Raw genomic sequence first — 143419 nt, 5'->3', positions numbered from 1 at the left:
TTTAAAATCATTAGGTCTTTACAATGGGGATAAGACGAGCAGAAGCATGTGATCTGTATTCTTTTACGTCAAAATGTACCTTTTTATATTTTGAAATTTTTTTTTCAGAAAGACTTGAAAGACTTGATACAGCATACAAGTGTTTGACTTACTTTTTGGTTATAGCCATATTTTTCATTGACCTTGGAGTCAGTAAAACAAGTTTGGTCAACTGACAATAACAGTTATTGGACAGTGGCACCTCTATCAACAAATCGGGCAGTTGGAATCTGATATTATACCTACCCTTCTTCTTGCAAATCATAACTTATGAGAATCTTCGGTTGCAATTGCGGACAAGGTTGCACTCTGCAGACAAGGTTTGTGGCATCTGCAATGATAAATTGGCAAAAAATTGCATGATTACATCACATGTGTTATTCATTAGTCAAGAAACTGATGCTCAAGAAAGATGGTCAGATAGAGATAAATTTCTCATTTTCAGGAAAGAGTTTATTACTGGTAGACTTCATTCCTTTGTATTATTGAAATAGATTTGAGGTAGGTCATGACCAAACCCAGATGAGATTCTCATCAGGTTACATCACAACTTCTCTTCAGTGACCAGACAGTCCGAGACTGGATTCTCTCAAGATGCCGCGAGAAAGTTCTGTTCTGGCCCTATACATACCCATCGTCTTATAAACCATGCAGGAATATTCCGTTGCAATTGCAGACAAAGTTTGTGGCATCTGTAATTAGAAATTGGCACAAATGCATAATTACAGCAATTCTGCAATAGGTCATGAACATAATGCCGGAAAGTGATGGCTGAAATAAATTTCTCCATTTCGATCTTGATTTTCGTTCCTGAACATAATGCCGAAAAGTGATGGCTGAAATAAATTTCTCCATTTCGATCTTGATTTTCGTTCCTGTTATGTGAGATGGGGCCCTAACTCATGACCAAAACCATATTCATCAGAAACCAGTCAGCTTCCAACATGGCCTCCTCGCTTAGTGACCTAACAAGATTCTTGATTCCGACCTAAAAAAGATGCTCTGGCAAAGTTTGGCACCTACTGGCAGATTCCTTTAAGATCAAATATCACAATGTTTATTTCTTTCAATATAGAGAGGAAGTTGAGCAATGTGGTGGTAAAATATGAGGGGTATGCCGTTCCTAATTTCTTGTGGTCCAGTTAAATAGAAATCCACTAATACACAATGCCTTAGTGCAGTTATTGTGAATGCAAATTTGTTTAAACTTGGTATTCATAGTATTTGTATATCAGTCTACACAACGGCAATATTGAAATTTATATATAGTATGTATTTTCGCAATTGGACATTTCTAAAATCAATTACAAATTCAAAATTTTTAACGAACGACGTAGGCCTTTAAATAATAAAGGGACAATATAGGGAGCAGCTAGGCAGGCAAGATAAAGTTACACCAAATTGCCAATAGGGGTCTCTCACATCTCACAGTACCGTCGAAATGATTCACGCTTGTACGAGGAATACATTTAGTGCTGAATCTGACATGACCCAGGGCCCTTACTGTGTATATAATATTAGTCACCTGAAGATGGCCAAATTACTAATTAGCCCCTCTGCTCCTGCCTACAGCCCCCTCTAACTCCTTTACTTTCAACATACAAGGTATCTTAGTTAGTGCTCAATTGCCAACATTGTAGCCCTGCAAACGACCTCGGTTTCTGTACGCTGACACAGATGATGTGTTGTTTGTATAATTTTTACTTGACTTTGCACATTTTTTTTGTCATTCTGTGCCATGCATTTGAGGGGGGGGGGGGGTGTCATTCTACTATTGGGATGACGTTATAGATATTGAAATACATGGCTTTCTGCATAAAATGGGAAATACCCCTTCGTGGCAACTTCAGAGAAGAAAATAATACAAGTTTTTTGTGTATACCAGTAGCTTAAATTTATTCAATTTTTTACAGATTTTTGAAAAACGACTAATATTAGTAATAAAAGCTGGGCGATTTCATCTTGTCCCTCAAGCCTTGGATCCACTCCGCCGACCCCGACTCCGTTACACCAATAAGGGGAGGTATTGGACCGAGTAACACAGTGATGGTTCGGAATGGGCGATTTAGGGTTAAATTATGAAAGAACCTTGACATTGGGAGTTGGATACGTTCTCTGCATTGAAGCCTGCATGGTGGGTCATAAGATTTGGAGCTCAAGGAAATGGTTAATATTTATAAAGACTAGTAAATGCTTTTACTACAGTTTTCTACTAAGATGGCCAGTGTAAATGTACATGAAGTTTAAAGTAAAAGCATTTACTAGTCTTTTATAAATATCAGCCAATGTTTTTTTCCCGCCAAAAACAATAGAGAAAGACAAATGTCCTTTCTTCCAAAATCCCTTGTTCCTATGAATGAAATCAGCATAAAATGAATAACATCTAGATTCAGTTTGGTGATACCCACCTCGTAATTGTAGAAGATTGACGATAAACTAAACTAATTTTTTCTATTTCAGAATGTTGAAATAAGTCAGAATTTGAGTCCTGAGAAGAACATGTGCACCCTGCTAAAATGAATGTTCAGCCTGCACTGCATTCAAAGCAAGCATTGGAAGGTATAAAATGTGACAGGTAGTGGCTATTATGTAACCAGACTAAAACCCTCTTTCAAGGTTGGCTGTCTTTTATTGCCCCGAACAATGGTGTCAGATGACACAGCCCAAGCCTTTGCAATGTGATTAAGAGAATAAACAAGTAACCTTTTTTATTCAATTGGTTAATTGATGGTACTATTGAGACTGGCATAATCCGGTCTGAATGGTTGGAAATGAAGAGGGTTTTAATCAATAGTGCTGGTTGGGACCGACATACAAAGTTGCCTGCACTTTTAAAAAGGCCTACAACGTTCATTAAAAATTTTGAATTTATGATTGAATTTTAAAATGTCCAATTGCAGAGATACGTACTAAATATAAATTTCAACATTGCCGTTGTGTAGACTGACATACAAATACTATGAATACCAAGTTTAAACACATTCGTATTCACAATAACTGCACTACGGCATTGTGTATTTAAGTGGATTTCTATTTAACTGTCCAGGCCACAAGTAATTACGAACGAGGTACTCCTTAAACATTTGAGTTGTTTACTTTCGGCCTGATGAATGAAATGCCACCTTCCGAGTTCAATTCCGATCCCACTTGGGATATGGACCAGGCTGGTCTAATGCTGTTCTTTGCGTCAGTTCAGAACTTCGGTCCCGATATGACATTGACAATGGTATGGATTGTGCATCGGACCAATCACTGATTTGATTAAATGACTGAATCAGCCAACAGTAACAGAATTAGGAAAATGGCAATAATCATGCATCAGTTGTGCAATGCAGTGGTTATTTTTTCGAAGGAGGAGATATATGCTTTTTTAGTTTTAAGTTTTAATGTAACTTTTAAGTTTTATGTGCCAAGTTTGCCAAACCCAACCTTACTCCTTAGTCCTTAGGCTACTAGTCGAATGAACCATTGACGTATATTGCGTATTGGCTGAGACAATCGGGAAAAGAAAGCTTCTTTGAAGTATTTTTTTCTTTTATCGTCTTAAGTTTTAAGACTAAGTCCTTAACCATCATCATCCGGGACCCAAGTTGGGGAGCAACTGCAGAATACCCCGGACACTCTGTGCTAAATGATAGGAATGTGTACATAATGTACAGAGGGACAGAGTGTACAGAGCTACTACTGTCCCGGCTATTCTGTAGTTAGGCCCAAAGCAGTGAAGTACACTCTTGCCTGGACAGAATGTACTGGAACAGGACTCCCCAAAAAGGGTCATGCTAATTCCCGACCTACCCCGACTTTTCCCGACATTTCCAGACTTGCGGAAAATGCTGCCAAAATATAGTGTATTAATCATCAGAATATTTATATTTGTACTGTTTACATACATATACAGCACGTCTGTTAATTTCAGGACTTTTGAACGATGCTAAGTTGAGCAAATCAACTCCAATAATTAATTTATGCTGGGTTCAGACAAGGCCATATGCATGTCCAGTTTACAAGAAGCGACAACCACAACTAACCAAGATTACCGACCTGCAGAAAAATTGCGGTCGGTTGGGTAGATGTAACTTGCTTTGCTCAACTTAGCATCGTTCAAAAGTCTTGAAATTAACAGACGTGCTGTATATGTATGTAAACAGTACAAATATAAATATTCTGATGATTAATACACTATATTTTGGCAGCATTTTCCGCAAGTCGGGAAATGTCGGGAAAAGTCGGGGTAGGTCGGGAATTAGCATGACCGCCCAAAAATGCACATAGCAAATGTACTATGTAATGTAATGTACACATGATAACTTCAGCAACAAATATTTGAGAAATAAAACAGAATGGTGCGTTATAATGCTGGTTTGACATTTACTGGATGGATATACAGTATGCCTTTAAGGAAATATGGGAAATTTGCATTGAAAATGATGAGGAATACCTGTAATTTGACATAAATGTCAGTCTTGACTTTTCCATCTCGGATCATAAAACCGAAAATACGGAAGTGTCGCACGTTCACCGGAAGTTCACAAGACGTCCCGCAGATTTAGTTTAAAGCCCAACAAAATGTTTTGTCTATCTTCCCCATGGTGGCAGCATCGTATGACCTGAAAATTCCAGCCTTATAGGTTTGTGTGAGAGTAAGGTACTGCCAAGTCTACAGCCGTTGGAACAGGGGTTTGCATAAAATGACGTCACGTCATTTTTGGAGGCAGGTAGGCCTGGCCTCCTCACCGGCTAGTGAGACCATTGCTTATGCATCAGCTGCTGTCACCTGCCGTAAATTGAAAACACTATAATACCAAGGATAGACTAAATCTCGGGGACGTCATGAAGTTTAAAGGGTATTTCCGGACGAGTGGAAGCTTTCTGCTCTTACATACTCGCTTTTTCTCTCTTGTTCTGGTCTAAATTCGCAAATATTTTGACAATGAAGCTAACAGAAGACTCATCTTGATATCCTGCACGCATGAGATAACTCATGAATGCATGTAAGTATGCTTTTTTTTTATTTTGGGGATATTGTTGCTGCGCTACAATGCAAAGTAGTAAAAAACACATGACAATTGACATGCAATGCATGCAGATGCATGCATGATGAATACATACATGCATGGTGGCCACTGGATGTACGCCATCAATGCTGAGCCAGATACATCATTCATCTCTGGCAATGCAGAGGCATGCCGCAGAGCCAACTCGTCATGAACTACATGCAGCAAGCATGCACAATGACGGTTCTCGGTAATACTTGGCCTGGGGTCTTTGCGAGATACGCCGGTCCTGTACCATACCACTACCAGTACCGCCTAGACCTAGGGACTAGGGTCGGCCGAACAAACCATCTTTACAATATATCTTCACGGTAAAAGACGCCAGGCATTGTCTGGCGTCGGTGACCGTAAAAACCTATTGTATAGGTAGTTTGTTGGGCCGACCCTAGGTGGTAGGCCACCGGCGTATCTGGCAAAGGGCCTATACCACTCGACTGGGAACCGGTCACCTTAGGCCTTTTCGAAGAAAACGTTTCGGAGCCATAATGGCTCACTTGGTCTTGGTCTTGGAACGATTGTGGGGGCTTTTACTTGTCCTTTCAATTCGAAGAAGTCTATATTGAATATGTTCCAGCGGCTGTAGACATGGCAGTACCTTACGATATTTGCTATTTTGAATAATATGCAAACTGCCTTCATGAATATTGCAATTTCAAAAAAGTTCAGCTACAGCTGTTGTCTATAAATCACAATCTGAATCGACTGCAAAAAGTTGCTATTGGTCTTTAAAAAACGGTTGATTTCACAACGCATGAACATGCACATCTGTTCTGCAAATTCGATAGTAACTTGGTTGACATTGTTCTGGCATTGTAAATATAACTCTGTTTCTGGAAACAGGGCTGAGCCATACCATTGTAAATAAATAAGTCTACTTCTCGAAAAAACGCTTCCTCACACAATGGGTGATATGAATAAAGACTAGCAAATGCTTTTATCTAAAACTTCATGTACATATACACTAGGCCTTTCTGTACAAAATTGAAGTAAAAGCATTTGCTAGTCTTTATTCATATCACCCCATGTATCTGATCATTCGTCACTACCACAATTCACATCAATGCATATATCCGATGCAATGTGGATTGGAGAGATTTTGACTCGAGCAGGACGCTTTAATGGATCACCTGGTCATGCAAGCATGCACGATGTCGATCCATCAATCAGACGGTTATTGGCTGGTGGAAAGAAATGTTCCTTTGCAGGATCTGAGGTCTTTTGGACAGAGACAATGACGGGTCATGCACCGTCCACAATACAATCATCATGAACAGTCTTTATGTGTTTTTTGTGTGCTTGATTAAGGAACATCACGGCATACTTAATGAGTCGGTTTTGCTTTGAAACTTGTATTTACATTGACAATTTTGGCTGTTCTGGTCATTACAAATTACAAGAGGAACACAAGCATGTCCTACTGTGGGAATATCATGGCTGGTGCTGTTAAATTATATTTTTCAAAATCTAACTCTGTGCAATGGCTGATTTGAGTACAGTCAAACACATTGCAAACTTGGCATGTACTGTTGTACTGAAAACTGCCCAAAAACAAACATTTCACAATTCCTAGGTGATTTAAAACTGTTCCGGTGACCTATTTTTCATATCAATTATAAAATCAATGATATTTCAAATTAATCAGGAACGAATATTCAGTTCCCAAAGGTACATTGTCAAACTAAGTTCAACTCTATCTGACAAGTGCCTTCTACATGTTCTATCTCAAGGAAGCAGAAGGTGAGGTTTCAGTAGGGCATGTCTTGACCCATCCTTGGTTGCCGCAATGACTTCAAACCCCCTTTCTCTGATACGTTTATGTTCCCTGCATATCAAACGACGTGATATCTTTAGCGGCGGATCACTCCGGCTCATTTGTATTCTGATCCTAACTTCCCAGTTCAACTGTTCTGTGTCTTGAAAGACTCCTGCATGGCAATGTTTAGTGATGGATTGAAACGATGTGCTCGGCATCAGCGCCCGTTTATTTTCCATCATGATAATAGTCAATGTTGACGGAGATTAGACCCCATTTATAATGTCACTGCCCGCGGCCGGAATACTAATCGCACGATTGCTTGACGGTGATAGCAAGGATCACAGTTGTTGCGCGGTTGATGGGATCCAGAGCAGTGATCAACGCCCCTGGTGGAGGATAATGGCGATGATGAGATATATCTGCTCACATGCGTGGAAACAATGAGCTGTTTACTTCTAATCTGGGATTTGCAGCATAGCATTGCATTCAAAATAGTCACTATCTTGACTTATTCGCTCTTCCAAGTGGTCTCGGTTTTCTTGTGAGGTTAGGTACACTGTAGTGAAGTAATGGCTCTAAAGATTTTTTCAGGGATCGATAGTAAATTTACCCATTTAGCCTCAGTGTCGTGGTTAGAGCACTGGGCTCATAATAAAGAGGTTATGGGTCGATTCTCAAAAGGATCGGCGCGTTTCATCTTTGTGTTCTTGAGCAAGACACTCCACCTTCTATCCTTCAAATGAGACTTTTAAAAAGCATTGGCTCCTTGTACGTGATACATTGTATCTTTGCTTCGGAAAGCCAAATACCCACACTTTGTAACATGAGCAGCTTGCAATGGACTGTTCCCCTAGCTGAAGATGAAGTCACATTGTCAGTGAAGCCAATTGGCAATAACTGTAGTGGCACAAAAAATGCTTATCCTGCCTTGGAGAAGGAGTACTCCCTGGAAAATATGATATTTTCCAATATGAACCTACATGTAAGTTCGTACGGTACTTAAAAAACACTGCCATCATGTCAGTGACGCACTTTCCCGTCTCGTTGCAGTATTTTCTGTTGCTCTGTGGCAATGTACTCTATCCGCAGGCTAGTATAAAAGACAGTGCTGCAGACTTGTAACTATAGACTTGTGATTAAATGCATTTTTAACTTGCAGGGTTATATATTCAAAATTCCAGCTGACTGAGTGGATTGTATTGATTTCATTATTTCTAAATCAATTACTGTTACACTTCCTAGTCTATTCCACTCCTATTCCAAGAACATTTTGGAGTGTGATGAGCGCTTTTGAACATTGTATGCAGTGGGAAAGGCGCTATATAAAAGTTAATTTCATTCATTCATTCATAGTCTACTCAATGCTGTTCAGCTGATGTTGATATGTTGTCATATGGGATAAAAACATTTAGAATTCAATGCGACCGTGTTGCTGGACGTGGACATAGTGCTTAATTCTAATAACGCTGGTAGACACAGACACACCAGTAACAGCTGTCCATGCCCCCCTTGCCTGCTGTTTTCAGTATTGTTGACCAAGCTGTGCCCAAGACAGACATATAGCTAGGTTTCTATGTGGCAAACAACAAGACTTGCACAGCTGTGCAAGATACAATTCAGTTCTTGAAAATTAAAATGGAACAGCCTGTGCGGCTGGCTAGACGGGGCACCTTTTTATTTCGAGTCTTCCATCATTATGAACTTTACATTGATGGAAGGTGCTGTGTGTCTGACCTGTAACGCGCCCCAGCCCTTCGTGGACGCCAGTGGCGTACATGTATCGTTGCAAGATTAAGCTCGTAGAAAGTGATTCTGTGGCCAATGTGGTTTTCACCGCTTGCAAGAAGTCTGAATACTTCTGAATACTTCTGCTTCATTTATGTGACAAGTTTTCTCATTGGTCAATCAAGCCCCATTCTAAATTAGAGAGACTACCGGTCCCCAAGGCTTTGAATACTGTCAATATACATTGCTTCAACATCGATACCCTCCCGCTAAAACCCTCAGAGTGCTGTTAACAGGTCAGGTTTCAGTGATGACGATTTGAATGAAGTTGCCACTGCTGGTGTTAAAATGTTACATTTTGTGGGGGTCACTCGTAAATAATGGGTGCAGACAAACCATTTGCCTTTACGTTATGCTGTGTGAAGAGTCCCTTTCTCCTGATTACTGTTGTCGGAAAGGACCTGAGCACCAGTTTACTCATCTCCAGCCCAACCACCTGTCTTCTTGAAACAAACCCAGCAGTCATGCCTGCCATCTGAGCTAAACAGATTACGACATCCTGTTCAGTTATATAGAGAGTAGCCTCCCTTGACGCTGTCATGGTAATTACCTTGTTAAGGCTTGTGTGCCGCCCCACCTCAGGGAATGCTCATCTAAGGTTGCCTATTGATCTGCCATAACTTCACGTTCTTTATAATCAAATTTTTCCAGCACGGAAGACCTGCACTGTTTTCTGAAAGTGTATTTTGCCGCTTTTAACTTGCTTACTTCAACAATTACCTGGTTTGGTTCCGATAATTTACTTAGACAAAACTGTTTTAAAAGACTTAAACATGTACTCCATCAGTTGTCTTTTTGAACATTCATGATGGTATCTCAAGTTGAGCTAGTGACGTCTCAGCCCGAGATACGATTTCAGAATTCATTTTCACTTTCAGCTAGTTTGCCCCTCAAGCACAGCATCGTCTTCAAGGGAAAAGACTTATTCCATCAGCTTTCTATTGGGAAATTCATAATGTTATCTCAGATTTTTTAGTGACGTTTCAACGTGAGATACAATAGGGCCGTTTAGACGACGCGAAAAAATCCGGATGCGTCCCGAATCCGGATTAATTTTTCGTCGTGTAAACGCAAAAAGATCCGGATCAATGTGGTTGCATCCGGACTAAAAAGGTACCATCGCCTTGGGTGGTTTTAATCCGGATTCATCCAGATTCGATCCGAATGCGGTCTTTTCGCCTGTCGTCTAAACGGCCCTATATTCATAGTAACATATCTTCTATTTCAGAATCCTCTCATCATATTGTGGGTGCTAGCCAAGCTGCATGTTACAGTGCATGGGTCAGACGAGTACATGTACCACCAGCATCACCCTCGCAGATAACTAATTCTGTCTGGTCCCTATTTGCACATTCATAATGGCATCTCTCGCTCTTTCATTCTAGGTATTCATTCGGTGAGACCAAGTCGCATATTTCGCAGTGCAGACGCCTTCTAGATGACGAGAATAAAGTATGAATTTCCGTCAACGCATGGCTTGGCTGATGGTCGTATTCTTCTTGTTGGCGACGAGTGCTATCGTTTATTACATCTTTGATGTAAGTGACTCGTACAATGTCCTCGCTTTAGAACACGTTGAAAAATATCACAAGGACAAAGGCCGGGGGTCAGAGGAGTCATTCTTTTCATCGGCAATCGGACATATCACGGACGTACCTTTAGGCGTGTGGTTGATGTTCTTCACATTACCATATCTTCAAGTGTTCTGTCTTCTCATAGCGTGCACAAAACCCGAACCGAAATTCTCGCTAGCGATATTATGGCCGGTGTATTTATATTTCAAATGTCGCCAGTTCGTCACGCGATATCAAAGCCATCCAAAAAAAGCCGTGAATTCACCAATAAGTAACGGTCATATTCTCATAGACACCTGATGTTCGTAGGAACTTAGCAACAAATATTCACATGATCTCCATCTCAGGCAATTTGTGATAAGTACGCGACCGGTTATTTATATTTTGCAAAAATGTCGGGAAATTCGAGTCTGTTCAGTGCAATGACAATCGACTCTGCATCTAGGAGGGATAGAGGTGACTCAGTTCGAATGGTGTTTTAAAAGACTTGCTCCAATATTTATTTTGGATATCTACTGGCATTACTGATGTATCAAGTGACTTGGTAAAGTTCATTAGCAGATGTAAACATAAGCGAGAACACTGGTTTTGGTTGGTAAGGCATTCAAATTTGGAATCATTGACAGTCAACTTACTTTAGTATGAATGATAATCTGTCAAATAAATATTGTAAAACATGTGAAAACGCTTTACAATTGGGAGAGGATTCTTTTGGATTTAATGACTATTAGTAGAAATCTGCTCAAGGAATTTGTTTGAACCTGATTCCGAACCAGAGGGAAACGCAAAAGAAGCCATTTCATTTTGAGTAAGTGAACAAATTGACAATGCAGTCCTTGCCAAATTTGGAGAAGTTCAGTCTGTTGATCGTTGCATTTTAAACTTGTGCACTTTCAATCAGTGTTTGTACATTGAGAAATTTTTAATCCACTTCTTCTGTCCAAATTACAGTTGTCATCGCTAAATTCGCGTCATTGGCGCTACACAGTGCGTAGGTCACGCATGATATTCACGAAACACAGAGAGATGCGTGTCACTGGTGCATCACTGATGCGCAACTTGGCACACGTGCGTTGCACGTCAATGACGCGAAGCAGGATGGATGTTATTTGTGATTTGGACTGTACTATTTGCACATATTCTGTGACACGAATTGCAGTTTGTGAATTTCCTGCATGTTTGTTTGAGATTTTTCTCTGCAGCAGTGGTTTTTTCCCGGAGCTTGGGTCACAAAAAAGCTTGTAGACATGTAAAGGCTAACACAAGTCTTCATATGTATAAAATAAAGGCCTATCTCCACATTAAGGTTTGAGATGGTCACATGACAAGGTAACCAGTTGGGGTTAGGGGAAACACAAGAAGGTAGGCCAAGGGAAGAAAGTTAAAGGGAACTGGAACCGCCGAGCGATTTATTCAACTTTTCGACTTTCACCGCCCGAGAAAGTCAAACTTCCAACTTCCTATTCGAGTTCAGATTTGTAGCTCCGCCCCCAGTTCCCGAGCATGCGCACTTCAATTTGTTATTATTGAGAATCATGTGAGAATCACGTGAGTCATGCGATCTTTCATTCATGAGTTTTCGTAGTAAATTCCATAGTAGGGACGTCACTCAATGATTGACAGCTGGGCGCCATGTTTCATTCATGCCTCGTTCTGATCACCCGATACGCGGGAAATAAAAACGAGGTCATACGAACTGGCTTGGCGGTTTCAGTTCCCTTTAAACTCGATGTATATTATAAACACTGTCTATCTAAAAATCAGGCATTTCTGTAAATATGATGAATCGGCATATTGTATAAAGTGACTAATCAGGCATATTTTTTCATAATGATCATGAGCAGTATGTATATTTCAATCACAAATTGTAATTTAATGAAACAGTAAGTTCAAAAGTCAAAGTACTTGTCATGTCTTGCTATTTCTAAGATTGGGTGCTGAAATGTTACACACACAGCACCCAAATGTATACCTAGCTTCTGCAACTATAGAACCTTCATTTCTAAAAATTGATCAATGTCAGATGCATAATATGAAAAAAAATCATCAGGCCTAAAATAATATGTAGATATATGGTTCTGGTAAGCCTACTTTCTTTCATTATTTTGGCGCTCTAAAAGCAAAAACGAATTCGTTTATAATCAATTATCTTATTGGCAAAGTTCCTTATTTCTGTGACGTGGATTTGAGAGAAAGACATCATACCGAAATAAGACTACAAATATGTAGCCAGAGGCACAGCTTTTTCAACATATGGTGAAATATTTATGTATCACTTTGTGTTTTTCTAAGTCGTCTTGTCAGAGTGATATTTATGTCTTTTTCATTTCACCATGGCAGCATCGAGTCTGCCATTGAGGGCGTACGCCATTCATTAAAAATTTGAAAAATTGTATTTGAATTTGAAATTTTCCGATTGCGTACCACAAACTGAATATATAAATTTCATCATTCCGTTGTGTATGTACAGGTATAAAATGCCAAGTTTCAGCAAATTTGCATGCATGATATCTCCACTACGTCATTGTGCATTTACCAACTGCATTTCTTTTTTCCTGAGCGACCAGCCAGTTTATAATATAAGAATGCCATACGTCTTTTAATCAACGGAACGACTGGAGGAACATTATCATAAATCTTACCCTGTTACTTTGATGCTTGATTACTACAGAGAACCATTCCTCGTGGTCGCCTTTCTTCGTGAACACAGTTGGTTCTACCAGTGAGATTGATTTCATTCTGCCTGAGGCGATTTACCATTACTTTGATCACGTAACATCTCTTTACCCATCGCGTTACAGCGACTGTTTAAAGAGAGTGTTTTGGCTGGTGCTTTTGACGTTAAGATATTCTTTTTTGTGTAATTCTTCTGTCGTCTCTCGGCAAAAAGTTTCACTGTTGTATTGCAAGATTTTCAACGTATGTAATCATTTCAATTTCATCAGAGATAAGATGATCAGATTTTTTCGCAGACGTTTATAAAGGATGTATTTCCACTTTGTAAAAGATGGCTCGGTTGTTTTATCTTTAAAAAGCACAGATAATGACTTGAAAAAATGAAACAAAATAGCAGCATCAAACTAAAGAGGGTGAATCTACCATATTTTTGCTTCATGTTTCATCTTATCTCTGATGGAATTCTGATTCAGATCTGTGGTTTCCAAAATTGAATATCTAGTCCCAGCAGGTCATACAATTTTTAGTTGTGTCTGCTAAATTGAAGAGCTGTCATTAATGCCAGATATGTAGGGTTTTTGCCAAACCTTGTGTATATATCACAGTGGTCAGACACAAATATTTCACCGTACGGGCCACAATAGATCCTCCAAGATCGTTTGTGGCGGGTGAAAGTTAGGGGTTACCGAAAGGATGCATTTCACCCCTCGAAAATGCATAATAGGGATGATTTAATGAAAAATTTTAAAACATTTTCAACGTTATTACAAGAGAGCAAACAGTTCTCTTGGGGGAGGGGTTGCAGTAATGTCACTGTACAGTCCAAATCAGAATTGACATCCCTGAATTCGCGTCATTGGCATGCCAGTGACGCGCTACCCAGTGCGCAAGTCGCCGCAAGATATACACGAAACATAGAGAGATCAGCACGTCACTGGTGCAAAACTCGCACGTTACTGACGCGAAGCAGGAAGGATGTCAATTGTGACTTGGACTGTATGCTCTGGCACATGATGTTGATGTATAAATCTACATTTTATGCAGTGCTCTTCCTGGGACGAGAGGGAAAGTGCAAGGTTCTCCATGATGAATTCATCTAGGTTCACAACCAGGGCAACTGTTGGCAGGGATTACACTTTATGAGTCGTTTAAAAAAACAGTGTTTGAAAATGGCTGGCATGTCAATCGTCCTTTTGTCCGAGGTCAACTATCATACTGATTCAAACATTATCTTATGTTATGGGGATAATGCTCATTGGTAATTGCGGTTTTGAAAAACAGGTACCGAACAAATGATGTGCATAATCAGTGAATAATGGTCATCTCATAATTCACTGAATACCAAAGCGAATCATGCAGAGGATGTTACAGTTGAACCTCTCTATTGAGGACACCCTCGGGACTGACATGTCCTGTCCTTAATAGAGAGGTGTCCTGATTAGAGAGGTCAAATTGAATGAAAACTACCAATTTGGGACCAAAACTAGTGTCTGTAATAGAGTGGTTGTCCTTCTTAGAGAGGTGTCCGCTAAGCGAGGTTCCACTGTATTTGGAATCTGTGTTAAAATGCTGTAGTACTTTTTCTGAATTTGAATCTGGACAATTTTAAAGAGGGATAACCACAACGAGCGATTTGGCAACAGTTTTATATTGAGATGGTTCCAAAGTTCTCTCTCATGAAGTATAGAATTGTGCTTCCAATGTGCTCAAAAATGGTTTTGGGGAAGTGAATTCTACGGACAATTTGCAGTTGCATAAGGACAGCAATTTTAAGTACAGTAGAACCTCTCTATAAAGGACACCCTCGGGACTGACAAGTGCTGTCCTTAATAGACAGGTGCCCTGATTAGAGAGGTAAAATTGAATGGAAATAACCAATTTGGGACCAAAACTAGTGTCCTTAATAGAGGCGTTGTCCTTATTAGAGAGGTGTCCGCTAAGAGAGGTTCTACTGGAACATATTTCTGAAAAATTGTTTCTGTGTGTACTTGATGATTGCCTTACTCACATTGCTGGCTTTTGTGTTGTGTGGGCCTCCTAAGGTACTTGTATTACTGTAACACTAACAAATTTGTCTTAACTACAAGTCATATTTTGAAGTAAATGAGTGAAATTAATTTTCTATATCTTGAATTGTTAAGTTATTTTTAAGTTTGTTGAGAGGAAAAGAGCAACTACCACGTCGGAGCTTTTGAACTGAAGCGCAATGTTTTGAGATCGCTAAACCACCCATCTCGATAGTGGTGACGCAAAACACATGAGATTCAGGATGCATTTTAATAAAGTTATCGCAAGTCACAGTTATGACAGATTTTTGTTGCATTATACCTGACTGAAAGTTGCAGGAGACATCAAGACCCTGTCGATATTCCGATTGAGATAAAGCTTTTCTATCGTCACAATTTTTTAGGGCAAGGCCATTATTTTCCTCCATTAAATTAGTGTCCATCAGGGTTTTGGTCTGTGGGCAGTTGAAGGAACCTCAAAAAAGACAAAAGAGATTGCATTGAGAGAGCAATACCATTCAGCATTGAAGCCAAATTCATATAGGAGTTGTGACATATGGACATATCCTTGGTAAATTGTATATATTCAATTGCATTGTCTTCCAGGCTTCTATGATTAAGAGTAAGGTAGGCAGTTGTCTTCACATCAACAAAGGGCAGTAGATAACTGCATGTCATTCTGTCCTTCCTTCTACTAACTTCATTTCTTCCTTGGCACGACTGGAGCATGTCTGGATTCCTATGTTGGCAGAGCACATTTGGATGTTGAAATCATGTAAAACAGTCGAGAATTTAACACGATAAAGCAATGCATGATGCTGGATAATTTGAAAGCCGATATTCCTCTGTAAGAGTTCAGCATTCGACGGGGCCGGCAACTTCACACACGTGAATTGACGTCATGCAAATTCAGTCATGACGCCTGATGCCACTTTCCACAAATACGAGTACATCATGTCTTTCCACCCTTTTACATGCAGCACTCTTAAAGATGATAACAGTCCAATGTTTCAGAACCATTTTGTGATATTCTAATTTTTCAATAAATCATTTGCTAATGTTCTATTTGGTATAATGCTAATGCTTGTTCGTAAAAAGTCGTCTGCTCATAAACAAGCGAAATTGTCAATGTTTAAACGGTCTGTCTAGTGTCTGTGTTTACTTTGGGTGCATGTACATGTTGCAGAGGCAGGTATACACTGTGTACTAACACTATTCATAGCTTGAAAAACGAGAAAGAAAATGAGTCAATTCATCAATGCAAGCTACAGCGATTCCTGCTCGACTCATGATGACAAGGATAATAAGGTTTGCTACCTTTGTAAAAAAATCACTAACCACGTGAAACGAATAGTATGTTTTGCAGCGTAATGACCACTCCAATGTTTTATGGACAACTGGTCATAGTTGTTGCCTAAAATTTCAATAACGCCATTGTGGTTCATCTTGCGTACATTGCTCCGCTAACTTTGTCGCTTACTGCAATAATGGACGATGATAAATAGGTGATTAGCTTGAATTCCCTGCGGGCTAAACTAGCAGATCGTGGCCCGAAATGGGCGCGCACCATCACAGAACGCGGTAATGAGGTTTGATTGAGTATATCAAGCAGTGCGCTTTCATGTTTTTACCTTAATGGTTACACTGCGGACATGTTCTGGTGAGTCACATTACCTGTGTGATTAGGGTCCCTGGGCTGCAACGCGGAATTTCATGTCAAATGTTGGTATAGTCTAGGTATTGGGGCAAGTGGTATGTGACGATGTGTTTAACTGGGAGGAGATATACCGTTTGGTGACTTTGGCATTTGCAAGAGATTTTCATGAAATCGTTACAAATCACGACCATGGCATGATGATTGGTGAACTAAAGTGCTCGCGGACAGGCTACTTTTATTCCTATGACCTGCGATAAATATTGCTGTATTGTGCAATCAAAAAATCACCTGTCTGTAGGTAAAAACCTATTGTTGTAAGATTGGATATTTTTTGCAGGTTGCGCTGCTGACTGATTCTTGTTGCAGGTCGTTGCGCTAAAGATTACCTGTCTTCAAAGCACTTGCTCTCCAACTGATTTGATCATCATGCAGCTTAAGCAATTAAAATAATTGAAATCAAGTAATAATCTCCTGTTTTTAGACTCGTGTCGCGACACGTTTCAGTAGAGCATGGTACACATCAGTGCAACATCCTCCCGGCCGTGACCCCTCCTAACTTTGAAGGCAAGTAACATTGTCTTATTGGCACGATAGCCTCGCTAACCTTGACCGTACAAATATCAATAGAGGGGGATTACTATCGGCCGGATTTGGCCATTATTGAATTGACGGCAGCCAATAGTGCCGAGCTTTCTTTCCTAAGTACAAAATATGATTACGTTAGCAAATGGAGCTATGATCCGACTGGATTGGCCAGTAGTTCATTGATAGATTTGCTGGTAGTAATATTGTCTGTTCGGCAAATCATATTTGATGGCCACCGGCATTTATTTTATGATATTTGTACGATGGTCATGTTTGGTTATTATGTATCCATCTGGCACTCGATCATTTTGATCACAAGGAGCGCAGTTAAAGGGCCTCCATAGGCAGGAGCCAGGCAGGTCATATTATGTTAAACGAAGTTGCCAATAGGGGTCTCTCTTCTTTCACAGACCATTGAAACTATCCACTCTTGCCTTGGGAATATCATTACCGCTGAATCAAACACCACCTAGGCCCCTAACTGTGATGACTTCTGGCACTCGATCATTTTGATCACAAGGAGTGCAGTTAAAGGGCGTCCATAGGCAGGAGCCAGGCAGGTCAGATTATGTTAAACAAAGTTGCCAATAGGGGTCTCTCTTCTTTCACAGACCATTGAAACTGTCCACTCTTGCCTTGGGAATATCATTAACGCTGAATCAAACACCACCTAGGCCCCTAACTGTGATGACTTCTGGCACTCGATCATTTTGATCACAAGGAGTGCAGTTAAAGGGCATCCATAGGCAGGAGCCAGGCAGGTCAGATTATGTTAAACGAAGTTGCCAATAGGGGTCTCTCAATTTTCACAGACCATTGAAACTATCCACTCTTGCCTTGGGAATATCATAACTGCTGAATCAAACACCACCTAGGCCCCTAACTGTGATGACTTCTGGCACTCGATCATTTTGATCACAAGGAGTGCAGTTAAAGGGCCTCCATAGGCAGGAGCCAGGCAGGTCATATTATGTTAAACGAAGTTGCCAATAGGGGTCTCTCAATTTTCACAGACCATTGAAACTATCCACTCTTGCCTTGGGAATATCATAACTGCTGAATCAAACAACACCTAGGCCCCTACCTGTACTTACTAGTCACCTGAAGACTACCAAATTCACTCCTCCCTATAGAACCCCTTTAAGCCGTTTTCATGAGCAAAGTGTTGACTCCCTTGCCGCTAAGGTAGGTTTTTCATCATAATCGACATGGCAGGGTTTTCCTTGTCATACTTGGCTGAATTGATGCGTCTCGTGAGACCGTAATGCGGTGCAAATAATGTATACTGCTGCAAACATTAGGGACATATTTGAGGCAAATCCTTTGGGTGTGATCTCATCTTTATAGCCCATCTGTCATCAACATACTCCGTTTCAATTATGGAGCAAGCTCGATAGATGCTATATAAAAGGATTTATTAGAAGGTAAAAAGCTGAACGTGCGGTGTAAATCAGAGGAAAGATTTAACCCACTGACTCCTAAGCTGAGGTGCGACTAAACAAATTGACATGGCAATCTAAATCTAATGGTAAGATATATATCCGTCATTGATGTCAGCATCAACTTTTTAACAGACTGTTTGAGCTGAAATCAATATATATTCACATCAACCTTTTAGCTCTGGCTGAGGAAGTGTTAAAACTCTTTGACCGCCAGAGTAAAACATGGCAGTGAGTTAAGGATTGGTGTTCGCTTGGGAAACTGTCGCACTTGAAAGATCAATGGACACACCGTAACTCTAGTTCTAGATGCAGTGACAACTCGCAGTGTGGTTTTTTCATATTAATACGGTCCTGTGATCTGCTCTTTGTCTCGGCATGCAGTGTGCATCACGGAATAACGAAGCTGCCTAATGGGTCGATGGAGACTTCTCGATCAAAGATCTAATCAAGGAAAGGAATTTTCAGAAATCGTGACGCGTTCTGTTTCGTCGTGTTGGTCCTCCGGTTGATTACTCCGGTTCCTCCAAGGATGAGTGATTCCTGACAGTGTAAGGCAATCGATCATCTTCCCATCTCTAACTCTGGCATTGCATCTTGCAGTCAAATCGATTCAGTCGCATGATCTGTTGTGCTCGAAATTCAAATGGAAAATGCGATGACAATGGGCTGACATCAGTCAAGCTAAGGCTTCAAGGATTGGATCTCCTGCATGACCTGCTTGTGTGGCATGGAAGGGGTGCTATCATAAACTGCTATCATAGCTGTTTATCATAAACTGCTATCATAGCTGTTTATCATAAACTGCTATCATAGCTGTTTATCATAAACTGCTATCATAGCTGTTGTTACTCGAATTGAACAAGTAGTTGATGTTGTAGGTGCAGGGTGTATATAACTTCTCATCATTTCTTCTGTAGGCAGTCAGTTGATATTGTTTTTGAGTTCCTTTGAGTGTAAAGCTGGCCTTGATTCTGTACTTTAGTAAATGTTCCAATCAACTTGCATGGAGCACCAACCGCGATATCTTGATTTGAATGGTGTTCCGCCACTGATTTGAATAATGTTCTAGCACCTATCTTTATCCAGATGGTCTGTATGACTCCTCTTGCCAATCTCGATTCAACATGTTGAGCATATCTGGTGAATGGCTACTCCTAGCATCCTATAATTGATTCATTTGAACTGCTAATGTAATAAACCTGCTATCATGATCAGCTTCCAGCTAGTTTGAAAAATCACAACTTCATTGACTGTCGGTTGCAAAGGAGAGGGGTTGGTGCCTTCAGGTTGTGCATGTGGAATTTATTTTCTGATCATAATTACATTGGTCTGCTTCCAAAGCAACTTGAATCAGAAGTTTTTTGGCCAGGGTACCGGTCAGTACCACTCATCTTCATGCTTTCTCCTCGAGTGCCATGCACTCTTTCATTGACTGGTACTTGCAAAGGACTTGAGCCTAGCATTCGTTCCTGCTGATGTAAGGTTTTAAGCAATCTGCCTAGTTTAGAGTCAGACATCTTTGGTCCACGCATACTTATCAGTGTTCATCAGTCCTAAAATCTCCTCCTTCATCACCAATCAGATCCACATGATCGGACATCTGAACGGCTGTTATTTTATTTTTGGTTCCTCCATTGAGGAAAACATTTATACCAATGATATCAGTTTAAAAACTGTATTTGTTTGGATGATGTGGTGTTCAGCAGTAATGTTCATAGCTGGCAAGTGCAGGTATGCCAACCTGACAAATGCAGCACTGCATTGAACATCAAAGAACAGATCATGATAGCAAGGTTGGCAAATGTCATTTAATTGTTTAACCAGGGCACTTTCATAGGCTAACCATTTATGAATGTGCGCCTGACAGATTTACCCCGGCTCTGATCAGCGGTGACGGAGAAGACTTCAGGACTGACCAACAACGCCGATATTAAGTCGGCATGTCTTTGGTCAAGTATCTGTCATTCCAGCCTCTGTAATATACATCTTGCATCACGTCCACGACATACATTCCACTTATTGATCACTCTCGAAATACCCTCTGCCTAACGAGTCTCAAGGCACTCACGACAACTCTACACGTACATCAGTCAGTTTTTCTTCAGTTTTCTATAACTCGATTAGGAATGCCATGTCCGTGAAGATGTCTCTATTCGCAATATCCGTGTAACAGTATTGCACTAGAGAAAGCATTAAAGGCCTACGCCGTTCGTTAAAAATTTGAAAATTGTAAATAAATTTGAAAATTGTAAATAAATTTGAAAATTGTAAATAAATTTGAAAATTGTAAATAAATTTAAAAATTGTAAATGAATTTGTGAATTATAAATAAATTTGAAAATTTCCAATTGCATAAATATGTACTAGATATAAATTTGAGTATTGCCATTTTGTAGGCAGATATTCAAATACTATAAATACCAAGTTTCAGCAAATTTGTATGCATAACAACTGCACTAGGACGTATGATAGCATTTAGATTTTTCTAGACCAGAAATAACAAAGAGCTTACCCCTTTAAATATTTGTCAACGTGTAAATCTGGCAATGAAATGCCTACAAAGTCTCACTTTGATGATCATGGAGCCATTATCATTGGAGTGGATGAAAAAAAAGCCATCATCTTCTATGTCGGCACTGTGCAGTCATTAGATTGGATTGAAGGAGTCGTGATATTAATTTTCTGGCCTTGAAAAAAGACACCTGCTTTCATCGTTAATTTGACACTAATTAAAGTGTTCGCTTTTAATTCAGCAGTTGGAAATCAAAAGCTTCTTTTGCAATAGAGTTGCAAGTGCCGAAGAGTTTGCAGGAATTCAATGCTTCTTTGACTAAACGGTTGGTTGCATGTGCCGAAGAGTTTGCAGGAATTGAATTCAATGCTTCTTTGACTAAATGGTTGGTTGTACTAGAGTAATGATGATGTCTTTGTTTTATATAGCAAGCTTTTCAACTCTAAAAGTGAGTCATTCAGATCCACTTTGATGATTATTTCCCAGTCTCACATGAAACATACCACGAGATCTCTAAGAGCTGCTCATATAGCACTTCTCTTTATCCTACTGACCAGTACCCATCCCACAATTGGATTGAAGGAGGCATGCGGGGTTAAGTGTCTTGCTATAGGATTAGGACATTGAATCGGATAGAGTGCCAGAGGCTGCTCAATGCTCAAACTTTCACGAGTTAAAGAGCTGCTCATACCAACTGCTTGCACCCTACAATAATAGGTTCAAGGTTCCCTATGGAAGCTCCTCAAGTAAGAGCGTTGATTAGACCCTCGAGTTTCAAATTATGGCTGGTCGGGATTGCTGTCTTACAAGATAAAACCCATGAAAAATTAGATAGCGTTCAACCCTGGCCCAGTGGCAAACACTTGTCATTATTTGATATAATGATGGAACACTGGCACCAAGGGAGATATTCACCATCATGAGATGTCATGACTGCAGATGCAAGTATGGCTGATGGTCCCACTGGAAGGCTCATATGTCAGAAGGATATTCTATCTCGCAAACAATCCGGTTGTCCCGAGCACTTGTTAGGGCAGTTGGTTGGTGGTTTAGGCTGGTGATTTTATGAGATAGCGACAACAAGATCAGGAGGGGTTCTCCTTTTTGTTGTCCAGTTGACAGAGAAATGACTTCTGACAGAGGTATTGATCCACAAGGACACAATGAGCCCATCAAGCGGGGCACGGGATGAATAGTCTCCTTGCCAAAAGCCATATCTTAAAAATACAATGCATTCCTGTTTTGAAATACTTTTCAAGATCTAACTTCACTCTGTGTTCAAACCATACAAACTTCACTCTGTGTTCAAACCATACAAACTTCACTCTGTGTTCAAACCACACAAACTTCACTCTGTGTTCAAACCATACAAACTTCACTCTGTGTTCAAACCATACAAACTACACTCTGTGTTCAAACCATACAAGTCTCTTATTAAAACTTATTACCAATATCTAATCTAGAGACATCTTGCCCCGAGAACAAAACGCCACGTCTGCGTCGTTAAAGATGAAAACCTTAGACCTTCGAAGAACGGAAAACATTCCAATTTCATTAAAATTAAATGGGAATATTTCTAGCGGAATTGGCCCCTGAAGGTCCTGGAGATGAAGCAGCAATTAGTTGCCTCAAGCCAGTAATGAGGAGAGTGGTGGGTGGTGGGCTGCACGCTGCGTTCAATTGGAGCCAGCCGCAGCTTCTGAAATCTGTTGCTCCTCAATGTACTGATGTACTAATCCGCATGTTCTCGTGTGCAGAAATGTACTGGTGGGTCAAAGAATCTTAGCCTCCCTTTTGACCCATCTGACCAGATGGAATCTCGCCTGATCTTTCCCTAGCTATCTATCGTCAAGATATTCTTGCTCGCTAACAAGTTGTTCACAGACCAGTTATCCTGACCTTTATTTCGCTAGAGCGTACACTCAATAATTCATCGAGGAGACAATGCTCTGTTGATTGCTGACGGATAAGATTGATGCTGAAGCAACTTTATATCTCTGAAGACATTTTGCGTTACCCATTACAACTCAATACGGTAGAACCTCTTTATTAAGGCCACCTTCGGAGATGACAAGTGCTGTTTTGATAGAGAGGTTCCTAATTAGAGAGATCAAATTGAATGGAAACACCCAATTAGGGACCAAAACTAGTGTCCTCATCAGAGAGGTGTCCTGTATAAAGAGATGTCCGCTAAGGAAGGTTCTACTGTACTTTTTTGTGATGGTGAGATTGTAAATATCTGGCATTATCATTCGTTGCCTTTATCACAACTCAATACTCCCTTTGTCATGGTGTGGTCGTGCACTCGGAAATCATTCCTAATTCAGCCTTATCAAGCGAAGAACGTATAATTGTACCGGGGGCTAATTGTACCATTTTACCTTATGTCTAACTCAAAACTATACACAACATTGCCCCTCTCCGGTACTCTTCTTAAAATAATCCTTCTGGCATTGTATTTACCATAGACCAGGAAGATTTGCCTAGATTCGCAAATGTCCAGTTTCTCCACATTCACACCAAAATCGAATTACAATTATTTAGTACTGGCCACCTATAACTAGTGTGGCCGTACAAAAGTCGATGCCCATGAGCAGTCACGACTGATATCTGATCGCTACCGTGTCTTATTGGCATGATTCGATTGAAGTTTTTCTTTCCTATATCTAATGTCAATCATCGAGGAAGTGATCGAATTGCGGTCGAGATCGATCACAGGCACTTGAAAATAAGGCATCAATAGCCCGCAATCAATTGACAAACGCACACTCACTGACAACACACATGAACAACATTGAGTCAGTCGACTGACATGTGGAAATTGCCTGACTTTCCATCTCTGATACTATTTCAATCAATAATGACGAGATGTTTACTGATGCCAATTTGGACTAATGTACCGTACTCACAGCTTTTTGTGGCTTAACTGAGGCTGTCTTGGGATTTTGTCATCACCTGATGATACCTAAGATCAAGAATATAGACGACTTAGGATTAACGGTTATATTTTGTAAGCATACCATGCAAGCGTACTTCTCGAAGATGAAGAAGCTCATTTTTTCAGGGATAACAGCCACAGCTAAGGTAAAGGGGTACAACTATAGCCACAGTACAATTATAGCCCCTACAGTGTATAGAAAAGAGCTGGAAGTACACACTAATGTACACAGAGGCTGTACTAGTAATTGTACTGGGGTTTCCTTATATGTGTGCCTCCAACCAAATCTACCGACATATTGCCAGACAAACTAAAAATTCATTTCTATTCTTGTGCTGCAACACCACAAGAAATTTATTCTGATCAGTTTAGCGATAGTCCAGTTAGTTTAGCTAATGGCGCTAGACACATTAGATTCAGCTCCTGTTCAATCCCTTGCTTGCTAACAGTGTGATTTTGGACGTGTTGTCTGCTGGAGGATTTGGAGATAGAAACACTTTTTATGTTGGTTTGCTCAGATTAGCCAATGAGCTTATAGTCAAAGGCAAACAATGTAGCTCATCATCAGTGCAGCACTCGGTGTGCCATTGAAAATACAAGAGGCCTGCTTCTCCCCCCCCGATCACACCAAATCATGCAGATTCCGGACGAAAAATGATGAAATTGGAATTTGAATTCTTCCCCCTCCTCTGAGAACCTATTGCCCCTCCATCTTCCATGACCAAAATCCTCAATACTATACCCTGTAATTTCAAGCCTCAACCAGGACATACCTATAAGTAGCCTCATCAGAGTCCTGCTCATTCCTCCCATGATTGCTCAGAGGCAATCAGTTAGTAACATCTTTGGAATATTAACCAAGTGACTTTTACCTGTATCTATAGTTGCAGGAATTATCTAGTTGATGGACAGAATATTGCTATTCCATACCAACTTAATGATGTTGGAGACACGCGGAGAGGGTTTTAACTTCCTTTGACTGAACAAATTCTTAGCCCGATCCCGCCAGTGAAATCACCCATGCCACGCCGAAGTCAAAATCGGAGTTGGAGCAAAAAAGAGCCTAGGAATGGTAATTGCGTTTACCACACTTGGTCACACCACACATGGTGAATCTAATGCCCCCAGTCCGATATCATTATACCGACATACCAACAGGTAATGAACCAGTAATTTCTAATTTTGGGCATCGCTTGGCGACTATATTTATCACAGCCCTTGTCTGCTATGACTTCAGCCCAAGGAGCGAGATATGCAAGGAGTTGTAGAAAAAAAGACGAAGCTTTGTCAACATAACATGAAATTGGTTCGATAGTTTAGAGAATTAATCGTTCTGTTCAGCGCTGTGCTGCGCTGGGAAAGATTGGTAATTACCAAGGCTGTGTGTTCATGCACCAGTAACGTTGATTTAGCGATGAAGAAAGGTCCTTAAAAACTGCACGCATTCGTGAAGTTGGGAGAAGACCGATGAGCATGTCAGTAGGATTTGCGTGACATACCGATCTAACTCGAAACTTTTCAGTGATTCCAAATGCGCAATGAAATAAAAGCTACAAAAAAGTTGTTGTGTTAAAAATAGCTGCTGCTGCTGTTATAACTGCAGTTGTCGAGGAGACTGCAGCTGTTATAACTGTAGTTGTCGAGGAGACTGCAGTTGTTATAACTGCAGTTGTTATAACTGCAGTTGTCGAGGAGACTGCAACTGTTATAACTGCAGTTGTCAAGGAGACTGCAGCTGTTATAACTGCAGTTGTCGAAGAGACTGCAGTTGTTATAACTGCAGTTGTCGAGGATACTGCAGCTGTTATAACTGCAGTTGTCGAGGAGACTACAGCTGTTATAACTGCAGTTGTCGAGGAGTCTAGCTTGATTTAACTTCCGAAGGGCTAAATAGCTCCTACAGCAGTTACAACTGCAGTTGTCGAGGAGACTAGCTTGATTTAACTTCCGAAGGGCTAAATAGCTCCTACAGCAGTTACAACTGCAGTTGTCGAGGAGACTAGCTTGATTTAACTTCCGAAGGGCTAAATAGCTCCTACAGCAGTTACAATTGCAGTTGTCGAGGAGACTAGCTTGATATAACTTCCGAAGGGCTAAATAGCTCCTACAGCAGTTGCAATCGCAGTTGTTGAGGAGACTAGCTTGATTTAACTTCCGAAGGGCTAAATAGCTCCTACAGCAGTTACAACTGCAGTTGTCGAGGAGACCAGCTTGATTTAACTTCCGAAGGGCTAAATAGCTGAACTCCGGTTTTTGAGGAGACTACTTCAATAAAACAAGAAAGTGTCCTTTTTACCATTTTATTGATAACTAACAAATAAATACAAATTATAAGCTTTTTTACATGTTAAACGTATAAAAAGTAAATTTAACACTATTCAGAATGTACCAAAACAATTAAGTATTCTCCAGTGTTCTAACTGCCCAATTTGCACTAAATGTGGCACACAGGTTATTTTTCCAATACTGGACCGTCGAAGAGCAAATAACAAGATTAGTGAGAAAAAAACTAACAAAGTCCAAACCATTTTGTGTTCTTCTGACACCAGTACTGCAAATTAACTGAGTATTTTCGGGTTTATGTTTCATATAAACTATGAGAATTGTTTTCTCGGTCCCCAACCCCTGTTCAAATGGCACTGGCTGTTTTGTATTGCACAGAGGAATACTGTTTAGAGTTGTCTGAATTGACGTGAACATGACTCTTTAGACAACGATGCTTGGTTTTTTGCTGCCATGTGAGTATTCCTCAGAAGTTCGATCTTTGTTCTCTGTAGCTTCCTCCTAATCTTTTTAAAATTTCAGTCCAAAATGACCCCAATTGCAATAAAAATACATCATTATTCCACGTCCCTGCTGTTCAATCATAATTTCCATTCATCCCAAATTTGCCTTATGAGGAGAAAGTCATGACCAGAGGGCTTGGATAAGGCCACTTTAGTCCCACTTTTTCATCACGAGACCTACGGAAACTAACAGGATCTAAGTCCATGTCCGTCTGTCTATGAAGATCTTGATCGGGACAGGGGCGTGGACACTGCCGATTTCTTACTACCATCTGATGACGTCATCTCTCTCGCCAAGAATTCCACCATCTCGTCCTCCATAGACTCGACCCCCTCCATTTCCTCCCCCTCATCTCCCCCATCCACCTCCTCCTCTTGAGGCATGTAGCATTCTTGTGGATTGCGCTTGAAGATGTACTCTGCCTTTAAAGAGAAAAAACAATCTAATTTCAGAATTTTTAGTAGAACTTCTCTTTTTTGACACAACTTTATTAAGGAAACCCTCTCTATCAAGGACACCAGTGTGATCCCAGATTGGTTGTTCCATTCACTTTGACCTCTCTATTCAGGTCACCTCTCTATTAAGGACAACATTTGTCACTTCCGATGTGTTCTTCTGTACATCACTATAACCAGTCACGGTAGAACCTAACCCTGGCATATTCTGATACTGACTAGTTTTGTCAAATAGATTGGTTTTCCCGATTACAGATAGAAATCAGCTTTAGGATGAAAATGACTAATTGGGGACACAATTTGGTGTCTTAAAACAGTGAGGGTGTCCAGTATCCACAGGTGTCTTCCCTGTATCTAGCTCCAACATCATCATGTAGTGAAACATAATGCTGGAAACCAACCGTTAATGAGGTAAAGGAACGCATGCAGTTCCATTAGAGCGAGTCTGCCCTCCCCTTCCCCTCTCACACTGCCATCAGAGCAACACAACAAGAATCAGCTCCACAGGGAATCAAACACACCAACTCTGATGCAGTGACGTTACTTTCAAACATCAATCTCATCCATCTGACAGCCCTCGTATTTTATGGTGATTACCGAGTTGATCATTTCAGATGCAAAAAAAATATCATCCAAAATTCCAATTATAAATATTGGTATCTTGAAATTGAATGTGCAGACGCTAAATATTGAGCCAGCGTGTTTGCCCGATGACAGCGTTGTTTTGTTTCAAATCCACTTTCATCCAAGCCGCCAAAACACTCTTCAGATATCATTCTCTGATTGTCATAACAAGATGTTGTAAATGGTTTTTCCTCTTGAAAGACGTTTACAAACTGCTTATAAAAGATAGCTCGAGTTCTCTGATATTGTCAACTGCTTCAGATACTGCAGAATCAGAAGTTCGACAAATCGACAAAGCATGGAGGGACCATCTCAAAGGAACTTACCAAACACGATATTCCAGGTAGTTACCCAGAACTTTTAATAAGCTCCTTCCTGCTGGTTTAACAACCTAAAATCCCTACCCCCTGGCAAAAATGTCCACCCCCAATCCCCTATTTCTAGTAAACATTTGCGTACACAACCCCTTATACTGAAATTTATGTACCTCTCCGAACTTGAGTTTGAAAAAATATGACTGGAGTTTGGTATCTTAGTGGAGGATTGAAAAGAAGGGGCCTCTGTAGGATGGCGGGTATTTGCAGTGGAAAAAAGAAACATTGTGTAGTGGAGTCAACATTTTGGAAAGGATTGTTTGAAGTAGAGTTGAGTTGTCCCCCAGAGTAAAGTCGGAAAACTACAGTAATGTGTATGAGTCAGAATTCGAAATTTATTCTGTTGTTACTTGAAGCAAACTTACGATACTTGATATTCTTCATTTATTTACTCATTTATTTAAAACCTCCTTGGTAGAAGATAACATAATCATACATAAAACATTACATATCATCAAAATAGAGAAAAGTTCCATACGGACGTGATATCTGCACCCTATCAACTGAGGCATAGCACCAAAAACCGCCTTTCTGGTGTATAGTGCCCTTGATTTTTGATTCCATGCTTAACAAGGAGATTTACTTGAATTAATGAATCCTAATTCAATAGGAATATAGAGTACACATCATCAGAATTAATGAAAAGAGAAGTGCTGTTAACTGCACTTTTGGATGGGGCATAATTAATTTGTCATTGCATATTTGCGAGGAGCATGCTTGAAAGTTTACAAAATGAAGTTTGATAGCATAAAATTATTGGGTTTTTCAAATATATTGGCTTGAAATAAACTAACTTGATTACAGTGAAGCACTCAAGTTTTCAATGAAAAAGGATAAGTGCATGCGGCAAAAGTTATAAAAGTTCTTTGTCATCTTTTCCTTTCATTGGAACATACATTTAAATTTGGAAGAAACTTTCCTATTAGACTTTTATCTGTCAGTGCGCATTGGTTGATCAGATTGAATATGCTCTTCATGGCATGGTAGAACCACAAAATTCTTTGCCAATTCGTTAGACTAGAGAGGGGTGAAAGATATCCTTTCAATTCAACTCTTGAGAAATCCTGGAAATCTTCTATGGTAACTCGGATCTTCAATCTGATGAACAATCTTGGGAGCTAGGAACAATATTTGGTTACTTTCAGACATTGATTTCACCAGAGGAAACAAAGGAGGATGAATTGGTCACCAACTTACCAAATGGTCAACACCATTCTCCGGCCGGTGTTTCACACAATCAATCAATCCCTCAATCAACGTTGGCATGACTGCCCTCATCAAGTAGTTCCTCATCGGCAACACCTTGGGAACCAAGATGCTCACTTCTGCATTTTTCTCATTTTCTTCTTGTCGCAGCTGCAAGAAGAAAAATTGGAACTCGAAGTTACATACATAAGGAGGGGCAGGTGCGAGAGATTAAGTTACATCTGGAAGAGGCAGTACAAGTGGCAAGTCCATCCAGCAATCCCCACAGCTTGGTCTTAGTCCTGCCCCCTCTGGCCACGTCCTATATCATTGGGCAGAGAAGTCGGGACAATTCTCTAGTATGTGGGCTGGCACTCCAAAACTGGCAGATTGCTGTGTCCACAACTCGTTTTCTCAGTTAACGTTGCAGTAAAGTTGACCCAGCACCATGTAGTAAAAAGTTATACAGTCTTCTTCCACATTCATGTTCTATTCTAAAGATATTTTCTCTGTGGCTCAGGCAGGCCACTTGGTGTCAAATGACAAAGACTTTTCCAGTGGAATGTGCAGTGTAACCCAGAAATGTGGAGAAAAGCCTCTAAAACTCTCTGCAGTAATTTATGCGTTTACCATTTCATCTTTCCTCATTTCCTTGGCTTCCCCCTCCTCACGCTCTCGCCTTGTCATCTCCACTTCTTCTTTCTCCTGTTTCTTCAGCGTCTCCATGGCATCAGCCAGATCTGTATCAAGTCGCTCGTACTTTGTAGGCCCTGCAAGAATCGCAATCTTAGATAATGGAATGCTTCTAAATCTGACAGTATACTTTCACCAACTTCTGTTTTCTTTCCCTGATGGTCAGAAGAATTTCAAGCTCTTCCTGGGCAAATCTGATATTGATAATCTGGTGTGATTGGTCAAAATTGTTAACTGAGTATATCCATAGTCTATAAAGCATCGAAGGAAGTGAATTGATCCACTTGATCTTTACTGATAACAGTGCAGTCTCTTATTTGCATAGACATGACAGAGGGATTAGCTGAGTTGCTTTGATAATCTATATGCCAGTATCTACAAACAACCTGTCTTAGATGCCCCACAAAAAGATAAATTAAATCAATGTATCTGCGATTTAAGTCACATGCAACGATAGTTGCTTGTTTGTGGTGACGGCAGGTCGCAGCAACCTATGAGTCAATAGCAAACCTAGCCTGCAGACAAGAGATTCTTTTGTTGCAACATAGCAGCGATTATAATTACACATGTCGCTTGTTTGCACAGCGCTTTAGTGAGACAGAACCTGTTTGAACCTACCATAGATTCGTGCTTCTCCCAATGTTCCCCTGATCACATCCGATGTTTGAGATTTGGCTGTTCCTGTGGGCTTATCCTTAGCTATATCTGAAAGAGACAATCACGGCCGTTCTCTAGAGACCCAAGGAGGTAATGATGTAAAGGTAATTTGCTGTAAGTTAGTTTTGCAGTATAGGATTACGCGTGAGCCAATTGTCCTTGGGGAGGCAAACGTTACCTCAAACAGACTTTGAAGTAATATAAAGACAATGAAGGTGGCCTCAGTAGAATTGCTTTGAATGAAAGCCTTGGGACTGAAATCTGACATACTTCATCTCTGCTACTGAATATCACAGGTGCTGCTGATTTACAGTTACTTGGTTGATCGATATCTGGAAGGCATAACGGTACTTTAGTAGGCCCTAAAGCTAATGATATTGGCACAGAGAATGCTTGAAAAGTCAATATTGAGGTCAGAGACCTTAGCATCAACTTTGACATTGTCAGCTCTATAAACAATATTGGGTTCTTTGTAATGTGGAGTAGGAGGAAACCGGAGACCCAAGAGGAAACCTACGCTGTCGTAATGAGTCACCTTCTCTATCATATCACTTGAGGGACAGCTCTATAAACAATATTGGGTTCTTTGTAATGTGGAGTAGGAGGAAACCGGAGGACCAAGAGGAAACCTACGCTGTCGTAATGAGTCACCTTCTCTATCATATCACTTGAGGGACCGACCGGAAGGCGAATGTTGGACCTCAGAGGTGACAATTGCCTATGTTTCCACCGCGCCACTCCGACAACCCAAACAGAATGCTTCCTTACTTACCAATGTTCTCCACTTTTATTTCCAACTCCTTGAAGTAGGCAGCGATGTGGTTTGGTTCATCCTCCGGGTTGCTCTCACGATAGTCGACCAGTAAACGGTTGAATGACGAGTCCGTCTTGTAGGAGGCTGCGAGTTGCAGCTGCGTCAAGGCAAAGACGCGTTCCTTCAAGAACTCATCAGAGGCGTCAAGTATAAACACATACTCAGGTGTGATGTCAGTGTCGTAGGCGGGGCCCGGTGTTTCCTCTGGTGTGGACTCTTCTGTTTCTTCAACTAGAATTCAAAATATTAGTCAGGGGTATTAGGAAATGGCGTCTTTGGAGCTTGCTCCCTCCAAGACTTGACAACCAGGAGGTGCCCAATATTCACGCTCCCTGGCTGCATAGGTAGGCCTACCAATAACGCTCCACACTCATGATGCTACAACCACTGTTTTTCCGGATCCCAGAGACAAAATTTAGCACTCTGTGACAGAGACGTCATTCTGACATCATTTTAGCAGTCATGACGTACTTTTTCAGCCCGATTGCGGAGCGCTATTGGACTATCCATGAAACCTTCAATCAACTGTACACTGCCCAATATTCTCTAACCACAGCAATTAAACATACATCCTTCTTTAAATCAGCAGTTTAGGGGAAGGGTATCATACAACCAGTGCACTCACCAGAAAATAAGTCCTTCGCTTGGTCAAGTGTCCTGGGGAATCCGTCTAGGATGAACCCCTGGTTCTGACACCGCATGGAGTGGAGCTTCTCCTTGCAGAATTTCGTGATATGGACGTCGTCCAGGACATCCTCATAGACAGGCTCCTCATTCCTCTCCTTACATCCCTCTGTTACATGTTGGAGCGTCTCGTAAAGCCTCTTGTCTTCATCATCCTCAAGGTCTTCAAGTTCCTCAGGAGTCAAGCTAGAATACTTCTCAAGCTGAAATAAACAAATGGTCTTATATCAGTGACACTATAGTACTCTGAAGCTAGCTATCACCTGAGTATTCTCTGATCAGCCACAAACAAATTTCTTTCACCCTGATGTTGTCCAAATTTTCAACCAGATACTCCATAGAAGTCGCAGAGTTGTGAAAGGGATGGATGACAAATAGCCTTGGCAACCTGATCTGCCACCTGAGGAGCCTATCTTACTTCCTAAGATCATTGTTCCCTATTGAGTGTTCTCATTCATCATTTGTTGCAAACCCAAGTCCTCCATCAGTATCCATCCTGCCTCGTCATGTAACAATCGTCCAATACTCATTAGGCAAGTAAGTCGCTCGTTATCAATACTTGATATTTCCTCCTCACTTGTCAAGGGACACTGAGGAGAACTGTTTGACCATACCAGTCATGAATGTACCAATTGAGCCAGATGACATGATGAAGGGAGAAGGGAAAATAACACACTCGTTAGCTAGACTCTGGATAGCGCTGTTCCTGATAAAGTTGTCTTGCTGACAATTTGCTTACCACACCTATTGGGTAAGTGACCCACAGTAAGTGAACCATGCACATCAAATTTGTGCCTCCACTTAAGTCCACTTAAAGGGGTACACCATCTGTGTTCATTGTATTTACCAGTGGCTCACAAAAATAGATTATGCAATGCTGTAGTGCAGTTATTATGCATGCAAATTTGATAAAACTTGGTATTTATAGGTTTGTATGTCTGTTGTTGAAATTTCTACTTAAGAAATTTTCAAATTACTATTGACTTGTAAGTTTTGAGCAACGGAGTAGGCCTTTTAATGGAATGCTTGATGACATTCATCACTTCATCAGAAAGAGGAGGTATATGTTTACCATTGGATTTCAATAACCTTTATGTGGACACCCTGTATAGCTATTAGCCAACAAGACAGAATAAATAGAAATACAAAAGATCCAGTCATGCTCTTAATGTCCATCATCCGGCCCCTATTATCGCTGGCGGAAATTGCCTCTGGTGATCTGACAAAAAAACTCACCAAAACAGTCACAACATCGTTGATAACCTCTGGAAGCTTGATGTGATGGGTATTGTAGGTTTTGGTGAGATTGGTGATGAGGAAGGTCTTCCCTGATGCTGGCGGTCCAAGGATGCATGCTTTTATCGGCTGCAAGAAAGTCAAAGGTAAAGAAACTCAGAAAGAAGTGGTCGCGTGCAGACTAGAACCTTTTTGGAAGGCACCTTGTGATTGTGACCAGTGTCCTTAACTGAGCAGTGTCCTAAGATTAAGTGATGGGTCGGGGCATTTTTGATTCCAGGATTTGATATGGAGATTTCAATTAAGCAATTGAAACTCAACAAGGGGCTGGTGAAAATAGCTTTTTGCAACTGAATTTGTGTCTTTGGCAAAACACTTAACCCACCCACTAGAAGTGAAATTTGACAAAAGGATATAATACAGTGGAAGCTCTCTTCACAGACACCTTTACAAGCAAATCATGTCATTTTTATTCAGTTTGACCTCTGTAACCAAGATACTTCTCTATAAAGGACAGTAACTCTCAGTCCCAAGGGTGTCCTTGTTAGAGAGGTTCTACGGTAATAATGTCATCGTCTCAAAACAGCATCGTCAAATACCAGGGTCAGTAAATACCATAACCTTAGCTCGTGGGCTGGGAAAGAGCAGGCAGCAGGTCAAGATTGGTCTTTGGAACTAGCTGGAATTATCATTCATCCATAATGAAATGAATCGAATCTAAGCTCGAGAAGTCACAACAAGTGGCAATCCTGAATCTCATTTGACCAAGACATGAACACTCCGATGAAACTACACCTGGTCTATTCGTTAGCAGTGCGATTCTCAAATTTGTTGAGCTTCATTATCAATAGAGCAAGAAAGTGCTACCTCCAGGGGTCAATGTATTATTATCTTGAAAATAAGCCAGACTCGATGAGTGCATTTCATCCCCTCGGCAAGCCATATGTATTCAGTGTCACCCTTTGTTGTGCGAGTATTGATGGTATGAAGGAACACGACATATGGATTGGGTCTTGAATGAAATGAAACCTCGGGATAATTCTCATTCATACCTGGTATTTTGATGGAGAGATGTTTAGTGTGGGGTGTATCCACCTTAAAGGGGAACTATAGGCAGGGACTAGGGGGTCAAATTGAGTCTTCAGGCGACTGGTATGCAGTTAGGGACCTGGATTAGGGACCTGCAGTTAGGGACCTGGGACCTTACCGCTCAGGACCTGGACCTGAGCAGTGAGGATGTGCCTCATAATTGCAAGAATAGTATCAATCTCCGTATTGCAAGATGGATAAGATAAACACAGGTAACGAACCTGTCCACGTAAATTAAAAACAATGTCATACTGTTACCATTTGTTGTGGAGGTTTTTAATGCATACTCATCAAACACATGTTTTGTGCTCCTTTAAGTCTGATCAGAGAGGATAGCTCTTTATTTATTTCTTGTAGCGTATTTGATAAACCCAACCTATATCATCAGACAATGCTAGCCTGAAGACTGACGAACACAACTAAATACTTGGAAAACTCTTGACAATGATCTGTAAACAACCATCTTGTCTTGTCCACGGGAACAAGAGCCCGACAGCAAATATCCTCGCTTGTCAAGTATTGATCTCAATGAACTCTGATCCATCCTAAATCTGCACCATTCTATATTGACATCTCCTGCTGATACAATCTCCGTCTTGTGGAGCTTCTCAGCGATAACCCATCACAACAGCATTATAGCTTTTTTTGGAATGTAGGGCCTTATCCAAAACAGTCATATCAGAGAGACAACTCGCAATCAGTGAATTTCGTTCTTGGAGATTTATTTTGGCGATACTGTAGTGCAGCAGAAGAAACTACCACATCTGTGTAAATTTTCTTTTTGTCGTCAAATTTCAAGAAGACGACGATTGGATCTCCAAGCTTCTCAGTGGCGGGGCCAAAACTTTGGAACTAATTACCAGATGTTTTAAAATCCATAGCTAACATCAAAACTTTTAAGTCACACTTAAAAACATAGCTTTTAAGAAGCACTTTTTCGGTGACAATGCACTCTAGAATGTTTTAAAGTCATCTTGTCTCCAATTGTCTTACCTAACGTCTCATAGTCTCAGTTTTATCTATTATTGTTTTACAGCAAAATTATTGTATGCATTGAATTTTTTTTTTAAATTAAATGTAAAGCGCCTTGAAGTGTTTTACAAAAGGCGCTATATAACTTGTTTTAATAATAATAATAATAATAATAATAAACTTGAGATGGTCTTAAAAATGAAGAATCCAAACATGAAGTTGATGTCTGGGCTTGGGTTTTCAAAGCAACGTTTATAAATAGCTTAACAGAGTCATCTGGTGTCGACGTGAACAAATTAATTGGATAAACTGAAAGAAATAACCTCTTTAATGACTATTAACGGAACCGTTGGGGATAATGGGGATGGGAATTTTGTACTTTTGAACAACCAGGCACAAGCAGATTGATATATATTTTTATTCATGTGGATTGTATCAAGAATTATTAATTCTTGATGATACAAATCTAAAAGAAGTAAAGACACACACCTTCTTTGCAATATTTCGTAACAAAATTTAATCATCTTCACATACAGCAGAATTGATCGAATGTTACCATACAATATTACAATCACTTTATTTTTATTTACACTTTTTTTTATTTACACAATACACATACAAATGAATAAGAAATTTGCAAAACTTAAATATCTTTTGAAATACATGTTGAAGAGAGATGGGAACGACTGGAATCAGCAGAGAAACAATGATAAAAAACAACAATGATTTTCCATCTGGACGGACAATTATATCACATTGAACAGGAAAATAAGGCAAACATTCTAATTTCATCCTTGTGAAGCCGTTAATCTAGAAAAAGATTCGAAGCAGATTCAAATGTGCTTTGCACACAGCAGTAGAAATAAGAGGCAGAAGTCAGGTAGGGGTACTATTATTATTATTCTTAAGTTATTGCTCTAACAAATCAACAAAGACTTCTTGGCGCATATTTGGTTTATCACAGTGGTAAGGTCTCGTGTCATTCTGCATGACGGGCAAAGTTGCAATAATAAGCTAAGACAAGAACAGAAATATGCTTTATTTAAGTCATATCATAAATGACAGAATTTGGTGCTTAATGTCATAGCAAAGTTGTAATGACAAGCTAAGACAAGAACAGAAATATTTTTTATTGAGTTATATCACAGATGACAGTATTTTTCGGCTTCTGTTCTAGACTTGTTATTGAAATGTTGGAGCCTTATCCTAATCGACCTGCGGGTTGTTCTGGAAGAGGTACTCAGCCTGCAACAAAACAAGAAGAAGGGTAAGACATTGGCATTAGTAAAGAGGGTAATGATTACACTGTAAATGACCTGAGGACACTGTATCTGGCCACGAACCGAATCACGGCATCATAATCTAAATTATCTGATGCAAGAAGCCACAGTGATGCCAAAGATCTAACAGTGTGGACTAATATGATCCCAAGAAACACAATATCATAGCAAATTCTTGAAAAAAAATGTTTGTTTTTATTTGGCGGTGTATACTACACAAGTGTATTGTCTCAACCTGTACATTCATCCCCACCCTGATCTCGAATCCTTTCTGTACATATGCTGAGCTACACTTTGTCGTTTCAAGCCAGTTGAAAGTACCACTGTAGTGGCACTGGCCAAGCCTTGAACCCGCGACCTTCCGATCACAGATTGGACGCTCTCTACCATAACGCCACCGCACTATTTGTGTCCCTTCCAGACTGAACAGTCGCCAGCAATGAAACGTGCAAACATCATCTATCATAAGACACGATCAAACGAGTCAAGTGAACAAACATCTGTGATGGCACACCCCATTATCTCGATTTTAGCACGTTACCTAAATCTACACGTAAACATCCCATTTTCTGATATCGCTTCGAGTCACCTGATATTGACCGTGTAGCTAATAACGGGATCGATCCAGGTGGCGGCTGACCGATCACCCAAACGATCTGTCACCTGAGCGGCACGGCCAGGTAATCGACACAATTGCTTTCGGTCGCTGCTGACCGCCTGTACGTACCAAGTAATCGATGGCATCGTCTGGCCGGACCTTGCAACAATCAATCAATCCTTGCGTGAGGGTGGGCATGACATGTTTCATCAGGTAGTTCCTTAGCGGAATTGACTGCGTCTCCAGGAGTTCATATTCCTCTCTCTTAACTTCATCTAAGCGCTCGGCCTGAAAATACAATGCGCACAGCATGAGATATCTGGCGGCAATCATATTGAAAGCTCGTTCGGAAGCCCACTTGATCTATCTTGTGATGTGATCGACTGGACAATGCAATAGTCTTTTGAACTATTGGTTCTTCAATAAATGATTGTATTAACCCTCTCAGTGTCAATCGAGTTGTATCCTTTGCTTGATCAGACAGGCATTCGAGTAATGATAATCCCCGCTTTTCCTTTTTTGCAAGGAGGAGACACGGAAGTAAGGTGACTTGTCAAAGGTCACAAAGGAGGTGGCCCATGATGAAGGTCAAAAGTCCTATCAGCGATTGAGTGCAGAATCTTTTTATGGCTTCAAATGCATCCTCTAATCAAATCCCGGTGCCCGAGTCTTACCCATTCCTCCTGCCTCCTCTTCTTCAACGAGGCCTCCTCAGCCTCTCGTCTCTCCCTTTCCGCTTTCTCCTCCGCTTCCTTCTTCAGCCGAATCTCCTCTTCTTCCCGCTTCATCTGCTCGAGTTCTTCAGCAGTCGGACCTGTGGAGACAAGACGAGTATTCTGTGTCACAACTTGGCCCACATTTGCAGTATCAATGATACGATAAGAAGCTTGAGAACTGGGTTTTCAATATGCTTATTAGGGGACAAGCCCAAAAAACATGGACCAACACTCTGAGGAATTTCAGGATGACCAACTGTGGATTATATGATTATTTACTGTCACAAGGAAACTTATGCAAAAGGTCACAGACAACCAAATTCATCTTCTCCTTGGACAACTGGTACAGTGCTACTCGGACATCATAAAATGGATCTTCAGTTAGCTGGTAATTTACTCCGCAAATCCACTAGACTTTCTTTTAATTTTGATATTTCTACTAAACATGGTCTTCATCTTGGGAACTCCTCATTTTATGTCATTGCTATGTCGCAAGTCGCAGTGACAAAGATTGCTCGTTTGCACATTGCTTGAGTCCCTAGTGTCCTTATTATTAACTTCAACATAAGGGAAGAACATCTTGCATGTCCATTTCCAGCCATTTAGCCCTACTGTCAGTTGGGTTTACCAGAAACCTGTATGGTAATTTATTGGTAATTTATTTGGCCAACATAATAATTAAAGTACATGTATGAGATTTTTAACAGTGGAAATAACGGCCAGGGACACAGCCAAGATCAACAATTAGATCGCTTACACTTATGGAGAAAGTGCTTCCGTCTAACAGCAAAATCTGGAACTGAGAACAGCTCTCTGAACATGTGACAGTTTCTTGCTTCCATATTATACATGATAGGGACAAGATATGAAGAGTCACAAATATTGTTGGGTCAGCCCCTCATTTTTGGTTGAATTAGTCGCCCATTTCAGGCTCAAAACCTTGAAAATAAAGACTCACCGTAGTTCCTAGGCTCTCCCATAATCTTCTTGATTTTCTCCACAGTGTCTTTCATCATCGGTGAGGTATCCTTCACCACATCTGAAATAATTATGACAAATATTGATATCATGGTATTTATAACGAAGTCATTTGATAATCCCGATAGATTTACATGAATAACAAAATGTGGATGGTCAAGCTGCTTACTACTTCACAGAAAAGATCATTGACAGATTGCGTCCATAAAAGTTTTAAAAGTATTTTTTGACAAGTGGGCCAGTTTATGATTTTACTAATCCAGTTTTTTATGATAACACTAGTGGCACTTGAAATTTGAATTTTCATTTTTGTGTTCAGTTTTAAATGTTTGATTGAGTAGGCGGATCAGTGATTTTGTTTGAGGTGATTACATTTTACATTATATTCAACAAATAATTAGTTACAACACAGGAACTGTATGGGTCTTGTTCATGCATTGTACAGTTTTTAGGACTGGTTTTATTACTGAACATGCTTCAGCTGATGAATCCATTTGAAGGTGAAGATTTTTTAGGGATCAGGTACAGGGACTTTTAAGTAATATACTACATGCATTTATTTGGTCATTCGATTGAATCTATTATCGAAGGAGAAACTATTTGTTACTGTTGGGGTGAAATGAGGGTAACATTTTGGACAGAATACCAAATAAGGGCAATCTTTTCCCCGACACATTAAAGATGGTCTCAATCTCTAGAAAGGCTATAAAACGGAAGAAACAGACAAAACAATTTCAGTATAGCATCATAGCATCATCATAGCAATAGCATTATCCAAAATTCCCACTTTAACTTGCAGGACCTCAGAGACTTGTAGGTCAAGATGAAATCATAGATGCAGGCTAATTACGTGTATACTCAATTTCACAAAAAAAGCCTAGGCCTCTGTATTCCTACAACCTCTGCATTTGTGACCACGAGGAAAATCGAAATACCAAAACTGTTCTCTTATCTATTCTTACATGAAACTGTTTCATTCAACTTGTCTTGGGAACACCCAAGATGCCTAATCAGTATTTGCTTCTATGTAATGTTGTGACACAAGTCACGTGAATGGTGTCGCTCTCTACTAACCTGTGTGATCAGGATGAATTTCAAGTTCATCAAAATAGTTGAGGATGGTGTCGTCTTCTGTGTTGTTGGCCCTGTACTCGGCCAGCCTCCTTAGCAGGTTCTCCTCGGTGTTGTGGGTACCAGCAACGACCAACTCTGGTAGGTTCATGACGCGCTGTTTGAGGAACTCATCGGGAGCCTCGAGGATGAAGACATGTTCAGGCATGATGGCTTTGTCATAGGCACCGCTAGCCTCCTCACTTTCCTCTTCATCATCAGCTGAAACAACAAATGAAACCTTTTTAATATAGATTAAACTCAGATGACAAGGACAAGAAGGAGATAATCCTGCACTGCCCGACCTACAGCAGGGCAACCTCCTCTAGCAGGGACACTTCTCACACTCACAAGGAAGACATTCTCTCATGGTACTCAGTAAATAATTTATTCACTGAGCCTTCAAAACCTGCTGCATAAGCAACAAAAGGACATATCCAGACAATTAAAAGCAAAAAAAATGTTTAGAGTCAAAAAATCTCACTTTGTGCTGCCAAGTCTCTCCAAAGGACAACTTACAAGCCTAGATAGCTTGTGATTTGATAAGAGGCTCTACCAGAAATGAAAAGATCAGAGCAGAAGCTACTCTCAGCCATTCTATCGAGTAAATCCTTCCCAATCAATATGAATTCATCTCTAAACATAACACGACACATGCTATCATCTGAACTCATGGTGAAACGCTCTCCAGCTCCCATTATATGTTGTACCTACCGGTAAACAATTCCTTTGCTTGTTCAATCAACTTTGGATACCCATCAATGATGAAGCCTTGATTCTGGCATGGCATCGAGTGGAGCTTCTCCTTATAGAACCTGATGATGTACTGGTCTTCGATGCGGCCGTTGTTCTCCTCCTTGCTCTGCATCACGCTCTCCAACAACTCCTGATCTTCAGCCGCCTTGCCGTCGTCGTCCTCTTCGCCCTCCTGGTCCGCTCGGGCGGCACTTTTCTCCTGGAATAACACAATTCAAAGCCATTGTTTACCCGCTAACGCACTGACTGGTAAACCCGCAAAGGCACCACTTTTACAGTCAGTGAGCACAGTAGAAAGTCTAACCATCGGGTACCATTAAACTAACGAACATTGTCCATAATAAATAGGTTTTTCACAAAGATGCCACAGATCAAAAGCATCCAAATAATGGGTGAAATGAATAAAGACTAGGAAATGATTTTACTTCAATTTTCTACAGGAAGGCCCAGTGTAAATGTCTGTGGAGTACTTTTAGATAAAAGCATTTGCTACATGTAGTCTTTATTCATATCACCCATTGTCTGGTTCCCAGTCCTCTCACACTGTCTTATACATAAAGACTTGACAAGTAGTCTACCTAACTTCTTCTAATCAAACTGCTCTTTCTTATTACTGAAGGTTACGGCTAGAGTAACCAGACTAAAGACTTTAGTCTGGTTACTCTAAGGTTACAGCAATCAAGGTTACATACAGTACTTGCAGATGAGTAACTTAAAAGGGGATCGTCAGCCTCTCAAGAGCGACTAATACTTATAGTCATTTCAGTAGGTAAAACGATGTCCCAAAAGTAACTTTGAAAATATTTCATACTTACCAAGTTAGCAATGGACTCCTCAATTACATCCTGTATTTTGACATGATGCAGTTTGTAATGGTCACAGAGTTGCTTCACGACGGTGGACTTGCCGGCAGCTGGAGGTCCCAGGATGCACGCTCTAACTGGCTGCAATAGAAAAGAAATATCAGTAACACGATCAACGCGAGACACGTAATAAACAAAGTTTGACCATGTCATCTTTTTCCAACAGCCCGGTTGTTAGAAAGCATGTTAGATATAACATTATGTTGACATGTTGTTTCATGTACATCAATGCACATGTAACAACATGTCAGCATGATGTTATGAGCTAACAACATGCTTTCTAACAACCGGACGATGTTTGATGTTGATGTTTACTGTGTGACTCTAGAGAAAAGGTAAGCACAAAACAATGCTCCAGAGAAACAATTTCGCTCATGGACATTTCAATATCAGTTGACAGTTGTACAGATAGAAATTATAATTGCGAAATCCGCATAAATAAAACACTAACGAAAATTTTGCAATTTTACGGTACAAAGCATAAAAACAACTACATGTACAAGCTTAGGAATGAGCAACAAAATGGTGAAGGATTGCAAATAATACCAGTGGAAGGATTGCATGATTCTAGAAAAAGGTTCATCGATTAACCCTTTCGAGATATAATTTTACTATTGGATTTTCGTAATAAAATCATCAATTGGGGAGAGAAGATGAGGACAAACTGAGTGGGTGCACATCATTGATCTATGGCAAAATGGTCCATGGTAAGAGATGAAAGGGTTAAACCAATAACTTTTTTTAGAATCAAGCCTTTGTGGGTATGGATTGCCTAAAGAAGCATGCTTGCAAGTGTGGGTGTATAGCTTTCCCTCTCAGAAAAATAACAAAAAAACCCCATGCATTATGAGACAATTCAACTCGACTGAATCCATTGTGATTTCTAAACAATTTAAACTGATGTATCTTAAAAGCTTAATCTGACTCCCATGACCACATAAAGCCTATTGGATAGAAATTTCAACATTTTCTGCACACCTAATTCACAATTCAATTCATGGAGATTGCCATTCACCTTGTATGTTGAAACCATGCATTGATTAACTGCTCTATTTCGTGTACACCCCCCCCCCCCACCCCCCCCCCCCCCCAGCTGCTGATTGGTTTAATACCTGGGGTGTGACCTTTGGTGTTTGGTTATCGACTCTCCCTTGACTAATTGAATTTGCGATTGATTGATTAATTACTGAATGAGTGCTTGATTGATTGGCGAAATTGATATCAATCAAAGTAAAATATTATTATCATTACATTCTCTGTTCGTTTTCCTCCCGTTAATTTGAAAATATCCCAAATCAAAATCATTCAATCAAAATGCAAAAAAACTTAGGAGAGGGTATATTTCAACTGCAAATTCTAAACCAAACTGAGTGGGAAAAGGCAGCACCTAGCCTAAAATAACGCTTCATAAACTGAAACTCACCTAAAATGTAGCCACGATGGCCACAAGAGAAAGAGCTGCAGTTACTTGGTGGAAAATTGCGGCAAATCCATCAAAAGGTAGTCGTAAGAATAAGTTTGTGAAGAAAGTTTATTTACAAGATTTATTGTCCTGCAATACTGAAAACTTGCCCCGTTTTAGAAAACTATTTTGGGATGACTTGATCATTTTGCCATGGATGAATGATGTGCAATAGTGGACAGTTAGACAATAACCATGCTGTTACAAAAAGACAGACAACACTTCCTTATACCCCACAATGCCATAGATACATGGCAACAGCATCCATATATGGTAACGGCATCCATATACGGTAACGGCATCCATATACGGTAATGGCATCCATATACGGTAACGATTTACCCATATTGTGCAGAGCAGAGCAGAGCAGAGCAGCATCAAGAAAGTTCACATCAATGGTACACATCTATAGTAGTGTAGGTCATGCAAAACATGTCTGGATATTGCAATATTGAAATGAAAGACTCCAAGTTCATGCCAGGTTGCTGCAATGGTTTTAGATCCTACCATATATCAATAGTCATGCGATTCGGCCAGACTCCCTGAGGGTGTATAGCACCTCATGTTTTTCGGGATGTAACGACATCAATGACCTCAGGTCAGGATGATTTTATGGCAGCTACAATGGACCGCATGGATGATTTGATGACAGGGACAGCTTTAAAATCTCTCTACTTACCAATAATCCCCTCGTCGTCCTGTATTCCTTCACAATCGCTGCGATATTCTCAGGGATGCCCGATTCAGCCACCCAGGTGACCCGCATGTTTTCTTTAACGAAGACGGCATCCATGCGTAGGTTGACGAGGAGCTGGTCGTAGTCCCCTTGCTGGAAGAGGAGAGGATATAAACGATTCAATACAAGCTGGATGAGCCTCCATCAGAGAAAAGGCTATAAAGAAACTGGCCACCATCTTGATAAAGTAGTTTCAATTACAGTAAATCCTCTCTATAAAGGACACCCTCAGAACTGACACGTCCTGTCTTGAGTTAAAAAGAGAGGTGTCCCGATTAGAGAGGTCAAATTCAATGGACACAACTAATTTGAGACCAAACCTGGTACCCGGTTTCCTTAAGAGAGGGTGTCTTTATTAGAGAGGTGTCCGCTCAAGGAGGTTCCGCAGTACGTTGTAATGTAACAACATATCTTTTGACAATGTTGTATTATGACTGCAGGACCCACTTCAATGAATTTTTGGGTAAAACCACTCTACGATGAAGTGGGAATAAAAAAGAACGATCACCAACTTGATCACACCTACATCAATATCCTTGTTGAGGAGCGCCTCCTCCTTGGAGATATTCTTGATCTTGCCAGTGCCGAGATTCTGACTAACGACCTTGACGATCTCCTCCAAGGTCGTCTGTGAATCATCGACGGCCACCAGGTAGCGTACTTTTGGTCGACTGTCGGCAATATTCTGTATTACTCTGAAAATGCAACAGTTCGATTAGCTCTTGATTAAGTCTAATGGAAGACCATCTGTCCAGGAATTAGGAAAACCAGAAAAGTTTTTACTTGAAACCGGATAAATAATGAGTACTTAAGACTGAGGGCTGGTCCAACTCTTCAGCCTTCCACAAACACTTTTCCACGATGGCACAACCAAATCGTAAAATCTGGGATCAATTATCAGAATTCAATCAGAATCAGAGTTTAATGGTCTACATTATTGTGTTATTATTTCTAGAGAAATGACAGATACTGTACTAAACTAATGCACTGATACTAACTACAGGTAATAGGGCCTATGGTCAATAACATCGAGAACTTCAGATTTAAAACGTTGATATGATACTCCAGCCTAGGATCCATTCAAAGTGGTTTCTGCCTTACCCAGCTAAATCTTTGATGTGAATGGTCGGTACAACGTTCTGTCCGCTTCCAAACACGTTGAGTTCTGGGGCGTTGTGCCAGGCAGCCTTGAACAGGTAGTGAAAGATGCTCTCACCGCAGCCGTATGTCAAACCTGAGGCGACAACGTAAGTCACTAGTTTTGCTTTGTTCTGAAAAAGAGGAAAGAAAACTGAAATGTCATGATATTCAATTCAAAGATGATGAAATACTAGTAATCCTGAAGGAGCAAGAGGGCTTGCATTCAACCACCTCAACTGATGAACTGGGATTAACGTATCCCGTTCAAAGTCAGGTTTTCAGAGATTTTGATTTTTAAACAAGGACTTCTATTCGAAACATTGAAAACTCCTGAAGATAGGTAACCTATCATTTGGTTAAATGGCTTTCCGTGGCAATCAAACTTACTGTTTTTCCAAGTTTAATCACAGTTTTTTCCGCGCTGATGTGTTCCTTAAAATTAGGATGTGGCTTTCTTCGTCTGTAATCGTCTTCTGTGAAAGGAATCTCTGGATCGTCCTGAAAATATCACATATAAACCATGTCAGTTTGAAAAGTTCCACAATTTCAATTCATATATTTGATACAGTTACACTGACTTACAGTACCCAGTTCTTACAGACGTTACAAGCATAACTTTATTCATCTGAGGACAATGATTGATGCTGCTGATTTTTCCAAGTCACAGCTTTCAGAGGCCATGGTCTAAACATTGTATAAGTTGGGAAGAGTTTTCTTTGACAGGCTGTTTTAAATAAATAGCTGTTTCGCCTTAAATAGGCCAATTTGAATGACATGTTGCACCTTCACTATTTCCCTCTAGGATAATAAGAAAAGAGGGGCCGGCGGCCAACGTTGTTTCCCCTATTACTCGACAAGTTGTGGACCGATTTTCAAAATTCAAAAACTTTTTTCTCTTTTGCACCTCCCTCTTTCATGAAAAAGTCGAACAAACAACATTTAGGGTATTCTAAATTTTGATGTGGAAATGCTACAGTGTTCAACTCATATTCACATATTCACATAAGCCGCACTTACACCACCTGAAAATGGACCACCAATCTTGGTTCGGGAACCAATGCCGCACCATCGAAAATCCACCAAGCGCTTACACCAGCGCTGCAGCTAGTTATAAATCCGGCTACAGATGGCGCGCAAACAATAAATTGCATGCGCAGAAAGCGCCATTTCGAAAGCGCCGCCTGGAGCCGAACCATCTAACTAGCTAATTACGATCCATTTGCGCGTACACCACGACAAAGCCGAGCTTTTAACAAGCCGGGCGAATTTGGACCATCAAGCTTGGTGGGACAAATTCGCTCGGCAATTTGTATCGGCAATGGATTGCCAAACCAATTCGTCGCGGCAATGTGGTGGTGTAAGTGCAATTGGTCCACCAATATTTCGTGGTGTAAGCGCAGCTATAGAGGCAAAGACTTCTTTTACTCATAGTTCTTTTTAAAAGCAAAATGAATCAGGAGTGGACAGTACTAAACGATTATGCTTGCACTTACTGGATCAAGAGGTTTACTTCTCGCCCAAGTCATCACTGAGGAGATCAACATAAATGACTTCTGGCTATCAATCTTTTCAAGATCAGAATGGAGTTCTGGAAAACAAATAAGGCAATGTCTGAAAAAAACAGTATTACAACTACCTCTCTATTAAGGACATCCTTGGGCCTGAGAGTTGCTGGCCTTTTTAGAGAGGTGTCCTGATTACAGAGGTCAAGTCTTAAATGAAAGTGACAAATTTGACGTAAGAGTAATTTTCATTAGATTTTAAATTTTCCAGCCACATAATTTCGCGATTATCTCTAAAGGTGCAAAACGCGAACAAATATAATTTCTGGTTTTAAGGCGTTTTGTCACATTACGCTTTTCTTACCTGATACAGCCCATGTTGCTTCATCAATCTGATCAGGATCCTCTGTGATGTCATAAATGATGATGTCACATTCTATCAGGTGTTCATACAGTTGTTCTTTTGTTTGGTACTGAAATAAGCATGTTGAATATTGATTTACATTGACGTTGTACTTTGTACTCGGTAAAGTTTTAGAACGTGTTCTGTGAACAGTTTGCTTTTTGTTTACAAACTACTTTCAATATACATTGATAAAATTCTGTCCAGATACTCTTACTCTAAAAGAAGCAAATACTAGGTGTTCTAGAATAACCATTAGACTTCAGAGTAAATGTAGTGTCACTTAGGAAAGCACTAAGTTTTTATTAATCAGAAGACTGTGTCTAAAGATAACCAAACCAAGCACTCTTCCATTTCATTTATAGATCAAAGAAAAGCTGTCCCCTTATCCTCCAAATCCAATGAGGTTGAACTGTTTGTTGCCTCAGTAAGAAGTTGGATCACAAAACTTGGTAATTCATTGGACATTTCATGGTCAGAGGCAACATAATGGACCAATGGCCAAGAAAAGCAGTGCTATAGCATTCATAAAAGTGTCCACAAGTTACGATATACCCACATTAATAATTTCTTTGACGAAGTCTGGTTTCTTGGCATCCTTGTCTTTGAGTGTCCCAATGATTTCATAGCAGCCTTCCTTGGGCGGCGGGATGAAATCACTGCTGACTGACTGGTCATCTTCTTCTTCTTCCTCTGCCTCGTCTAGCGATCCACCGACAACACAATTTGACAGAAACTGAAATGAGGAATGCATGATCTTGAATTTCAAGTTGAATCACAAAATCCATCCAGAAATTTTGATTGTCTAATGTTTTGCTGGTTTTAATGTGTTGGTCAGTTTTCCCGGCTTCTAACTTACGGACCGCTGGGGTCTGAAGCCCAGAATGTCCCTACATCAATCAATGCTGAATGGAACCTGGCTTACCCGATTGTAGCAACAGCATTTCTTGATGTTGTTTGCCATTACAATTAGTGGATTACAAGTACAAGCACATCATCATAACAACAGTCTCAGACTCAGTGTCAAGAAGTCAAGGTCAAAATCACAATGGTTTCACCCTATAGTCAACCCCACCATGCCACAGTCACAGAACTAGCTAGCCTACTCAAATAAGGCTAAACCAGACTCAGACTCAGAGACTGAGAGTGAGACTAGGCCAATGTTCTGCAGCGAGTGTAGGCCTGTTATGTAGGCCTATGTATCGTATGTATTGTATGCACAGCATTTTGACATTTCGAGAGGAACATTGAGAACGTCAAAACAACACAAAGTTTTACAGCGATCTTTCTAAAAACATGAGCAATTCAAAGTATATATATTTCTATATTACCTTTGCTAAATTTCGTCCTTGATATGCATCAACGCAGTTAATAAACATGCGTTTACTTTTCGGCCTTTCCTGATCTCCATCTGTACTCGCCATCTTGTTATTTTGTGGTAGCCAGGTTGGTTGTCAAGGAATCAGTTCAACCTGTGTCCGGGCAGTGGCAGCACCATCCAGTCTTGTCAATAGAGAGGTTTCGATAATATACGTTTACGATTACGGAAATATGTTCAATTATCTTATATAATAACCGAGTCTCGAGATTACTTCGAAATCCATCATCCAAAGACACTAGGCCTTATCATTTTCTCCCCCCCCCCCAAAAAAAAACGAGCCTCGGACTCTGAACCCAGAAGGAAATGAGTGGGGACCTTGCCGATCAGATTCAGTCATATGCTCCTCCCCTCGCACGCGTTTCATAAGCTCGGTCATTAGGGCCGAGTATTGCACTGAAGTTTTATGATGGATAGGGGTCAGCTGCGCATCAGTTTCCCTTTCTTGATGTTTCCTGATGATGCATACTTGAGGCATGTGATTGACAGGAAACATCAATTAATTCTGACAGATGACTCACCAGGCCGTGCGAAATCTCTTTACCGACGTCATACGAAAGGGGTTTCCCAAAGCAGAGGTAACTAACCGATCTTTTTTTCAAATCGTCTACTGGACGAAGCCAGGTGTAAACGTTGAAATGTCCTAGAAAAGAGTTACCGGGGACGATATCGATTATGTTATGCGCTGTGAATCTCTGAGGTATTGATGGTCTATCTAGGACCCAGGGAGTTGTAATAGACAAAGTCTTTGACATCGCAAGACTGTTCTTAGACACACTAGGCAGCCCACCGCCTCATCCTGATTTGGTCTCCTTATGGTGAGGAAAGAGGCTGGTCCACTGCGTCCGGAGTGTGGACTGCTCGTGCTATTGGCTTTATCTGTTTTTACATATCAGTTCAAGATTACGTTTTGTAAAAAAAAATTTAAATCTTGAAGTAATTAGCTTTTAGCAAGGTCGGTCTTGGCCAGGCTGATCAGCAGTTTTTCCTATATTCATATACTTGGGCAAAGTCAGGGGGTTTGACAAAAATCACAGGTTGTGGTTTCTGGGGGGGGGGCAAAAATGTCACTTGGTGATTGTTTCTCAATTACTGGAACAATGCCCTACTCGGTAAAATGCTAGCTAAAATAGTAAGCACACATAATTAATGATGAGAAACCGCATCCTTCAATGCTAACCCGATGTCCCATCAATGGCTGGTATGACTCCCTTTAATGTTCGACTGGTTGAGTCTAGAAATCTCGTGATGCCACGTTGGAACGAGCATTACGTCATGGTGTCGTCAATTCTCTATCCCCCTCTAGGGGCAATTGGTTATTGCAGGAAGAAGCGGCCATCTTGGAAAGTTGAGGTGTACAATTCACCAAAAAATTTACAAATTTTAACTTTATTGTCTTTTCTATTGTGTAAAGTGCCCAACGGGGACAAAATTCTTTTAGTCTGAGTCCTGAATAATATGTCAACTATGAATCCCGAATAGTAAGTATGCGGTATTTCATGAAAAATGCCGTCAATACTGGCAACGTCATCACAAATCCTGTTTGAAGTGAAGCTAGTGTAGATTGATGTACATCAATGTACGTGAATGTGCAGTGCATCGGTTAGTCTGTGTCTGGGAGGGTGGGTTCCCCATTTTGTTTTCGTAATGATTGGTCATGTGATTTAGATACTGTTATATGAATTGTCAAGTTATTGAATTGTTGTGTTCTTCTTATTTCATATGTTAGTAATATGTTTTTGTGGGAAAAAAGTGATTGTTTTTTGCCAGCTTCCCGAACCCGTAGCTAGCTAGCTATGCGCAATGATTCGGGGCAATGCTGTAGGCCCTAGCTCCTGGCACTGCCAACTGGCTTGTTTGTCGTATGACGTAGCCAACCAGTTCAAGTTTCTGATGTTGTCTTGACCAACCAACCAATAACTGACTGTATATATATCCTCATGAAGTAAAAAGATGTGGAACTGGAAGCTCTAAGTCTGATGTTTATATCTTTTATTGAATCCGTTGTCCTCCCTGTGAATGTCATGATGTGATTACTGTGTAGACGCTATTCAGCCAGTTGAGGGGCGCCTGTACAAAAGGCCTATTTTACGTGTAGTAGCAGGCCTATGTGAAACAGACGCACCAAAACCGGCTATACGTAATAGTAGTATATTATTCCTTTCATGGTGATGTGTAGTGATCAGGACAGTAGAGTGTGTGAAAGTGTTGTGTTTCCTCTAGGATAAGGAAGCCGCATAAGCCTCCCCCCTCCCAATCCCATGATCGAAGCAGGGGCTTACCTCCTTCACTTTGTTGAGTTATGTCATTTAAATGCTCGGAAAACGCATCTGGAGGCATGTATTGTAGCAGAAATAAATTGGGTGAGGGAGGACTGTTCCCATAAAGTTTTTCTAACAAGTAAATCATTGCCTCCCGCCAACTTTCAGTTCCATATATGCCTGTATCCTTGGCTGTGTTTATAAAACTGAAAGATTGACAGTTGTTGGTGTCGGGTGAGGGATCCAGACAATCTGAATAATGTGTAACATGTACAAGTAGTAGAAATTATGGCCCTTCGCCAAAGTAAATATGCTACCTCTGTGCGGGGAAGTCCTAATGGAGTAATATTGAAGCATTGTATTCAAACCTGGCGCTCTGCCAATATTTTGACGGTGGTCATTGGATTGACTCGAATTGGTCATGACTCAAGATAGGTAGTTCCAACCTGGCATGGCCATGTTGGCTCATGTAAATATAAAGTTGATGACTGCAGATATAAAGGTATTTAAGAGCACTTCTATTTCATTTCGCTCCAAAAAGTGCACGTAGTCGGTTTGGAGGCTTACGCTTTTGTGAGCTCTGGATTTTTAAACATAGACTGTGTGTTAGTAAACATTGGATATGGGTAAAACAGGCGTTTTTCGAACACCATCTTCAGAAGCAGTGAAGGCCATTCTTAGTGAATATCGAAAAGCTAGTAGCAGGCTTCCTCATAATTGTATAAGTACTGGCTCACGAGCCAGTGGTTACCATTTCGTAGATGAATAGTAAGTTATGACGAAGTTGTAGTCTATTGCTGTGCTAGAAACTGTCTATCTGGTGTCCATTATCATTGTACAGTGGAACCTCCCTTAGCAGACACCTCTCTATTAAGGACAACCTCTTTATTAAGGACACTAGGTTTGGTCCCAGATTGGTTGTTTCCATTCAATTTTACCTATCTAATCAGGACACCTCTAGTAAGGACAGCACTTATCTGTCCCAGGGGTGTCCTTAATACAGAGGTTCTTCTGCATGTTATTCATACCTGTTCATCAAAATTTACTGTGCCCGACCCCTGACCTCTGGACTAGCAGACATTGCATTCTTTTTGTGTGTTTTTTGTTCATGTTTTAGTTTAGATGTACATGTAAATATTTTTATGAATAAAATGTAGCCCCTGAATTCGCAGAAACAATTCTTGACTCCCAAGCGCTGTTGAAAAAGCTTATACTAATGTCTGTTTCATTGTTGTCTCTTTCCAGTGACTACCTTTTCAAGCTCCTCTTGATCGGCGACTCTGGCGTTGGAAAATCTTGTTTATTACTACGATTTGCTGTAAGTATTACTATTATGCACAAAATATATTGATGCTATCCATTTGACAATAGAATACTGGTATACTGCAGTCTTCATCAGTTTTGTTCAGTGGACGGCAGCAGAAGTCGATAAAAGGACGGAAGTAAATTTTATGTAGACATTTTATGGACCACCTGTGGTTCAACCTTGAATGAAGGTTATGATAGTCATGATTAGTACATGTAGTCACAGTGTTGTGATTGTTCCACTACAAATACAAATGTACAACTCAGTTCACAGCTAATCGGCTAAAATATGCGGTCATGAGAAACAGTGTAGGACTGGGAAATCAACTAAAGTAATTTATGGGTTGTAAAATCATTGAATGATACCCACAGCCTGGTTATAGTTCCACTTCAACTCAATTGACATCTTACAGAGAACCGGAGACGTATTCAAATTTTGGCCACTGAAATTTCGACTAACTTCAATGGCTTGCCATGCCAAAATGTCCCCAAATAAGGCTTAATAGTGAGAAGAAAACATGTCCACAAAATAGGTTTCAAAATTACAAGGTATAAGTGAAAGGCCTGGGCTAACTTCACAAAGAAATTTGGGTGTGTGGCATGAAAGTTGGAGGATAATTTGTAAAATCTCGAATGCGAGAGAATAAAAGTTTAATGCTCTTTTTCAGGATGATACATACACCGAAAGCTACATTAGTACAATTGGCGTAGATTTTGTAAGTATTCCGTTTGTTGCCGCTCATTCCCACAATTGGCAATTTCAGTATGTCGTTTCAAATCCATTGTTCAGTTGCAGTTTAGAATTGGGTAATTGGGCCCTGCAGTGCTGATGATGGGGCCCAAACAATGGGTGATATGAATAAACACTAGTAAATGCTTTTTACTTCAATTTTGTACAGAAATTCCTAGTGTAAATGTACGTGAAGTTTTAAGTAAAAGCATTTCCTAGTCTTTATTTATATCACCTAATATCCAATTCATTCCGAAGCCTGGCACGTAAAATCTCTACCGACATCTTTGTTTGAAAAAAAGGCTAATAGATGACTCATTATGAACAAGCTAACCGATCCATGTGGTCTCTGTGGTATGGACTGTCAGAAGGCTGACCTGAATGTGTCTCTCTACCAGGGGTTCATGATGTAGGGCTAATGTTTTGGTGCCTGATTCTACTTCCGAATTCTGTTCAAGTAGGCTGCTTTGCTAGGTATCATTGTTTTTTCTTTGCAGAAAATCAGAACAATAGAATTAGATGGTAAAACAATCAAGTTACAGATAGTAAGTACATGAAATCCTTTATTCTTCCAAGACGTTCATTTCTAATAGACGATACTCCTCCATAAGAGTTCAGCACCTGGTAGAGCACCTCGTCCTCGGGACATCTGACGCAAAACATTTGTTTCTTGTGTCCTGACAGAATGAGTTCTTGTCATCGTGCATCATTGACCTTATTTGGGTCAGCATTACGTTCCTGAACATCTGGGACATTGTGTCTTAAGGGCCCGTTGTGCACTGCCTCTTGTCTTTTTGCAGGAATACAGTGTATTGCCAACCTATAGTGTCTAGGAAGGGCCACCATCTGGTGGAAGCCTTATACGAAAAATCAAAGTCTTAGGTCATTTGTCTTGTACAAATCGAAGCGATGAGATTTCCTGCAAGTTTTCTTATCGGTAAAGCAAACTACATGTATGACTCGGGTTTCTATATTGCAGGAATGATCTCTCATATTCTAATCATTAAACCTTTCCGTTTTACAGTGGGACACAGCCGGACAGGAACGATTCCGAACTATAACATCCAGTTACTACAGAGGAGCCCATGGTATCATAGTAGTATATGACGTTACTGATCAAGTAAGTTCAGCTTGGTACTTTGGGTGATATGAATAAAGACTAGCAAATGCTTTTATCTAAATCTCCATGTACATTTACACTAGGCCTTTCTGTACAAAACCGGAGTAAAAGCATTTGCTAGTCTTTATTCATATCACCCTTTGTCCCACTTCTTGTGTAACATCCTTGGTTGTTTCCCATATCAGTGTTTTGATACAACTGACAGAAAGAACAACTTGACTCTATGTCATTCTACAGTCAAACCTTGTCGCAGCAGGTCGATTTCCATCAGTCATTTGCCTCATTCAAATTCCAACAGGCAGCAAGAGGGCAATTTCTGTCCTTGTGCCTTCCCCGTATTGACCATTACCTCCAGCTTCCTCATGTACCGAGCTTTACCATAATCCATATGTCACAGTGTTAACATGTTCTTTAATCTTATCATTCTCCTTCAGGAATCGTTTAACAATGTAAAACAGTGGTTACAAGAAATAGATCGTTACGCTAGTGAAAATGTAAACAAGCTTCTGGTTGGAAATAAATGTGACCTGACGACAAAGAAGGTCGTCGATTACACTACTGCCAAGGTAAGCACTAACTTCGTTTCTTGAACTCCACAGAAAAATTAGAGATATTTGTCTTTTGTTAGCTGAATATTTTATGATTGAAAAAGTACAGCTAATAACTGAATATTGTTTTGCCATAACTGTCCCAATAAGATTGGGATTTCTCTGAAAAGAAGCCTGTAGAAGTTGTTCAAACGTCTTCCGTGTATTAATCCCTGCGCTTCGTTGTCTTTTCTCTACAGGAGTATGCAGACCAGCTTGGCATCCCATTCCTTGAAACTAGCGCAAAGAATGCCACAAATGTAGAACAAGCTTTTATGACGATGGCGGCCGAGATAAAGAACCGGATGGGACCAGTCACAGCTACTGCAGACCCGAAAGCAAATGTGAAAATCAATACCAGTACGCCGGTGAAACAGTCGGGCGGCGGAGGATGTTGCTGAAAGACGACCACGGATAACGTTTCTACAGTCACAGACTTGGGTGGGGTCGGGCACTCATCATCTCATATTGTCAGCTCAATGAACGGAAGCTCTGCTATGACCATTCACTGTGGATGCGTTGCTGCCGCATGTCGTGGCATCTAATAAGACTGGCCGGTGTTCTACCGTAGCATTCATGACTGGTTATGGAATGATTGACAGATCTATTTAGTTTGTGATGATGTTTAATCAATGGAATTTAAACCATCTTGTGCGGCTGCTGTTATTCCAGCCCACGTCAGAATGCTCTGACTGATCCAGAGTGTTTGTTATACCAGAGCAGCGATACTTTATCTTTGACATGAAATGTGGATTAATTCAAACGACAAAGGAACCAGTGGTGATTTAACTTAAATTCAACCAGGTTGTTGTCCTTGCCCCCGTACATTCCTATTTCTACTGTTAACAGCGATGTTATTTGGGCTATTTTTGGGATGCTGCAATTCGTCTTGGTTGCAAAGTAGTTGTGTTTGCACCCCTGAAACTTTTAAATATTCTGTTGGCTGTATATTAATTAGCTAATAAGTGCTAAATTTGACCTGAGCGGTAATGTTTAATTTGACCCGTGTAGGAAATGTTGATCGTTGACAAGGGAAAGTCTTAGTTCATGCATGCCATGCCCTGCATCTCGGCGAATGCCACTCTTGGGGACCATCTCAGTGATGGTGCTTGAGTCTTATCAGAGTTGCGTTTCAATCCCGTTCATGCCATTTTACTGTTCAGTCCAGATTCTCAAGTGATGTCATTTAAAAAACTTGTACAGTGCTCATCTTTGTAAGTAGGCTGTATTCGCATGGAACCTATCGTTGGCCATTTCGCAGTACTTCGAACTGCATTTACCTGTAGGTCAAAATCTATATGAGAATTCGATACCTTTGACCGACGATTTCAGGGACTCAATGCCAAGGATTCGTCCTGGTGCATTCACAATATAGGCCCAGCCTTGAGAGCATGATTGACTTCAGTACCCGGGATAATATTCAACCTTGGTAGTGCACTCTTGAGTAGTCTCAGAAATCCTGAATTAAGCTGTGGTCTGATGAATGGCGCTGCCTTGTGTGGCATGTTATTTGGGAGATGGGAATATTTAGTTCCTGATACACTTTTTTTTACTGTTAAATATACAAGTCAGAAGGTCTTGAGAGATAGTCTTGCATTCCTGGTACAGGAGGCTCGTTGTAACCTTGCATTCTTAGTACAGGAGGCTCGTTATAACCTTGCATTCTTAGTACAGGAGGCTCGTTATAACATGTATAGCAGCCGAAGCAGTGCCACTGGGCGGTAATAACAGACCTGCTGTTGATAACTTCGTAGGCCCTTCTCTAGGCAAAGTCTGAAATACTATGAAATGGCCTCCAGGCACTGTCCACAGTAGATGCTTTGCAATTCAATGTATGATACATTCTGTTGTATCATTCATATATGATTCTTCATTAAAAATGCACAATATTTTCCCTGTGTGTTGACGTGAAGTGACGAAATTGTGAATAGGAAGTTAACATTATTTTCCCAAGTGTTGCTTGTACATTGTAAATGGTTGAGCTTGAACTATTAGTACGTCGACTACGCAGGGTAAGTATTTTGATTCCATACTTCTGCAGTGCTCTCCAAGATTTCTTTTGGGGTGGGTGGCACTCCCAAATCACATCTTGATCTTTTAGATAATTTCCGGGTTGTACTATGATTTCTGGTTGTAACATTTTCATATTGCAAAACTATAGACCACATCAGAAATTCGGCCAGCTGGTAATAACCCGTTGGCTGACTTTTTCAAATTGGTCCGAAATCCATGGTAGTCCACCCTTCCAAAATGAATCATGGTGAACTGTGCTTTGCATTGTATTTGATGTGCATCTTGTTGGTCTCAAAAACAATTCAGATTATTTATGTATAATTATCAAGATTTCTTAATAATTCGAAGTGTGGTGATTTTTCTGGGCTCTTAAACTAGTTGAGGGTGGGTGGGACCCAGTGCTTCCAGTGTTCTGGTGAATTCACAATGTATGGAAGAGCATGTATAAAATGCACTGGGTTAAGGAATAAAAAGCCATTGTATGTATCATAATATATATTATTTGAATTGATGACCACCTGTGTAATAATAAATATAGACAATATTGTCCTGACTAGTTTTATTCCGCATACCATTTGATTTTCTTACTTGTAGGTGTGTCTTTCATCGGCACATCTGTGTGTAGCCTTCCTTGGTTGTGTGCTGAACTGCTGTGTTCTCGAGGTTATTTCTTGCTGGCCATTAAACCATACAACCTTGCTTCTAGACCACCTTTATTCTGTTGTTTCCATATGACCAGCCCGTATGGCGTTGACTTTGTAGGGTATGCTCACGAGGCTGGCCTGCCTTGTTGAAATAACCTGTTGAGAACACTGGATCATCGCCCATCGAAGGCCTCGCCTGTAGGTTAGGTTAGGCAGATGCTCAGTAGCTGTCCTCTCTTTGGTTGCTGCTTGGCTGTCTGAACTACGTGTAAATATTTTTGCCGTGACTATAAGTCGTCCGTGTTCTGTGTCCCTTTATGTCCGTGTCACCAGTTGTGGAATGAATTGATCCCTTTTCTGGTCCCATTTCTAGAATGAGTTCAATTTTCCCTGGTTCTTCGGGCCAGAGGTTCTCCATACTTGGGGTAAAAATGTAATTGAAAGCTCGGCTATTCATACTTGCTTCACAGATAAATTTGTGGATAATAAAAAAAGTGTACTTTCTTGCACTGGAATGACATAAATTTGGAAAGCAATGCACAAAAATCATATGTGCCAAACTATTCAACGAAAAAGAATTTTTTTTAACAATATCTGGTTACAGTTGGTAGGATACCAGTCCTCATCTCTGTTTTGGACGGAGAGGATTTTGAGAAGATTTTAACGCATCTCTGGAACCCTCAGGTTTTCCAACTGTGTCTTTTCACTTGTACATGTACATCCGAAGTCCACTTTCAGAACAGTCCATAATCTTTCTATATCATTATAATAATAGTGAGTAGTTAACATTTTATTCAATACCAACATTCTTCAAATTCACTATGACTTTACTAGCGTGTCTTTCTTTCGGATGGACTGGTGAATTATAAAAGCGATCTTAAATGTTCTGAGGGTATGGTTTGGATATAAAATTTATTGCTTGGAATTTTGAAGACCTCTATTTCGGCTTGGGTTCTGAGTTTACATGCTACTGCAAGTCTTCAAAATACTATTAAATTGAAGAATATTTCAAGCCAGCATTTGACCTTGAGCATTTGTAAGGTTAAAATAAGCAACGTTTGTATTTCTGTCCATAACAATATCCGAGTTAAAACTTTCCAGAATACATGTAAATAAAGTTCAGGCATGCAAGCGTAATGTTACTATTTGTTCTTAGCAGATTAGTGGCTCGTGACTGTGCTAATTTCTAAACATTGTGTTTGTTTGAAGTGTTAACAAACAATGAAAGGGAAATATTCTGGGAGTGCTGAAACTGCCGGGGAATGGATTTCCTCAAACATGCACAAATCATGTATGGTGGTATTCTTGTTGTCAGTTATTACACAAGATGAAGTGTTCTTATGTAATTGTCGCATGGTTTTGACTTCGATGAAAAAGGACAAGCACTTTTGTGCAAACCGTTCCAGACTTTGTAGCTTGAACTGCAGACTAATTTTTTTCGTGAGGGACTGGTAGCTTATCCTGTGAAGCAGGGCTTTCCAACTACTACAAGCAGCCTGTAAGGGGCACCAGGCTGATCCTGGGGGTACAAAGAAACTGCCAGGGGTGCAAGACAGCTGGTCCAAGTTGCACTTAACCACCGTGCACCTGCCTAATGAGTATGACGGGTCTATTTTGGCCTTAAAGTCTCCCTTTGTATAGTACCCCCAGGTATATGGCACGGCTTAACCCGCCGGCCATGAGGGAATTCCTTTATGGCCCAGTGGTTGGCGCGTTGGCCCCAGAGTGGAAGTTAAGCAAAAGTTGGTTATATTTGTCGCATGTCGAAGGGTCGTCACAACATTGGAGACCTTCTGCAACTGTCCCGGGTTGAGGAAAAGTTGGAAGGCCCTGCAATAGAATCATTGGGGTAGCTGATTTTACATCATATCATTATTGGACTTTCATGAACCAAAATGTGAGCTTTGTCCTTGATATCACCGTCAGAATTTCTGACACAAGCTCACTTTCAACATTGGCCAACAGTCTAGGAAAAGCTTCAGAGAAGTCTTCATCAACGTTTCGAAGCAAAATTGAGTAGTGCCGCGTTGAGCTTCAAATTGCTTGACATTAGATGCTACAGAAAGTGTTAGATGTAATTAGGGGATTCATCATACTAATGAGGGGGTCATCATACTCCCTGTCCCAGGAAACGTGTCATGAGTTGAGCTGGTTTGAAGTGACCAGTCCGTAGAGGATTATTGTACGTGTCATTTGATTGGGTCAGTGGCATCAAGAATTCATAAAGTCTTGTCTTTATTAATTCTTGGAGGCATGTGTATGAACACAAGGCAAGGTGGGCTACACAAGGCTTTGTTACCATCTTTAAATTGTCTTGATTTGTATATTTAAATCGGAGAAAAATACACATTAGAATGTATATGAGGAAGTGCGTCTCGGTGTTAGTTATAACATGGTGAGGTTTTTAAACGTGCCTGAGCATTGGCGAGAAATGTTTATTGACCTCGGTGCTGTCTGCGATTTCATGTCGGATATGCTTTCAGTTGATGCGAATTGAAAGCTAAATAGCTTGCCACCAATTTGGTGAGTTAATTAGTCAACAGCTACATGCATATTGGTGTGAACTGAAAAAAAGTCCGTGAAACATCCATCTTCATGAGACTCGAATTGAAAATCATGCAAAGTTGTGATGCATGCCTTTATCAGATCAATTACATGTATTGTCCACAACCCCCATTAACTTACTGGATGTCCTTGGTGTGCAATCATCGAACAGGAGATATGCCTTCATTGGACAAGTACTGTCCCCAGCTCCAACAACATGCTTGAGATTCTGGGTGTCCATTGGATTCAGTGGACAGATATGTGCCTTCATTTGACAAGTACTGTCCTCGGCTCCAATGACCTGCTGGAGGTCCTGGGTGTGCATTCATTTGACAGATACTGTTCCACTGGTGATATGCCTTCATTGGACAATTACTGTCCTCGTCTCCAATGACCTGCTGGAGGTCCTGGGTGTGCACTCGTGGACAGGACTGATCCACGGGAATGCCTCTTCATTGGAAAATTACTGTCTTCGTCTCCAATAACCTGCTGGTGATGTGCCTTCATTGGACAAGTCCTGGCCTTGGCTCCAATGACCTGCTGAAGGTCCTGGTTGTGCATTCAGTGAAGAGATACTGATCCACGGAGGATGTCTCTTCCTTGGAAAAGGACTGTCCTCGCCTCCAATAACCTACTGGACGTCCTTGGTGTTCATTCATTTGAAAGATACTGTTCCATTGGTGATATGCCTTCATTGGACAAGTACTGGCCTCGGCTCCAATGACCTGCTGAAGGTCCTGGGTGTGCATTCAGTGAAGAGATACTGATCCATGGGGATATCTCTTCACTGGACAAATAGTGTCCTCGTCTCTAATAACCTGTTGTTGATGTGCCTTCAGTGGACAATTACTGTCCTCGGCCCCAATGTCCTGCTGGAGGTACTGGGTGTGCATTCGTGGACAGAGACTAAACCACGGGGGATGTCTCTTCATTAGAAAAGTACTGTCGTCGTCTCAAATAACATGCTGGTGATGTGCCTTCATTGGACAATTACTGTCCTCGGCCCCAAATGACCTGCTGGAGGTTCTGGGTATGCATTCGTTGGCGGAGACTTCGCCACTAGAGATGTGACCTCGTTGGACAAGTACTGTCCTCGGCCCAAATAACCTACTGGATATCCTGGGTGTGCAATCAGTGAACAGATACTAATCGACAGAGGATGTCTCTTCATTGGAAATGTACTTTCCTCGGCCCCAATGACCTACTTGAGGTTCTCGGTGTGCCTTCCTGGACAGCGACTGACCCACGGAGGATGTCTCTTCATTAGAAAAGTACTGTCCTCGTCTCCAATAACCTGCTGGTCATGTGCCTTCATTGAAAAATTACTGTCCTCGGCCCCAATGACCTGCTGGAGGTTCTGGGTGTGCATTCATTTGACAGATACTGTTCCACTGGTGATATGCCTTCATTGGACAATTACTGTCCTCGTCTCAAATGACCTGCTGGAGGTCCTGGCTGTGCATTCGTGGACAAGACTGATCCACGAGGAATGTCTCTTCATTGGTCAAGTACTGTCCTCGTCTCCAATAACCTGCTGGTGATGTACCTTCATTGGACATTTACTGTCCTCTACCCTAATGACTTGCTGGAGGTTCTGGGTATGCATTCGTGGACAGACACTGATCCACGGGGATGTCTCTTCATTGGAAAATTACTGTCTTCGTCTCCAATAACCTGCTGGCGATGTGCCTTCATTGGACAAGTACTGTCCTCGCCTCAAATGACCTGCTGGAGGTTCTGGGTGTGCATTCAGTGAACAGATACTGATCCACGGAGGATGTCTCTTCCTTGGAAAAGGACTGTCCTCGTCTCCAATAACCTACTGGACGTCCTTGGTGTGCATTCATTTGAAAGACACTGTTCCATTGGTGATATGCCTTCATTGGACAAGTACTGGCCTCGGCTCCAATGACCTGCTGAAGGTTCTGGTTGTGCATTCAGTGAAGAGATACTGATCCACGGAGGATGTCTCTTCCTTGGAAAAGGACTGTCCTCGTCTCCAATAACCTACTGGACGTCCTTGGTGTGCATTCATTTGAAAGATACTGTTCCATTGGTGATATACCTTTATTGGACAAGTACTGGCCTCGGCTCCAATGACCTGCTGGAGGTTCTCGTTGTGCATTCAGTGAAGAGATACTGATCCACGGGGATATCTCTTCATTGGACAGGTAGTGTCCTCGTCTCTAATAACCTGTTGTTGATGTGCCTTCAGTGGACAATAACTGTCCTCGGCCCCAATGACCTGCTAGAGGTTCTGGGTGTGCATTCGTGGACAGAGACTGATCCACGGGAAGTCTCTTCATTGGAAAGTACTGTCCTCGTCTCCAATAACCTACTGGTGATGTGCCTTCATTCGACAATTACTGTCCTCGGCCCCAATGACCTGCTGGAGGTTCTGGGTATGCATTCATTGAACAGAGACTGACCCACGGAGGATGTCTCTTCATTGGAAAAGTACTGTCCTCGTCTCCAATGACCTGCTGGTGATGTGCCTTCATTTGACAATTACTGTCCTCGGCCCCATTCACCTATTGGTGTTTCTGGGTAGGCAATCATGGACACAGACTTTTCGTCACGAGATGTGACCTCATTAGACAAGTACTGTCCTCGGCCCCAACAACCTGCTGGAGGTCCTGGGTGTGCATTCATTTGACAGATACTCTTCCACTGGTGATATGCCTTCACTGGAAAAGTACTGTCCTCGGCCACAATGACCTGCTGGAGGTACTCGGTGCGCATTCGTGGACAGAGACTGATACACGGGGGATGCCTCTTCATTGGAAAAGTACTGTCCTCGTCTCCAATAACATGCTGGTGATGTGCCTTCACTGGACAATCACTATCCTCGGTTCCAATGACCTGTTTGTGGTTCTGGGTATGCACTCGTGGACACAGACTTTTCCTCTGGAGATCTGACATTATTAGACCAGTACTGTCCTCGGCCCCAACAACCTGCTGGAGATACTTGGTGTGCATTCATTTGTCAGATACTCTTCCACTGGTAATATGCCTTCATTGGAAAAGTACTGTCCTCGTCTCTAATAACCTGCTGGTGAGGTGCCTTCATTGGACAATTACTGTCCTCGGCCCCAATGACCTGCTGGAGGTTCTGGGTGTGCATTCGTGGACATAAACTGATCCACGGGAAGTCTCTTTATTGGAAAAGTACTGTCCTCGTCTCCAATAATCTACTGGTGATGTGTGTTCTGGGCATGCATTCGAGGGCGGAGACTTATCCACTGGAGATGTGACCTCATTGGACAGGTACTGTCCTCGGCCCCAATAACCTACTGGATGTCCTGGGTGTGCCATCATCGGACAGGAGATATGCCTTCATTGGACAAGTACTGTCCTCAGCTCCAACAACATACTGGAGGTTCGGGGTGTCCAGTGGAATCAATGGACAGATATGTGCCTTCATTGGACAAGTACTGTCCTCGGCTCAAATGACCTGCTGGAGGTCCTGGGTGTGCATTCAGTGAACAGATACTGATCGACGGAGGATGTCTCTTTATTGGAAAGTGCTGTCCTCGTCTCCAATAACCTACTGGATGTCCTGGGTATGCCATCATCGGACAGGGGATATGCCTTCATATTGGACAAGTATTATCCTTGGCTCCAACAACTTGCTTGAGGTGCTTGGTGTCCATTGTAATCAGTAGACAGATATGTGCCTTCATTAGACTAGTACTGTCCTCGGTTCCAATGACCTGCTGGAGGTCCTAGGTTTGCATTCGGTGAACAGATACTGATCGACGGAGGATGTCTCTTTATTGGAAAGTGCTGTCCTCGTCTCCAATAACCTGCTGGTGATGTGCTTTCATTGGACAATTACTGTGCTCGGCCCCAATGACCTGCTGGAGGTTCTGGGTGTGCATTCGTGAACAGAGACTGATCCACGGAGGATGTCTCTTCATTGGAAAAGTACTGTCCTCGACTCCAATGACCTGCTGGTGATGTGCCTTCATTGGACAAGTACTGTCCTCGGTACCAATGACCTGCTGGAGGTTCTGGGATTAGCTACCCCAATGATTCTATTGCAGGGCCTTCCAACTTTTCCTCAACCCGCGACAGTTGCAGAAGGTCTCCAATGTTGTGACGACACTTCGACATGCGACAAATATAACCAACTTTTGCTTAACTTCCACTCTGGGGCCAACGCGCCAACCACTGGGCCATAAAGGAATTCCCTCATGGCCGGCGGGTTAAGCCGTGCCATATACCTGGGGGTACTATACAAAGGGAGACTTTAAGGCCAAAATAGACCCGTCATACTCATTAGGCAGGTGCACGGTGGTTAAATGCAACTTGGACCAGCAGTCCTGCACCCCTGGCAGTTTCTTTGTACCCCCAGGATCAGTCTGGCGCCCCTTACAGGCTGCTTGTAGTAGTTGGAAAGCCCTGCTACACAGGATAAGCTACCAGTCCCTCACGAAATAAATTAGTCTGCAGTTCAAGCTACAAAGTCAGGAACGATTTGCACAAAAGTGCTTGTACTTTTTCATCGAAGTCAAAACCATGCGACAATTACATAAGAACACTTCATCTTGTGTAATAACTGACAACAAGAATACCACCATACATGATCTGAACTTTATTTACATGTATTCTGGAAAGTTTCAACTCAGAAATACAAACTTTGCTTATTTTAACCTTACAAATGCTCAAGGTCAAATGCTGGCTCGCAATATTCTTCAATTTAATAGTATTTTGAAGACTTGCAGTAGCATGTAAACTCAGAACCCAAGCCGAAATAGAGGTCTTCAAAATTCCAAGCAATAAATTTATATCCAAACCATACCCTCTGCCTTCCAGTCCTATCGATTGATGTCATGTTGACTGACAGGATGTGATAGATATTGCATTTCGATGTCAATCGCGTCACGGACTGAGCTTACAAGTCAGTGACCGCGCAAAAAAACGCCGCAGCCACCTTTACCAAAGTTGGCAGTTCCAAGGTGTATAGACTCTTCAGAGTGTTTCAATTCTTAAAGTGTTATGAATTCCTGAATCACACACCCTTCACTAAATAGATATATTACATTTCTGGTAAAATAGCGTTTTGTTCAGCTAGGAATTCAGTAGACTCTCCCAGGACAGTCCATTGCATTATCCTAATTGGATATCCTTAGGATGAGGGACGAGGCCCGTCCACTGCCTCTGGAGTGTAAGAATTAAGAGGCAAATTGAGGTCTCTTTATTCCTAGCGAGTAGCATATATCGTTACATGTCGGATGTTGCTCACTCCAAAAGTCGTCAACACCCTCTTTACCACGGTTACCAGTAACAAATACGGTCTTCAGAGGTTCTGAATTAATGGCAGGGTCTGTGAAAATGATGGTGCCTTTTTGGTCCCGGGGCAACCAACCCTGAAGGTCTGTCACCAGTATCCTGCCTTCGGACTGCTCCCATGTAAAGTGCATAAAGGCTAGGGACACGTCCACAAGTTCCTTAGTTAAATCTGGGTTGACATACTTGGAGTTGTTGGTCACTTTGACAAAATCTGACCCCTCCACGAACGGCTCAACATTTAACAAATAAACTATGTCCTTGTGGTCATCCGACAAAAGTTGGATGTGCGCTGCAGGAACAAACTGGATCTTCCAGGCCTGATTGTCGTCCTTGAGCGCCTGGTTGAACAGGGCCACGAAATGGCGCGCTGTCATCTGGCAGACGACATCCTGGTAGTACAAATGCAGCTTCTTCCGCCTGGCATCTCGGTATCTCTTGCCAACGTATCTATCAAGACAAAGAACATCTGGTGAGTTAAACGACGCATCTAAAAATGGACACCGTATCAGAGAGATATTTTCTAGCGCTTGCTGCAATTCGACCTCAGAGTAGATAGATTGTCTATTTCTGTGTCCTTAACTTCTTGCCCGATTGCCACCAATTTGATATCATGGGTACATCTAACCACCATACAGTATATGTCACACAGGTTTTTAATTTGACCTTCTTGTCAAGGTCACAGAGGTCAAATGGCGTAAATTCGCCGTCAGGCCGTAACTATGGCACGTTTCTTAACTGCAATGACTATTGATCACAAATTAAGTACACATGTACCCCTTGGTCAGGTGATCTTAGGTACCGAAGTTTGGTGCGATCTGATTTGCCGTTTGGCCTCCAGGGAGGGGGCCAAATCCTAAATTCTTCAAAATGCCATTATTCCTTGTAATGACTTGCCCGATTGGCACCAATTTTATATCATAGGTACATCTAATTCTAACAACCATTCAATGTGTCACCCGGGTCTTCTTTGATTTGACCTACTTTTCAAGGTCACAGAGGTCGAATGTACTGTAAATTGGCCATTTTGGGGAAATTGTAATTGCTTGGACCTACATCAAACCTAACACTACATGACACAATACCATGCTCTTTATCCATCTTTCCTCCACATGAGGTGAGCACAATGGCCCTGGCCATTTCATTTTTCCTATGAAAGTTATTCAGGTTTTTGGTTATCACAAATGATCAGTAAAGAAGTTCAGCTGATGATATCGATATCCAGCTTACAAGGAATCCTTGGTCAAATCACCTGGAGTCTTTTACCAACGGGGAAGAGAAGGGCCTTGGCATTTCCAGAGTTAACCTGGGGCGCACAAACTTGCCTCGAAAATTTTCACACTGAGAAGCACCATTTTACACCTCGAATGTCACCCGACTAACTCTCCTTTATCCCTCTTTTTAGATGGCAATCATATTTAGTGAAAAAGGTTTACAAGACATCTCCCCGCCCTGTGTCGCCCAAACGTTTATCAACCATGGTGCAGTTTTGTATAAAGTGTTTGTGATTGGTGATTACCACTTTGTCGTTGAGAGGCCATCACTCAAAAACTTCCATCCAGGGGGTAAGTTCATCTACTGTTGACAACTTTGCCACTCTGGAACTTAGTCCCGACTGGAAGATAGGTTTTGCCAGACTATTAGACAATAGCATTCCGCGATGATGAGGTCACTGCAGCTGCTTCCCTATATTTCCCCATCGCTGAATTACAGGCAATGTCGGACAAACATGCGGTTTCGTAATGGATTCAGGCTTTCTAACTAGGGCAGTTAGATTCAATCTGGCACATGTCCGAGTGTTGGAAATACTACATAATTGTTCTGAATATTTCTCTCTCTGACTCTATGGTATCATTCATGCTAAAAACAATGCAGGGTCAAAGATAATTGACTTTGAAATAAGCTCAAATGCGTAGAAATAAGTGTCGATGTCCGACTGTCACGTGACTAAAACGTCATCAATATCTTATGCAAATGACCTTGTGAGCTATAAATAGTAACTTCGCGGAATGCTATTAGATTAATGAAGAGTTATCCTGGATTGCCCACTCTGACACATTTGGGAGAAAGTTTCCAAATTGCCTTTCCTGCTAACCCTTTTCCTTGGAGAATTTAACGCTTTGCCTCGTGGAGAAATGTTCTTAAATCATGCTCAAATCATAAACAAACACCGAAATAACACTTTCAGTGGCTGATTTACAAAGCTATCACTCATAAACTGAACTTCTTCACACAATGCCGCAGAAATATATCATCTAAAGGACTGTCTGATTTACAAAGCTATCACTCATAACTAGACTTAGGATAGCAGTGCTGGTTTTGTTACATAATACAAATTAGATCGCAATTTACTCACTAAAACAATCTGTTTCACTCAATGCCGCAGAAATATATCATCTGAAGGACTGGCTGATTTACAAAGCTATCACTCATAACTAGACTTAGGATAGCAGTGCTGGTTTTGTTACGTAATACAAATTAGATCGCAATTTACTCACTAAAACAATCTGCTTCACACAATACCAGAGAAATATATCATCTGAAGGACTGACTATCACCTTTTCCTCTTTGTGTACTAGTAATTCTGCTTCGGGTTGTTCATTTTGATCTCTTTTTATTCCAGACCACGAGACCATATTTTTTGATAGCCATAACGTTTCAAAACCTCACTCGTCAAGTTTTCTAAACAGGGTAAATATGTCTTGATGCCTGTAACTTGATAGTGCATCCGTGTTGCTGCATGTCGCTTTCAGACACGGTCCTGAAAAGCTTTTTGGATTAACGCACATTTGAATTGTTTATTTGTACCTTACTACACAGGCGGCGATATTCTCCATCATTGAATCTGTGACGGGGATAATCCCATCAGAGAATCCACAATGGGCCATCATACCTGTCATAGAATCTATGATGAGAGATCAATGTAGCCTGTATTCTTGAATGTCTTGTCATCCTGCTTGATTTATCTCTATTGTTGTTTTGTTTGTTTTTCGTTGCTGCTTAGAATCACGATGGCGAACAGGTGTCACTCCGTCCAATGGTGCCGGTGAGAGGTGGAATGCCGTCCATCCTAAACCACAATGTAATTGGTGATACTGTCTTGTCATCTGTAGCGAGTAGATAGTCTGTCGGTAAACCCTTGCAGATCACATGTGGTTCTGATATTTATTCATTGGGGCAGCAGCTCATGTAATACGGGGCTGTTATCCACTCTGAAGTACAATATGTGTTTTGAGAGCAACAATTGATATTTGTAGCTAGTATGAATTTAACCTAAAAGTGAGTATATGGCATTAAAAATCTTTCAAAATATAGTTGATACGTGAAAAATAATCGAGACAAAATTTCTCTGTGGCGAAATATTGCCATAGGAAATGCCATCAGGCCGTCAAATCGGCTGTTCAAGCGGCAGACGTTTTGGACTAAATCAACACTGAGTACACTGTGTCACAGACCATTGCACCCAATGTTGGCTCTAGTTTCCTGCCCAAAGTCAGTTTGATATTGAAGAAGTACCAATGAATACTTCTCAAGTTTATGCACGTGCATCTTTAAGGGTTTAGTACAGACATGTAATGTGGCTGCAGCTTTTTCTACAAACAAGACCCAGATCAAAATTTTCAATGCTATTGTATCTTGTGGCAATACTTATTTATGCTTTTATCCATCCTAACAACATTGTATATATCTCTAACACTTTCACTGAAAAAAAATAAATCGAAAATCGATGCGGTCGTTATTTTGGCTGTCCCTTCTCTCTCTCATCTCCTGTGCTGGTAAAAGATTCATGCCGTGGGCTTTAACCCGCTGTTCAAGGGAGGATTGTCCTAAGGTAATGCCCGCCCGGACGTAAACAAGTACTGTAGAACCTCTCTAATGAGAACACCCTCGGGACTGAGAAGTGCCGTCCTTAATAGAGAGGTGTCCTGATTGGAGAGGTCAAATTGAATTGAAACAACCAATTTGGGACCAAAACTGGTGTCCTTAGTAGAGAGGTTGTCATTAATAGAGAGGTGTCCCCTAAGGGAGGTTCTACTGTATATATGGAGTTCCTGTATAAAGGATTGTTCTGGGATTTATCAGGAAATGTCCTTAAGAGTCTACGAACTGTTTTTGTGCCATTTTAGCGGTGTATACCTGTTACGCCCTCTGTACAGGAACTCAATGATCCTAAGTCCTGGTCTGGCATTATCTCATGACATTTCTCCTTTAAACTCCTCATTCTGTTGATTCAATGGGCAAAGCTAGCGAGCCCCCCCCCCCACCCCTACCATGTTTGGCTGAAAAAAATGTCATTTGGCCCCCAAGACCAAAAAGCTAGCTACGTCCCTGGATATTTGTGTGCTATTGCCACTGAAGTTGCCATTGAGTGATTTTTTCTTGGGTCTGTTGCTGCAGACCCAAAAGAAATTGATAATTGTGCAATAACTCTTTAACCCTTCTGTGGTGGTAACACTGAAATCTGACTTAATGACAATAAGGGCCTGTTCCATTCTTTCAAAAATTTAAAAATTTGAAAATTGCACCCGAGTTTGATAATTTCCAATTGTGGATATACGTGTATGTACTGAATATAGACTTCAACTGTACTTTGCATATAGAGCGATATACCAATACATACCAGTTTTCATCAAATTTGCATGCATAATAACTGCACTACAGTAGTGTTTTCAATCCGCATTGCAATTCGGGGCATGTAAGGCAAAGAGACATGCCTGGCGTCTCAAGCTGTGGAGTTTGAACTAGGGACCTCGTGCCTGCCAGTCCGAGACCCGAGGCACTACATCGCCACGGCACCTCTTGACGTCTCATCCATTCTGTTTCTTTTTCAGTTGGATCTTACCGATCGCAATAACAGTCCAGTTAAACCTAGCTACACATTACTTGAGAGCCTCGCACAGAACCTTAAGGAGAAATTTGGATTAGAACTGTTCGGCATTGATGTCATCATTTCCGCCGAAACAAAACAATATGCTGTGATAGATGTTAACAATTTTCCAGGTATGTAAGGTCAGAGATGCAGTCACACGGCCAATAAACCCAATTGGCGCCTAACTGTAGAAGCACACAAAAATGCTCATCCTTGGATGAGGAATATTCCCTGTAGAATATCACCGCCAAGTGCAGAACGAATACTGAAGAAGAAGTGTATGGTGAATGCTGCCATCTTATAAGTCTTGATGGCTCCTGACCGTGTTGACAGTACTACTTGTGACAACCTAAGAAATGTCCGAGCAAAATCAGCCCTACTGACAATTTTGAGGAACTTCGTGTTCTGGTCCGTTTTTGAGGAGGCAGGGTTTATTTTCGGGGGCAAAAAGGTACAACGATGCTGCTCCATCCTTGAAATACCTATAAGCACTAGATGTCTGTATGTATCTTTTTCCGAACTAATGATCCCGTTCCTTCTTTCTGCCCAGGTTATGACGGAATTCCTAACTTCTTCCCCGTGCTCCTGGCACACGTTCAAGACGTCCTCAAACGCAAACCAAAGTCTCAGCCGGAGGAATGTGCTTCTAAAGTGTCATTATTCAATGCCGCAAACCATAAGATAGAGGACCATATGACGTGTTTTAAAAATGAGGAAAACCAGAATAGTATAGCAGCGTCTTTTAATTGAGTAAAGTGTATAAAACTGGGCAGCTTATCCACAATATTTCTGCTGTTTTTTTATCATCCTGATGCAGACACACACACACTAGGAAAATTTTTTACCGCGGTAATGGTGATGGAGGTGACAGTGTTGACCCTATAAAGTGATGTTATAATGAATATAAGAAAATTCTTGGATGTGATAATGCCCTGGAACAACTCGTAGGGACTTGGTTATCACCTTGGATGCCCAACTGTACCGTTCCCAATGAAGTAGGTTTACGTCGTCGAACGGGGCTCCCATCGACATCGATGATAATGAGTCGATGAGACCTTGTTGAACGGCGTAGATCTCCTTCATATCTCAAGGAACGGTTGCGCGTGTTTATGTTCCAAGCAACATGGACATGTTGGCCACTTCAACGTAAGATGTTCCGCGGCGTTGTTGCCACCCGAGAACTCTTGGGGAATTTTTTTAGAGCGGTAAGAAAGGAAAGGCAAAATGTGGGCTCTTCGGGGAATATCTAATAAAAAACCTCGAGATATAAAGCACATATTTTCAGGGCATTTGTTGAATTCTATGCAGTCTTCCAAATCGATGAATTTAGAAATGGGCATGGCCACTGAAGCAATTCTTACTCATCTGTTATCTATTCAGCTGTTAGAAACACAGAGCCAAATGCAAGTAGCTTATTACACAAAGTTATTATCTCACCGATATCAAATGGTTCATGAATAGGACTATTATAGGTCAAGCTGAAAAATGTACACTAAAGCTGTTATAAAAGTTCTCCATTCTTAACTCCAGTTGTCCATTCTAAACTCCAGTTGTCCCTTCTTAACTCCAGTTGTCCATGGGCAGCTGTGACTGAGGGTTTGTCCAAGTACCTTATGACACCAAATCTATCACACGGATATCAAGTAGTATCAAACCCTGGGCCAACCTGAAGCATCTACAGACAGGCTGTTCTCAGTTGCAGTTGTCTGTTGACAACTGAAGAAGAGGTAGTCGGAACTGCTTTTCAAGGCGGTGATGGAAAAAAAAATCACATCAATGCAATGTATTTGACACTGCCTCATTTGTAGTGATAAGCCTTTTTGCTATAATGTTGCTTGCTCTCAAACTGTAGGCCCCTACCAACTTGGGTGAGGATGCTGTATCGGATCAAGACTTGCAGGCTGCAAAGATTGACATTGGTGGGAACAGAGTCGATACACCCTTGGCACACATACATTTATGGGACCAAATAATCTTACGAGAGTCTATATTTCACACACCAAGTTATATTCTCTGAGTGATTGGGTTTTAGTCTGAGGTTGATATCAATCTCCACTTTCTAAGTGCAATGTGAAAATGATGCAACGCGGTAATAATTGCATGAATTTCTAAGACATCGAGGTATAAGCTAGTTCCACTTTCGGAGTTCTGTCGCATGTATTTTTTCTACCCCAATATTGAGGTTGGTGTTTGATTTTATAAGTTACCACCAGTTTCGAAATGACAGGTATTGATGATGGATGAATGTGGTATAGTCAAGTTTACCTCAACCCCTCTAAACTATATCATGGTGCTTTCAATCATTTGAGTGATTAAATGGTCATTTATCCCAAATTAGTCATTTGAGCAAAGACTCGCAATGTGGGATATGATCGCCTTTATGTGGAAATTGCTCTTGCTACGTCAATTCATGAATACATTGTATCAACAATCGCGCCAATTCACCCAGATTTGAGAGAAAGTTTTCAGTGCAATCAGAATACAGCATTTAGTTCAACACTGCAACAGAAAATCCATTCAAGACCTGCTTAAAAATCCAAGAATATTACAAATCAGTTAAAAACCACACTACAGGCTGATTATAAAGGTTTCCGTATCACCCCGGAGAATCAGCTTTCCAACTTGCCAAGAATCATGTTCATTTAGGCTTGCATACCAACTTACCGAGGTGGACTAATTAGGAAAATGCGGGGAGTGGAAGAATAGTTTAGGGCAGGCTGGCTCAGTTAGTTGGAAATCCTATCTGATTCTCAGCAGGTTGAGAAATTGATTCGCCATTCTGCATGAGTACTGATTCCGCTTATCATCTTTATGATGTGTGAGATGCAACAAAATGACCACCGGACCAAATTCCCAGGAGCTGCCCTCTTTTGTTCATTCTTGAATCTTGATCATCTGATGATGTAATTATTGCATTTTAAATATAAATAAATATGCCTTACAAGGTTGCACATAAAATGTATAGAGATGATTTATTATTATGTATATATAATTGTAGTATAGCTGTGAAGCATTTACACATGCTGCTGTAGATTAGTTACTTTTGATAATGCCTTGATAGATTATGTATTTGGGAAGTTATCTCATGCAAGCATTGTTGGTATGTTGATACATCTCTCTCTGTTTATTTACTTACATTTCAAATTGTTTATCTTTCTTATTCACCTCTGTAATAACCAAATGGTGTTATTGTTACAGAATAAATTGAATTGGTTGCAGTATTCTATACTGATTATGATCTAATGGGATGAAATGATAATAATAAAGGCTATCTCATTTGGTCAGGAGCAATCGTGACTCAACATCATGGAGGTATTATTAAGTCTTAATAATACCTCCATGCTCAACATATAGCACTGCCATCTAGCGTCTCGAATACTTCTTAACCTGTTCTTTTCGTATGGCTGTTCAATAATATGCCAAGTTTACCAGTTACTCCAAGGCACTGAAGATAAAATTCCTATTTTGAAATGCATAATTGGGCATTATTCGAGAGGTTTTAAAATTCTGAAAAAAATCAAGTAATCACGAGATCTGGTCTGGAACGTGTCGACAGTCTTAACTGTTATCCCCATTGTGGTCATGGTTAGATATGTCCATGAAAACTGCTTTATCTGGTGGTTTTCTCGCATAAAATAATAACTTTAATGCGTTCCTCTAATGCATAACTGCAACAGACATATTTGACCTTCAAAGGTCATTGGGTTTCAAGTAATGGTTGCATAAGATAACTCGAGTGTACATAAAATGATTCTAAGTAAGGCACTAGCGCAAAAAAACCCAAGAAAATACAGAATCTTATATTCTTACAAGACAGTCTGTGGTATTTTTCTTTGTTAAATAATGAACCTGTATCTTTAAATAGTTTATATTTTTATTGATCTCGACCAAGTAACAATTTGATACGAAATTGGTTGAGGCCATCTCTTTTAAATTCATACTCATTGCTGTTGTTTTGTTTACAAAGGGATCCAGTCTCTACTGGTGAATCCTTAATCGTCTGACTTTAGATTTGTATTGAATTTGTACTGGCGATAATGGTATAATTAGAAATGACATTGTGATTCATTAGTACAGTATCTGACGGCGTCATTGTAGTCACCCCAGAGAATTGAAATCCTAAACTTTGAGCATGATGTGGTTCTGAGCTTCTCGTGGTCGGGACTTCCATGGCTTGAAGTGCAATAGAACCTCTCTATCAAGGATGCCCTTGGGACTTACAAGTGTTTTCCTTAATAGAGAGGTGTCCTGATTAGAGAGGTCAAATAGAAGGGAAACAAACAATTTGGCCAAAATAAGTGTCCTTAATAGAGAGGTTGTCCTTAATAGAGAGGTGTCTGCTAAGGGAGGTTCCACTGTCACTTGAAGTCAAAACCTATTTTGGATCAGGGGCACTTCCACTTGCCAATATTAAAGGTTACTCTGTCTCATTATGAAATTTGAAAATTGAAGTTGAATTTGAATTTGAAAATGCCAAATTACAGTGAATTTGCGTAGATGATAAATGCACTATGGCAATGTTCAGTTATTTTTACCTGAGCCACGAGAAAATACAATGAAAATGAACGTCGTGGCTCTTAAAGAGACACTATAGGCAGCTGCTTGGTAGGCAAAATAAAGTTACAAAGTGGGTCTTTCCTATCTCACAGTATATCAAAACTATTCATGCTTGTATAATAGATATATTTAGTGCTGAATCTAACATGACCCAGTGTCCTTACTGTGCATATTAGTCACCCGAAGATGGCCAATTTAACCCCACTGCTCCTGCCTATAGTCCCCCTTTAAAAGTAATGTGATGCTAAAGTCTTGGACTCAGGAGTCTTTGGCTCTCCCATCGAGCCCCCCTCGCCCAGTGAGATGAATTGGACTATAGTATTTCTTTTTATATAAGGTCTTTCTGAAGAAGGTGATGTTTAACTCTTTCAGCCCGTAACTCGCTTTGCGCAGTTTGATTTGAAAACCGAGGCGAAATTTCTGAAAATCAGACTTTCCAAATCGGCAGACTATTGCAACACCATCTGATTAACTACCAATCAAACCTTTATTGATTGAAAAGATCATCCACGCATTGTCATATGTTTCCTGACAAGTGTTCCTACACCACAAGTGTAAGGCAAAGGCATCATGTTACAGTGCTGGAAATTTGAATTTGAAAAACCGTGAGTATACGGTCTGCGGCTGTGAAATCAAATGTGGCAGACCGTGTATATACGGCTTGCGGGCTGAAAGAGTTAAAGTTGGTAATCTTGCAGGGATAAAGAAGTGTAAATTGCTAAATGAATTGATATGATTCTTAAAAAGATGATTTCTGCATTGGTGTTGATTCTTTAAATGAACGATGGCATTCCCACACCAGTAGTTCATTTAGCCTGTACATGCTAAAATAAACTAGACCACATGAATAGGATGACGAAATGACTGCCCCGGGATTCTGATATTGTCATGTTCTTGTCATTGATGCTCCTCATCTGATTGGTCATTCATATCGCCCAGTCTTAAGGAATCGCAGTTAACTGATGAGTTTTCAAGTGAGCTGTCGTAGAGGAGGTTACTATCAATGGTCCTAGCGTGCATGGTGGAGCTGGTGCGACTGCTGAGTGTGCTGTCCTCATATGATCCAGTTCCTTCATTTCTGGTGTTCTCCCTGACTGATGCTGTCCCATAGGAGGTTGCATCCCTACCACTGATTACTGAACCGCCCTGGGAACCGCTTGTGGACTGAATGTGCTTTGCTATGGTCTCCTCCACTCGTAGATACCAGATGGACACCGGGATGAAGACAACCGCCAGCATCGCAATTGTAATACTCGCCAGGATGTAACAGGTTATGTCGTAGCGAAAGACATCGACTTCAACTAAAAAAGAGAAAACTTAAGATACAGAATCTACCAATCTACCAATTGGTTCTGTTGTTATGGTTGTCCGAAGAATAATTAGCTGCCCTAACCTCAAGAATTTAAAATACCAGACCTTGGATTCTGACTCGACTTGGAAGAGTCCTTTAAAATCCTCCAGTCGTCAGATATCTAGCAATAAAAAGATTTCGCGCTGTCTTGTGTCTGCACATGTAGTGTGCAGTCATCCTACTTACGAAATAAAGTTTTGACGAGTGCCTCCACTATCAGTGAAATTACGGCAAGGCACACGGCGACCGACACTACGAACGTCTCCAAACCGGGAGGACTCTCCGAGAGGCAGAAGGCTACACCTGTGATGATATGAAAGGAAGCATGGTTTATTATTTGGATTAAGCCCCAACGTGTTCTTATATGCAACACCCTACGAACCTCCTCAGTGACGCGGGTGTCAAGTTTAAAATGTCGTAGGATAGCAAGCCGATTTATCGTCGTCGTGCGTATATCCGTCCCTCAAAGGAGGAGACTTTAGGAGTGACACTATGATTCACTGCCGGTAGGTCGGCATGTAGGATAGAGGGTCCTGGGAACAAAGGATTCAATTCTGCGCTAGTGACGGCCAAGGCAGCTATAGGAACATAATATATATACCTTAATCCGTCACCATAGAATGGAGACGGACACTTTTTTCAGGAGAACATTTAGACTGCCACACCGACAACCAAACAACCTAGCTTGTTATCCACCAAAACCAACACAAAGGGTGATATGAATAAAGAGTAGTAAATGCTTTTATCTAAAACTCCATGTACATTTACACTAGGCCTCTCTGTACAAAATTGAAGTAAAAGCATTTGCTAGTCTTTATTCATGTCACCCAAAGTGTTGACATTATTCAGGCCTCACCTGTACTAAGAATTGACCGGCCATGAGCCGCTCTGACTATGTTTCTATTAAGACCAGAAATTGGATTTGTTACTGATTGTCTGTGAATCAAGGTGTTTTTTACCTGATGTCGAAAGCAAGAGGACAGCCACTCCAATGACGAGGTACTGTGGCAGTAGCCAGGCTGCTGACATCGACTGCAGCCCGTAGCCCCACACAATAGAGTCCAGTGCTCCGCCGATCAGCAGCGAAACGGCCACGAGTGATGCCCCAATCCCTGAAAGACAGAGTGACATGTAGATCGGTATCTGTCGGGGGCAAGATTCAATGTTTAACCGTGCTATTTTTTTCGTAAAGCTTGCACCACACTGGACGCCAACTCCGGCGGCCAGTGGAGTTGTCGTCCAGTCGCCGGGCCGCCAACTCCTGACTTCAGTTCCGAAAAACTGGGGATTGTTCTGGCGTTCCCTTGCCTGAGTGGGCATCCGGTAGGCCTATAGGCCGATACGCTGCAAGCTACAAGCAACTGCAGCACTACTTGAAACATCACTTTTAAATAGCAAGAGGGGGAAAAACAATAAAAAAGGTGGAGCAGCATACCTAAAGGAGAGGTCCGAAAGCTTAATCAAACTCTGAACTTGTGTCCGGAACCGACAAAAGCCATCATTCATTGTTAGGAAGACACACTATACCACCATCTGGAAGTGTAGCCGCCATGTCGGCAGGCATAAGATGCGGCGGAGTCCCACATTGACAATTGCAATAGACTTCTTTGCCACAGCAGTGAATACCCTTTTCAACATATTAAACAAGACAATCACAAGACTTCCTCGGGAACATACCAAGAGCTTTCAACATCCGACTTGTTCCACCGTTTCTCCCCATTGGACGCTCTTGTCTTTTGAGACATGCGACGACCGGGACGGCGAAAACGATCAGGAGATATTTGCTGTATTGGATGAGATGTTTCAGTGACGTTGGCTGCCACTTCTGTTCGTTCAAGTCAAACACACGGTGAAGCTGAAAGGAGAATACATCAAAATACAACAACAATAGCTACAAGGACATTCCAGCCTGTCTTAAATTTAGTTGTTCTACGGGTTACAGCGAAAGTGTCGTCAGGATCCCCGACAAGTCGAATTGACGGGCGTCCAGGTTGACGAGAACTCGCTGTCCGGGGATCGTGTCTTTAAGTAGTCAGTTTTATTCACCTTAAATTCAATATAAGATCAGATACCCACCACAAATACCATAGATAGCGCAACGGCGTTCCTTGAGAAGAGCGCGATCATGAGGACGCCCTTTCTTAGCTTCAATCTCTGGAGGATTCTGTCCTCTTCTTGTACATTCTCAGGCGTAGAGACGCTTGCTAGAGTGTCGTCAAATGACCTGCGGCGGCGCATGCAAAACACATGCGTTTGGATGATGTTCACCATCTCCTTCCACGAGTTTAATCCTGGAATTGGGAGAGAAAAGGAAGTTGATCAGTGCCTAGAATATGATAGAATGAAGACTGTAGGCTTATAGCATCTCTTTATGATGACAATATTGTGGCGACCTTTTCAATTTCGGCGAAGGTCCCATTGTTTCCGTCCTCATAACCGAAGTGATGGCGAAAATTCTAAAAACTCTCCGTTCTTCTGTGATTGGCACTGAATGGTGCAACAATGAAGTTGCTGACCGATACCTACCATCTTCAGTTGACCTTCTGGTGTATCTCACTTTCCCAAGGAGGAATATTGCGACGGAGAGTCCATCCGTTATGAAGACCAGCCCGTGGCCGACCGCGTTGTAATAACGATTTGTTTCGCCACAGAAGTTGTAGATTCGATTGCATTCATCGTAAGCTCTGTGGATCAGGGTTCCGACGAGGATGAACCAAATAACCCTTTCAAAAGAAATCAACATGTAAGATGGGGCATAACCTGATGATAGCACCACCATCGCAGTGGAAACAGTTCCCGGGCCCGGTCTCCGATCGGTCCGGGTATACTCATGTGAGAGAGGGCTATTCTCTTCGACAGCATATTCCCTATACGGGGTATCCAGTTTCCTCCTACTTCACGTTACGAATCGCCTAATGTTGTTTATAAAACAAGAGCTCAGTTGACGCTCTTAACTCAATACAATATATTTTAAATATTTATTTTACTTTCCCAGAAAGCACATGCACCAGGCCTTTCCCTCTGTTGGTCTGTTTAGTAAAGTTAATGTTCAATAATAAAACTTACCATCTGATGGCCGATGTCAAGTCACGTGATGCGTGTGAAACTTGCTGCTTTCCAAATGTGAGCAAAACTGGTGCAATAAAGATGGCGCCCACCAGTATCAGAACGAGGCTCACTGTATAAAGCGCCACAAAACATTTCATCTGGAATAAAAAGATGATTTACGTTCGGAGGATTATCATCGACATTTGGTGTCGACATTTGGCGACAAATTTGATATCCTGCGCCCATCGAAATTGCAACATTCTGAACAATCGGAGGCACTCCGCACGTAACTCTTCCCTTCACAGAGTCCGGGTCGGTCGAGTGGATCCAAAATGTGCTCAAGATAACATAGCAGTGGTGAAGAAGAGGCCTAAATATTATGCCCCCTGTGTAACTTATTACATAATGGGCTATAATGTCTTCACAGCCGGTATAGAAGTAGAAAATGTCCCCCTAGAAAAAGTGTTCGACCCTATTGTGTTCTGACAGATGGTAGATAGTTCAATAGAGGCCATGACCGCCAGATTGAAATTGAAGCAAGGGAACGTTCAGATATCCCTCTGATATACATTTCAAAGGGTCAGACACTGTTGTATCTATAAGAGTTTTTTAATGGTGTTGGATGGACCTAGAGTAGCCTAAATTCTGCATACAGCGTGTAAAGTTCACTGACCTGAAATTTGGTGATGTCCCACGAATCCTCAAAGACAAAAACCACGACAGTGCCCAACAAACTCCCTGAAGAACAGAAGAAAATGTCGGAGATAAATCAACACGCAATAAAATTGTGTGTGGGTGTGGTTAGAGAAGTTCCCTTGATGATTTCCTTGGAGTACATGTACATGTATATGTACATGTATATAGGATTGATTCTCCGAGGTGAGGTTAGAGAAGCTCATCTGAATTGCTTGGGGTAGGATTGATTCTCCGGGATGAGGACGGAGAAGCTTGCCTAATTTCCACGGAGTTTAGGATTGATTCTCCGGGGTGTGGTTAGAGAAGTTTACCTGATTTTGTTGGAGTTTAGGATTGATTCTACGGGGTGAGGTTAGAGAAGCTCACCTGATTTCCTTGGAGTTTAGTATTGAATCTCCGGGGTGAGGTTAGAGAAGCTCACCTGAATTGCTTGGAGTTTACATGTAGGATTGTTTCTCCGGGGTGAGGACGGAGAAGCTCACCTGAATTGCTTGGAGTTTAGGATTGATTCTCCGGGATGAGGATGGAAAAACTTGCCTGATTTTCAAGCACAAGCAATCAAAGAGAGAAATGGAGTATTAAGATGGTTCACCTGTTGTCTTCAGGCAAAGACCGTAGAAGAGAGAGGTGTATCGTCCAGCGTAAATATCGGTGTAAATCCCAACTATGATGGGCAGAACATAGATGAGAACTGAAAACGAACGTTGTAGTCATAAAGGCAAGTGAAATTTATAAATAACCCGTTTACACCCCGATTTTGGTCGCAGTCATGAAAATATTTTTATCTTTCATTTCCATGGGATGAGGGCGAACCAGTCCGAACTAGGCCACATTCCTCCAGCAGGCTCAATCAAAAAGGACGATGCAGGCTCTCAAAATTTGATTCTAGAGGTTCATACACTGTTAGCCACCAATTTAAACGTATTTTAGCCACCACAAATATGAACCCCCTTCATGGTTTCTTTGTCGAAAATGAAAAATCCCAAAAGGTTTTGAGATTCCCCAAGACCTCTAAGGGATTTTCATATCGCTGAAAAACCTAAGGGGTGCACAATTTCCGACAGCGTAGAAGCACCGTGACCACCAATAGTTTTACAACTAATCAATTCAAAATTTATTTTTCTTCAGAGCGACCAGATATAAAACCCTGGTTAGTCAGGATGTCATAAAAAAATAACCAGGCGATTTCTTACCAGCCCCAAGGAAGAGGAACGGCGAGTCAAACCATTCGGAGGTTTTAATGATATTCCTGGCGTCTGCCCTCACCAAAACGTCGATGTGGTCTACCCCGATGGACTGGAGTAATGCGATGGCTAGTAGGCATCCCACGCCCAAGGAACTAGTCGGTGGTGTCTGCTGTGGAGGGTAGAGCAATGGAATATGGACGTCACTACTCTCACTGTCGGTCATTCTGCGGCGGAGTATGCTCCTTCCCTGAGAGCCCCGACTTATATACGTCAGTGCGGCAATTGTCGCCGATGCTTATGGCATATACTTCCTCTGGAGGAAATACCTAGCATTATCGCCTCAGGCACTGACAAAAGATACTTGATAAGTACCGCTACACGTATTTACAAACATGAGGAAAGGATTTATTACAGATGTAACAAAACGAATTATGATTTTATAAATGATATAATGAGCATTATATGGACTGCACGTCGTTTGAGCGTGTTATCATATCAAGACAATATTGCTTTTTCCATCCTGGTTCAACAACGCCAAAATCCCCACCAGAGATTGTAGTCCGCGATTGAATGACCGGAAGCGTTGCAATCTCATGCCTTGTGTGACGAGACGATGTTTACAGGTTTCTCGGTCCAAAAGGTTGGCTGCACTCTTTAACCTGTAATCATATGTGATCCTAATTCATTGTTATATCTCCGAATCAATGGTAGGTATCAGATGTGGGAGAAAAAGTGCATTATGTTTCGCGTTGACCGTTGAAAAGAGTTGAACGAAACCTCCGGTTGGTCAGCATGTAGATAAAGAAATTTATCGACGAGTCCAAAACAGTCAAGAGAAGTCCCGCCTTGCGGATGAATCCTCCGATTCTCCAATAGGCTGCACCTCCTGCCAGCGCGAAATATATCTGACCGACTCTGTCAATGCAAGCTGGAACCTCACAGATGAGAAATAAGGTACACGTACACGCCGTCATTACGGACAACTGGTGCTGCGCTGCTTCATTCGAATCAGTGGTTCTTAGCTGCCTTGTCTTGGCCATGGTCGAAATGAGAGAAATGATGACAGCTAGGTTCAAGATTAGAAGCAGAAGAAGTGGTACCGCAAAAAGGACTGCTATATACATGGCCCAGTCAATATAGTATCCCAAATTCCCTGGGCGTCTTTTAATTCTATCCTGGTCAGCCGGATAGCATGGGTCGGTATTCTTTGTTATATACATCCACCAGTAACGCCAGAGATTACAAGCAAAGGCAAGCACTACGATGAATACAATGGCTTTGTTGGCATTCCTACGGGTTGCAATCAGCTTCCCTTTGAGTGGGAAGATCAGCTGGATAAATCTGAAAATTGAAATTTAATAAAAGCCTGTTTCAGTGGCCATATTGAAAAACAAAATGCTTGCAAGTTCCTGACGTACCAAATACAGTAGAACCCTTCTATTAAGGACACCCTTGGGATTGACAAATGCGGTCCTTAATAGGGAAGTGTCTTGCTTACAGAGGTCAAATTGTTTTCAATGATCTATTTGGGACCAAAATCCATGTCCCTATAGTAGAGACGATGTCATGATTTGAGAGGTGTCCAGTAAGGGAGGTTCGACTGTATTGTCGGCTCCTCCGGCTCCTCGGCTTCGAAGTTTCCATTATGAGTATGAAAAAAAGGACAAATCAGCTCCAGGCAGCGATCGTCTACATGTATATGGATCAGAACATTACTAACAGTCACTGCGTGGAGCTGCGGAAGCAGACAGCGTACTCAGGTAGCCTTTGACAGAGAGAGCGGGGCGTCTCCAGCCCAGTAAACCACGCACCTCACTGCGAGATCTCGTGATATTCGGGTGGTCGATCGCTCCGTTCGATCAGCAGACGGACTGAGCTATTCCCATACCTTAGGATGAGGGACGAGGCCCGTCCACTGCGTCTGGAGTGTAAGAATTAAGAGGCAAATTGAGGTCTCTTTATTCCTAGCGAGTAGCATATATCGTTACATGTCGGATGTTGCTCACGCCAAAATTCGTCAACACCCAATTTACCACGGTTGCCAGTAACAAATACGGTCTTCAGAGTTTCTGAATTAATGGCCGGGTCTGTGAAAATGATGGTGCCTTTTTGGTCCCAGGGCAACCAACCCTGAAGGTCTCTCACCAGTATCCTGCCTTCCGACTTCTCCCATGTAAAGTGCATAAAGGCTAGGGACACGTCCACAAGTTCCTTAGTTAATTTACGGTTGACATAGATGGAGTTGTCGGTCACTTTCTCAAAACCTAGTGACCCCTCCACGAACGGTTCAACATTAAAAAAATAAACTATGTCCTTGTGGTCATCCGACAAAAGTTGGATGTGCGCTGCAGGGACAAACTGGATCTTCCAGGCCTGATTGTCGTCCTTGAGCGCCTGGTTGAACAGGGCCACGAAATGGCGCGCTGTCATCTGGCAGACGACATCCTGGTAGTACAAATGCAGCTTCCTCCGCTCGGCATCTTGGTAGCTCTTGCCAACGTATCTAATATGTAAAGTCAAGGACTTAGTGAGCCCCCCTTTAGGTCGGGGGAGCTCCCCCGAACCCCCCTACGAGCATATGTTAAGTGCAAGCTCTAACAACTACAGCTGTTACAATGGGGGGACACCCCCCAAACCCCCCTCCGTCGACATAGGTTTTTACCAGTGCGTTGGGGGGAAGCTCCCCCCAAACCCCCCGGTGGACAGTCAACTAGCCCTTCTGTGTCATACTGCTGGAGGGGGGGGGGGGTGCGATGGGACCATCCATATAGTTCCTTCCGACACATTTTTGTTTTGGTAATGTAATACATTGTGATTGACCTTATTCACGGGAATCGGGCGTTTCCAGTGATATACGACACAAATGGGTTGTCCTCATGCATTCACTTTCGAAAGGCATTTTAAAATAGATGTTACGTCCTGTTAATGGGGCACGTCATCATCGCGTACATTTGGGAAAAACTCCCTAACGAGACCGGAGCAGACGGCTGAAAGTAGTTTATTTATTGGCCGCTAGGGTACAGAATGTACGTCGCTCACCCGAATTTTTCACGCAACTATAGCTAAATAGAGCTAGTTCTAGTTTGTGATTCAATTTGATACTTCAGATTTGGGCAGTAGACCAATATAACTTAGTCGTCAGTGTGGTTTTAAGCTGGAAAAACGTATTTGTTTTTCTTAAAGTGCCTTTTTTGGACGGGTGTGTGCGATTGTTTTGTTTTTATGTCACGTGACCTCGATCATGTCGACACAAAATTGAAATAAACCACCCTTTTCTGTCATTATTTAGGACGGATATTTCTCTGATAAAAATATTAATATAATTGGCCAATTTCTTAGGCATATGATGTAGCGAATTCCCATGAAGATTTAAATTAATTTAAATTAATTTCAACCAATGGGATAGCAACCACCACCGGAAGATCGCGGAGAAATCGGTAAACTCAACGGAGTTAATTCAGAAAAATACCAAAAAAAATTGTTTGTAGGATATACAATCAATAGTTACTCTCTTTATTTCTCATCATTCATTTACATTATCTACTCCCGCACACACGTGTATCTTAAGAGCCCCTCCTAAAGGGGGGCTTATCAAGACAAAGAACATCTGGTAACTTAAAAGACGCATCAAAAAATGGACACCGTATCAGAGAGATATTTTCAAGCGCTTGCTGCAATTCGACCTCAGAGTAGATAGATTGTCTATTTCTGTGTCCGGATGTACCCTTTAATTTGTTACCTTGCTTTTGGTTCATCCTGATTAAGATACTGAAGTTTGATGACGTAACGCATGGCTCCCTTGGGGCGAACGTTCAGCTTCTCATCGACGTAGACCATGGTTATTAGACTCTTAGACGATATAAAACATAACAGTTCTTCCGCTTTATTCAGGAATTCTTTGCTACAAAATTCGATCTCCGTCCTTCTTCTTCAGCGCGCCATTCGACCCCCGCGGACCAAGTCCGCACCAGCCGGATGTGAGCCGAAGACAGTCACATCCTACTGGGAAACTATTAACTCCTATCCATCCTCCCTTCCCCGTTAAAACCTTAACGGTAATCAAATCTATTAAACTTATGTACATGTGTATACTATTGATGATCAATGTCCCAACTGATAGAACCCCAAATTTAACCTATTGAGTACTGGACTCACAGTTGTTCAAAAACTATGCTTAAAAGGCTTATGCTGAGTTTAAAGTGAAATGACGTTTTGTTAACAAATACCAGCTGAACCCGGAATATTCATAAAATGACAGTCCATAATAATTTCCGGTAACGTATCCCGACTGACTTTACAGTAGGTTCAGCTTGACTAATGCAGATCAACTGTCTATAGAATATATCCAATAGTGAATCACTATTCCATCTATACTCTTTGAAAATGCCAATTTTTGTCCGTCTGTCCATCTGTTATGGAACACAGAATTCTCAACTTCCACAATTATGCACAAAGAATGAAACGGTTGAAACTCTGAATACTGTCATCCACAAAAAACTGTAACGTGTTGGTTGATATGGTTTAATGAAAAACAAGTAACCCGAAGCAATTTTGCTCCCAATTCTAATTATCAACCCATTTTGATTAAGTCTAAACAAACTGATTGTTAGCATTCAGAATTTCTGTTGTTTCATTAAGTTCACCATTGTCCGGATAGTGACTGATAAGCACTATTTCAAAAAGGTCTCTACACGTATCCAAGTGTCCATTTCACAAAAAGGATATCCATAATGATAAGTCTATTAAATGTCACTGTCCTCGAGCAAGGCACTTCTCGATGATGGTTAACATGGCTTGGGCACCATGCACGAACGATCTGCGACCAGCATGGCTTGGGCACCATGCACCACGAACGATCTGCGACCAGCATGGCTTGGGCACCACGCACCAATAACGACAGCAAGCATGGACTGGGCACCATGCACCAATAAACAACAGCAAGCGTGGCCTGGCCACCACGCACCAATAAAATGACAGCAAGCAAACATGTCAGCACCGCAGGGGGCACAACCTGACGATTGGCCTTATCATAGTCTTCTCGCCAACCTGGACTTTGACCACTCGACGATGACCATCTCTGCCGGTAAACACTTCTGTTACTCGTCCCATTGGCCAATCTCCTCTCACTGATCCAGGATCTGCCACCAGTACAACGTCTCCTACTTCTAAATCCTTCTTGACATCTCTCCACTTGTGGCGCTGACGCAACAGAGGGAGCCACTCCTTTAACCACCGGGACCAAAATTCCTTCAGTAGCTCCTGAACTCTCCTCCATCGTCGTCTTGGGTTGAAATCTGAGCTATCTATCTCTTCTGGGGCAAACTGTCCGCCGCACTGACCAAATAGAAAGTGGTTAGGTGTTATAGGGGGAGCATCCTTGGAATCTGCTGACTGGTAAGACAACGGCCTGGAATTGAGCAGGGCTTCAGCTCCAGTGAATGCAGTGCTCAGCTCTTCATCTGTGATGTCTGCTTTCTGAAGTACAGCATATATCGCCTTCTTTGCACTCTTCACCAGACTTTCATGAATTCCACCAAAGTGAGGTCCATGTGGCGGATTAAACCTCCATTTTATTCCTCGCGCTGCTCCATCTCTAGTTACTCTCACTTGGTCCAGCTGGGTGACCAATTCCATCAATTCTCGGTTAGCCCCAACGAAGTTCGTGCCATTATCTGAAGTAACTTCTACTGGGACGCCTCTACGGTGAGTAAATCTGTTGAAGGCATTCAGGAACGAGTTGGTATCTAAAGCATATGCCATCTCCAAGTGTACCGCCCTCGAGGCATGGCAAGTAAATAGGCACAGGTATCTCTTAGTTTGTACTCTGCCTCGTCCTTGCTTAGTAAGAAACGGTCCAGCATAGTCGACTGAAGAAACTGAGAAGGCTCTCATTGGTGGACTCACTCTTGTTCTTGGCAGGGGGGCCATCAATTGTGACGTTACTCTTGCCTTCTTACGTTCACAGGCTGCGCACTTAGCCTCCCAATCCCGGATCTCCTCTCGACCTCTAATAATCCAATACTTGGCTGACATCTCTGACAAGATCTTGTTTGTCCCAGCTACATGATTCTCTCTTTCATGGTAGAATCTCACCAGTAACTGGGTCACGTGGTGTTTTCTCGGTAGTATTATCGGGAACTTGGCTTCATAGGACAGATTATCAGCATAAGCTAGACGACTGTTGCTACGAAGTAAGAAGTCGGCATCTAATTTTGGCGTCAGGCCAGCTATTTGACTGGACTTGGGCAGCTCCCTTCCATGGCATAACGCGCTATACTCCTCTGCAAAGGCTTCTTTTTGGCACTGTCTAATCAAGAGTAACTCAGTCGCTTTTACTTCCTCAACTTCTAGTTCTCCTTGTTTCCTCTCAGTGGGGGCTGCCTGACAATTTCCGATAAACCGCTGCACCCATGCATGAACACGTGTCAATCTCTGCCAGCTGGAGAATCGGGAAGGGTCTAGTCTTGTATCTGCAAGGTTCATCACTTGTTTTAGACTGTTCTTTTCTTCCAAGCTGAGGTAACTGCTCTCATTTTTCATTTCATCCTGGACTTCATCTCCCTGTCCAACAACTCTCTCTGGCCACTCTGAAGAATCCCTCTGTAAAAACTCTTGGCCGTCCCACCATAGGCTGGACTCTGCTAGGTCTTTTGCTCTTACACCTCTTGAAGGCAGGTCTGCTGGGTTTTCTTTGGTTGGCACATATCTCCACTGTTGAGGGTCTGTATGTTGCTGTATCAGGCCTACTCGGTTGGCAACGAAAGGTTTCAGTTTTCTGCTAGGTCGCTTTATCCACCAGAGAACGTTTTGACTATCACTCCAAAACACCACCTCCTTGACATTGGTGGCCAATGCTGCTACAATGCTCAGACTGAGTTGAAGTCCTAGGACCGCCGCCATCATCTCTAGTCTCGGGATGCTCACTGAGGTTAACGGTGCAACCTTGGTCTTGGACGCTACAATCCTTGTGGCTACCATTCCACTGGCATAGGTGCTTCTTGCATACACCACAGTCCCATATGCATCTTTTGAGGCATCACCAAAGGTGTGAAGTTGGAAACTTGTCATCTCCTCAGCAAGTTGTAGGCATCTAGGGATCCTGGCTTGGGCCAACCCTGTGATTTCAACTATCCAATCCCAAGCTTTCTTTTCAATCTCCTCTGGCAATTCTTCATCCCATTCCACGCCACACATCCATACATCCTGCATGATGATTTTTCCTTGTATAACATATGGCGACATCAACCCAAGGGGATCAAAAATGGTTGCTATTCTTCGCAGTAGGCTCCTCTTCGTAAGCTTGAGATCAGCAGCAGGGGGTGTCAGCCGATAACAGAACGCGTCTTCTTCCGCCTTCCACAGCACTCCAAGGGCCTTTACTGATGGCAAATATCCCTCCTCCAAATTAATCTCTGAAGCTCTATCTTCATCTGGTATGATGGCTAAAACTTCGGGTGAGTTGGACAACCATTTTCTGGCATGCATCCCAGCTCCTTTCCACAATGCTGATAACTCTCTGTACAGCTTTTTTCCCTGTTCATCATCGTTCACTGAGTCAAGAGTGTCGTCCATGTAAGTTGACTTCAAAATTGCCTCTGCTGCTCTAGGGCACTGTGTCTGGTGGGCTCTTGCATGCTCTTGAGAAACCAACTGTGCCAAAAACGGTGAGCTGTTGATTCCAAAAACAAGTCGCTGGAACTCAAACGTCTCTGGATCTCTTGTCCTGTCTTCTAGGTCCCGCCACAGAAATCGGTGATACCTTTTATCTTCTTCTTCTAAGGATATCTGCAGGTACATCTCCGCTATGTCGCAAACAATAGCAACTGGGTACCTCCTAAAGCGCAGTAATACCTCGAACAGCTCGTTTTGGATCTTCGGTCCTGTATTTATATTGTCATTCAAACTGACTCCGTCAACTTTCGCCGAGGCATCGAAAACTATCCTTGTTTTTGTTGTGCTCTTGTCAGGACACGGACCACAGGGAAGTGTGGTAGGTACCACTGATGACTATTTCTCTCATCATCCTTGATCTTCTTAATGTAACCCTTTTCTTGGTATTGCTGAATGACTCGGGAGTAACTTTTTCCAAGCTCTGGATTTTTCTGCAGTTTGGTCTCTGTTGATATCAGCCGTTTCTCAGCCATCTCCCGGCTATCTGGCATTGCTGGGTGGTGGTTTCCCTTCCATGGTACGGCCACTTGATATCTGTCCTCTACTATCTTGACTGACGATCTGGCATTCTGCAGCACTTTCCGATCACTCTCATTCAAGGGGGTTTGTCCTTCATTCACTTTGCTGATGCTCTCTATCTCCCAAAATGCTCTCAGGTTATCATTGATTTCATGCAGCAATGGCGACTCCTTGGTGAAGAAGCTGTAAGCCATGTTGGTTGCCTCCCTCTTTTGGCCCGAGGGAGTCCCTACCGGACCGATACACGTCCATCCCAGTCTTGTCTCTCTCGCTGTTGGTTCACCAGGTCGACCAATGACGTCTCGAATGCTTTGATGTAGCTCACTGTAATCTGCACCTATCAGGAGATCCACTGAGGTTCTCTTACCAATCTTTGGAAACCGGATATCTTTCAAATGGCTATATTGATCCTGCTTCAAAGACCAATCTGTTGCTTTTAAATCACCCGTGACTTTATCCACTGTCTTTGCCCAAATCTTCATATCTACTCGTCGATTCAAACTTTCTATTCCCACTTCAACTGGCATGGTGGTGAATGTCTTCAGCTTTCCATTTAGGACGTTAACTGTGGTTTGTTCAATTTTCCCTTGCACTCCGAGTTCTGCAGCTAAGTTTGCATCTATGTAGGTCGATGTACTCGCATCATCTAGCAAGGCGTTAGTCTTTATTCTTTTTCCACCATGCTTTATTATGACTGGAACGGTTCTCAGCGCGATTTCACTCCAGTTCTTTGCAGCCAGTGTCACTGTTGCCATTGTGCTCTCATCTGAGTCTTGGTAGTTACCACTCCCTTCCATGGGTCGACGACTCTCAGCTCTCTTCGCTTTTCCATGCAGCAACCGGTGGTGTGTCTGTTTGCAGCCATCTATCTTGCATTGACGTGTCCTTGGGCACTTTTCTGCTCTGTGACCATTACCGCTAAGACATCTGTAGCAAAGTTTCTTTTCTTTGGCTGTTTTCCACCGCAGGTCCACTGACATCGCCTTAAAGCTGTCACATTCCCATGCTCCATGCTCTGAACCGCATACATTGCATGATCTGGTGTATTTTCCCATGGCTCCGGAGTGTGACTGTGATTGACGGTCTGTGCTACTTTGTGACGTGACAAAGCTCCTATCTTTTCTTGGGTCTTTCTTGGGAAAATCCCTCACACCACTGATGGCTTCCATAGCGTTGACTTGAAACTCTGTTTCTTCATTTACAAATTCTCGAAGGGACATCACAGTTTTCTCTTTTGCTTTATCATAGGCCCATCTGTGGTAGCGTGCAAGGAGAAGCTCACTCAGTTTCCGCTGTATTGACAGAAACAAACTGCCACTGCCCAATTCAGATTCCTGGTGCGCATCCTTCAAATTAACTGTGATGACATCTAATAGTTCTGCCAATTTCTCTAAATCCTTTGCATTCCCATCACGGACTTGCTTGAACTTCTCTAACTCATCCAGTCTCAGGATAAGCTGCCTCCTCTGGCCTCCGTATTTTCTCTCCAGGCGATCCTTAGCAACTTCATATGCAGACGCTGAATACCCCAACCCATCAACAACTTTCAGAGCTTCACCAGTAAGGCATTCTCTAAGTCTCAACAGCTTGTACTCTGCAGTGATAGTGGTTTCATCGACGCAACTAGTGAAGGCAGCCTTCCATGCTGAGTAGTTTCTCTTATCACCACTAAACTTGGGGATAGTAACGCGGGTTAAATGCCTTGTAGGATCAAACTCAACGGCCTGAGAACTGGAACTTCCGGATGAGACTCTACGGGAACTGCTGGTCGTGACCGCTGCAGCAACTGGTCTTGAGCTTGGGCTGGTACTACTGCTGCTAGTAGTGGTAGTACCACGACTGGTGATAGTGTCACTGGTACCACTGGCAGTGGTAACACTAGGGGGCGGCCTTCTTGGACTGCTGGTTACTACTGGCGTTTCCTCAACACGCTTTTTCTTCGTTGATACATAAAACTCCTCGAGTTTCTTGCTTATGTCGTCATACTCTTGCGCAATCTTCTCCATCTCATCAGAGATTTTGTCGAAATCTTCAAGTTTTCCATTGTCTAAATACGCGTAGGTCAGCTTCGACATGGTTCTCATCGCCCTCTCTTGAGCATCATCAACCTTCTTGGCAGCTGCTTCTATTTGATTACGGGCATCTTCACTCAAGGATGTATCCCTATCGGTGTCTAGGCCTAACTCTTCCAACACATCGTCCAGCAACGACGCCAGTTTTCTTCTTGTCTTTGTAAAACCTGCTTTATCTACAGCTTTCTGTGCTTTCCATTCTCTCACCTCTTTCTCAGAACATTTCTCACGCTCATCATCATCATCAGCATGCAATCCATTGAGGTTATACTCATCCTGTTCACCGTCTTCTGTATGCGTGCCTTCGCTACGTACATCGTGTACATCGCCACGTGCATCGTGTACATCAACACGTGCAACTTGCATGTCTTGTTCTGATGGCGCGTCCTGCGAGCGGCCAGGGCGCGGGAGGTCGGCTCGATCTTTACTCATTTTTTCGGAACTCTATGCTTTAAAGTCTCTATACTATATTGATAACTACGCTCTGCTACCACTTGGTTATTAGACTCTTAGACGATATAAAACATAACAGTTCGTCCGCTTTATTCAGGAATTCCTTGCTACAAAATTCGATCTCCGTCCTTCTTCTTCAGCGCGCCATTCGACCCCCGCGGACCAAGTCCGCACCAGCCGGATGTGAGCCGAAGACAGTCACATCCTACTGGGAAACTATTAACTCCTATCCACTGAGGACAAAACTTGTCTAATGAGGTCAAATCTCAAGTGGACAAGTCTCCGTCCACGAATGCATACCCAGTACCTTCAGCAGGTCATTGGGGCTGAGGACAGTAATTGTCCAATGAAGGCACCTCCCCAGCAGGTTGTTGGAGACGAGGAAAGTACTTTTCCAATGAAGAGACATCCCCGTGGATCAGTCTCTGTCCACGAATGCACACCCAGAACCTCCAGCAGGTCATTTGAGCCGAGGACAGTAATTTTCCAAAGATGGCATATCACCAGCAGGTTATTGGAGACGAGGACACTACTTTACAAATGAAGAGACACCCCCCGTGGATCAGTCTCTGTCCACGAATGCACACTGGTGATATGCCTTCATTGGACAAGTACTGTCCTCGGCCCCAATGACCTGCTGGAGGTCCTGGGTGTGCATTCACTTAACAGATACTGCTCCACTGGTGATATGCCTTCATTGGACAAGTACTGGCCACGGCTCCAATGACCTGCTGGAGATTCTTGGTGTGCATTCAGTGAAGAGATACTGATCGACGGGGGATGTCTCTTCATTGGAAAAGTAGTGTCCTCGTCCCTAATAACCTGTTGTTGATGTGCCTTCATTGGACAATTACTGTCCTTGGCCCCAATGACCTGCTGGAAGTTCTGGCTGTGCTTTCAGTGGAGAGATACTGATCCACGGGGGATGTCTCTTCATTGGAAAAGTACTGTCCTCGTCTCCAATAACCTGTTGTTGATGTTCCTTCATTCGACAATTACTGTCCTCGGCCCAAATGTCCTGCTGGAGGTTCTGGGTGTGCATCATTGACTGACTGATTCCCGGGGGATGTCTCTTCATTGGAAAAGGACTGTCCTCGTCTCCAATAACCTGCTGGACGTCCTAGGTGTGCATTCATTTGACAGATACTGTTCTACTGGTGATATGCCTTCGTTGGACAAGTACTGTCCTCGGCCCCAATGACCTACTGGAGGTTCTGGGTATGCATTCGTGGACGGAGACTTATCCACTGGAGATGTGACCTCAATGGACAAGTACTGTCCTCGGCCCCAATAACCTACTGGATGTCCTGGGTGTGCCATCATCGGACAGGAGATATGCCTTCATTGGCCAAGTACTTTTCTCAGCTCCAACAACATGCTTGAAGTTCTTGGTGTCCATTGTAATCAGTAGACAGATATTTGCCTTCATTAGATAAGTACTGTCCTCGGTTCCAATGACCTGCTGGAGGTCCTGGGGGTGCATTTACTGAACGGATAATGATCGACGGGGATGTCTCTTCATTGGAAATGTACTGTTCTCGGCCCAAATGACCTGCTTGAGGTTCTGGGTGTGTATTCGTGGACAGAGACTGATCCACGGAGAATCTCTCTTCATTGGAAAGGTACTGCCCTCGTCTCCAATACCCTGCAGGTGATGTGCCTTCATTGGACAATTACTGTCCTCAGCCCCAATGACCTGCTGGAGGTTCTGGGCGTGCATTTGTGGACAGAGACTGATCCCCGGGGGATGTATCTTCATTGGAAAAGTACTGTCCTCGTCTCAAAAATCCTGCTGGTGATGTGCCTTCATTGAACAATTACTGTCCTCGGCCCAAATCACTTGCTGGTGGTTCTAGGCATTCGTGGACACAGACTTTTCGTCTGGAGATGTGACCTCATTAGACAAGTACTGTCCTCGGCCCCCAACAACCTGCTGGAGGTCCTTGGTGTGCATTCATTTCACAGATACTCTTCCATTGGTGATATGCATTCATTGGACAAGTACTGGCCTCGGCCCCAATGACCTGCTGGAGGTCCTGGCTGTGCATTCAGTGGACAGATACTGATCCACGGAGGATGTCTCTTCCTTGGAAAAGGACTGTCCTCGTCTCCAATAACCTGCTGGACGTCCTGGGTGTGCATTCATTTGAAAGATACTGTTCCACTGGTGATATGCCTTCATTGGACAAGTACTGGCCTCGGCTCCAATGACCTGCTAGAGGTTCTGGGTGTGCATTCGTGTACAGAGACTGATCCACGGAGGATGTCTCTTCATTGGACAAGTAGTGTCCTCGTCTCTAATAACCTGTTGTTGATGTGCCTTAAGCGGACAATTACTGTCCTCGGCCCCAATGACCTGCTGGAGGTTCTGGGTGTGCATTCGTGGACAGAGACTGATCCACAGGGATGTCTCTTCATTGGACAAGTACTGTCCTCGGCACCAATAACCTACTGGTTGTCCTTGGTGTGCCATCATCGGACAGGAGATATGCCTTCATCGGACAAGTACTGTCCTCAGCTTCAACAACATACTGGAGTTTCTGGGTGTCCATTGGAATCAGTAGACAGATATGTGTCTTCATTAGACAAGTACTGTCCTCGGCTCCAATGACCTGCTGGAGGTCCTGGTTGTGTATTCATTTGACAGATACTCTTCCACTGGTGATATGCCTTCATTGGACAAGTACTGTCCTTGGCCACAATGACCTGCTGGATGTCCTTTGTGTGCATTCAGTGAACAGATACTGATCCACGAAGATGTCTCTTCATTGAAAAAGGACTGTCCTCGTCTCCAATAACCTGCTGGACGTCCTGGGTGTGCATTCATTTGACAGGTACTGTTCCACTGGTGATATGCCTTCATTGGACAAGTACTGTCATGGGCTCCAATGACCTGCTGGAGGTCCTGTGTGTGCATTCATTGAAGAGATATTGATCGACGGAGGATGTTTCTTCATTGGAAATGTACTGTCCTCGGCCCCATTCACCTGCTGGTGGTTCTGGGTATGCATTCGTGGACACAGACTTTTCCTCTGGAGATGCGACCTCATTAGACAATTACCGTCCTCCGCTCCAACAACATGCTTGAGATTCTGGGTGTCCATTGGATTCAGTGGACAGATATGTGCCTTCAGTGGACAATTACTGTCCTCGGCCCCAAAGACCTGCTGGAGGTTCTGGGTGTTCATTCGTGAACAGAGACTGATCCACGGAGGATGTCTCTTCATTGGAAAAGTACTGTCCTCGTCTCCATTGAACTGCTGGTGATGTGCCTTCATTGGACAATTACTGTCCTCGGCCCCAATGACCTGCTGGAGGTTCTGGGTGTGCATTCAGTGAACAGATTTTGATCCACGGAGGATGTCTCTTCATTGGGAAAGGACTGTCCTCGTCTCCAATTACCTGCTGGTGATGTGCCTTCATTGGACAATTACTGTCCTCGGCCCCAATCACTTGCTGGAGGTTCTCGCTGTGCATTCGTGGACAGAGACTGATCCACGGGGGATCTCTTCTTTGCAAAAGTATTGTCCTCGTCTCCAATAACCTGTTGGTGATGTGCCTTCATTGGACAATTACTGTCCTCTGCCCCAATCACCTGCTGGTGGTTCTGGGTGTGTATTCGTGGACAGAGACTGACTCCAATGACCTGCTGGTGATGTGCCTTCATTGGACTATTACTGTCCTCGGCCCCAACAACCTGCTTGAGGTCTGGTTGTGTATTTAGCAGACAGATAGATACTGATCTACTGAAGATGTGTACCGTTCTCGGGCCAAGTAACCCCACTAGAGGTCCTTGGTGTGCGTTTCGTCGGACTAGTGTCATGTCCTCGAATCTGGCTAGAGCACCTGGATGTTCTCGTCTCCAGCTGGCTATCCTGGGGATGCCCACAATTGGCTTCAGTTACCTGGAAATAGAGTCTGTATCTTTAATGGAGGAACGCCGTCTTCCAGTCACTTGAGCTTCGCGATCCCGGGTGTGCAGATTGTTCCTCTGCACTGGATGCAGCCTACACAGCCATCGAGCACATTGTACATCAGCCAACCTCTGCCTGTATCATACAGACTCACCATAGCTGGCACAGCATGAACTGAACACATTTGGGCCTATGGTAGATGTCATCAACGGGGCACGGGGCAGCGGTAGCGCAGTGGAAGAGAGTCGGTCTCATGATCAGGAGGTCGTGGTTTCGACTCCCGGCCGAGTCACTGCTTAGTTCCCCTACTGGTCGAGTTCAAGTGAGCACCTTCTGGTTGCTCCTTGAAACCCCTGATTGATTTCTGTGGAGACCGGGGTAATAATAAGATAACCTAAAGCGATTTGAGCGAGAACTTAGTGTCACGGAATTGCGCTATATAAAAGACTCATTATTATTATCAACGGGAAGAACGCACAAGCCATGTTATCTGTCAAAGATTAGGAGACAGTTTATGATACGATGACTTGAAATCCAAAGAATTTGTGTAGTCGAATTTGAAAAGAGTACTTCGACTTCTTAACAGAACTTAAATCTTATAATCCTTGTATATGTCATGTGTATGTACAGTTTGTATTGAAATTTGTATTGAAAGTAGTTGCGCTTTCGTTATTGAGAAGAATATAAAGTATAACATATTCAAGTGGCCTCGGAAAACCCAAGATGATATTTCGAATTCGACCAATCCTAAGTTGAGAAAAGTGAAAAAGAAATGCCCCGTTCTATGAATATCAATTACCAACCATTCCAGTTACGTATTGTCGGCGATGGTGACACGCGATGAGTCGAGACCTGTCAAACTGGACGCCATTGATTTCATTCTACCCGCGCTTGAAAACAATTCTCTTGTCTTTCTAAATCGGTGAAAACAAGAGGTAAGTGTTGTCTTTGAAAGCTTCTATTTCTGCCCCCCCCCCCTCGCGAATTTGTAAACAATCCGCGGGGCAAATTGACAGCCCGTCGGTAAGATTCGTGAGACAGTCCTTTCATAGTCTTCCCAGGGGAGAGACGACGCTGATCCACGGCGTCCAGAGTGTACCGTCAGTAAGTGCCTGCGTGACACTAATATACTGACCACTCCGAAGAATGATATCTGAACAGTGGAACGGAGAGTTTATTGGTACATGTATTATCGATACACTCCGATTTCGTCATTTATTCTAATAATTGCCGGTGTAGAAGTTTGAAATGTCCTTTTAATATCTGAGGTGTTGACAGTCATGGCATCAAGAGAACCATGGACCATAATGCGTCAGAATAAAGTAGGACCGGACACTTTTTCCAGGGAGACACTTTCTACTTCTGCACCGGCCTGCATTAATCTACTCCATTTGTCTGACATTTTATCACTTCCTCCACAGACCTATATTTCACAACCTAAAAATAAGCTCCAGAAAACCTCATTTTTGGAAAGAGCACCCCCAATTTACCCAAGAAACATGGTTTTCTGTTGGTGCCACAAATTCTAAAACGAAACTTCATTTCTAAGCACATTTCTAGTGTTCATGAAGCATGAAAAAAGTTCCGTTTGACAATTAACCGCACCAAGTTCTGTGACCTGGAAAATGTAGTGTGAGATACACAAGACATAAAAACACAGTTTTCTGGAATAAATACTTGCACAGGTGTACAACTAGTTTAAAGTTTACATGGGCCGGTTATAGATTCAAGTCTGCGTTTTATCAATACTCTGATTACTATCTTGATTAATATGTGTCTCTGTTAAATTTTTAGGTCGTGATTCTACCGAGCGCCATTTGCAGTCTAAAGTCGAGTACACGGTGAGTAAACAACAATCTGGTTATATCGCTTTATGAGACAAAACCACCATTGATTTTTTAAGCCTTTTAGCAGTTAAATTGTCAATGTTTGACCGCGACGCATCAAATGCTGCGTGGGGCTGTGAATCTGAAATTTTGATATGATATTCCGGACAGTCGGGCAAGTAAATGGTGAAAAATAACTGGTAGTTGACCACGGAAATTTTTTGATAATCGACAAATTAGACAGACATTGATATTTCCACTAACTGGCAGAAAAATCTCAAAACACGCCCCCTATTACCAAATTAGCAAAATTCGAAATTAATTTTTTCATCAAATAATTTCTTTATATCTGTAGACTTGCCACAACAAATAATTTTTCAATGCCTCTCCAAATATGTACTTGAGAGTTAAAAACATGCACTCGTCTAATTGATAGGACACCAACCTATGAATATTCATTAGTGGTCTTGTCTCTTATAGATAGTTTCGAAGTTGAGAATATTAGGATGGATTCGGGGCGTGACATTGTAGAGGAGGACCCAGAGGCCGAAACAAAAGAAGAGGAACCCCGGCGAGCCGTATCAGCCGAAGGTGCTGGGAGACATAGAGAGGCCAGTGGTACTTCGTTTTTAAAAACCTGAGCAGGCTTAAGAAGGTTTTCCTAAATGAAGAAACTTTGGGACTGGATGAAAGCAGACGACTTCCCCAGGTATCACGATTGCGTATTCGTGATCTTGATTCTAAGTACGGTGAAGGGCAAAGCATGGACTTTTTGTTGTGCGTGGAGACGTCAAATAGATGGAGTAGTTACATATTCGAGGTAACATTTAAAGCTGACTCGAACTTAGACTTCGCAATGAATACACCAGGTTCACAGCTGAATGTGCCCGTGCAGTGTTCCCTCTCACGCAATGTGTCACAAGAGGCACCCAGAAGTTGTCTTAGTGATGATGCCTTCCAACAATGAGCATTGTCTCTCTGTCATGAAGTGGTACTGTAAAGTTTATCAGATCCGTCGCGACTGTCTTGCTTTGATGATATCTCTCATAAGGTTCCATTAGCGCAGTGGAGAGTCGCGACGGCGCCTTGCTGAGTTTATTGTAGAGAACGACGCGTCGTAGGAGTGTTAAAGTGTCGTTCATTTGCTTCGCAATCCAAAGATTTAATCCAGAGTCTCACAAGACGCATTAGAAGAACTGTTGAGGTGATTCACTCTATGAATGTATCAAAATTGTTTAAGGATATGCTTTTGCTCTCTGTTAAAACATGTAAAAATGGAATAAATATTATGCCACTTTCTGTGTCGGAGTAATTTCTTTTACACCATGTGTATCGATCTCACGAGAGTTCTTCAACAAAAGTGTCATGGAGCTCTTGATAATCTTCTTGATCATACTCAACACCGATGTCCGAAAGTGACGTTCGTGACGGGCAAATTATTTCTGCTTGCTTTTCCGGAAATCGAGTGCGGTCGGTTTAACCAAGTCTGTTTCTATCCGAATTTCTGCAGGCAAATGTGCAGTATGATTTGGCGTATAATCGATAAGTATATCATGAACGGCCCGCGGAAAAAAGATTCCGATAGTCAGTATTAATAGGTTATCAATATCACCATCAGGGTCAATTATGTCTGCATGTTCTACCGCTGTCAGACATGCACCGAGTTCATTCGTCATGAATCATTTGTCCACTTCAAATATGCATGTATAACTGCAACACGAGCACATGATCAGTCCCACTGCCCCGGTCTGTCCAGCAAGTCTCAACTTGTGCCAAGCCTACATTCAAGACGGCCGTCTTTATGACACTGGCTTGACGACACTCCCGGGACAATACGTTTTCCGGGCTGCTGGCTCAAAACACCATCCGCTCGGGCGGAGACCGGTATGTTGCATCTCCGGACATCTATACCTTTAATGATTCAGTCGTCTCAGCTTCAACTCTGTGACGGTTTTTTCAAATCACTCATTTCAGTTCCCGTCCACGAATTGAAATGAAAGGAGCTGGGGTGCAACTGAAGAATTCCTCCTCGCAACACAAGACATTGAAGGAATGGTTCAGCGCGCTGTCGCCGAAACTCCAGCAGTTAGTTCGCGAGGCTGAGGACCAATCTTGGCCATTCGTCTTCGAGGAGTGGCAGTTCGAGCCGGACAACAAGAAGGAGATCGTCAACATCAATGATCTCATCCAGTCCAAGAATGCAGTCTATCCTGATATGACGGAGGAGGATGTTCTGAAGGTTGTTTTGCATGCCCCCTTAATCGCCGAGTTGTACAAATCTAGCATGAATTGCAGAATGCAGTCTTGATTAGAGAGGCAGTGCGAATCTCATTGGCCGCGTCACCATTATTCGATGCCCATCGGTGTTTTTTTCAGTCCTTCACTAAGACAAGGCTGACTAAGAACGCCGAAATCGGCATGCAGCAGTCAGGCGGGTCAACTTCTTTGAACCCCGGTGACTCCCATACCCCGGACGCAGAGGACCGACCTCGTCCTATAGTCGCCGCGCGCCCTGTCGCCCAACGAGGAAAAACGATAGGGATGACGAAATGGACTGCAATGGAGTCTAGGTGACACAGGAAATTCGAACTTTTTAACTGCAACAAGTGATATGTCCCGGTACATGTACATGTATCGAAATGGTTGCTGAAATAACGTGTCTATCAAGTTTGACTCGAACGCCGTACTATGGCGTGATTGAAATTAATATTTCTAATGTTGTTGTTTTTTGTTTCCAGGAATGTCTTGAACTTGCCTATTCAGAGAAGGCCTTCGAGACGGCCGCGTCAGTCGCCCTCCTGCTTGATCGGTTGATGTATTTGCATGGTAACTCCAAATACATCCTCGACAAGGTGGACGACATCAAACAGCAGGCGCCCACCACGGCCATCGCGCCACAGGTCTACATAAGGAAGGCAAGGTTCCTCAAAGATGGGGGCTCTCTCCAAGATGCGGACAAGACGCTCGATTTCATTCTCTCAGAGAAGGGACATAAAGGTTGGTCACCCCTTTAAAACTTACACTCCGGACGCAGTGGACCGGCCTCGTACTTCATGAATAGGATGACGAAATGGAATGCCCCGGGTCTATCAAAACTCTACTTTCCAGCTTATGCGTCCACAGATGGCGTTGTTGGAGACCAACTTTCATCAGGGCACATCCAGGTCTCTTGCGTCTTCTCTGATATGCCTGTTATATCTGCAGACGTTTCATCTTGGTTTTGTACTATCTAACCTTTGTATAAAGTAAGGAGCTATGGTGCACCCAAAAAAACTGAAAGATCTGCTTCAGGAGAACTCCGTATTGGACTGTAGGTCCATGTCATTCTGAACCATCAGAGGTACTACATCTTTAAACTCCCTTCCCTTTTGTGTCACGGAGTCCGGGTTGGCGGAGTGGATCCAAAACTTAAGGGTCAAGACGGTCATTGTACTCAATTTGTCCTTCCAGAGCAATGGCGCTATAAGGAGGAGAGCCAGTACAACCTTGTTCACGCAACATGCGTCCAGGTGAAAGGAGTCATCAGACATAATCTCGGTAAGCTATTACTTATACTATCATTATTTTGGCTGAGGACCAAAGACATGCACGCAAGTCCTACCCGGTCCATGGCTTCTCGCTGTCGAGATACTGGCCAGAGATTTGATCGAAGTCCTACCCGTTCATGGCCTATCTGGCGGGATACTGGCCAGAGATACGAAGATCTACCTGGTCCGTGGCTTCTTTTGCGGGATACTGGCCAGAGGTGTGACTTAGCTGCGAATTTGCACCTGAGAATAAGCTGTTCTAATGTAATTTTGAACAGAACTGGAAATGACAGCAGGCCTTTTCAAAAGTGCAAGTGTGAACGTGCAAGCTTCTGCAACAGTATCCTCAAATTTAAAGTCAAGTACATGTGTTCAAGTATATACAGATGGCTAAGCTGAGCGCTCTTTCGTCGAATCGGATTGCGGAAATCGACTAGATTACACAAAAACACTTCGTTAATTGATATCAAGTGAGTGCTTGTTTATTTTTTCTGTCCCTCATGTTCTTGTATATAGGTCTTTGGTTGGAAGCTGCAGACCTTATCCTCGAGTCTATCCGGAGATACAACAGCCTACCCAAGCCCGACCAAAAAGGAATAAGCTCCTCGTTGGGCATCCTCTCAGATGTCCTAAGAAACATCTCTCATTCAGAGTTCAAGCAGATGCTGCTGAAGTATGCGTGCCGCTATAACCATCCCCTTGAAGAGGCCTATGCTGCGAACAGACAGGCTGCCTGGCTGACTAGATTCGACCCATTTTTCTTCGCGAGGCATACGGTAAGCGGGCGGCCTTGAAAAGACATAGTCACAATCATGAAGACTGCTTGTCTTCTTTAAATGAATTCATTGAAATACTCTGATTCTACTATTAGCTAGTATAGCCATCAATTGGTGATTCGAACAGTTTTGCATTCTGGTGTGAACAATTATGGCAGCAGGCCTACCACATCTTTGGGCACATCCCGGTGGTCGAGTAGTGCTAAATAGTCTAGGTATTACCCTTAAATCTTTATGCGACGCAACTAAATCTAGGGGCAACTCGCAAATCGAGTTATGGCGGAAACGACTTCGGTATCTGGGGCACAGTCGATTCTGTGGGTGTGAGTGCGAATCTCCCCAAATTGGCGACAACCCTGACTGGTCACAAGTTTTTTCCTCACTTCCTTTCATTGCTTTAGCCCCTCACATTTTCTGAGGCTGATTTCATTCCATTTCTCTTCCAGCGAAGGGCTGGCGAGGTGTTGCTCATGTTCGTGATCACACTGCCTCAGGAAGACCGGCTTAAGCAGATCACTCAGGCTCTCAACGACCTCAAGATGAGCCTCAAGGGACACCTATCATTGAATAAACTCACGAGTCGAGAGCAGCTGAATGAATTCACATGCGCTGTGTACCAATGTTTCATAGCCTACCGTCTGATGGCTACCCCAGGAGCAATCTCGAAAGCTATTGAGATCGAAAAGAACTGCATGGTCATTTATGATCATCACTGCGCCGCTACTGACGCTGTTCCTCTCGAGGAGAACTTTGTCAAAGCAATCCATAAAGTCCATGACTTGCTGGATCTACCGCGAAAAACTGTCAGTGCTCCTGAAACTAATGAGTTTCTCAACCTACCAGCTTATGAATACCGGTACCCGACTCTCCGAGAATCTGTGGCATCGACCCCTAACCACATAGGCACTCAGGTGGTGTCCCATCCTGAGGACACAGCCAACAGTCGAGCGCCATTGTCCCGTTTCCGCACCCGGGTTACGAGACATGCTACTGGTGCTGCCACTCCAAGGAAAGACAACCAAAAAGAAAGGGCCATGGAAGAATCTGCAACGACACGTGTTCGTTCAATCTCTTGGAGCCTGGCACCTACACTTACGGAACCAGAGGCTGACACCAAGCCATCCAAACGACAACCAGCGGCTGCTACTCCTGTGGTGACCGAGCACAACCGCTCGGGTACTCGAGCTCGACTCACCCGTTCCAATACAAGAGCTAACAGACATGCTATTGGCTCCACTGCAGGGAATGGTGAACAAGAAGGAGACACTTCAGTCGCTGATCTCTCGGAAAAGACAACTTCCATCTCAGTGAGTTTGTCAGTAGCACCTACTCTTATGGACCCAGAGGCTGACACTCGACCATCAGGACGACGGCAGCCAGAGACAGCAGACTCGTCAAGGTATCGAGACACAGGGATAGCAGTGAAAGTGGGAGATAGAGAAGGTCAGTTTCAGCAGATGACCAAATCTGGCGGCGGTCCGAATGAAGAGAGCGGCACTCCTGCGGTAGTTCGCCCGCCTGTCGCATCGCATTGCCTGGGGCTTCCGAGCGCCAATAATGTCGTAGAAACTGCTTCTTGGACTGGTAGTCTCGGAGGACAGTTTGAATTGCCGCATGAAGCTGCTACTCTTGCTGATGATTTTGGTGTTTATGCTTCATCTGAGGATACAGGTTACAGTGGATCAACGCAAGGCTTGATGAATCCAAAGACAGAGGATGCGTCCATCGCGAGTCACGAACAAGGGGTCGAAATTGACGAGTACGTTGAGAGTGTCCAACCGATGAACCTCGAAGACAAACCCACACAACTCCCGCAGACGTTCCTCGTGCCTGATCCAGTGAGCCCAATAAGGTCATTCGTAGACTGCACCCTCTCTGCATTGCCTGGACAGACAATGAATCCTTCCGCTAATATCGAGATGACTGATTTCTGCCAAGGTCACGCCTTAAAGACAGGCGAGATACCGTTGGGTGTTCATCGTAAGTATCTACTTGGCACATCATGATTCCAACTTCTGAGTATTTCCTCAATGGCATAAGTAAGTACATGTACGTGTATCGGCAAAGGATATGACGTCAATTTTGTCACTGAAGACGCTATCACCAATAATTCTGACTGAAACAAAAATACACAGGTACTGCGACGGGTTAACTGACCGCTGAGACATACTTTTTAGGCTATTGAACTGAAATCTCGTCCTTTTTTCCTTTTATATAGAAGAAATTCAGAGTTGTTTCATTAAAAAAAAGGTTTTAAAATGGAAATTATTTCCATACTGACGATTGACTGAAATTCAAATTCAAGTGTCGTGCACTGAATATTAACCTATGTGTATAAAACAGATAGAAAGAAAACTTCTGTCTGTGTTGTTGTCCATGTGCCACTGGCAGTCTGGTGGACGCCGCCGGGGCATCTCTAGTCATCGGTGTCCGCCTCCAGGGACCGGCCGTAATTTCAAGAATCTACGCATGTATTTCCCAGGTGCCCGGGTGTTTAAATTCGACGCTGCCCACAATACATGGACTTGCTCGACGACCCTGGTCTACGTCGATGACAAGCTGGACGTTCGTCCAAAGGGAGCCATGCGTGACGTCATCAAACTTCAGTATCTTAATCAGGATGAACCAAAAGCAAGGTAACAAATTAAAGGGTACATCCGGACACAGAAATAGACAATCTATCTACTCTGAGGTCGAATTGCAGCAAGCGCTAGAAATATCTCTCTGATACGGTGTCCATTTTTAGAAGCGTCGTTTAACTCACCAGATGTTCTTTGTCTTGATAGATACGTTGGCAAGAGATACCGAGATGCCAGGCGGAAGAAGCTGCATTTGTACTACCAGGATGTCGTCTGCCAGATGACAGCGCGCCATTTCGTGGCCCTGTTCAACCAGGCGCTCAAGGACGACAATCAGGCCTGGAAGATCCAGTTTGTCCCTGCAGCGCACATCCAACTTTTGTCGGATGACCACAAGGACATAGTTTATTTGTTAAATGTTGAGCCGTTCGTGGAGGGGTCAGATTTTGTCAAAGTGACCAACAACTCCAAGTATGTCAACCCAGATTTAACTAAGGAACTTGTGGACGTGTCCCTAGCCTTTATGCACTTTACATGGGAGCAGTCCGAAGGCAGGATACTGGTGACAGACCTTCAGGGTTGGTTGCCCCGGGACCAAAAAGGCACCATCATTTTCACAGACCCTGCCATTAATTCAGAACCTCTGAAGACCGTATTTGTTACTGGTAACCGTGGTAAAGAGGGTGTTGACGACTTTTGGAGTGAGCAACATCCGACATGTAACGATATATGCTACTCGCTAGGAATAAAGAGACCTCAATTTGCCTCTTAATTCTTACACTCCAGACGCAGTGGACGGGCCTCGTCCCTCATCCTAAGGATATCCAATTAGGATAATGCAATGGACTGTCCTGGGAGAGTCTACTGAATTCCTAGCTGAACAAAACGCTATTTTACCAGAAATGTAATATATCTATTTAGTGAAGGGTGTGTGATTCATGAATTCATAACACTTTAAGAATTGAAACACTCTGAAGAGTCTATACACCTTGGAACTGCCAACTTTGGTAAAGGTGGCTGGGGCGTTTTTTTGCGCGGTCACTGACTTGTAAGCTCAGTCCGTGACGCGATTGACATCGAAATGCAATATCTATCACATCCTGTCGGTCAACATGACATCAATCGATAGGACTGGAAGGCAGAGGGTATGGTTTGGATATAAATTTATTGCTTGGAATTTTGAAGACCTCTATTTCGGCTTGGGTTCTGAGTTTACATGCTACTGCAAGTCTTCAAAATACTATTAAATTGAAGAATATTGCAAGCCAGCATTTGACCTTGAGCATTTGTAAGGTTAAAATAAGCAAAGTTTGTATTTCTGTCCATAACAATATCTGAGTTGAAACTTTCCAGAATACATGTAAATAAAGTTCAGGCATGCAAGCGTAATGTTACTATTTGTTCTTAGCAGATTAGTGGCTCGTGACTGTGCTAATTTCTAAACATTGTGTTTGTTTGAAGTGTTAACAAACAATGAAAGGAAAATATTCTGGGAGTGCTGAAACTGCCGGGGAATGGATTTCCTCAAACATGCACAAATCATGTATGGTGGTATTCTTGTTGTCAGTTATTACACAAGATGAAGTGTTCTTATGTAATTGTCGCATGGTTTTGACTTCGATGAAAAAGGACAAGCACTTTTGTGCAAACCGTTCCAGACTTTGTAGCTTGAACTGCAGACTAATTTTTTTCGTGAGGGACTGGTAGCTTATCCTGTGTAGCAGGGCTTTCCAACTACTACAAGCAGCCTGTAAGGGGCACCAGGCTGATCCTGGGGGTACAAAGAAACTGCCAGGGGTGCAAGACTGCTGGTCCAAGTTGCACTTAACCACCGTGCACCTGCCTAATGAGTATGACGGGTCTATTTTGGCCTTAAAGTCTCCCTTTGTATAGTACCCCCAGGTATATGGCACGGCTTAACCCGCCGGCCATGAGGGAATTCCTTTATGGCCCAGTGGTTGGCGCGTTGGCCCCAGAGTGGAAGTTAAGCAAAAGTTGGTTATATTTGTCGCATGTCGAAGGGTCGTCACAACATTGGAGACCTTCTGCAACTGTCGCGGGTTGAGGAAAAGTTGGAAGGCCCTGCAATAGAATCATTGGGGTAGCTGATTTTACATCATATCATTATTGGACTTTCATGAACCAAAATGTGAGCTTTGTCTTTGATATCACCGTCAGAATTTCTGACACAAGCTCACTTTCAACATTGGCCAACAGTCTAGGAAAAGCTTCAGAGAAGTCTTCATCAACGTTTCGAAGCAAAATTGAGTAGTGCCGCGGTGAGCTTCAAATTGCTTGACATTAGATGCTACAGAAAGTGTTAGATGTAATTAGGGGATTCATCATACTAATGAGGGGGTCATCATACTCCCTGTCCCAGGAAACGTGTCATGAGTTGAGCTGGTTTGAAGTGACCAGTCCGTAGAGGATTATTGTACGTGTCATTTGATTGGGTCAGTGGCATCAAGAATTCATAAATCTTGTCTTTATTAATTCTTGGAGGCATGTGTATGAACACAAGGCAAGGTGGGCTACACAAGGCTTTGTTACCATCTTTAAATTGTCTTGATTTGTATATTTAAATCGGAGAAAAATACACATTAGAATGTATATGAGGAAGTGCGTCTCGGTGTTAGTTATAACATGGTGAGGTTTTTAAACGTGCCTGAGCATTGGCGAGAAATGTTTAATGACCTCGGTGCTGTCTGCGATTTCATGTCGGATATGCTTTCAGTTGATGCGAATTGAAAGCTAAATAGCTTGCCACCAATTTGGTGAGTTAATTAGTCAACAGCTACATGCATATTGGTGTGAACTGAAAAAAAGTCCGTGAAACATCCATCTTCATGAGACTCGAATTGAAAATCATGCAAAGTTGTGATGCATGCCTTTATCAGATCAATTACATGTATTGTCCACAACCCCCATTAACTTACTGGATGTCCTTGGTGTGCAATCATCGAACAGGAGATATGCCTTCATTGGACAAGTACTGTCCCCAGCTCCAACAACATGCTTGAGATTCTGGGTGTCCATTGGATTCAGTGGACAGATATGTGCCTTCATTTGACAAGTACTGTCCTCGGCTCCAATGACCTGCTGGAGGTTCTGGGTGTGCATTCATTTGACAGATACTGTTCCACTGGTGATATGCCTTCATTGGACAATTACTGTCCTCGTCTCCAATGACCTGCTGGAGGTCCTGGGTGTGCACTCGTGGACAGGACTGATCCACGGGAATGCCTCTTCATTGGAAAATTACTGTCTTCGTCTCCAATAACCTGCTGGTGATGTGCCTTCATTGGACAAGTCCTGGCCTTGGCTCCAATGACCTGCTGAAGGTCCTGGTTGTGCATTCAGTGAAGAGATACTGATCCACGGAGGATGTCTCTTCCTTGGAAAAGGACTGTCCTCGTCTCCAATAACCTACTGGACGTCCTTGGTGTTCATTCATTTGAAAGATACTGTTCCATTGGTGATATGCCTTCATTGGACAAGTACTGGCCTCGGCTCCAATGACCTGCTGAAGGTCCTGGGTGTGCATTCAGTGAAGAGATACTGATCAATGGGGATATCTCGTCACTGGACAAATAGTGTCCTCGTCTCTAATAACCTGTTGTTGATGTGCCTTCAGTGGACAATTACTGTCCTCGGCCCCAATGTCCTGCTGGAGGTACTGGGTGTGCATTCGTGGACAGAGACTAAACCACGGGGGATGTCTCTTCATTAGAAAAGTACTGTCGTCGTCTCAAATAACATGCTGGTGATGTGCCTTCATTGGACAATTACTGTCCTCGGCCCCAAATGACCTGCTGGAGGTTCTGGGTATGCATTCGTTGGCGGAGACTTCGCCACTAGAGATGTGACCTCGTTGGACAAGTACTGTCCTCGGCCCAAATAACCTACTGGATATCCTGGGTGTGCAATCAGTGAACAGATACTAATCGACAGAGGATGTCTCTTCATTGGAAATGTACTTTCCTCGGCCCCAATGACCTACTTGAGGTTTCTGGTGTGCCTTCCTGGACAGAGACTGACCCACGGAGGATGTCTCTTCATTAGAAAAGTACTGTCCTCGTCTCCAATAACCTGCTGGTCATGTGCCTTCATTGAAAAATTACTGTCCTCGGCCCCAATGACCTGCTGGAGGTTCTGGGTGTGCATTCATTTGACAGATACTGTTCCACTGGTGATATGCCTTCATTGGACAATTACTGTCCTCGTCTCAAATGACCTGCTGGAGGTCCTGGCTGTGCATTCGTGGACAAGACTGATCCACGAGGAATGTCTCTTCATTGGTCAAGTACTGTCCTCGTCTCCAATAACCTGCTGGTGATGTACCTTCATTGGACATTTACTGTCCTCTACCCTAATGACTTGCTGGAGGTTCTGGGTATGCATTCGTGGACAGACACTGATCCACGGGGATGTCTCTTCATTGGAAAATTACTGTCTTCGTCTCCAATAACCTGCTGGCGATGTGCCTTCATTGGACAAGTACTGTCCTCGCCTCAAATGACCTGCTGGAGGTTCTGGGTGTGCATTCAGTGAACAGATACTGATCCACGGAGGATGTCTCTTCCTTGGAAAAGGACTGTCCTCGTCTCCAATAACCTACTGGACGTCCTTGGTGTGCATTCATTTGAAAGACACTGTTCCATTGGTGATATGCCTTCATTGGACAAGTACTGGCCTCGGCTCCAATGACCTGCTGAAGGTTCTGGTTGTGCATTCAGTGAAGAGATACTGATCCACGGAGGATGTCTCTTCCTTGGAAAAGGACTGTCCTCGTCTCCAATAACCTACTGGACGTCCTTGGTGTGCATTCATTTGAAAGATACTGTTCCATTGGTGATATACCTTTATTGGACAAGTACTGGCCTCGGCTCCAATGACCTGCTGGAGGTTCTCGTTGTGCATTCAGTGAAGAGATACTGATCCACGGGGATATCTCTTCATTGGACAAGTAGTGTCCTCGTCTCTAATAACCTGTTGTTGATGTGCCTTCAGTGGACAATAACTGTCCTCGGCCCCAATGACCTGCTAGAGGTTCTGGGTGTGCATTCGTGGACAGAGACTGATCCACGGGAAGTCTCTTCATTGGAAAGTACTGTCCTCGTCTCCAATAACCTACTGGTGATGTGCCTTCATTCGACAATTACTGTCCTCGGCCCCAATGACCTGCTGGAGGTTCTGGGTATGCATTCATTGAACAGAGACTGACCCACGGAGGATGTCTCTTCATTGGAAAAGTACTGTCCTCGTCTCCAATGACCTGCTGGTGATGTGCCTTCATTTGACAATTACTGTCCTCGGCCCCATTCACCTATTGGTGTTTCTGGGTAGGCAATCATGGACACAGACTTTTCGTCAGGAGATGTGACCTCATTAGACAAGTACTGTCCTCGGCCCCAACAACCTGCTGGAGGTCCTGGGTGTGCATTCATTTGACAGATACTCTTCCACTGGTGATATGCCTTCACTGGAAAAGTACTGTCCTCGGCCACAATGACCTGCTGGAGGTACTCGGTGCGCATTCGTGGACAGAGACTGATACACGGAGGATGTCTCTTCATTGGAAAAGTACTTTCCTCGTCTCCAATAACATGCTGGTGATGTGCCTTCACTGGACAATCACTATCCTCGGTTCCAATGACCTGTTTGTGGTTCTGGGTATGCACTCGTGGACACAGACTTTTCCTCTGGAGATGTGACATTATTAGACCAGTACTGTCCTCGGCCCCAACAACCTGCTGGAGATACTGGGTGTGCATTCATTTGTCAGATACTCTTCCACTGGTAATATGCCTTCATTGGAAAAGTACTGTCCTCGTCTCTAATAACCTGCTGGTGAGGTGCCTTCATTGGACAATTACTGTCCTCGGCCCCAATGACCTGCTGGAGGTTCTGGGTGTGCATTCGTGGACATAAACTGATCCACGGGAAGTCTCTTTATTGGAAAAGTACTGTCCTCGTCTCCAATAATCTACTGGTGATGTGTGTTCTGGGCATGCATTCGACGGCGGAGACTTATCCACTGGAGATGTGACCTCATTGGACAGGTACTGTCCTCGGCCCCAATAACCTACTGGATGTCCTGGGTGTGCCATCATCGGACAGGAGATATGCCTTCATTGGACAAGTACTGTCCTCAGCTCCAACAACATACTGGAGGTTCGGGGTGTCCAGTGGAATCAATGGACAGATATGTGCCTTCATTGGACAAGTACTGTCCTCGGCTCAAATGACCTGCTGGAGGTCCTGGGTGTGCATTCAGTGAACAGATACTGATCGACGGAGGATGTCTCTTTATTGGAAAGTGCTGTCCTCGTCTCCAATAACCTACTGGATGTCCTGGGTATGCCATCATCGGACAGGGGATATGCCTTCATATTGGACAAGTACTGTCCTTGGCTCCAACAACTTGCTTGAGGTGCTTGGTGTCCATTGTAATCAGTAGACAGATATGTGCCTTCATTAGACTAGTACTGTCCTCGGTTCCAATGACCTGCTGGAGGTCCTAGGTTTGCATTCGATGAACAGATACTGATCGACGGAGGATGTCTCTTTATTGGAAAGTGCTGTCCTCGTCTCCAATAACCTGCTGGTGATGTGCTTTCATTCGACAATTACTGTCCTCGGCCCCAATGACATGCTGGAGGTTCTGGGTGTGCATTCCTGGACAGAGACTGATCCACGGGGGATGTGACCTCATTGGACAAGTACTGTCCTCGACCCCAATAACCTACTGGATGTCCTGGGTGTGCCATCATCGGACAGGGGATATACCTTCTTATTGGACAAGTACTGTCCTCGGCTCCAACAACTTGCTTGAGGTTCTTGGTGTCCATTGTAATCAGTAGACAGATATGTGTCTTCATTAGACAAGTACTGTCCTCGGTTCCAATGACCTGCTGGAGGTCCTAGGTTTGCATTCGGTGAACAGATACTGATCGACGGAGGATGTCTCTTTATTGGAAAGTGTTGTCCTCGTCTCCAATAACCTGCTGGTGATGTGCTTTCATTGGACAATTACTGTGCTCGGCCCCAATGACCTGCTGGAGGTTCTGGGTGTGCATTCGTGAACAGAGACTGATCCACGGAGGATGTCTCTTCATTGGACAAGTACTGTCCTCGGTACCAATGACCTGCTGGAGGTTCTTGGATTAGCTACCCCAATGATTCTATTGCAGGGCCTTCCAACTTTTCCTCAACCCGCGACAGTTGCAGAAGGTCTCCAATGTTGTGACGACACTTCGACATGCGACAAATATAACCAACTTTTGCTTAACTTCCACTCTGGGGCCAACGCGCCAACCACTGGGCCATAAAGGAATTCCCTCATGGCCCGCGGGTTAAGCCGTGCCATATACCTGGGGGTACTATACAAAGGGAGACTTTAAGGCCAAAATAGACCCGTCATACTCATTAGGCAGGTGCACGGTGGTTAAATGCAACTTGGACCAGCAGTCCTGCACCCCTGGCAGTTTCTTTGTACCCCCAGGATCAGTCTGGCGCCCCTTACAGGCTGCTTGTAGTAGTTGGAAAGCCCTGCTACACAGGATAAGCTACCAGTCCCTCACGAAATAAATTAGTCTGCAGTTCAAGCTACAAAGTCAGGAACGGTTTGCACAAAAGTGCTTGTACTTTTTCATCGAAGTCAAAACCATGCGACAATTACATAAGAACACTTCATCTTGTGTAATAACTGACAACAAGAATACCACCATACATGATTTGTGCATGTTTGAGGAAATCCATTCCCCGGCAGTTTCAGCACTCCCAGAAAATTTCCCTTTCATTGTTTGTTAACACTTCAAACAAACACAATGTTTAGAAATTAGCACAGTTACAAGCCACTAATCTGCTAAGAACAAATAGTAACATTACACTTGCATGCCTGAACTTTATTTACATGTATTCTGGAAAGTTTCAACTCAGAAATACAAACTTTGCTTATTTTAACCTTACAAATGCTCAAGGTCAAATGCTGGCTCGCAATATTCTTCAATTTAATAGTATTTTGAAGACTTGCAGTAGCATGTAAACTCAGAACCCAAGCCGAAATAGAGGTCTTCAAAATTCCAAGCAATAAATTTATATCCAAACCATACCCTCTGCCTTCCAGTCCTATCGATTGATGTCATGTTGACTGACATGATGTGATAGATATTGCATTTCGATGTCAATCGCGTCACGGACTGAGCTCACAAGTCAGTGACCGCGCAAAAAAACGCCCCAGCCACCTTTACCAAAGTTGGCAGTTCCAAGGTGTATAGACTCTTCAGAGTGTTTCAATTCTTAAAGTGTTATGAATTCCTGAATCACACACCCTTCACTAAATAGATATATTACATTTCTGGTAAAATAGCGTTTTGTTCAGCTAGGAATTCAGTAGACTCTCCCAGGACAGTCCATTGCATTATCCTAATTGGATATCCTTAGGATGAGGGACGAGGCCCGTCCACTGCGTCTGGAGTGTAAGAATTAAGAGGCAAATTGAGGTCTCTTTATTCCTAGCGAGTAGCATATATCGTTACATGTCGGATGTTGCTCACGCCAAAATTCGTCAACACCCAATTTACCACGGTTGCCAGTAACAAATACGGTCTTCAGAGTTTCTGAATTAATGGCCGGGTCTGTGAAAATGATGGTGCCTTTTTGGTCCCAGGGCAACCAACCCTGAAGGTCTGTCACCAGTATCCTGCCTTCCGACTTCTCCCATGTAAAGTGCATAAAGGCTAGGGACACGTCCACAAGTTCCTTAGTTAATTTACGGTTGACATAGATGGAGTTGTCGGTCACTTTCTCAAAACCTAGTGACCCCTCCACGAACGGTTCAACATTAAAAAAATAAACTATGTCCTTGTGGTCATCCGACAAAAGTTGGATGTGCGCTGCAGGGACAAACTGGATCTTCCAGGCCTGATTGTCGTCCTTGAGCGCCTGGTTGAACAGGGCCACGAAATGGCGCGCTGTCATCTGGCAGACGACATTGTTCTGTAGGAACTCCTCTGTTGTCAAATTTGCTGTCAGCTCTAAATGCACTGCCCTGGTGGCCATACATGTGAATATGAGGATGTAAGCCTTGTTGCTTCCAGCTCCATGTTTTCCACTGACATGTACTTCTCTAACATAGAGTGGTCCAGCATAGTCCACTCCAATGTTGGTAAATGGTGGCGATACATTAACCCTTTCCTCTGGCAACGGCGCCATTTTTTGCTCTAATTTTCTGGCACTTCTACATTTCTTACATGGTAGGACTCTGCGAACTTCCTGCCGGCCACATACTAACCAGTATTTGCTTCTCAAGTTAGACAAGGTTTGAACAACTCCTGTGTGTCCAAAGATGATGTGATAGTGGATTATCAACATTTCCACAAATCTATTGTGATTAGGCAATATGATGGGGTTTCTAAGCTCATCTGGCAGTAGTGCTTTGTGTAGTCTCCCCCCAACACGGAGTAACTTCAGTTTCTCATCCCATATCGGATCAAGCTGTTTCAAGCGGCTATTTGCAGGAATCGAAAGATTATTCTGTACTGCATGAATTTCCACTGAAAATGCTTGTTCTTGAGCCCAACGTAACCAATACAACTCCTCTTCTCTTTGATCAGTGAGAGTCAAGATTGCATTTTCTTCTCGAACATGTTGCCCATCTCCTGTCCTCACTCGGTACTTTAAGCTTCGGACTCTATTCATCACTCTCAGAAACTTGTGGTAACTCTCATATTTCTCCACTAGTTTCAGCTGCTCACTTTTGGTTTGGTCAGTTGTTTTCTCTTTGACTTGCAGTGCTGAGAAAGTCTTGGGTTTTTTCTTCTGTTCAGCCAATTCCAGTTCAGCTGTGTCAATTCGCTGTTTTGGCCAACTTTCTTCTTCTTTTCTTAGGAAGTCTGGCCCTTCCCACCAGAGTTGCGAGTTAACTAAGCTTTCAGCAGAACATCCTCTCGAGCATAGATCAGCGGGGTTAATTTTCCCTGGCAAATGACTCCACTTCCTAGGTGGTACTAGATTCTGTATCTCACTCACGCGATTGGCAACGAACGTCTGCCAAGTGTAGGCAGGTTTGCTAATCCAGGCAAGTACTACTTGTGAGTCAGTCCAGCAGTGTACATCCTCTATTTCCAACTTGATTTCACGTTGAACGTAGTTTACCAAGCGTGCTGTGATTAGCGCAGCCATGAGCTCTAGCTCTGGTAAGCTTCTCTTCTTTCCAAGTGGTGACACTCTAGTTTTAGAGCACAGTACAGCTGTGTGCACTCTCCCTGTTGGCAAGTCCTCAACCCTGACGTAAACTACTCCTCCATATGCTGCTACACACGCATCACCGAAACCATGCAGTGTGAATCTAGGTTGAGTGAAGCTCTCAGGAACTATACATCGCTGGACCTTTATCTGATCCAGATCAGAAACTTGCTCCTTCCAACGTACCCAGTTCTGATGAAGTTCATCAGATAACTTCTCATCCCAGTCAGTACGATCCATCCAGGACTGTTGGAATAGCCGCTTGGCTACCAAAGTGAACGGTGCTAACAAACCCATCGGGTCGTAAATTCGATGAAGTTGTTGTAACACAGTCCTACGAGTTTCACAGGGTACATTTTCCATCCTCTCGCAAAAGGAAAACATTAGTACGTCCTCTTTAGGAATGTACTTGATCCCCAACGTTTTTGTAGTAAATTGTTCCTCAGTGACGACTACTATACCACAGGCAAGATCTGACTCCTCTAATCCAGCCAAAGCTTCTGGTTTGTTGGACACAAATTTCCTGAGTGGGAATCCTCCAGATTTCAAGACTGTTTTCATGTCTACTGCTAAGCTTGCTGCTGCTGTGGTATTGTCTTCTCCAGATAGTACATCATCCACGAAAATATTTTCTGTTATTTCCTCAGTAGCCTTTGGGTATTCCTTTGTCTGTGTGAGTGCATGGTCCACTACAGTTTTGATACTCGAAAATGGAGATGATTTCAGACCAAATGTTACTGTTTTCAGCCTGTAAACATCAGGTTTTTTACTAGTGTCCATGTCACGCCATAAGAATCTCTGTAGATCTTGATCTCCAGTTTGCATGCCGATTTGAAGAAACATTTTCTCTATATCTGCTACAAGCGCTACTTTATGTTTTCTGAAACGCAAAAGTATGGCAAGTGGGTCGGGCTGCAGTGCTGGTCCACTCAACAATGTGTCATTTAGTGACACCCCCTCTGGTCCTTTGGCGGAGCCGTCAAACACAACACGCACCTTTGTGGTTGATTTATCCATTCTAACAACAGGGTGATGAGGCAAGTACCATATTGCTTGCGCTTGTTTCTCCAATTCCTCAACTTTCTCGGCACGCCCTTTATCAACTAACTCTTGGATCTGTTCTTGGTAGGCCTTTCCCAAGTCTGGGTCCCTCTGTAATCTTCTTTCCAACCCCTCGAGACGTTTCTCTGCTAAGGTTCGATTTGATTCTAAAGACTTGTCCTTCCAGTCCGGATGGCGAATCAAACCTGTGACGTAATGACCATCTACGAGTTTGGTATTATCAAGATGCTGCTGCAATGCATCAGTCTCCAATTCTGTGGCTTGGTGCTTGACCTCATTAGGTAATATTCCCAAGTGTTCTAGGTCCCAATGTCTGGCTGCAAAGTCAGTTTCATTCTCCAAGGAAACTCTATGACACGTGTTTACCATACCAATCTTTCCATGTCGTTGGTTTGGCTCCTCTACTGGGCAGATACCTGAAAGTACCCATCCAAAATGACTCTTTGTGGCAGTTGGCATTCCTGGTGGTCCAGTTTTTCTAACAGGCAGTAAGATGTTTGTGGTATCCTCTAGCCCCAACATAACATCAATTTCAGCCGATTCACGGGGGTATGTGTCTGCTATCTGCAATCCCTGTAAGTGTTGCAGCTTTGACAAATCTACTCTCACGCAGTTGAGGTCCATGCTAGGCTGATCAACTGTGTAAGCCTCTATCTCAAATTCCTCACCTTTCCAATTAGGAATAGCGCTTGATAGATGAAACTTAACTCTCTCTGTTTTCAATCTCATCTGGTTACCACCGGCTAGTGAAAATTCTGCCTCAACCTTGGGTCCTCGTAAGTCCAGTTTTCTTGCCATCTTGTTACTTATGAATGATACACCGCTGCCTGTATCAAATAAGATTCTCGCCACTGAAATTGCTCCTCGTGATTCGATTCTTGCTAGAGTGGATTGCATCAATATCTCCTTTGGACCTGTAATGGCCTTGACAAGTCCTACACTCTTGGGAAATTCCGTTTTTTGACGTAGACCTTGTACTTGCTCTTCTTCCGGTAGCTCTGGCTCACGATCATAATGGATCAAGGTATGATGTTTCTTCCCACATCTCTGACAGTGTCTTGAATTACAGTCTTTGACATAATGCGAAGCAAAGCAGTTAAAACAAAGTTTTAAACTCTTGACCTTGTCTATGCGATCACTGACACTCATGGCTTTGAAGGTCTGGCACTGATAAAGTAGATGTGCTTCTTGGCATACAGGGCACTTGGGAGTTCGACTCTGCGTCTTCTGTTTTGATTGTCCAGCTTTAGGGTTACTTGTAGCATTGACATTCAATGCATATGCACTTGGCTTGCCATAACTAGTACTAGTATGTTTTTTCTCTGGTTTCTGTGAGTGTGAAGTACTACTACTTGTGGTTGGTCGCTTTCCCCCCTCCATTTCCGTCCTTCGGGTAACTTGCAGGGCGTCGAGTAGCCTTTCCAGTAAGTCGGGAAATTTCAGAGGCAAAGTCGACTTTGTTTTTGCCTTCAGCTTTTCGCCATCCCACTTTCGCAACAGTGTTTTGGGAATTTTGGGCCTGACCAATGCCGTGAAAATCCAACTTGTTTCGTCTAGTTCACATAGAGCCTCGGTTTTCTTTAAAATATAATTCCATGCTGACACAAGCTTATGGCAGAATGGCTCCATGTCTTTTAGTGCAAGGGAGCTCGGTGCCTCCATGTTGGCTATCTCGATTACAGCCTTCTGCACACAACTCTCAACGTCACCATACTTGCTTTCTAAAACTTGGAGGATGTCTTGGTAATCAGGATCTTTCATACCCGCTACTAACTTTCTACACTCGCCCTCTAGTAATGTAATGGTAAAGTGCGTCTTTCCACCTCCGAATAACCTGGCTTCGCCAACTCCGCTTCTAACAGCTCTCGCCATTGATCAAAGAAATGCGGATCGCCGCTAAATTTTGGTATGGGTAGCTCTCTCTTCTTCTTGGTCAAAGTTGACAAGATGGTTGTGAGCTGCTCTCCTGATATTCCATTGTTCATGGATTTAAAAGCCTCTGCTAAACCCTTTGTTAACACTTCAATGTTGCTCTGGCTACTATGATGGGATCCTTTGCCCTCACTCTCACTCCTCTCCTTTGTCGGCCTGAACCAGTCTTTCTCCAACCTCTGGATCTTGGCATCACAGTTGAAGTACCTCTCTCTATAGTCTTGCTCATCTTTATCTTCTCTTCTCCTCTGGTCGTCAGACATAGCGTTCAGCCTCTCCTCGTTATCTCTGTGATAATCCACTTGGTCTTGAGTATCTTGCAAGTCCATGTAGGCTGACTTCAACTGTTCTCTGGCAGACATGGCTGCCCTCACTTTAATCTCATTCTCGGGTGAACGGTCATCATCGTCTAATGCTGGAAGAACATCATCATAATATCGGAACAAGGATTTCTCCAACTTGGTGTATCTCTGCCGATTGATGCGCCTCCTTTCCAATAGGAATTCAAGCGTTGCTGGCTCAGCAGCCACACTTTTACCCTTAGTAGTCGCCATTACATGTATGTCAGTGATTTTAGGACAGATGAAGCAGTATTGATAATTTTTTAAAACAATTATTACGTTAACGTAACCCACTTGAGAACTTAACCCTCACTATTTGTGACCTGGTAAAACTTTGAGACTTATAATAAATTGGTATACCGAGGAATGATAAACCTTGTAGTAATTACCATAAAGAGACCATTGCATATTGACCAAAATCACTATCTACTCATGAAAACCACTGAGATTTGAACTGAATGGCAATCTCAAGACTCATATAAACACTTTGACTATAAAAGTACAATGTATAAACACACGATAACTCAACACTATACAAACATGGTCACCTCTTAAGTATTGTGACAGCGTCACTTTATCTTAAGGTCAATAATTAGTCACAGTATTTACTATGATTATTCTATGAAATACAAATGTAGTAAGACCAAACTGTAACTCAAACACTCTTGAGAATCACTACCGGTAACCGTTTTAAATAAAATGCAACTCTAATCTACATGTAATCCATATTAAAATTGAATACCTGTATCATGTATGCCTCAACATGGCAGATGCCAGATTCAGTAAATACCAATAAACACAACGTGGCACTTATACTCTTGACTCTCACTGAAAGAAACTCTGATGGCTCACACTCAACTCAGATTAGGCTGACTAAATCCTTACTTTTAGATTTATCAAACCGTTACCTGTTAAAGATTACCAAACATACACTAACAGTAATACATGTACCTCTGTAAAATGCAAACTCAGTATTTGGCATAAATTTAACACATGGTAAGACAGGACACTTATACTGAAAGTGAAACAAGAAGTCAAAGACTTAAAACTCAGGGTAAGAAAGAATCACCTTTTTGGATTCATACGTGGTTGAACTCATACACACTGCAGTAAGTTTGACATCTTTTAGTCAAAGCATAAACTCATAATTCTAGGGGAAAGCTAGAAAACACTCAGATACGAATTTAGTCAAAGTACACGCAGATGTCCTCCACAACTCAGTCTTAACTCAGCGACAAGACGTATCTGCATAACTCGGCGATGTCTGGAACAGCGACGATTCTCACTCATGTAGTCGTCAAGATTCCTGGTCCTCATAGATGATGCATCTGTGCTGGGAGCTGCTCAGCAATGTACGACAACTAACGGATGCTCGAAAAGCATGTGCACGTGGAACTCAGGAACTCGGGTTTTCCACAAACTACACGCTAAAGACAGTCCGACTCACTCTGCTCAGGCCATGCACGAATTGTCATTGCATGGGTTGGGTGAATCCTCGAAAGACAGAAGAGAAAGTCACACCCTGCACCTCTGTCAAGGCTCTCAAAATTCGTTTTTTCGGATGCACAACTCTCACAATGTCAAATTACTCATTTGTATTGACAACTGTTGATCACAGTGTCCCACCTCAGGTCCACCGTACTACTCGACTGCACACCGCACAACTCCGGAGTGCATGAAAGACAACATTTTGCAACCACGTGCATTGGATGCCTGTATATGCTTAGTGCATCAATAGTGCATCACTGCGATCACTGCCACTGCCGCGCCGGCACATCGGATCGATTGGCGACTGTCCTGATCCGGTCGGAGAGACCATAATGTTCTGTAGCTACTTAAGTTTGGAGTAAGTGGGAAATACAGGGCGACATTCGGCTGTGTTCTGTAGGGACTGTATATTTATTAAGGATTCTAAAATACAAATTCATCGCACGTGCTCTCATATCTCGCCATTGCTCGTTGTTGTCGTTACACATAAAACCGTCTCAACCAAATACACAACAGACATCCTGGTAGTACAAATGCAGCTTCCTCCGCTCGGCATCTTGGTAGCTCTTGCCAACGTATCTAATATGTAAAGTCAAGGACTTAGTGAGCCCCCCTTTAGGTCGGGGGAGCTCCCCCGAACCCCCCTACGAGCATATGTTAAGTGCAAGCTCTAACAACTACAGCTGTTACAATGGGGGGACACCCCCCAAACCCCCCTCCGTCGACATAGGTTTTTACCAGTGCGTTGGGGGAAGCTCCCCCCAAACCCCCCCGGTGGACAGTCAACTAGCCCTTCTGTGTCATACTGCGGGGGGGGGGGGGGGGGGGTGCGATGGGACCATCCATATAGTTCCTTCCGACACATTTTTGTATTGGTAATGTAATACATTGTGATTGTCCTTATTCACGGGAATCGGGCGTTTCCAGTGATATACGACACTTAAATGGATTGTCCTCATGCATTCACTTTGGAAACGCATTTTAAAATAGATGTCACGTCCTGTTAATGGGGCACGTCATCATCGCGTACATTTGGGAAAAACTCCCTAACGAGACCGGAGCAGACGGCTGAAAGTAGTTTAATTATTGGACGCTAGGGTTCAGAATGTCGCTCACCCGAATTTTTCACGCAACTTTTGCTAAATAGAGCTAGTTCTAGTTTGTAATTCATTTTGATACTTCAGATTTGGGTAGTAGACTAAAATAACTTAGTCGTCAGTGTGGTTTTAAGCAGGAAAAACGTTTTTTTTCTTTCTTAAAGTGCCTTTTTTGGACGGGTGTGTGCGATTGTTTTGTTTTTATGTCACGTGACCTCGACCATGTCGACACAAAATTGAAATAAACCACCCTTTTCTGTCATTATTTAGGACGGATATTTCTCTAATAAAAATATTAATATAATTGGCCAATTTCTTAGGCATATGATGTAGCGAATTCCCATGAAGATTTAAATTTAATTTAACTTAATTTCAACCAATGGGATAGCAACCACCACCGGAAGATCGCGGAGAAATCGGTAAACTCAACGGAGTTAATTCAGAAAAATACCAAAAACAATTGTTTGTTGGATATACAATATAGTTACTCTCTTTATTTCTCTTCATTCATTTACATTATATACTCCCGCACACACGTGTATCTTAAGAGCCCCTCCTAAGAGGGGGGCTTATCAAGACAAAGAACATCTGGTGAGTTAAAAGACGCATCAAAAAATGGACACCGTATCAGAGAGATATTTTCAAGCGCTTGCTGCAATTCGACCTCAGAGTAGATAGATTGTCTATTTCTGTGTCCGGATGTACCCTTTAATTTGTTACCTTGCTTTTGGTTCATCCTGATTAAGATACTGAAGTTTGATGACGTAACGCATGGCTCCCTTGGGGCGAACGTTCAGCTTCTCATCGACGTAGACCATGGTTATTAGACTCTTAGACGATATAAAACATAACAGTTCTTCCGCTTTATTCAGGAATTCTTTGCTACAAAATTCGATCTCCGTCCTTCTTCTTCAGCGCGCCATTCGACCCCCGCGGACCAAGTCCGCACCAGCCGGATGTGAGCCGAAGACAGTCACATCCTACTGGGAAACTATTAACTCCTATCCATCCTCCCTTCCCCGTTAAAACCTTAACGGTAATCAAATCTATTAAACTTATGTACATGTGTATACTATTGATGATCAATGTCCCAACTGATAGAACCCCAAATTTAACCTATTGAGTACTGGACTCACAGTTGTTCAAAAACTATGCTTAAAAGGCTTATGCCGAGTTTAAAGTGAAATGACGTTTTGTTAACAAATACCAGCTGAACCCGGAATATTCATAAAATGACAGTCCATAATAATTTCCGGTAACGTATCCCGACTGACTTTACAGTAGGTTCAGCTTGACTAATGCAGATCAACTGTCTATAGAATATATCCAATAGTGAATCACTATTCCATCTATACTCTTTGAAAATGCCAATTTTTGTCCGTCTGTCCATCTGTTATGGAACACAGAATTCTCAACTTCCACAATTATGCACAAAGAATGAAACGGTTGAAACTCTGAATACTGTCATCCACAAAAAACTGTAACGTGTTGGTTGATATGGTTTAATGAAAAACAAGTAACCCGAAGCAATTTTGCTCCCAATTCTAATTATCAACCCATTTTGATTAAGTCTAAACAAACTGATTGTTAGCATTCAGAATTTCTGTTGTTTCATTAAGTTCACCATTGTCCGGATAGTGACTGATAAGCACTATTTCAAAAAGGTCTCTACACGTATCCAAGTGTCCATTTCACAAAAAGGATATCCATAATGATAAGTCTATTAAATGTCACTGTCCTCGAGCAAGCCACTTCTCGATGATGGTTAACATGGCTTGGGCACCATGCACGAACGATCTGCGACCAGCATGGCTTGGGCACCATGCACCACGAACGATCTGCGACCAGCATGGCTTGGGCACCACGCACCAATAACGACAGCAAGCATGGACTGGGCACCATGCACCAATAAACAACAGCAAGCGTGGCCTGGCCACCACGCACCAATAAAATGACAGCAAGCAAACATGTCAGCACCGCAGGGGGCACAACCTGACGATTGGCCTTATCATAGTCTTCTCGCCAACCTGGACTTTGACCACTCGACGATGACCATCTCTGCCGGTAAACACTTCTGTTACTCGTCCCATTGGCCAATCTCCTCTCACTGATCCAGGATCTGCCACCAGTACAACGTCTCCTACTTCTAAATCCTTCTTGACATCTCTCCACTTGTGGCGCTGACGCAACAGAGGGAGCCACTCCTTTAACCACCGGGACCAAAATTCCTTCAGTAGCTCCTGAACTCTCCTCCATCGTCGTCTTGGGTTGAAATCTGAGCTATCTATCTCTTCTGGGGCAAACTGTCCGCCGCACTGACCAAATAGAAAGTGGTTAGGTGTTATAGGGGGAGCATCCTTGGAATCTGCTGACTGGTAAGACAACGGCCTGGAATTGAGCAGGGCTTCAGCTCCAGTGAATGCAGTGCTCAGCTCTTCATCTGTGATGTCTGCTTTCTGAAGTACAGCATATATCGCCTTCTTTGCACCAGACTTTCATGAATTCCACCAAAGTGAGGTCCATGTGGCGGATTAAACCTCCATTTTATTCCTCGCGCTGCTCCATCTCTAGTTACTCTCACTTGGTCCAGCTGGGTGACCAATTCCATCAATTCTCGGTTAGCCCCAACGAAGTTCGTGCCATTATCTGAAGTAACTTCTACTGGGACGCCTCTACGGTGAGTAAATCTGTTGAAGGCATTCAGGAACGAGTTGGTATCTAAAGCATATGCCATCTCCAAGTGTACCGCCCTCGAGGCATGGCAAGTAAATAGGCACAGGTATCTCTTAGTTTGTACTCTCCCTCGTCCTTGCTTAGTAAGAAACGGTCCAGCATAGTCGACTGAAGAAACTGAGAAGGCTCTCATTGGTGGACTCACTCTTGTTCTTGGCAGGGGGGCCATCAATTGTGACGTTACTCTTGCCTTCTTACGTTCACAGGCTGCGCACTTAGCCTCCCAATCCCGGATCTCCTCTCGACCTCTAATAATCCAATACTTGGCTGACATCTCTGACAAGATCTTGTTTGTCCCAGCTACATGATTCTCTCTTTCATGGTAGAATCTCACCAGTAACTGGGTCACGTGGTGTTTTCTCGGTAGTATTATCGGGAACTTGGCTTCATAGGACAGATTATCATCATAAGCTAGACGACTGTTGCTACGAAGTAAGAAGTCGGCATCTAATTTTGGCGTCAGGCCAGCTATTTGACTGGACTTGGGCAGCTCCCTTCCATGGCATAACGCGCTATACTCCTCTGCAAAGGCTTCTTTTTGGCACTGTCTAATCAAGAGTAACTCAGTCGCTTTTACTTCCTCAACTTCTAGTTCTCCTTGTTTCCTCTCAGTGGGGGCTGCCTGACAATTTCCGATAAACCGCTGCACCCATGCATGAACACGTGTCAATCTCTGCCAGCTGGAGAATCGGGAAGGGTCTAGTCTTGTATCTGCAAGGTTCATCACTTGTTTTAGACTGTTCTTTTCTTCCAAGCTGAGGTAACTGCTCTCATTTTTCATTTCATCCTGGACTTCATCTCCCTGTCCAACAACTCTCTCTGGCCACTCTGAAGAATCCCTCTGTAAAAACTCTGGGCCGTCCCACCATAGGCTGGACTCTGCTAGGTCTTTTGCTCTTACACCTCTTGAAGGCAGGTCTGCTGGGTTTTCTTTGGTTGGCACATATCTCCACTGTTGAGGGTCTGTATGTTGCTGTATCAGGCCTACTCGGTTGGCAACGAAAGGTTTCAGTTTTCTGCTAGGTCGCTTTATCCACCAGAGAACGTTTTGACTATCACTCCAAAACACCACCTCCTTGACATTGGTGGCCAATGCTGCTACAATGTTCAGACTGAGTTGAAGTCCTAGGACCGCCGCCATCATCTCTAGTCTCGGGATGCTCACTGAGGTTAACGGTGCAACCTTGGTCTTGGACGCTACAATCCTTGTGGCTACCATTCCACTGGCATAGGTGCTTCTTGCATACACCACAGTCCCATATGCATCTTTTGAGGCATCACCAAAGGTGTGAAGTTGGAAACTTGTCATCTCCTCAGCAAGTTGTAGGCATCTAGGGATCCTGGCTTGGGCCAACCCTGTGATTTCAACTATCCAATCCCAAGCTTTCTTTTCAATCTCCTCTGGCAATTCTTCATCCCATTCCACGCCACACATCCATACATCCTGCATGATGATTTTTCCTTGTATAACATATGGCGACATCAACCCAAGGGGATCAAAAATGGTTGCTATTCTTCGCAGTAGGCTCCTCTTCGTAAGCTTGAGATCAGCAGCAGGGGGTGTCAGCCGATAACAGAACGCGTCTTCTTCCGCCTTCCACAGCACTCCAAGGGCCTTTACTGATGGCAAATATCCCTCCTCCAAATTAATCTCTGAAGCTCTATCTTCATCTGGTATGATGGCTAAAACTTCGGGTGAGTTGGACAACCATTTTCTGGCATGCATCCCAGCTCCTTTCCACAATGCTGATAACTCTCTGTACAGCTTTTTTCCCTGTTCATCATCGTTCACTGAGTCAAGAGTGTCGTCCATGTAAGTTGACTTCAAAATTGCCTCTGCTGCTCTAGGGCACTGTGTCTGGTGGGCTCTTGCATGCTCTTGAGAAACCAACTGTGCCAAAAACGGTGAGCTGTTGATTCCAAAAACAAGTCGCTGGAACTCAAACGTCTCTGGATCTCTTGTCCTGTCTTCTAGGTCCCGCCACAGAAATCGGTGATACCTTTTATCTTCTTCTTCTAAGGATATCTGCAGGTACATCTCCGCTATGTCGCAAACAATAGCAACTGGGTACCTCCTAAAGCGCAGTAATACCTCGAACAGCTCGTTTTGGATCTTCGGTCCTGTATTTATATTGTCATTCAAACTGACTCCGTCAACTTTCGCCGAGGCATCGAAAACTATCCTTGTTTTTGTTGTGCTCTTGTCAGGACACGGACCACAGGGAAGTGTGGTAGGTACCACTGCTGACTATTTCTCTCATCATCCTTGATCTTCTTAATGTAACCCTTTTCTTGGTATTGCTGAATGACTCGGGAGTAACTTTTTCCAAGCTCTGGATTTTTCTGCAGTTTGGTCTCTGTTGATATCAGCCGTTTCTCAGCCATCTCCCGGCTATCTGGCATTGCTGGGTGGTGGTTTCCCTTCCATGGTACGGCCACTTGATATCAGTCCTCTACTATCTTGACTGACGATCTGGCATTCTGCAGCACTTTCCGATCACTCTCATTCAAGGGGGTTTGTCCTTCATTCACTTTGCTGATGCTCTCTATCTCCCAAAATGCTCTCAGGTTATCATTGATTTCATGCAGCAATGGCGACTCCTTGGTGAAGAAGCTGTAAGCTATGTTGGTTGCCTCCCTCTTTTGGCCCGAGGGAGTCCCTACCGGACCGATACACGTCCATCCCAGTCTTGTCTCTCTCGCTGTTGGTTCACCAGGTCGACCAATGACGTCTCGAATGCTTTGATGTAGCTCACTGTAATCTGCACCTATCAGGAGATCCACTGAGGTTCTCTTACCAATCTTTGGAAACCGGATATCTTTCAAATGGCTATATTGATCCTGCTTCAAAGACCAATCTGTTGCTTTTAAATCACCCGTGACTTTATCCACTGTCTTTGCCCAAATCTTCATATCTACTCGTCGATTCAAACTTTCTATTCCCACTTCAACTGGCATGGTGGTGAATGTCTTCAGCTTTCCATTTAGGACGTTAACTGTGGTTTGTTCAATTTTCCCTTGCACTCCGAGTTCTGCAGCTAAGTTTGCATCTATGTAGGTCGATGTACTCGCATCATCTAGCAAGGCGTTAGTCTTTATTCTTTTTCCACCATGCTTTATTATGACTGGAACGGTTCTCAGCGCGATTTCACTCCAGTTCTTTGCAGCCAGTGTCACTGTTGCCATTGTGCTCTCATCTGAGTCTTGGTAGTTACCACTCCCTTCCATGGGTCGACGACTCTCAGCTCTCTTCGCTTTTCCATGCAGCAACCGGTGGTGTGTCTGTTTGCAGCCATCTATCTTGCATTGACGTGTCCTTGGGCACTTTTCTGCTCTGTGACCATTACCGCTAAGACATCTGTAGCAAAGTTTCTTTTCTTTGGCTGTTTTCCACCGCAGGTCCACTGACATCGCCTTAAAGCTGTCACATTCCCATGCTCCATGCTCTGAACCGCATACATTGCATGATCTGGTGTATTTTCCCATGGCTCCGGAGTGTGACTGTGATTGACGGTCTGTGCTACTTTGTGACGTGACAAAGCTCCTATCTTTTCTTGGGTCTTTCTTGGGAAAATCCCTCACACCACTGATGGCTTCCATAGCGTTGACTTGAAACTCTGTTTCTTCATTTACAAATTCTCGAAGGGACATCACAGTTTTCTCTTTTGCTTTATCATAGGCCCATCTGTGGTAGCGTGCAAGGAGAAGCTCACTCAGTTTCCGCTGTATTGACAGAAACAAACTGCCACTGCCCAATTCAGATTCCTGGTGCGCATCCTTCAAATTAACTGTGATGACATCTAATAGTTCTGCCAATTTCTCTAAATCCTTTGCATTCCCATCACGGACTTGCTTGAACTTCTCTAACTCATCCAGTCTCAGGATAAGCTGCCTCCTCTGGCCTCCGTATTTTCTCTCCAGGCGATCCTTAGCAACTTCATATGCAGACGCTGAATACCCCAACCCATCAACAACTTTCAGAGCTTCACCAGTAAGGCATTCTCTAAGTCTCAACAGCTTGTACTCTGCAGTGATAGTGGTTTCATCGACGCAACTAGTGAAGGCAGCCTTCCATGCTGAGTAGTTTCTCTTATCACCACTAAACTTGGGGATAGTAACGCGGGTTAAATGCCTTGTAGGATCAAACTCAACGGCCTGAGAACTGGAACTTCCGGATGAGACTCTACGGGAACTGCTGGTCGTGACCGCTGCAGCAACTGGTCTTGAGCTTGGGCTGGTACTACTGCTGCTAGTAGTGGTAGTACCACGACTGGTGATAGTGTCACTGGTACCACTGGCAGTGGTAACACTAGGGGGCGGCCTTCTTGGACTGCTGGTTACTACTGGCGTTTCCTCAACACGCTTTTTCTTCGTTGATACATAAAACTCCTCGAGTTTCTTGCTTATGTCGTCATACTCTTGCGCAATCTTCTCCATCTCATCAGAGATTTTGTCGAAATCTTCAAGTTTTCCATTGTCTAAATACGCGTAGGTCAGCTTCGACATGGTTCTCATCGCCCTCTCTTGAGCATCATCAACCTTCTTGGCAGCTGCTTCTATTTGATTACGGGCATCTTCACTCAAGGATGTATCCCTATCGGTGTCTAGGCCTAACTCTTCCAACACATCGTCCAGCAACGACGCCAGTTTTCTTCTTGTCTTTGTAAAACCTGCTTTATCTACAGCTTTCTGTGCTTTCCATTCTCTCACCTCTTTCTCAGAACATTTCTCACGCTCATCATCATCATCAGCATGCAATCCATTGAGGTTATACTCATCCTGTTCACCGTCTTCTGTATGCGTGCCTTCGCTACGTACATCGTGTACATCGCCACGTGCATCGTGTACATCAACACGTGCAACTTGCATGTCTTGTTCTGATGGCGCGTCCTGCGAGCGGCCAGGGCGCGGGAGGTCGGCTCGATCTTTAGGGTACCCCGATCTTTACTCATTTTTTCGGAACTCTATGCTTTAAAGTCTCTATACTATATTGATAACTACGCTCTGCTACCACTTGGTTATTAGACTCTTAGACGATATAAAACATAACAGTTCTTCCGCTTTATTCAGGAATTCCTTGCTACAAAATTCGATCTCCGTCCTTCTTCTTCAGCGCGCCATTCGACCCCCGCGGACCAAGTCCGCACCAGCCGGATGTGAGCCGAAGACAGTCACATCCTCCTGGGAAACTATTAACTCCTATCCACTAAGGACAAAACTTGTCTAATGAGGTCAAATCTCAAGTGGACAAGTCTCCGTCCACGAATGCATACCCAGTACCTTCAGCAGGTCATTGGGGCTGAGGACAGTAATTGTCCAATGAAGGCACCTCCCCAGCAGGTTGTTGGAGACGAGGAAAGTACTTTTCCAATGAAGAGACATCCCCGTGGATCAGTCTCTGTCCACGAATGCACACCCAGAACCTCCAGCAGGTCATTTGAGCCGAGGACAGTAATTTTCCAAAGATGGCATATCACCAGCAGGTTATTGGAGACGAGGACACTACTTTACAAATGAAGAGACACCCCCCGTGGATCAGTCTCTGTCCACGAATGCACACTGGTGATATGCCTTCATTGGACAAGTACTGTCCTCGGCCCCAATGACCTGCTGGAGGTCCTGGGTGTGCATTCACTTAACAGATACTGCTCCACTGGTGATATGCCTTCATTGGACAAGTACTGGCCACGGCTCCAATGACCTGCTGGAGATTCTTGGTGTGCATTCAGTGAAGAGATACTGATCGACGGGGGATGTCTCTTCATTGGAAAAGTAGTGTCCTCGTCCCTAATAACCTGTTGTTGATGTGCCTTCATTGGACAATTACTGTCCTTGGCCCCAATGACCTGCTGGAAGTTCTGGCTGTGCTTTCAGTGGAGAGATACTGATCCACGGGGATGTCTCTTCATTGGAAAAGTACTGTCCTCGTCTCCAATAACCTGTTGTTGATGTTCCTTCACTCGACAATTACTGTCCTCGGCCCAAATGTCCTGCTGGAGGTTCTGGGTGTGCATCATTGACTGACTGATTCCCGGGGGATGTCTCTTCATTGGAAAAGGACTGTCCTCGTCTCCAATAACCTGCTGGACGTCCTAGGTGTGCATTCATTTGACAGATACTGTTCTACTGGTGATATGCCTTCGTTGGACAAGTACTGTCCTCGGCCCCAATGACCTACTGGAGGTTCTGGGTATGCATTCGTGGACGGAGACTTATCCACTGGAGATGTGACCTCAATGGACAAGTACTGTCCTCGGCCCCAATAACCTACTGGATGTCCTGGGTGTGCCATCATCGGACAGGAGATATGCCTTCATTGGCCAAGTACTTTTCTCAGCTCCAACAACATGCTTGAAGTTCTTGGTGTCCATTGTAATCAGTAGACAGATATTTGCCTTCATTAGATAAGTACTGTCCTCGGTTCCAATGACCTGCTGGAGGTCCTGGGGGTGCATTTACTGAACGGATAATGATCGACGGGGATGTCTCTTCATTGGAAATGTACTGTTCTCGGCCCAAATGACCTGCTTGAGGTTCTGGGTGTGTATTCGTGGACAGAGACTGATCCACGGAGAATCTCTCTTCATTGGAAAGGTACTGCCCTCGTCTCCAATACCCTGCAGGTGATGTGCCTTCATTGGACAATTACTGTCCTCAGCCCCAATGACCTGCTGGAGGTTCTGGGCGTGCATTTGTGGACAGAGACTGATCCCCGGGGGATGTATCTTCATTGGAAAAGTACTGTCCTCGTCTCAAAAATCCTGCTGGTGATGTGCCTTCATTGAACAATTACTGTCCTCGGCCCAAATCACTTGCTGGTGGTTCTAGGCATTCGTGGACACAGACTTTTCGTCTGGAGATGTGACCTCATTAGACAAGTACTGTCCTCGGCCCCCAACAACCTGCTGGAGGTCCTTGGTGTGCATTCATTTCACAGAAACTCTTCCATTGGTGATATGCATTCATTGGACAAGTACTGGCCTCGGCCCCAATGACCTGCTGGAGGTCCTGGCTGTGCATTCAGTGGACAGATACTGATCCACGGAGGATGTCTCTTCCTTGGAAAAGGACTGTCCTCGTCTCCAATAACCTGCTGGACGTCCTGGGTGTGCATTCATTTGAAAGATACTGTTCCACTGGTGATATGCCTTCATTGGACAAGTACTGGCCTCGGCTCCAATGACCTGATAGAGGTTCTGGGTGTGCATTCGTGTACAGAGACTGATCCACGGAGGATGTCTCTTCATTGGACAAGTCGTGTCCTCGTCTCTAATAACCTGTTGTTGATGTGCCTTAAGTGGACAATTACTGTCCTCGGCCCCAATGACCTGCTGGAGGTTCTGGGTGTGCATTCGTGGACAGAGACTGATCCACGGGGATGTCTCTTCATTGGACAAGTACTGTCCTCGGCACCAATAACCTACTGGATGTCCTTGGTGTGCCATCATCGGACAGGAGATATGCCTTCATCGGACAAGTACTGTCCTCAGCTTCAACAACATACTGGAGTTTCTGGGTGTCCATTGGAATCAGTAGACAGATATGTGTCTTCATTAGACAAGTACTGTCCTCGGCTCCAATGACCTGCTGGAGGTCCTGGTTGTGTATTCATTTGACATATACTCTTCCACTGGTGATATGCCTTCATTGGACAAGTACTGTCCTTGGCCACAATGACCTACTGGATGTCCTTTGTGTGCATTCAGTGAACAGATACTGATCCACGAAGATGTCTCTTCATTGAAAAAGGACTGTCCTCGTCTCCAATAACCTGCTGGACGTCCTGGGTGTGCATTCATTTGACAGGTACTGTTCCACTGGTGATATGCCTTCATTGGACAAGTACTGTCATGGGCTCCAATGACCTGCTGGAGGTCCTGTGTGTGCATTCATTGAAGAGATATTGATCGACGGAGGATGTTTCTTCATTGGAAATGTACTGTCCTCGGCCCCATTCACCTGCTGGTGGTTCTGGGTAAGCATTCGTGGACACAGACTTTTCCTCTGGAGATGCGACCTCATTAGACAATTACCGTCCTCAGCTCCAACAACATGCTTGAGATTCTGGGTGTCCATTGGATTCAGTGGACAGATATGTGCCTTCAGTGGACAATTACTGTCCTCGGCCCCAATGACCTGCTGGAGGTTCTGGGTGTGCATTCAGTGAACAGATTTTGATCCACGGAGGATGTCTCTTCATTGGGAAAGGACTGTCCTCGTCTCCATTGAACTGCTGGTGATGTGCCTTCATTGGACAATTACTGTCCTCGGCCCCAATGACCTGCTGGAGGTTCTGGGTGTGCATTCAGTGAACAGATTTTGATCCACGGAGGATGTCTCTTCATTGGGAAAGGACTGTCCTCGTCTCCAATTACCTGCTGGTGATGTGCCTTCATTGGACAATTACTGTCCTCGGCCCCAATCACTTGCTGGAGGTTCTCGCTGTGCATTCGTGGACAGAGACTGATCCACGGGGGATCTCTTCTTTGCAAAAGTATTGTCCTCGTCTCCAATAACCTGTTGGTGATGTGCCTTCATTGGACAATTACTGTCCTCTGCCCCAATCACCTGCTGGTGGTTCTGGGTGTGTATTTGTGGACAGAGACTGACTCCAATGACCTGCTGGTGATGTGCCTTCATTGGATTCTTACTGTCCTCGGCCCCAACAACCTGCTTGAGGTCTGGTTGTGTATTTAGTGGACCGATAGATACTGATCTACTGAAGATGTGTACCGTTCTCGGGCCAAGTAACCCCACTAGAGGTCCTTGGTGTGCGTTTCGTCGGACTAGTGTCATGTCCTCGAATCTGGCTAGAGCACCTGGATGTTCTCGTCTCCAGCTGGCTATCCTGGGGATGCCCACAATTGGCTTCAGTTACCTGGAAATAGAGTCTGTATCTTTAATGGAGGAACGCCGTCTTCCAGTCACTTGAGCTTCGCGATCCCGGGTGTGCAGATTGTTCCTCTGCACTGGATGCAGCCTACACAGCCATCGAGCACATTGTACATCAGCCAACCTCTGCCTGTATCATACAGACTCACCATAGCTGGCACAGCATGAACTGAACACATTTGGGCCTATGGTAGATGTCATCAACGGGGCACGGGGCAGCGGTAGCGCAGTGGAAGAGAGTCGGTCTCATGATCAGGAGGTCGTGGTTTCGACTCCCGGCCGAGTCACTGCTTAGTTCCCCTACTGGTCGAGTTCAAGTGAGCACCTTCTGGTTGCTCCTTGAAACCCCTGATTGATTTCTGTGGAGACCGGGGTAATAATAAGATAACCTAAAGCGATTTGAGCGAGAACTTAGTGTCACGGAATTGCGCTATATAAAAGACTCATTATTATTATCAACGGGAAGAACGCACAAGCCATGTTATCTGTCAAAGATTAGGAGACAGTTTATGATACGATGACTTGAAATCCAAAGAATTTGTGTAGTCGAATTTGAAAAGAGTACTTCGACTTCTTAACAGAACTTAAATCTTATAATCCTTGTATATGTCATGTGTATGTACAGTTTGTATTGAAATTTGTATTGAAAGTAGTTGCGCTTTCGTTATTGAGAAGAATATAAAGTATAACATATTCAAGTGGCCTCGGAAAACCCAAGATTATATTTCGAATTCGACCAATCCTAAGTTGAGAAAAGTGAAAAAGAAATGCCCCGTTCTATAAATATCAATTACCAACCATTCCAGTTACGTATTGTCGGCGATGGTGACACGCGATGAGTCGAGACCTGTCAAACTGGACGCCATTGATTTCATTCTACCCGCGCTTGAAAACAATTCTCTTGTCTTTCTAAATCGGTGAAAACAAGAGGTAAGTGTTGTCTTTGAAAGCTTCTATTTCTGCCCCCCCCCCCCCCCCCCCTCGCGAATTTGTAAACAATCCGCGGGGCAAATTGACAGCCCGTCGGTAAGATTCGTGACGACAGTCCTTTCATAGTCTTCCCAGGGGAGAGACGACGCTGATCCACGGCGTCCAGAGTGTACCGTCAGTAAGTGTCTGCGTGACACTAATATACTGACCACTCCGAAGAATGATATCTGAACAGTGGAACGGAGAGTTTATTGGTACATGTATTATCGATACACTCCGATTTCGTCATTTATTCTAATAATTGCCGGTATAGAAGTTTGAAATGTCCTTAATATCTGAGGTGTTGACAGTCATGGCATCAAGAGAACCATGGACCATAATGCGTCAGAATAAAGTAGGACCGGACACTTTTTCCAGGGAGACACTTTCTACTTCTGCACCGGCCTGCATTAATCTACTCCATTTGTCTGACATTTTATCACTTCCTCCACAGACATATTTCACAACCTAAAAAAAAGCTCCAGAAAACCTCATTTTTGGAAAGAGCACCCCCAATTTACCCAAGAAACATGGTTTTCTGTTGGTGCCACAAATTCTAAAACGAAACTTCATTTCTAAGCACATTTCTAGTGTTCATGAAGCATGAAAAAAGTTCCGTTTGACAATTAACCGCACCAAGTTCTGTGACCTGGAAAATGTAGTGTGAGATACACAAGACATAAAAACACAGTTTTCTGGAATAAATACTTGCACAGGTGTACAACTAGTTTAAAGTTTACATGGGCCGGTTATAGATTCAAGTCTGCGTTTTATCAAAACTCTGATTACTATCTTGATTAATATGTGTCTCTGTTAAATTTTTAGGTCGTGATTCTACCGAGCGCCATTTGCAGTCTAAAGTCGAGTACATGGTGAGTAAACAACAATCTGGTTATATCGCTTTATGAGACAAAACCACCATTGATTTTTTAAGCCTTTTAGCAGTTAAATTGTCAATGTTTGACCGCGACGCATCAAATGCTGCGTGGGGCTGTGAATCTGAAATTTTGATATTCCGGACAGTCGGGCAAGTAAATGGTGAAAAATAACTGGTAGTTGACCACGGAAATTTTTTGATAATCGACAAATTAGACAGACATTGATATTTCCACTAACTGGCAGAAAAATCTCAAAACACGCCCCCTATTACCAAATTAGCAAAATTCGAAATTAATTTTTTCATCAAATAATTTCTTTATATCTGTAGACTTGCCACAACAAATAATTTTTCAATGCCTCTCCAAATATGTACTTGAGAGTTAAAAACATGCACTCGTCTAATTGATAGGACACCAACCTATGAATATTCATTAGTGGTCTTGTCTCTTATAGATAGTTTCGAAGTTGAGAATATTAGGATGGATTCGGGGCGTGACATTGTAGAGGAGGACCCAGAGGCCGAAACAAAAGAAGAGGAACCCCGGCGAGCCGTATCAGCCGAAGGTGCTGGGAGACATAATATCATAGAAGTACACCCCGATGCGGACACGAAAGAAGAGGAACCCCGGCGAGCCGCATCAATTGAAGATGCGGGGAGACATAATATCATAGAAGTAGACCACGATGCCGACACGAAAGTTAATGTAGATGTAGCGAATACGGCTAATGCGGGATGTGACAACGAAAAAAGGGCAAAACCGCGAAATGATTTTTCTTCGAGAGATGTCTCGGTTAAGTTAGGTGTTCCCAGCAGTGGATTAGAAAAGGACAATTCCGTGGCGGATAGTGGTATTGTCGTCGAAGAGAATCCGGAGGCTGAAACACAAGTTCAACTGGGTGGCGGGACGGACGAGAACAAGGTGGTTTTCAGCTACTCGCCTCTCACGCCAAAACGATTGAAAGAATTCTACCCGAAGGATAAAGTGATAGGTGACGGGGTAATGGTGTTTGGCAGACTTGCACCTTCAGGGGGTGTCCAGGTAAAACTTAATGACGCGACGATTTCACAAAGACAATTTTCATTGACACTTGTCCACAAATCGGACCAGTGGTACTTCGTTTTTAAAAACCTGAGCAGGCTTAAGAAGGTTTTCCTAAATGAAGAAACTTTGGGACTGGATGAAAGCAGACGACTTCCCCAGGTATCACGATTGCGTATTCGTGATCTTGATTCTAAGTACGGTGAAGGGCAAAGCATGGACTTTTTGTTGTGCGTGGAGACGTCAAATAGATGGAGTAGTTACATATTCGAGGTAACATTTAAAGCTGACTCGAACTTAGACTTCGCAATGAATACACCAGGTTCACAGCTGAATGCGCCCTTGCAGTGTTCCCTCTCACGCAATGTGTCACAAGAGGCACCCAGAAGTTGTCTTGGTGATGATGCCTTCCAACAATAAGCATTGTCTCTCTGTCATGAAGTGGTAATGTAAAGTTTATCAGATCCGTCGCGACTGTCTTGCTTTGATGATATCTCTCATAAGGTTCCATCAGCTCAGTGGAGAGTCGCGACGGCGCCTTGCTGAGTTTATTGTAGAGAACGACGTGTCGTAGGAGTGTTAAAGTGTCGTTCATTTGCTTCGCAATCCAAAGATTTAATCCAGAGTCTCACAAGACGCATTAGAAGAACTGTTGAGGTGATTCACTCTATGAATGTATCAAAATTGTTTAAGGATATGCTTTTGCTCTCTGTTAAAACATGTAAAAATGGAATAAATTTTATGCCACTTTCTGTGTCGGAGTAATTTCTTTTACACCATGTGTATCGATCTCACGAGAGTTCTTCAACAAAAGTGTCATGGAGCTCTTGATAATCTTCTTGATCATACTCAACACCGATGTCCGAAAGTGACGTTCGTGACGGGCAAATTATTTCTGCTTGCTTTTCCGGAAATCGAATGCGGTCGGTTCCGATAGTCAGTATTAATAGGTTATCAATATCACCATCAGGGTCAATTATGTCTGCATGTTCTACCGCTATCAGACATGCACCGAGTTCATTCGTCATGAATCATTTGTCCACTTCAAATATGCATGTATAACTGCAACACGAGCACATGATCAGTCCCACTGCCCCGGTCTGTCCAGCAAGTCTCAACTTGTGCCAAGCCTACATTCAAGACGGCCGTCTTTATGACACTGGCTTGACGACATTCCCGGGACAATACGTTTTCCGGGCTGCTGGCTCAAAACACCATCCGCTCGGGCGGAGACCGGTATGTTGCATCTCCAGACATCTATACCTTTAATGATTCAGTCGTCTCAGCTTCAACTCTGTGACGGTTTTTTCAAATCACTCATTTCAGTTCCCGTCCACGAATTGAAATGAAAGGAGCTGGGGTGCAACTGAAGAATTCCTCCTCGCAACACAAGACATTGAAGGAATGGTTCAGCGCGCTGTCGCCGAAACTCCAGCAGTTAGTTCGCGAGGCTGAGGACCAATCTTGGCCATTCGTCTTCGAGGAGTGGCAGTTCGAGCCGGACAACAAGAAGGAGATCGTCAACATCAATGATCTCATCCAGTCCAAGAATTCAGTCTATCCTGATATGACAGAGGAGGATGTTCTGAAGGTTGTTTCGCATGCCCCCTCAATCGCCGAGTTGTACAAATCTAGCATGAATTGCAGAATGCAGTCTTGATTAGAGAGGCAGTGCGAATCTCATTGGCGTCACCATTATTCGATGCCCATCGGTGTTTTTTTCAGTCCTTCACTAAGACAAGGCTGACTAAGAACGCCAAAATCGGCATGCAGCAGTCAGGCGGGTCAACTTCTTTGAACCCCGGTGACTCCCATACCCCGGACGCAGAGGACCGACCTCGTCCTATAGTCGCCGCGCGCCCTGTCGCCCAACGAGGAAAAACGATAGGGATGACGAAATGGACTGCAATGGAGTCTAGGTGACACAGGAAATTCGAACTTTTTAACTGCAACAAGTGATATGTCCCGGTACATGTACATGTATCGAAATGGTTGCTGAAATAACGTGTCTATCAAGTTTGACTCGAACGCCGTACTATGGCGTGATTGAAATTAATATTTCTAATGTTGTTGTTTTTTTGTTCCAGGAATGTCTTGAACATGCCTATTCAGAGAAGGCCTTCGAGACGGCCGCGTCAGTCGCCCTCCTGCTTGATCGGTTGATGTATTTGCATGGTAACTCCAAATACATCCTCGACAAGGTGGACGACATCAAACAGCAGGCGCCCACCACGGCCATCGCGCCACAGGTCTACCTAAGGAAGGCAAGGTTCCTCAAAGATGGGGGCTCTCTCCAAGATGCCGACAAGACGCTCGATTTCATTCTCTCAGAGAAGGGACATAAAGGTTGGTCACCCCTTTAAAACTTACACTCCGGACGCAGTGGACCGGCCTCGTACTTCATGAGTAGGATGACGAAATGGAATGTCCCGGGTCTATCAAAACTCTACTTTCCAGCTTATGCGTCCACAGATGGCGGTGTTGGAGACCAACTTTCATCAGGGCACATCCAGGTCTTTTGCGTCTTCTCTGATATGCCTGTTATATCTGCAGACGTTTCATCTTGGTTTTGTACTATCTAACCTTTGTATAAAGTAAGGAGCTATGGTGCACCCCAAAAAACTGAAAGATCTGCTTCAGGAGAACTCCGTATTGGACTGTAGGTCCATGTCATTCTGAACCATCAGAGGTACTACATCTTTGAACTCCCTTCCCTTTTGTGTCACGGAGTCCGGGTTGGCGGAGTGGATCCAAAACTTAAGGGTCAAGACGGTCATTGTACTCAATTTGTCCTTCCAGAGCAATGGCGCTATAAGGAGGAGAGCCAGTACAACATTGTTCACGCAACATGCGTCCAGGTGAAAGGAGTCATCAGACATAATCTCGGTAAGCTATTACTTATACTATCATTATTTTGGCTGAGGACCAAAGACATACACGCAAGTCCTACCCGGTCCATGGCTTCTCGCTGTCGAGATACTGGCCAGAGATTTGATCGAAGTCCTACCCGTTCATGGCCTATCTGGCGGGATACTGGCCAGAGATACGAAGATCTACCTGGTCCGTGGCTTCTTTTGCGGGATACTGGCCAGAGGTGTGACTTAGCTGCGAATTTGCACCTGAGAATAAGCTGTTCTAATGTAATTTTGAACAGAACTGGAAATGACAGCAGGCCTTTTCAAAAGTGCAAGTGTGAACGTGCAAGCTACTGCAACAGTATCCTCAAATTTAAAGTCAAGTACATGTGTTCAAGTATATACAGATGGCTAAGCTGAGCGCTCTTTCGTCGAATCGGATTGCGGAAATCGACTAGATTACACAAAAACACTTCGTTAATTGATATCAAGTGAGTGCTTGTTTATTTTTTCTGTCCCTCATGTTCTTGTATATAGGTCTTTGGTTGGAAGCTGCAGACCTTATCCTCGAGTCTATCCGGAGATACAACAGCCTACCCAAGCCCGACCAAAAAGAAATAAGCTCCTCGTTGGGCATCCTCTCAGATGTCCTAAGAAACATCTCTCATTCAGAGTTCAAGCAGATGCTGCTGAAGTATGCGTGCCGCTATAACCATCCCCTTGAAGAGGCCTATGCTGCGAACAGACAGGCTGCCTGGCTGACTAGATTCGACCCATTTTTCTTCGCGAGGCATGCGGTAAGCGGGCGGCCTTGAAAAGACATAGTCACAATCATGAGACTGCTTGTCTTCTTTAAATGAATTCATTGAAATACTCTGATTCTACTATTAGCTAGTATAGCCATCAATTGGTGATTCGAACAGTTTTGCATTCTGGTGTGAACAATTATGGCAGCAGGCCTACCACATCTTTGGGCACATCCCGGTGGTCGAGTAGTGCTAAATAGTCTAGGTATTACCCTTAAATCTTTATGCGACGCAACTAAATCTAGGGGCAACTCGCAAATCGAGTTATGGCGGAAACGACTTCGGTATCTGGGGCACAGTCGATTCTGTGGGTGTGAGTGCGAATCTCCCCAAATTGGCGACAACCCTGACTGGTCACAAGTTTTTTCCTCACTTCCTTTCATTGCTTTAGCCCCTCACATTTTCTGAGGCTGATTTCATTCCATTTCTCTTCCAGCGAAGGGCTGGCGAGGTGTTGCTCATGTTCGTGATCACACTGCCTCAGGAAGACCGGCTTAAGCAGATCACTCAGGCTCTCAACGACCTCAAGATGAGCCTCAAGGGACACCTATCATTGAATAAACTCACGAGTCGAGAGCAGCTGAATGAATTCACATGCGCTGTGTACCAATGTTTCATAGCCTACCGTCTGATGGCTACCCCAGGAGCAATCTCGAAAGCTATTGAGATCGAAAAGAACTGCATGGTCATTTATGATCATCACTGCGCCGCTACTGACGCTGTTCCTCTCGAGGAGAACTTTGTCAAAGCAATCCATAAAGTCCATGACTTGCTGGAACTACCGCGAAAAACTGTCAGTGCTCCTGAAACTAATGAGTTTCTCAACCTACCAGCTTATGAATACCGGTACCCGACTCTCCGAGAATCTGTGGCATCGACCCCTAACCACATAGGCACTCAGGTGGTGTCCCATCCTGAGGACACAGCCAACAGTCGAGCGCCATTGTCCCGTTTCCGCACCCGGGTTACGAGACATGCTACTGGTGCTGCCACTCCAAGGAAAGACAATCAAAACGAAAGGGCCATGGAAGAATCTGCAACGACACGTGTTCGTTCAATCTCTTGGAGCCTGGCACCTACACTTACGGAACCAGAGGCTGACACCAAGCCATCCAAACGACAACCAGCGGCTGCTACTCCTATGGTGACCGAGCACAACCGCTCGGGTACTCGAGCTCGACTCACCCGTTCCAATACAAGAGCTAACAGACATGCTATTGGCTCCACTGCAGGGAATGGTGAACAAGAAGGAGACACTTCAGTCGCTGATCTCTCGGAAAAGACAACTTCCATCTCAGTGAGTTTGTCAGTAGCACCTACTCTTATGGACCCAGAGGCTGACACTCGACCATCAGGACGACGGCAGCCAGAGACAGCAGACTCGTCAAGGTATCGAGACACAGGGATAGCAGTGAAAGTGGGAGATAGAGAAGGTCAGTTTCAGCAGATGACCAAATCTGGCGGAGGTCCGAATGAAGAGAGCGGCACTCCTGCGGTAGTTCGCCCGCCTGTCGCATCGCATTGCCTGGGGCTTCCGAGCGCCAATAATGTCGTAGAAACTGCTTCTTGGACTGGTAGTCTCGGAGGACAGTTTGAATTGCCGCATGAAGCTGCTACTCTTGCTGATGATTTTGGTGTTTATGCTTCATCTGAGGATACAGGTTACAGTGGATCAACGCAAGGCTTGATGAATCCAAAGACAGAGGATGCGTCCATCGCGAGTCACGAACAAGGGGTCGAAATTGACGAGTACGTTGAGAGTGTCCAACCGATGAACCTCGAAGACAAACCCACACAACTCCCGCAGACGTTCCTCGTGCCTGATCCAGTGAGCCCAATAAGCTCATTCGTAGACTGCACCCTCTCTGCATTGCCTGGACAGACAATGAATCCTTCCGCTAATATCGAGATGACTGATTCCCGCCAAGGTCACGCCTTAAAGACAGGCGAGATACCGTTGGGTGTTCATCGTAAGTATCTACTTGGCACATCATGATTCCAACTTCTGAGTATTTCCTCAATGGCATAAGTAAGTACATGTACGTGTATCGGCAAAGGTTATGACGTCAATTTTGTCACTGAAGACGCTATCACCAATGATTCTGACTGAAACAAAAATACACAGGTACTGCGACGGGTTAACTGACCGCTGAGACATACTTTTTAGGCTATTGAACTGAAATCTCGTCCTTTTTTCCTTTTATATAGAAGAAATTCAGAGTTGTTTCATTAAAAGAAAGGTTTTAAAATGGAAATTATTTCCATACTGACGATTGACTGAAATTCAAATTCAAGTGTCGTGCACTGAATATTAACCTATGTGTATAAAACAGATAGAAAGAAAACTTCTGTCTGTGTTGTCCATGTGCCACTGGCAGTCTGGTGGACGCCGCCGGGGCATCTCTAGTCATCGGTGTCCGCCTCCAGGGACCGGCCGTAATTTCAAGAATCTACACATGTATTTCCCAGGTGCCCGGGTGTTTAAATTCGACGCTGCCCACAATACATGGACTTGCTCGACGACCCTGGTCTACGTCGATGACAAGCTGGACGTTCGTCCAAAGGGAGCCATGCGTGACGTCATCAAACTTCAGTATCTTAATCAGGATGAACCAAAAGCAAGGTAACAAATTAAAGGGTACATCCGGACACAGAAATAGACAATCTATCTACTCTGAGGTCGAATTGCAGCAAGCGCTAGAAAATATCTCTCTGATACGGTGTCCATTTTTAGATGCGTCGTTTAACTCACCAGATGTTCTTTGTCTTGATAGATACGTTGGCAAGAGATACCGAGATGCCAGGCGGAAGAAGCTGCATTTGTACTACCAGGATGTCGTCTGCCAGATGACAGCGCGCCATTTCGTGGCCCTGTTCAACCAGGCGCTCAAGGACGACAATCAGGCCTGGAAGATCCAGTTTGTTCCTGCAGCGCACATCCAACTTTTGTCGGATGACCACAAGGACATAGTTTATTTGTTAAATGTTGAGCCGTTCGTGGAGGGGTCAGATTTTGTCAAAGTGACCAACAACTCCAAGTATGTCAACCCAGATTTAACTAAGGAACTTGTGGACGTGTCCCTAGCCTTTATGCACTTTACATGGGAGCAGTCCGAAGGCAGGATACTGGTGACAGACCTTCAGGGTTGGTTGCCCCGGGACCAAAAAGGCACCATCATTTTCACAGACCCTGCCATTAATTCAGAACCTCTGAAGACCGTATTTGTTACTGGTAACCGTGGTAAAGAGGGTGTTGACGACTTTTGGAGTGAGCAACATCCGACATGTAACGATATATGCTACTCGCTAGGAATAAAGAGACCTCAATTTGCCTCTTAATTCTTACACTCCAGAGGCAGTGGACGGGCCTCGTCCCTCATCCTAAGGATATCCAATTAGGATAATGCAATGGACTGTCCTGGGAGAGTCTACTGAATTCCTAGCTGAACAAAACGCTATTTTACCAGAAATGTAATATATCTATTTAGTGAAGGGTGTGTGATTCATGAATTCATAACACTTTAAGAATTGAAACACTCTGAAGAGTCTATACACCTTGGAACTGCCAACTTTGGTAAAGGTGGCTGGGGCGTTTTTTTGCGCGGTCACTGACTTGTAAGCTCAGTCCGTGACGCGATTGACATCGAAATGCAATATCTATCACGTCCTGTCAGTCAACATGACATCAATCGATAGGACTGGAAGGCAGAGGGTATGGTTTGGATATAAATTTATTGCTGGGAATTTTGAAGACCTCTATTTCGGCTTGGGTTCTGAGTTTACATGCTACTGCAAGTCTTCAAAATACTATTAAATTGAAGAATATTTCAAGCCAGCATTTGACCTTGAGCATTTGTAAGGTTAAAATAAGCAACGTTTGTATTTCTGTCCATAACAATATCTGAGTTAAAACTTTCCAGAATACATGTAAATAAAGTTCAGGCATGCAAGCGTAATGTTACTATTTGTTCTTAGCAGATTAGTGGCTCGTGACTGTGCTAATTTCTAAACATTGTGTTTGTTTGAAGTGTTAACAAACAATGAAAGGGAAATATTCTGGGAGTGCTGAAACTGCCGGGGAATGGATTTCCTCAAACATGCACAAATCATGTATGGTGGTATTCTTGTTGTCAGTTATTACACAAGATGAAGTGTTCTTATGTAATTGTCGCATGGTTTTGACTTCGATGAAAAAGGACAAGCACTTTTGTGCAAACCGTTCCAGACTTTGTAGCTTGAACTGCAGACTAATTTTTTTCGTGAGGGACTGGTAGCTTATCCTGTGTAGCAGGGCTTTCCAACTACTACAAGCAGTCTGTAAGGGGCACCAGGCTGATCCTGGGGGTACAAAGAAACTGCCAGGGGTGCAAGACTGCTGGTCCAAGTTGCACTTAACCACCGTGCACCTGGCTAATGAGTATGACGGGTCTATTTTGGCCTTAAAGTCTCCCTTTGTATAGTACCCCCAGGTATATGGCACGGCTTAACCCGCCGGCCATGAGGGAATTCCTTTTCGGCCCAGTGGTTGGCGCGTTGGCCCCAGAGTGGAAGTTAAGCAAAAGTTGGTTATATTTGTCGCATGTCGAAGGGTCGTCACAACATTGGAGACCTTCTGCAACTGTCCCGGGTTGAGGAAAAGTTGGAAGACCCTGCAATAGAATCATTGGGGTAGCTGATTTTACATCATATCATTATTGGACTTTCATGAACCAAAATGTGGGCTTTGTCCTTGATATCACCGTCAGAATTTCTGATACAAGCTCACTTTCAACATTGGCCAACAGTCTAGGAAAAGCTTCAGAGAAGTCTTTTTCATCAAAGTTTCGAAGCTAAATTAAGTAGTGCCGCGGTGAGCTTCAAATTGCTTGACATTAGATGCTACAGAAAGTGTTAGATGTAATTAGGGGATTCATCATACTAATGAGGGGGTCATCATACTCCCTGTCCCAGGAAACGTGTCAGGAGTTGAACTGGTTTGAAGTGACCAGTCCGTAGAGGATTATTGTACGTGTCATTTGA

At 43.1% G+C, this 143419-nt stretch overlaps 11 protein-coding genes and 2 long non-coding RNA genes across 16 annotated transcripts in view; 5 read left to right on the top strand and 8 right to left on the bottom strand.

Annotated features, from left to right (window-relative positions):
* Positions 1-4536, bottom strand: part of LOC135485022 (uncharacterized) — an 11083-nt gene extending 6547 nt beyond the window's left edge. Inside the window, exons 1-3 of the long non-coding RNA XR_010446512.1 lie at positions 4478-4536; positions 671-731; positions 286-370 (exon numbers count right to left, since the gene is read on the bottom strand). This is a non-coding gene — a long non-coding RNA (uncharacterized LOC135485022). The remainder of the gene's footprint in view (positions 1-285; positions 371-670; positions 732-4477) is intronic.
* Positions 4537-26389: 21853 nt separating this feature from the next.
* Positions 26390-48562, bottom strand: LOC135484098 (adenylate kinase 7-like). Of its 2 annotated transcripts, none has more exons than XM_064765209.1 (15): positions 48470-48562; positions 47698-47874; positions 47100-47208; positions 46727-46821; positions 45621-45731; positions 45195-45364; positions 44620-44788; positions 44037-44186; positions 33534-33662; positions 32239-32500; positions 31572-31844; positions 30761-30847; positions 30080-30219; positions 29462-29620; positions 26390-27233 (listed from the first exon to the last, which is right to left on the bottom strand). In XM_064765209.1, the coding sequence occupies exons 1-15, from the start codon at positions 48560-48562 to the stop codon at positions 27027-27029; spliced, it is 2331 nt and encodes a 776-aa protein (XP_064621279.1). In that variant the 3' UTR covers positions 26390-27026. The 2 variants fall into 2 exon arrangements, with proteins under 2 accessions (XP_064621279.1, XP_064621280.1); XM_064765210.1 differs by lacking the exons at positions 26390-27233; positions 29462-29620; positions 30080-30219; ... (2 more) ...; positions 32239-32500; positions 33534-33662 and adding exons at positions 35999-36839; positions 37602-37760; positions 38147-38286; ... (2 more) ...; positions 40991-41231; positions 41848-41976.
* A 1283-nt stretch (positions 48563-49845) lies between these two features.
* On the top strand, positions 49846-59544 carry LOC135484097 (ras-related protein Rab-1A). 2 transcript variants are annotated; one of them, XM_064765208.1, is made up of 7 exons: positions 49846-49997; positions 52023-52095; positions 52751-52798; positions 53310-53357; positions 53837-53932; positions 54367-54498; positions 54720-59544. In XM_064765208.1, the coding sequence occupies exons 1-7, from the start codon at positions 49975-49977 to the stop codon at positions 54918-54920; spliced, it is 621 nt and encodes a 206-aa protein (XP_064621278.1). In that variant the 5' UTR covers positions 49846-49974; the 3' UTR covers positions 54921-59544. The 2 variants fall into 2 exon arrangements, with proteins under 2 accessions (XP_064621278.1, XP_064621277.1); XM_064765207.1 differs by lacking the exon at positions 49846-49997 and adding an exon at positions 51385-51545.
* A 5353-nt stretch (positions 59545-64897) lies between these two features.
* Positions 64898-65389, bottom strand: LOC135484835 (alpha-protein kinase 1-like). Its single transcript, XM_064766525.1, has one exon. The coding sequence runs from the start codon at positions 65387-65389 to the stop codon at positions 64898-64900; it is 492 nt and encodes a 163-aa protein (XP_064622595.1).
* Positions 65390-66417: 1028 nt separating this feature from the next.
* LOC135484096 (inositol-tetrakisphosphate 1-kinase-like) lies at positions 66418-71674 on the top strand. Its single transcript, XM_064765206.1, has 5 exons — positions 66418-66577; positions 67636-67703; positions 68017-68094; positions 69845-70013; positions 70433-71674. The coding sequence occupies exons 1-5, from the start codon at positions 66418-66420 to the stop codon at positions 70630-70632; spliced, it is 675 nt and encodes a 224-aa protein (XP_064621276.1). The 3' UTR covers positions 70633-71674.
* Positions 71675-85710: 14036 nt separating this feature from the next.
* LOC135484834 (uncharacterized) lies at positions 85711-88518 on the bottom strand. The gene has a single exon (XM_064766524.1). The coding sequence runs from the start codon at positions 88516-88518 to the stop codon at positions 85711-85713; it is 2808 nt and encodes a 935-aa protein (XP_064622594.1).
* A 140-nt stretch (positions 88519-88658) lies between these two features.
* On the bottom strand, positions 88659-91415 carry LOC135484833 (uncharacterized). Its single transcript, XM_064766523.1, has one exon. The coding sequence runs from the start codon at positions 91413-91415 to the stop codon at positions 88659-88661; it is 2757 nt and encodes a 918-aa protein (XP_064622593.1).
* A 4747-nt stretch (positions 91416-96162) lies between these two features.
* On the top strand, positions 96163-98727 carry LOC135485090 (uncharacterized). The gene is made up of 3 exons (XR_010446523.1): positions 96163-96285; positions 97145-97191; positions 97657-98727. It is a non-coding gene; the product is annotated as an uncharacterized LOC135485090 (long non-coding RNA).
* A 78-nt stretch (positions 98728-98805) lies between these two features.
* LOC135484095 (alpha-protein kinase 1-like) lies at positions 98806-106677 on the top strand. Its single transcript, XM_064765205.1, has 8 exons — positions 98806-99060; positions 99151-99415; positions 99915-100173; positions 100627-100713; positions 101220-101479; positions 101926-103459; positions 103962-104115; positions 104266-106677. Exons 2-8 carry the CDS (start codon positions 99170-99172, stop codon positions 104828-104830), a joined length of 3105 nt encoding a protein of 1034 aa, XP_064621275.1. The 5' UTR covers positions 98806-99060; positions 99151-99169; the 3' UTR covers positions 104831-106677.
* Positions 106678-112545: 5868 nt separating this feature from the next.
* LOC135484832 (uncharacterized) lies at positions 112546-117129 on the bottom strand. Its single transcript, XM_064766522.1, has one exon. It carries the CDS (start codon positions 117127-117129, stop codon positions 112546-112548), a length of 4584 nt encoding a protein of 1527 aa, XP_064622592.1.
* A 3813-nt stretch (positions 117130-120942) lies between these two features.
* Positions 120943-124997, bottom strand: LOC135484831 (uncharacterized). The gene is made up of 3 exons (XM_064766520.1): positions 122808-124997; positions 122335-122682; positions 120943-121056 (listed from the first exon to the last, which is right to left on the bottom strand). The coding sequence occupies exons 1-3, from the start codon at positions 124995-124997 to the stop codon at positions 120943-120945; spliced, it is 2652 nt and encodes an 883-aa protein (XP_064622590.1).
* Positions 124998-125404: 407 nt separating this feature from the next.
* On the bottom strand, positions 125405-127828 carry LOC135484830 (uncharacterized). Its single transcript, XM_064766519.1, has one exon. It carries the CDS (start codon positions 127826-127828, stop codon positions 125405-125407), a length of 2424 nt encoding a protein of 807 aa, XP_064622589.1.
* Positions 127829-132663: 4835 nt separating this feature from the next.
* LOC135484094 (alpha-protein kinase 1-like) lies at positions 132664-142897 on the top strand. 2 transcript variants are annotated; one of them, XM_064765202.1, is made up of 10 exons: positions 132664-132781; positions 133646-133692; positions 134153-135975; positions 136066-136330; positions 136827-137085; positions 137539-137625; positions 138132-138391; positions 138837-140370; positions 140870-141023; positions 141175-142897. In XM_064765202.1, the coding sequence occupies exons 4-10, from the start codon at positions 136085-136087 to the stop codon at positions 141737-141739; spliced, it is 3105 nt and encodes a 1034-aa protein (XP_064621272.1). In that variant the 5' UTR covers positions 132664-132781; positions 133646-133692; positions 134153-135975; positions 136066-136084; the 3' UTR covers positions 141740-142897. The 2 variants fall into 2 exon arrangements, with proteins under 2 accessions (XP_064621272.1, XP_064621274.1); XM_064765204.1 differs by lacking the exon at positions 134153-135975.
* The last annotated feature ends 522 nt before the right edge of the window (positions 142898-143419 follow it).

This window comes from Lineus longissimus, chromosome 3, assembly GCF_910592395.1.
Source record: "Lineus longissimus chromosome 3, tnLinLong1.2, whole genome shotgun sequence".
NCBI lineage: Eukaryota > Metazoa > Nemertea > Pilidiophora > Heteronemertea > Lineidae > Lineus > Lineus longissimus.
Note: the sequence above shows the minus strand (reverse complement) of the source record. Positions and strands in the feature narration are given on the sequence as shown.

Coding starts and splice junctions, on each gene's coding strand:
- LOC135484098 (XM_064765209.1), bottom strand. CDS start 48,562: ATGGCGAGTACAGATGGAGATCAGGAAAGGCCGAAAAGTAAACGCATG. Junction 30,220..30,760: donor GGGAGAAGCACGAATCTATG/GTAGGTTCAAAC, acceptor CGATTCTTGCAG/GGCCTACAAAGTACGAGCGA. Junction 27,234..29,461: donor AGAATGGTGTTGACCATTTG/GTAAGTTGGTGA, acceptor TTCTCTTTAAAG/GCAGAGTACATCTTCAAGCG.
- LOC135484097 (XM_064765207.1), top strand. CDS start 51,400: ATGGGTAAAACAGGCGTTTTTCGAACACCATCTTCAGAAGCAGTGAAG. Junction 51,546..52,022: donor TACCATTTCGTAGATGAATA/GTAAGTTATGAC, acceptor GTCTCTTTCCAG/TGACTACCTTTTCAAGCTCC. Junction 52,096..52,750: donor GTTTATTACTACGATTTGCT/GTAAGTATTACT, acceptor GCTCTTTTTCAG/GATGATACATACACCGAAAG.
- LOC135484835 (XM_064766525.1), bottom strand. CDS start 65,389: ATGACAGCGCGCCATTTCGTGGCCCTGTTCAACCAGGCGCTCAAGGAC.
- LOC135484096 (XM_064765206.1), top strand. CDS start 66,418: ATGGCAATCATATTTAGTGAAAAAGGTTTACAAGACATCTCCCCGCCC. Junction 66,578..67,635: donor CAAAAACTTCCATCCAGGGG/GTAAGTTCATCT, acceptor TTTTTATTCCAG/ACCACGAGACCATATTTTTT. Junction 67,704..68,016: donor CGTCAAGTTTTCTAAACAGG/GTAAATATGTCT, acceptor GTTGCTGCTTAG/AATCACGATGGCGAACAGGT.
- LOC135484834 (XM_064766524.1), bottom strand. CDS start 88,518: ATGTACCTGCAGATATCCTTAGAAGAAGAAGATAAAAGGTATCACCGA.
- LOC135484833 (XM_064766523.1), bottom strand. CDS start 91,415: ATGAGTAAAGATCGAGCCGACCTCCCGCGCCCTGGCCGCTCGCAGGAC.
- LOC135484095 (XM_064765205.1), top strand. CDS start 99,170: ATGAAAGGAGCTGGGGTGCAACTGAAGAATTCCTCCTCGCAACACAAG. Junction 100,174..100,626: donor CTCAGAGAAGGGACATAAAG/GTTGGTCACCCC, acceptor TTGTCCTTCCAG/AGCAATGGCGCTATAAGGAG. Junction 100,714..101,219: donor AGTCATCAGACATAATCTCG/GTAAGCTATTAC, acceptor TCTTGTATATAG/GTCTTTGGTTGGAAGCTGCA.
- LOC135484832 (XM_064766522.1), bottom strand. CDS start 117,129: ATGAAAGATCCTGATTACCAAGACATCCTCCAAGTTTTAGAAAGCAAG.
- LOC135484831 (XM_064766520.1), bottom strand. CDS start 124,997: ATGTACCTGCAGATATCCTTAGAAGAAGAAGATAAAAGGTATCACCGA. Junction 122,683..122,807: donor TGGTCACCCAGCTGGACCAA/GTGAGAGTAACT, acceptor GCTGTACTTCAG/AAAGCAGACATCACAGATGA. Junction 121,057..122,334: donor TGGTGGCAGATCCTGGATCA/GTGAGAGGAGAT, acceptor ATATCGTCTAAG/AGTCTAATAACCATGGTCTA.
- LOC135484830 (XM_064766519.1), bottom strand. CDS start 127,828: ATGCAAGTTGCACGTGTTGATGTACACGATGCACGTGGCGATGTACAC.
- LOC135484094 (XM_064765204.1), top strand. CDS start 136,085: ATGAAAGGAGCTGGGGTGCAACTGAAGAATTCCTCCTCGCAACACAAG. Junction 137,086..137,538: donor CTCAGAGAAGGGACATAAAG/GTTGGTCACCCC, acceptor TTGTCCTTCCAG/AGCAATGGCGCTATAAGGAG. Junction 137,626..138,131: donor AGTCATCAGACATAATCTCG/GTAAGCTATTAC, acceptor TCTTGTATATAG/GTCTTTGGTTGGAAGCTGCA.